Source organism: Jaculus jaculus, chromosome 19 (genome assembly GCF_020740685.1).
Source record: "Jaculus jaculus isolate mJacJac1 chromosome 19, mJacJac1.mat.Y.cur, whole genome shotgun sequence".
Taxonomy (NCBI): Eukaryota; Metazoa; Chordata; class Mammalia; order Rodentia; family Dipodidae; genus Jaculus; species Jaculus jaculus.
In genome coordinates, this window is record NC_059120.1 from 13,519,828 (window position 1) to 13,644,666 (window position 124,839).

Below are 124,839 nucleotides of genomic sequence, written 5' to 3' on the forward strand. Positions count from 1 at the left end.
TCTCTCTCTCCCTCTATCTGTCTTTCTCTCTGTGTCTGTCGCTCTCAAATAAATAAATAATATTTTAAAAAAATCCATTATTTGTAAACAATTTTTTATTAAACAAAAAGTCAGTTGGAGGTTTTATATCATTTAACCAATAGTCCATTCCATTCTAACTCACATTTAGCCCTGGGATTGGGGTGGGTGGGGGGGAAACAAACCAAACCCTATTTAGAAAAAAGACTAGAAGAGCCTGTTTCATTGTCCTTGTCTACACAGCTCGCATCTTTGCAAACGCCTTTTCTGTTAAGACAACACTCCATGTGGGAAACAGAACCCAGCAAGACGATAACTTAGTCCACGGGCACCAATGGTGAGGCTCAGGCGACAGCCTACGTTGTTCTTGTTGGGAGCGGGCACGTGGCGCTGGAGCAGTGCCCTCAGCCCATGCTTCACCAGTGGCACCGGCGTGGGACTCACGGTGTATCACTCTTCATGACAAGGTAGTGCCCGCCGTCGGTGTGAGCACACACACAGCAGACACTCCACACACGTTTGTCGAATCAAAGAGAAACACAAACACGGGGAAAAGTAGATTTACTAGAGTTCACAATCCATACTCTAAGCCAATCTAGCAGACACAGTTAACATCAGCATATCACTTGGGAGAGTATTTACAGCAGGGCTCCCACAGAAGCGGCCCCCGCTCAGAGCTCTAGGTCCATGTTCTCCTAAAGCCTCTCTGGAGAGCCATGGTTTTCAAGTGGTCCCATGGGAAGAGCAAAGTGATTTCAGATCACACTCGTTCTCATGTGCACCGTAAAATGTGTTTTCCCATCGAGACAGCGTCGTCACGAGCTAGCACAGAATGCTCAGAATTCTTTCCAAATAGCAACGGCATTTCAGGAGCCCTCAGAGGCAATCCATTTGCTGTGGACTGTCTGCCAAGCTTAATCATGTAATAAACTTCTGGAAGAAAATACCCATTCATTAAATTTTAGTCATGTTTTCCTGGCGTCGGTAAATCTATTAAAGTTTTCCTCATTACAAATTACAATTACTGAAGAGGAGAAAATTATCTCAGAATACCATTGCCGTGTTACTGCTCTGGGAATTCGAAAGTAACCAGTGAGGTGTAACAGTTCAAGTTTCTGAGCAAGGAAGCATGGGAGATCAGGAGGGCTTCACAACTCACGGACAGACACTGTGACCCGTGCCTTAGTCAAGGCCAAGTGCTAGAATCTTGGGAGTTGTGTGTGTGGACTTGAGTTTCTCAACTCAAGTCATCCAACTTTGAGATGTTTAGGTGGCTGGGGACCATTCTGGAATGAGAACCAGCAGAAAAGCGAGAGAGCTAGGTAAAACATGTAACGAGCAGAAGTTCTATGCAAATAAGCCAGGTGCAACATACAAGTCCCGGCAGATCTATGCAAGGGCCCAAAGCACAAGGAATCTTTTTTTGTTTGTTTGTTTGTTTGTTTGTTTTTTATTGCTTTTGCCACTCCTTAAGGGTCTCAAGCAATTTTCCTGCCCAGCAATGACAATTCAACCCACTCTGAAATAAAAACACACAAACATGCTGCTTTTCCAGAAATCATCTTCATCGAATCTGGTGTGCCTGACATGAAAACGGTTAACATTTACTTCTGGCAAAGTTCATCACAGCAAAGCTCAGGAGGAAAACCCTTGATCAATAATGTTAAATTTCTCCAACTCCCTTTCTCAAGGACACTACCGTTAAAACAGCACAATCAACGCCCTACCTCTCAGCTCGGCCTCTTCCTCTGGAATATATGGCAGAGGGAAGGTGTCACCATGCCCCGGCTGAAGGCCGTGACTGACAGCCCTGAGCTAGCTCCTGGGGTTGCAGAACAGTGATATCAGGAGCCTTCAGGTTGTCCTAGCACTCCTGAAAGGACTGTTGCTCCCCAATTCCACAGTCACATGCTACGTATGGACAACAAAAATAGTTGGGTTTTTTTGTGGCACGTTGAATTTAAAATGAACACCCACAAGCAGAGGTCTTTGTAATTAACTGGTTGACCTGCCAGGAGAGAGACGCTGATGGGACCCAAGTGCACACTGAGCCAGGGCTTGTGTAGGCGGCTGTGCGCGGAGACGAGCAGGGTTAGGCACTTAAAAGCTTTTGGATGACATCCAGAAGAGCCTGGGCCTAGATTCCTTCCTATCACCACCAACAGGGACACACCTCTCAAGAAGAAACAGACAAGCAGGAAGACTAAAGACAAAAAGGCTTAGGATTGTTCTGAAAATGAAACACCACGATTGCCCAGAGTACCATATCTGGGTTATAAAAATCAGTTTTCTTACACTGTCATATCTCTTTATTAGCATATCTAAATTGAATTTTTATTAAAAAATAATTGGCAATGATATAAACCTTTAGCTGGTATCCATCTGGTAAAGAAAATAATACCATTCAGACATCTTATTCATCTCTTTTCACTCAAGTATCTTACACCAAAGTTCTTACATTTGTTATTCAAAAAACTCTTGTAGTCTTGCCCCTGTTACTCCATACTCAATAGTCGACTTAAAAACTATAATATTCACACACATAAAATAAAAAATATAATGCTGTAAAAATCTCAAAACTGTTATGAACTGCTGACTACTCAGCTCATCTTCGTGGAGTAGCATTCACTTTCTACTGCCCAGATGGACTAACAGAGAATGACTTTAAATGTAACGCGGCAGTGGCCCCAACACATCTGTAAACAGAATACCACTAAAAAAATCTTATTGGCATGAAATACTATACTTATGATTGTGTGAAATGTTTAAGTCTTAAAGCCTCTTAACATAATCATGTATATCTATGTACAAAACATACATAAATTTCACTTTATTTGAAACATATGAAAGAGGTAATTCCAAAATCACACTAAACATAATAAATATAGAACTTGCTTTGTTAAAAATCTACAGTATACATTCAAGTGAAGGCTAAACTTCCAATGCCAACTCTATTTGGGACAAAAATTTAACATTTACAATAATCAGATTCCTAAAAGTGCTATTTTCAATGCCGGTAAGAGGAAACCCACCCTAGTGCCTTTGTTTCCATCCAGACATCTTACATTCCTTTCCTCGGAGCCAGGTGCTCCGGCACTTTAAGCCCACATCCAAAGCCTTTGTACCCTTTTAATAGCTTAGCATTTCAGCTCTTTGGGAAGACAGGGAAATCCAACAAACAACTCAGACCATCTTAAATTATCAGATGATTGACTTTATGACACTCCCTGTATTAATGTCGATGGGAAATTTGATGCACATATTAATAAAAAAATCGAGTCCACACATCTAAGGTAAGTCGTCTCTTTCCACAGGAGAGTTCGTGTAGGTCGAGGAGCACCCGCTGCAGCCGTCTTCCTGGGGGCCAGGTCTAGCCACGACGCGGCACTCCTGGCTTGGTCTGGCTTCTTCGGGAGTCACGTTCAGTACACAGATTGAACTGCTGGGGAAACACAGGTAGGTATTCATAACTAGCCCTCCTTCATTATGCTGTGATGTCTGTACCCATGTCTTGCACTAAGCACATTTTAGGACACTAATGAAGAAAGAGAAAGGGCTTCACATGCCCTACTGAGGGCTTTCATCTATCAACCTATCTGTGCATCCCTTTCTCAGCCCTGCTGCCTACTATGAAGCATGCTGCCCAGGGGAAGCTTAAGGTCTGCTGAGTGGGTGAGGCCGGCCCGGCCCGTCTCCTTCTAAACTTCCTCTCGCTCCTCACAGCTCCGTTCTTGACACGTTCATGCATGTTTCCCCCTCGCCACCGATCCCCTCGGACTTTAATGAACACGTAGAAAAGCATCTGAGACAAGACTCTGAAGCCAGATGACAGGTTCAACCAGCCTCACAACAAAGAAATTTGGCTAAATGATTACCTTAATGATCTGAAGGTAAGCTAATGAGTAACAGGTTTTTATCAACTGAGTATCTCATGTTAATTTTTATCAACAAAAACTTCACTGACGGTTGCTTATTAATCTGGCCTCAATGTGGCAATACTAAAAATTTATTAACTTACTTTCAAGAACAGAGAGGAAAAAGTGGAGACAGTGAGAGAAAAGAGAGCCAACGACCATGATGTCCAATTTACCCACCTCTTTTCAGTGCACATGAGTATGGTTAGCATGCATGCATTCATGTGTGGGGACACACGTGTGTGTGTGTGTGTGTGTGTGTGTGTGTCAGAAGTGATGTCACATGACTCCTTTATTTTCTGAGACAGTGTCACCCACTAGTTCAGTTAAACTAGCTAGTTATTGAATCCCAGGCACTCACTTTTCTGCTTCCTGGGTGCTGGGCTCACTGACACTCACCAACCACCAAGCTTGGTTTCCTTTCCCCCACTCCCAGAGTTCTGCCTCAATTCTCCCAATCCCACTAAGCATGCTTTGTTTCCTCTGCTTGGTTCAAAATGACTCCTGAAAACAGACTCAGAGGTGGACTTAAGGGAGAAGGAAATGCCAAATGCAGCAACTGGTATCAATGTCTATATGGTTTTCCCATAGGTTGGGGACCTTCCTCATGCTGCCATAACTTTTTTTAAAAATATATTTTATTTATTTGATACAGAGAAAGAGGCATAAAGAGGGAGAGAATGGGCCCACCAGGGTCTTCAGCCACTGCAAATGAACTCCAGATGCATGCGCCCCCTTGTGCATCTGGCTAAAGTAGGTCCTGGAGAGTCAAACCGGGATCCTGTGGCTTTGCAGGCAAACACCTTTACCACTAAGCCATCTCTCCAGCCCCAATACTGCCATATCTTCACTGACAACTGATATCACTCTATATGGTTTTTCCGCAGGCCAGAACCTTCTTCATATTGCCATATCTTCATTGAGAAACATGAAGATGCTATTCTCAGTTCTCTGCTCTTCAAGACCAGTGAAACTGGGCATGCCAAGAAGTTTTAAAATCTGTCATCTACAAAAGCTGGCCAAATAATACTCTTACAATTAAAGTAGCACTTAAGTTTCTAAGTAACCCTAAAAACAAAGACTACATTTTAACTGTGAAATTCAGGCACACGATTTAGTTCCAAGAGCACAGGTTAGATTTCTCTTGTTCCGCACAGGACTTCAAGCACCTAGCGTTAACACCTAGACACCATGTTTGGAGAATGCATGAAACCAGTTCTCCAAGGCCTCTGCTATTGCTACAGGCATGCAACTTCTCCTGAGCAGGCTTAACCATTCTTTTTTTAAAAAAATTTTTGTTTATTTTTATTTATTTGAGAGCAACAGAGAGAAAGAGGGAGATAGACAGAATGGGTGCGCCAGGGCCTCCAGCCACTGCAAACAAACTCCAGACGCGTGTGCCCTCTTGTGCATCTGGTTAACATGGGTCCTGGGGAATTGAGCCTCAAACTGGGGTCCTTAGGCTTCACAGGCAAGTGCTTAACCGCTAAGCCATCTCTCCAGCCCAGTATTAGCCATTCTTAGAAGTCTGAGAAAAGTCAGCCACAAACAAATACCTGTGCTCGGACATGCAAGGACGAGCCTGGCAGAAGTCTGAAGCAGGTGGTGAAGCAGGAAGAGACTGTGTCATTTTAAATGTGCAAACCGCAGACCCGTTAGGCACGCCATGAGGCTTCTTATGCCGTGGCCGTGAATGCGCAAGAAGATTGTCTGGATCAGAACCTGTGGAAGGCAAATAGCACGGAGTAGACAGCCAACAGGTTAACAGACTCAGCTCTGAGTGAGGCATGAGCAAGCAAGCTAACTGCCACATCTGCTGACATTCTGCGAACAGAAGGACTTAGCTTTAAAGATGCTATCTCTAGCCAGGCAAGGTGGCACACACCTTTAATCCTAGCACTCGGGAAGCAGAGGCAGGAGGACCACTGTGAGTGTGAGGCCACCCTGAGACTACATAGTGAATTCCAGGTCAGCCTAGGCTAGACTGAGCTCCTACCTCGAAAAACCAAAAGAAAAAGATGCCATCTCACAGGTGTGTCCAACCTGTGGCCCATGGGTGGCATGTGTCATAGATAGCTGTGAGAGAGACCCAACATGTCTGTGGATGACATCATGGTTATGTTGCTGTGTCAAAAGGTTGGACGCCTCTGCCAGATCATTACTTTTTAAAATTATAACATTATAACCTTCTAGCATGCAGGGTTCTCTTGTCATCTCCTCTGACTTCAGTACAGATAATGCTATATTAATTATTAGGAGTGGGGACGGAGCTCATCGGTAGCTCATTGGCCTACTATAGGTCAGGTCTTGGGTTTGATCTCTAAGTAAAAGGAGAAGGAAGAGGGGGAGGGAAAGAGAAGGAGTACTTTAGTCAACATGAGAGTCTTACTGTGACATAAGGCTTGATGTTACTGGTCTCTGTATTTTATATAGACACATGCTTGAATTAAACAGTTTGTAAGTACTTACTTCCTGAGAAGGCACTGAAAAGTTTCACATTTTCTGAGTTCTGGTGGTCAAAGGTAGTCATATTTAAAAACTGTTGTTTTAACCAACTGGCTCGCTCTTCTTCGAATGCCTTTCTCTATGGTAACAAACCAAAGAAATAATCAGTCTCTTGAAGTCCACCTCAATTGTTACTTGGCATGACATCAGCTGGATTTACTCTGGCTACCTTATGCGTCTTTCTTAGAAACAGCCTTAAAAAACATTCACTTAAGAAAATAATATAAAAAATAAAAGTTCATCCATGCCGCTCAGTAGACATGATCATTACCTTAATATGAATTTTGAATTCAAACAAACAATACATAAAAACTGAACAATTTTTTTGGAGGGGGGTATTTTCCAAGGTAGCCTAGGCTGACCTGGTATTGGTATTCACTATGTATTCTCAGGGTGGCCTTGAACTCATGGCGATCCTCCTACCTCTGCTTTCCAAGTGCTGAGACTAAAGGCATGTGCCATCATGCCCAGCGAGAAATGTGTTTTTTAAAAAATTTTTTGCTTATTTTTATTTATTCGAGAGCAACAGATACAGAAGGAGGCAGAGAGAGAGAGAGAGAATATGGGTATGCCAGGGCCTCCAGCCACTGCAAATGAACTCCAGACGTGTGTGCCCCTTGTGCATCTGGCTGACTGAGTCCTGGGGAATTGAGCCTTGAACCAGGGTCCCTAGGCTTCACAGGCAAGCGCTTAACCGCTAAGCCATCTCTCCAGCCCAAGAAAGGTGTTTTAATATCTACTTGTGAGATACTTATCTCTCAAATTTTCAGGTGTGGGTTTTATGATTGCTAAAAGCAAAAGGAGAATATTTCTGCAATTGCTTAGATATTTCAAAAGAAGGAAAGCTATTTTCCTATTTCAATGTTGTGGTGGTTTAAATCAATTGTCAACTTGACAGGACCTAGAATCACCTGTAAAGGATAATCTTGATTAGATTAATGGGACAGGAATTTCCCCCTTATCTGTACACAGCAGTGCAGGGCCTGAGCTACATATAAAGAGGAGGGCTGGCCAAGTATCCGTGTTCACCCCTTTTCAGCTTCTCCACTGTGGAATCAACATGACCAGCTCTCAAGCTCTTGCCACCATGCCTTCCCCACCACGATGGGCTGTAATATGAGCTATACATGGAAATAAACCCTTCTTCCCTTGAAATAAAACAAAACAAAAAAATGACCATAAGCCAGGCATAGTGGCGCACACCTTTAATCCCAGCACGTGGGAGGCAGCTGAAGGAGGACTGCCATGAATTCGAGGCCACCCTGAAACGACATAGTGATTTCCAGATCAGCCTGACCTACAGTGAGACCCTACCTCGAAAAACCAAAGAAACTGAACAGGGGCTGAAGAGATGGCTCCGCCACTAAGAACTTGAGTTCAGTTCCCCAGTATCTACAACAGGTGTGCAAGGCGGCACATAGGTCTGTAGTTCCTTTGTAGTGGCTGGAGGCCCTGCTGCCCATTCTCTACCTGCCTCTTTCTCTCTGAAATATATATGTATCTCTCTATATATACATATATATACAGATTATATATAATAATATATATATTATTATATATAAAATTACATATATAAAATTATATATAATATATATTATATATACACATACATACATACACAGAGATACCAGAATAATAGCACAATTTATGAATGAACAAAACGCACACATAAACATAAAAATGCCAACAACAGAAAAGTTCTTTACCTCTTGGTTTCTATTTTTATACCTCTTGGTTTTTAGTTTTTTTGTTTGTTTTTATTTATTTGAGAGTGACAGAGAGAGAAAGAGGCAGAGAGAGAGAGAGAGAATGGGCACGCCAGGGCCTCTAGCCACTGCAAACGAACTCCAGATGCGTGCGCCCCCTTGTGCATCTGGCTAACGTGGGTCCTGGGGAATCGAGCCTCGAACCGGGGTCCTTAGACTTCATAGGTAAGGGCTTAACCCCTAAGCCATATCTCCAGCCCCCTCTTGGTTTTTTAAAAAAATGTTTTATTTTTTATTTGAAAGAGAAAGAGGCAGAGAGAGAGAGAGAGAGACGGGGGGGGGGGGGGAAGAGAGTGAAAATGGATGTGCCAGGGCCTTTAGCTACTGCAGAAGACAAACTCCAGATGCATGTACCATCTTGTGCATCTGGCTTACGGGGGGCCTGGAGAATTGAACCTGTATCCTTTAGCTTTGCAGGCAAGTGTCACTAAGCCGTTTCTCCAACCCCCAGTAAACCTCTTGGAAAAAGCCTTGGCTATCAAACACTTCCCTGTCTGTCAGCCACCACCTGGCCAGAGGCCACCACCAAGCCAGCAGAGGTCATATGGAGATCACGCCAAACCTCCCCTTCTGAGAAGCTGACCATGCCGCCTCAGGTTACTCATCCCCTTCTTCTATCGGCTCCCCTTCCCCAGGTCACAAGGGACAAGCAAACTAGTAAGAGTATGACTCCCTGGAGTGGTGTCCAGCACTGGCTCAGAGACAGGTGACCCTGCTGGACGGATGAACAAGCCAGCACTAACTCTTGTTGCCTGAGGCAAGCACTACTGATGAAACAGAGGTAACCATGGAGACATTTGACGATTCAAGAGATAGAACATGCTTTGAAAATCAGAGCACATATTAGTCAGATTCCGAAGTGCTAGTAAAGTAACAATACTATAGAAAGGAAGGTAAAAAAATCAAGTGCAAGGCTGGAAAGATGGCATTGCAGTTAGGGTGCTTGCTTGCAAAACCGAAGGACCCGGGTTTGATTCCTCAGAACCCACATAAGCCAGATGCACAAGGTGGCACATGCATCTGGAGTTCATTTGTGGTTGCTAGAGGCCCTGGCATGCCCATTCATTCATTCTGTCTCTCTCTTTTTCTGTAAATTAAAAAAAAAAAATCAAATGCATTAGGAAATTGAAAAGTGGAAATTCTGAGATAAAATCTTGTGGCTGAAATGAATAAAAACCTGTCTGGAGAGCAATTTGTTGACACACAAAATGGAAGTGCGGGAATCTTGACTCTGCAGGGCGGTTTGGTGACCAGAGAACAGAGGTGAGGGAGGAGACAAGAGCCCAGAGCAGCACCACCCACGGGCTCACACGGCTCCAGACACCGCTACAGACGCTTCAGAACACAGAAGTCAAACAAGGGACGATCAGATGGAAAAACATTTCCATCTGAACTAAAGAGACACAGACTCTTCCAAATGAAAAGTTATCTAGAGTGCTACAGAGATGGCTTAGTGGTCAAGGCACTTGCCTGCAAAGCCTAAGGACCCAGGTTCAATTACTCAGGACCCACGTAAGCACATGCTTCTGGAGTTCAAATGTGGTGGTTGGAGGCCCTGGCACTCCCATCCTCTATCAGCCTCTTTCTCTCATTCATAAATACATAAATAGAACTATCTAGAATATATCCTTGGTCAGATTAAGAAAATCCCAAAAACTTCTAGGGAAGGGAGAAAAAAAAAATCTCATGAAATTATCTATAAAGCAACACCCAGGTTATATCACCATCTAGCTGCTTAGCAATACCAAAAGTTAGAAGGAATGAAATAATTCTCTTAAATTGAAGCAGCAAATACAGATGCAACATCTAGCCAAAACCCTCAAGTATAAATACACTTTTTGATACTCCACACTTGGGGTGCGGTGCTTGGCACTCACGGACTGTACACTAAAGGTCACCCACATGCTTGGGCTGCTGAGAAATCAAGGTGGAAAAGGGAAAGTGGGGGGAAATTATGTTTTTGTGTATAATTATGGAAGCTGTCAATAAAAATGTTGGATAAAAAGAAATCCCAACACAGTAGAGTCAAAGGAAAGCAAGAGGATGACGTAAGTTACAAGAAACCTGGCAGCTCGGTCTAACTCAGGAAATTACAATGTTAGCTAAAGAATCAATTTGCATCTCTTTTGGCTGGCAAAACCTTAGTAATATGCAATATTTTCTTTTATATGTGTCAGAACATTAGTTTATAGAATGAGCATAATATTTATATAATTAAAGTATTACCAGTGTTACTTTATTGCTTTCAATTTTTAAGCCTCCACTTAAGACAAAGTACTTGATACTCGGAGCCTACAGGACAGTTCTCACCTGACAACGACAGCTCACACCACACAACGCCAAAAGGCAAAGGAGAAGGAGAGACGGGAAGTGACAAGACTACCCTCACCTTCCAGAGAAATCAGTACTGACTGACGCGAAACACACACCAAAGGCAACTGGTAGCGACATTATTTATTTACAATACACTGTCATTAAGTTCTCAATATTCTAAGAAAAAAGGGGTGGATCAAGAGTGCTGTAGGTGGGAGGCACTCCGTAAAAACACTGCGTTCCTCAAGCTTTACAGCAGACAAATCAGCGGACTGACACAGAAAAAAGAATTTCCTGTACATTAATGTTAAAATAGCACTCCCAGAAATATGATAAGTGGAAATGTTTAACAGTGACAATCGCTGAAGAGTGAGACTAGTTATATAGGAGAAGAATACTGACTTTTGTCTGCATTGAAGATTTAAAATGAAAATCTAATTATTTCAGAAAGAGCAAAAGAGGCAGAGTGACAGAATGGGCATGCCAAGGCCTCCAGCCACTGCACACAAACTCCAGATGCATGTGCCACCTTGTGTATCTGACTTATGTGGGTCTTGGGGAATGGAACCTGGGTCCTTAGGATTTGCAGGCAAACTGCTAAGTCACCACTCCAGGGCTGAGGTTTTTAAACATGTTCAGACATTACATTTGGTTTTTATTTTTCTGTGAGCATGTGTGTGGGACACGTACATGCATGAGGTGAGAGAATGTCATTGCTTTCCACCATAGTTGAGACAGGATCTCTCACTGAATTCATAGCTTACAAAAATGGCCAGACAGCTAGCCAGCAGTCCCTAGGATCCTCCTGTCTCTGCCCTCTCGGCGCTCGGATGACAAGTGTTTGTCACCACAGCCAGCCTTTTTGTGGATACTGGGATGCAGACTCAGTCCCACAAGCTTATGTGCCATGTACTTTACTGAGCCGTCTAACACCACGTCTTTAATGGTGCACACTGCTATGAAAAACTGCAAGACGTGTATGTCAATATAATAATCCCAACTGTTAACAACGCATTCCTTCCTGGAGGAAGAACTGGATACAGAGCTAGAACCTTATTTTTCAGTGTGCTTTCTTTCTTATAAGACAACACACTTGCTCTTGGCTGTAAGCATATTCTGAAACTATTCACTGGCAGGCGTCCACAGGGCACAGAACAACTAACAGTAGAAAACTAACCTGAGGGCTGGAGAGATGGCTTAGCAGTTAAGCGCTTGCCTGTGAAGCCTAAGGACCCCGGTTCGAGGCTCGGTTCCCCAGGTCCCACGTTAGCCAGATGCACAAGGGGGCGCACGCATCTGGAGTTCGTTTGCAGTGGCTGGAGGCCCTGGCGCGCCCATTCTCTCTCTCTCCCTCTATCTGTCTTTCTCTCTGTGTCTGTCGCTCTCAAATAAATAAATAAAAATTAAAAAAAAAAAAAAAAAAAAAGAAAACTAACCTGAAAGGGACAGAGTTAGTTCTTAAAAAGTTCAACTCCCAAGGCTGGTGTGGGGAGAGAGATACTATACTATGATGGTTCACATGCTCATCAGGTTGTTTCTGAGACAACCAGTGAAATACTTAAGACACTGGACAGAAAAGACACAAAACCAGACCCAGGAAACATCAACTGAGCCTTGCTCCCCAGGCCAACACCCCCAAGTACCTGCAGTCCCAGGCGGATGGCAGCTTCGGTAAAGCTTCGTCTTTCTCTCTCGAAGTTCTTCTTTTGTTCTTTAAAAAGGGACCACTCTTCCTTCAGGCGTTCCTTTTCCTCCAACAAATAACAGTCTCGTAACAGGGACGTGGTGTCGTCGTCACACGCAGTGGCGAGCTGCTGCTATTGAGTTTGAAAACCTCATAAGTCCCAGAGGCCTCAGCAGCACCCCGGGCGTCAGAAGACAGGGAGGAGGGCAGGCCACAGTTTGGGCAGGGACAGACCTGAGGAGTCAAGTGAAATGAGGGCTCCTCCCTTCATGCCACTTCCCCTGGCCACATGGGGACTTTTAGGCTGAATGCAGCCTAGCTGCTGGTGGACCACTTAGTGGAGATGGAAAAAGGTCAAAGTACTGGAAAACTCCAGCAAGCTCCGCACAACGTGGCTTTCGCCAGGGAGAAGGGCTGTGAAGGCGAACTTTTACCTGCAGAAGCTGCTGCTGGGTTCTAATCATCTCTTTACACTGCTGAATCTCCAACTCCAGCTTCTCCGTTTCTTGTTCATGGGCCTGTCGTGAGATGACATCTTCCTCGGGAAAACCTTCTAAGTGCACCTTGGAAACTAATGACACCCCAGTAATGACACAGGTTAAAAGCTGCAAGCAGCCACCTTTGGTTATGGTGCTTTGGAACATACATGCAAAGATCAAGACTTTCAGGACTGTACTCTTTCTGGTATCTCATAGGTTTTGTAAAAGGTAATTATTTTCTTTTTGGCCCATTACATTTTCTTAAGCTACAATAAAAATTTGTATTATTTTCAAACAGAAAAAAATTAAAAGCAAATAACTATAAATTAATACAATTTCAGGACTAAACGATAGTCATCATCAATAAAATTCTATTGCCAATATCTAGTCTGTAAACTGTATTTCTTCAAGACTATGTCCTGGCGAAATACAGCAACATATGACTTGCTGGGACTCTTGCAATCCATCCACAGGAGCGCTGGCTGTGCTCTCAGAGGAAAGTGCACCAGAGTCATCAATCCTAACCCCTGCCGTCCGGTGACGCTTCCGGGATCCGAGCAACCCTGCGAGCCCACGGGAACCCTGCCACGTGCAGGCAGGTGTGCTACTGACTCACACACAAGGACGAGTGACAGAAAAATTTCACGGAAACCAGGACTCCCACAATGTTATTGTTTGCAATGCTGTTGAGTTTCTTTTTAGTACTTTATACTCTTTCAGTATATGATTTCATTATCTTAATAGAGATGTTCATTTTCCTCATTTAAAAGTATGCTGACTTTTGGGCTAGAGAGATGGCATAGTGGTTAAATGCTTGCCTGTGAAGCCAAAGGACCACGGTTCAAGGCTCAATTCCTCAGGACCCACATTAGCCAGATGCACAAGGGGGCGCACGCATCTGGAGTTCGTTTGCAGTGGCTGGAAGCCCGGGCGTGCCCATTCTCTCTCTCTCTCTATCTGCCTCTTTCTCACTCTGTCTGTTGCTCTCAAGTAAATAAAAGTAACAAAAAAAAATTTAAAAAAAAGGTATGCCAACTTTTATCTTTATAATACATTGAGTATTTCAGTTCTCTTTTTGAACTGTATAAGAAACAGAGCAGATGGATAAGGTTCTGTTCTCTAAGATTTACTCCTAGAGTGAAGTGTGTTTCCCTCAGTGATGTGCACAACTAATACCAAAAGCAGGGAAAACTTGACTTTCAAACACTGAACTGAGCTCCTAACACGGCTTCCTAAGTGAGCAGAGCCAGCAGCGAGCGGTGCCCATCCACACACACGTACAGCAGAACAGCTACCTTGGTTGTCGAGCTTCTCGACGTGGCTTTTCAGAATCCTCCACTGCTTCCGGATGCTGTTGGTAAGCTGCTCCCTCGCGGTCTCACAGGAAAGGTCCCACACGCTCTCCCTGCTCGGCTCCCCGGCGTCTTCCTCAAGGTCGGAGATGACCTACAGGCGGGGGGGGGGGGGGGGGGGGGGGGTGACCGCATCTTAACCTGGCCTGCGCTCAGGCAGTGGTCAACAGGGTGGCTGCAGACAGCCCGGCCAAAATCACGTCTGTGCTGTTCTGCACACACCATATCAGCCAACACGTAACGTGCTGGGGACAGAAGCTCCCGTTCAGAGCTCTTCAAGCGTGAACCTGAATGTGAACATCAGTGACACGTGATGGGGGCCGTGTGAGGAAGGGACAGTCACTGTGGCCTGTGCTGGCTGCTGCCCCACACTATCAGATCCACAACTGACAGGACAATGAAGGAGACCACAGGGCTCCAGAGCAGGCAGGGTCACTTAAGATTTGAGGACAAGACAACCTGTGTCTAGCCCAGGCTGCTTCAATAAGCAAACCTTGACAATGACCTCTTAAGTAATGGAAGCACTGATCCCAGCCACCCTTGTATAGAATACCCTTGAAGTGCTGTTCTTCCTGGTGTAGCTAGACATGCAGTCATAGGAAAAATGCTCCACCTGCTGATAGACTACCACGCAGAATCTAAGTAGGGTAAAGAACATGGAAGGGGCTGGAGAGATGGCTTAATGGTTAAGGCACTTGCCTGCAAAGCCAGTATGCACCTGTGATCCCAGCCTTTGGAGACTGGGGCCAGAGGATCGTGAGGTTGAGGCCAACCTAAGTCAAATAACCCCGTCTTATCTAAAAAAAAGATTCTTGGGCTGGAGAGATTTGCAGTTAAGACACCTACTAGCAAGGCTAAAAGGACCTAGGTTCAATTCTTCAGGACACATACAAGCCAGATGCACAAGGTGGCACATGCATCTGGAGTTTGTTTGTAGCGTCTAGAGACTCCAGCATGCCCATTCTCTCTCTCTCTCTCTCCCCACCCCTCTCTCTCTCAAATAAACAACTAATATTAAAAAAGAACACAGGGAGCGGGACAATTCTGAAAGCACATCATAGCTATATACACATACAATAGTGCTGATTTGTTATTAATCTCTAGGAAGGTAGAGAAACTTGACTAACTTGGAAAAAAAAATAGCATTTAGGAGAAAAAGAAAAACACAAGATGAAAAGAAGTGAGGCTAGCCAGAACGCTCCACAGGCACATGCACTGGGAGGCCAGGGGACCTCAGGCAGGAGTTGAGGCCAAAGTCTCTAAGGCAGGGAGGGAGGGAAGGCTGGGATGTGGCTTCCTGGTGCTGGGTCTTGCCAATCAATCTTCTGGAGCAACTTTCAAATATTTTTAAGCCTGTTAAATACAGGCTAGTTTCCTTATTTGAAAAGCTTGGAGCAGACATATATGCAATTAGATATTTTTGATTTTGCAGTATTTAAATATGGATATGTAAGATATCTTTTAGAGACAAGCATTTAAGTCTAAACATAAATTGTGCTTTAAATACACCTCATATGAACTGTTGGGAAATAATTTTACATAATATTTTCATTAAAACTTATTTATTGGTGTGCGCGCGCATGCCAGAGCTGCTTACCACTGCCTTGGAACACTGGGTCCTTGTGCCAGTTTTTGTGTCTGGCTTTTTGTGGGTGACTTGGGAACTGAACCTCAGGGTGGCAGGCTTTGCAAGCAAGTGCCTTTAGCTGCTGAGCCACCTCCCTGCCCCCTTGTATTGCCGTGGTGTGCCTTGGTTTTCACTGTGATCAGTCTGCGGTCACGTGGAACTTCCTGTGAGGGTTATCTTGTTCATGCTAATTAAGGTGGCAGGACCCACTTCACTTGTGGGCAGCACATTCCGTGGGCTGGGGTGGGATGGGAACGAACGAGAGAACTGGCTGAGCACCGGCACCCATGGCTCTCTGCTTCCTCACAGCGGACTTAATGGGACTAGCTGCCCCAAGCTCCGGCCACCATGCCTTCCCACCATGATGGCTGTTAACCTGGAACTGTGAGCTGGAATAAACCTTTTCTCCCTCAAGCTGGTTTTTGTCAGGTATTTTGTTCCAGCGGTAACAAGTAGATTATATACAACTATGAAATGGGATGATGCATATAAAACTCCTGGAAGGGATCTCCAGGGCCCCAGGGCCTGTCTGGAAACAGTCAGGGTGTTTTCTGGTTGTCACAGGGACACTGAGAATGCCTGCCCTGGGGTCTGACTTGTTCCAGTTCAAAATCCAAGGTGGTAGGAGAGAGAAGTACCACTTAGTCTACGGCCATACCGCCCTCACCTTGCCTGACCTCGGGAGCTAAGCAGGGTCGGGCGTGGTCAGTACTTGGATGGGAGAAGCACCACTTACAGTTCCTGTACCATCGTCCTTTTCTCGAGGCTTCTTCTTTTGGGGAGAAAGAAGGGAAATCATTTCCTTTTTCATTTGCTGAAGAACTTTCTTCAGTTCAGCATTTTCCATAAGAATTTGTTTCTGGCGATATTCATAATCATTCAAGAGAATTTTGTACATTTCATCTTCATTCCTGAGAAAAAAGCTTCACTGAGAAAATGCACAGAGAGCGTGGAGCCGGCTTACGCTCATCAGCTAGTGCGTCCTCACCTGGCTTCCGTTTTGCCGGTCCTCCAGGAGCCCCTTTTTCCATCCGCTCTCCCCACGTAATTTAAAACATCCATGGCTACAAATAAGAGCACAAAACACCCAATTTTTGCCACATGTTTACAGCTCTAATGTACTTGATACACACGGGAGTTAACTCGACCTGGTATGTGGGTCAGGGCCAACAACCATTCGTAAGCACTGGGATCTTGTTTAATTGCTGGGCCTGTTTTACACTGATTCAGAGGGAAGGACCAGTATATGCCCTGAAGTTAAAAGTGCTTCTCTCAGGAGGGCGAGCTCGGTACCTGGCACACAGTAGTTCTCACTAATGTTGCTTTACCATCACTCGTTTCACCAGCAGGTTGACAAACTATGAGCTGTGGCCAGCTGCCCAATTCTGAGAGCAAAGTGTCACTGGGACACAGCCTTGTTCCAGGGTTCATATGCTTGCTATGGACACTTCCTGTCTGCAATGGCAGAGGCAGCGAGCCACAAAGATTTACTACTTGAACCTTGACAGGAAGTTTGCCAGGCCCTGTCCACAGTTATCATCTTCAAGAGGAGCCAGAGCCCTTGGCAGAAGCAATGTCTCTTCTGTCCCAACCAGCAATGGACTCACTCAGCGTAACCAGGAAAGAAGCTACTGCAACTGTAAACCTGAAAAATCTTTATGGAAAGATCATTCCTAGTTGGCTGCTGATGAACAATGAACTCTGAAATTAGGCTTCTGCGGACATGGATACCTAGCGTCACGTTCTCAAGGGAAAAGCCAGTGTTCTGTGGTTTCGTTTCTCTCTGGACCAGCCCCACACCGGGCGTGTTTAACAGCTACATGCAACTAGTGAAGCACAATGACTCATTTTTCACCAAAAGGTGTCTAAACTTCCACTGTGCACAAGAGGCAGGTATCTGAAGTCCACGGTACAGGGGGAGCGCGGGGCCCCGAGAGCGCCGTGCGCAGCCTTCACCCCTCCCACAGCACGCGGGCCTCCGGCCCCACCGACTGCTCACCTATGTTTTTATCCTTCTTGTTCATAACAAGTTGGTGCAGACGCTCCTTAAGCTTGTTATATTCACGCTCTTTTCTCTTCAGGTCATGATTATACTGCGTTGCTCGACTTGCAATGATATTCTGTAATTTTTGTACCTGAAAACAGCATTTTTAAAAATTAAAACAGTATTGAAAAATCCAGCTACAATTCGCAGGTCAAGAAACAACACAAGTGCAAGTCTTCCTCTTCCCACATGACTGTGTTAAAATCCTAGGTGGAATCTTCCTTTTTTTTAATAACCACTGGAAACCACTTTTAAAACTATCATTAAATAAGGAAAATGCTGTTTAATTCCAACATTTCAAAAAATAGCAACTTTTCAAATTATCTTCTATACTGTTACTTTTTCAAGCAGACAAAGGGACTCTAGCAAGCAGAAACTCTTATGGAAGTATTACAATGATAAAAGCTTCAACTGAAATAAGCGGGATGCATCTGCCCCTTTCTAGCATCCATTGCCTTTATTTGTGTGTTACGCAGCAGCACAGGGCAGGGGTAACCCAGCTCTCTCCTCACTAACCCCTGCCCAACAGCCATCTGTGTACGGCATGCTGTTTAGAAGCCATACCTGCTAGTTTGTTATGCAGCAAGCCCTCTCTCTCTTTCTCTCTCTGGTGAAGAGACAGAATCAAGAGCCATGCACAAGCCAAGTAAATGCTGCTGCTAATAGTTAGTAGGCTTCTCCTCACTTTGCAGATTTGAGACAGGGCCTCAGTAAGTTGCTCAGACTGACTTGGAACTCAACCTGCAGTCCAGGCTGCCCTTAAGCTCTTGATCCTCCTGCCTCAGATGCCTAAGTAATTAGGATAACTGGATGGTGTCACTGTCTTGCTTGGGCAGCTCTTGATAGGGCATACACCTCGCTCAGTACAGCCATTCTCCATCCTTGTGAGGGAGTAATATGATTAACTTAGTCCCTACAACAGATGAACTACAGTCAAACCATTTAAATGTAACCAACCGACGAGATCTAAATTTTCTGTTAAGTAACCCCAGAAATGTATATAAATAACCTTATAGTTTGGTTAAAATATTACTTGCCACCAAATACTAAATAACTAAATATAGAAAAATAACTCTAAGCTGGGTGTGGTGGCACACACCTTTAATCCCAGTGCTCAGGAGGCAGAGGTAGGAGGATTGCCATGAGTTCAAGGCCACCCTGAGACTACAGAGTGAATTCTAGGTCAGCCTGAGCTAGACTGAGAAACTACCTCAAAAAACAAAACGAAAGAAAACTATCATTCCAAAGGTCTTTACAAAAATACACTCTCCTCAAAAGCTTTCAGTTAAAACATAGAAATCAAACATATTTTTGTAGCTTTTAAATGGACAGAGGTCACAATGCAGAACAGTAAAAACCTAACAGTTTCTTCTTAGTTATAGTACAAAATAGGATTTTCAAATGTATTAACTGTACTGATCCAAGTAACCACTATAGATAAGTAGGTTAAATCCGAAATCAGAGTTCTACTAAGTAACCAGTTAACACAAAAATCAGGATTACGGTATCTTGTCACAGAAAGAAGGTTTATAAACAAGAGCTGGTGGGGTCTTGTGCACACTGGGCAGGAGCTCTACCACTGTACTTCATCAAGAATTGTTTGCCTGGATAAGCACATTGACATTAAGATAGGGCAAGAGGAGCTGTATGTGTGAGGCCCTGCGTTAGATCCATCAGCACTGAAAAAAAGAGTTCAAAGCCCGGACTGTCTAGGGATTTCCTGTTACTTAAGTACAGCAGCCAGGCCAAGATAGGCCTTTCAATGTGAGATATTACTGTACACAGAGGTCCAATATGACACAGGTCAAATAAAAGGTTTCTCTTTTAAAACCAAGTGGCTCTTAAAGAGTTATACCTTAAAAAAAAAAAAAAGGAAGAAAGAAATAAATTCACTGAGCTTCACATACAGTAACTGATGACTCACCTCGTCTTTCTCGTTCTTCAGAAGCTGATGCAAATTCCTGTTCTTGCATTGCAACTGCCTGTCTCTCTCCTGAAGCCCAGTCATCTCCCTTCGCGAGGTTTCCAGTTGTTCCTACAACACCCAAAGTGCCATTTCCATTACAGCTGACAAGGTACATGACAAGGTGCAGAAGAACTGAACTCTCTGGTCAGTAACAAGTTACATACACTCATTTGTTGCCAAAACGGAAGCTTATGGCACATGAAGTGTTTGTTTAAAGCAACTGTTATGAAACTTAAAATGGCAAACTTTACTTTGATTTACATATCAAATTGTATGCATATATAAAATGGCTCCCTTGAGAGACTCTTGTTCTATGATGCTGTCACTCAACCTTTTTAGAATGTCCCTTAAGACTTTGGTACGACCATGGCACATCTGTGAAGATCACCTCAGCCACATCAAGCTCGTCATTCCTTCATGTTTGTCTGGCTTTAGGACAAAAACAACTGTGACTTAGAATCAGGTTTAAAGAAGGCTGGCAACACTATCCCTTGTACCTTCCCAAGAGCTCTGTGAAGAGTTAGAAGGGGGAGAAAAAAAACAACTTAAAATTCACAGGGAAACACAAAGACTCCAAATAGCCAGAGCAGAGAGCGCAAAGCTAGGGCTGGAGAGAGGGCTCGGTGGTTAAAGGCGTTGTTTGCAAGGCCTCATGGCCTAGGCTAAATGCCTAGTCCCCAGGTAAAAAGCCAGAGGCACAAAGCGGTGCATACATTCTGGAGTTCGATTGCTATGGCAAGAGGCCCTGTCATGGCCATATTCATTCTCTCTCTGCTTGCAAATAAAATATTTGGGAGGGAGGGAGGGAGGGAGGGAGGGAGGGAGCGAGCGGGCAAAGCTAGTGGGGTGCCATCATATCTGACTTCAAATTATACTACAAAGTCATAGTAGCAAAAACAGCAAAGTACTGGCACAAAAGCAGACATGAAGACCAGTGGAATAGAACAGAGGACCCCAGTACAAACCCACAGAGCTAAAGCCATCTAATTATTGGCAAAGGTTGTCAATGGAGAAAAGATAGCCTCTTCAACAAACAGTGCTGGGAAAATTGGATTTCCAGATGTAAAAGAATGAAATTAGACTCTTATATTACACCCTGTACAAAAACCAATTCAAAATGGGTCAAAACTTTAAAATCTGATTCTCTGGAACTACTACAGGAAAAAAAAAATAGAGAAAATGGTTGAAAATGCATACATAAGCAAGGACTTTCTGAAAAGGACTCCAGTGGCTCAGGAAACAACCATAAAGCTGACATATGGGATCAAATACGTGGTGGTTTGAGTCAGGTGCCCCCCCCCCCATAAAGTTAGGTAATCTGAATGCTAGTCTCCCCAGCTGATGGCAATTTGAAATTAAAGCCTCCTGTTGGGGTAGAGCTTATGGGAGCTATAGCCTGTTTCCCTTGCCAGTGTTTGGCACACTCTCCTGTTCCTGTTGTCCACCGGATGTTGGCTAGGGGTTATGTCCACCCTCTGCTCACGCTGTCGTTTTCCCCTGCCATTGTGGAGCTTCCCCTCGAGCCTATAAGCCAAAATAAACCTCTTTTTTTCCCCCACAAGCTGCTCTTGGTTGGGTGATTTCTACCAGCATTGCAAACCTGACTGTAACTGCATAAAATCAGTTTCTGCACACAAAGGAAACAATCCATGTGGTGAATCGACCTCCCAAAGGGGAGATAACCTCTGCCAACTACACATCTGACAGGGGCTGACATCTGAACTTTAAAAATTAACCACAAAAATCACTCAACAAATCAGTAACAGATTTCACAGTTCTCAAAAGAAAAAAATGCAAATGCCAATAAATATATGGAAAAGGGTTTAACATTTTTAGCCATAAGAGAAAAGCAAACTAGAACCTCACTTCACTCCAGTCCAAATGGCTATCATCAAGAAAAGAGAAGATAACAGATGCCGGCCAAGATGTAAGGCAACCTTCTAATACTGTTGATGGGTAAAGTGGTACAGTCACTATGGTAATCAGTATAGACATTCCTCAAGAAACTAAAATTAGAACTACCATATGATCCAGCTATATGGGTATATGCCTGAAGGATGCTAAGTTTACACACCAGAGACACTTGCACATCCAATGCTGACTGCAGCACTGTTCATAACAGCCAAGCTATGGGAACAGCCTCGATGACCATCAGCACACGATGATAAGGGGACGTGGCACAGCAGAGGTAATTAATAGCTACGTCTCATGCTGCTGCCTTCACAGGAGCAGGGAAGTGGAGCCTGTCCAGGAGACCATCAACAAGTGAATGGATAAAGGAAATACCCCAACAACGGGATTTTGTTTATCATAAAGAAAGTGGAATTATACAATCTGCAGGAAAATGGATGAACCTGAAACTGTGACAGCAAGTGAGGTAATCTAGAGTCAGATAAGACAGATGCTGCATGTTCTCTTAGCCACATATGTATGTACGTATGTATGTATGTATGTGTGTGAATTTCATGAGTGTGTGGCTATAGGTCATGAAAACAGAAAGGGAAACATGAGCAAGAAGGAGGTAACAAAACCCATGTGGCATGAAAACAGAAAGGAAACCGCTGGAGGAAGGGTCTGGGGGAAGAATGAGAGAAAAGGGGAAAGAATCCAAGTTATGTGTGAAAACAACAATGAAATCCAATTACTTGGTATGCTAATTTTAACAAATTAAGAAACATTAAAGAGAATGAGGTATGTATACATGATAGTTTTATTCAGCCATAAAGAAAAAAATGAAACTATGTTATATGAAGGAAAGTAAATGGAACTGGAAATCACCTTGTCAAACAAAGTAAGCTAGACCCAGGACGGCCATTATCATGTTTCCTCATATTTAAATATATGTATCCATCCATCCATCCATCCATCCATCCATCCATCCATCCATCCATCCATCCACACGTAGACACACACACACATATCCCACACGTGGAAACAGGAGGAGGACAATGCGGGAGGGAAGAAGGGGTGTCAAGAAGGGGAACACGAGAGATTAATGGGGGACTAAGACAAATCACCACACATTTTCTCTCAAGCGCAGATCCCAACTTAACTATACACATGACGTGAGAGCAGGAGGGGGAGGAGCCGGGCGTGGGGGCGCACGCCTTTCACCCCAGCACTCGGGAGGCAGAGGTAGGAGGATCGCTGTGAGTTCGAGGACAGCCTGGGACTCCATAGTGAATTCCAGGTCAGCCTGAGCCAGACTGAGACCCTACCTGTGGGGTGGGGGGGGGGGATATGGGTGCTAACAGGTGGGAGGAAGGAAGGATTGGGGAGGGAAGAAGGCAATGAACATGAGCAAAGTAAAATTATACATACACGTTAAAAATCAAGATGAAATCCCTTATTTTGGTGTTTTTTTTTTTTTTCTTGTTGTTGTTTTTGATTTTAGGGTCTCTAGCTCAGGCTAACCTGAAATTTGCTATGGAGTCTCAGGGTGGCCTTGAACTTCTGGTGATCCTCCTACCTTTGCCTCCTGAGTGCTGGATTAAAGACATGAGCCACCACACCTGGCCATTATTTTTGTATACTAACAAAAAATTTAATTAAAAAAAAAAGAGTTCTACACATGCTGCTAAAAGTTGTCTCTGTCATCAGATTTGCTTGGCCCTCTACACTTCCTTCTCAAATACCAATCTGTCTTCCCTAATTGATCTCTACACAGAAGATTTCCACGATGCCGTATTCCTGAGACTTGGGCCACCCCATCTCCAGAGCACGTTTCCCACCACGCGGAGCCCACGGCCGGGCTCACATCACCGCTGCTCGCACGCTCCCGCCCTTGCCCAGCTGCCTGTGGCACCGCTCATGCCCCACAACTTTGTCCAGGTTGTGCCCCGGGTTGGAAGGTCTTTCCCAGACACTAGCAAGCTTCTGCCCGTTCTCCAGATCTGGTATCAGGAGTCACCGCTCTGGCTGCTCTCACAGCGAGCCTGACAATCTGTGTCACAGAGATGCAACAGGGAGGATACTCAAGCTCCCAGAGAGTGGCGACAGGTTCACACTAACGCCGACTTCAACACACTTGCCAAGGCTCAGGGAACACGGAGGAAGAGGGGGCGGAAAGCCTCAAAGAGCTGCGGGGTGGGAAGCAGAATCTGAGGCATTGCCCCTCCCCACAGCGACTGGCTGCTGGTCTCTTAACTGATAATCCATAACCTCATGGTAAATAGCAGTAACTCCACTGAGGAGGGCACTCAGTGGCACGGGACCAACACATGACTTGTCCATATAACAAAGCTTCTAATTAATAAAAACAACAAAAAAATTTACCATTCTACTCAGGGACCATTGCAAAAGAGGTGGCGGCAAGAATGCCAAGAGCCAAAGGAAGGGGAAGAGGGCTTACAGTGCTGCCGTTCAGACCAAACTGGCCTTAATATGACATCACAGTGGCTGACACTAGTTACACAGGACCTATACAATAGGACGGGGAAAAATGATGGCATCCAAATAGAAGAGAGGGACTAGCTCAAGAGGTCAAAGGCACTTGCTTACAAAGCCTGAAGACCCAGGTTCAATTCCCCAGTACCCATGCATCTGGAGTTCATGTGCAGTGGCAGGAAACCCTGGTGTGCCCATACTCACTCTGCCCCTGCCTTGTTCTCTCTCTCTCTCTCTAATAAATGAATAAATAAGTAATAGGAGAGTGAATAGTTGGAAAGAAGGGTTCCAGTAGGAGGGACTTGTGAAAAGGAATGGGGAGTATTGGGAGGGAACTATGGTCATGGTATACTGTCTATATTTATGGAAGTTGTCAATAAAAAGTTTAAAGAAAAAGAGCTACCACTCTATAAAGTCTTTGCCTTCCTTCACCTCCTATGCCAAGAACAGTTAGGCAGATAATTATGGCTCCGTGACAGTGCAAACTCCCAAGCAAGGACAGGGGTTTACTCTTTGAAACCCAGTACCTACAACATCAACACTCAGAAAGCTGAATGAATCACACACGGGCTGCAAAAACTACTCACTGCTGTCCCCAGCTGATCCCAAACAACAGCTTTGGGCCTGGTCAAACCCCGGCTAGAACATGCTGTGGAAAACCACCCATGCCCAGGGGGCCTAAAGGAAACCACAGTTCACCTAACAGCAGCCAGGATATACAACACTGTCTTCTAGGTGCAGAACCTGGGACCAGCCTTATTCAGAAGACCTTCCCGAGCCGTTCTCCCATCTGGATTAACATAGTATCCACAAGTCGCGGCCCTTTTCTAAGTCAAGAAGGAACCAACTGCCCTCTCTAGCCCTCCACAGCTCTGGGCCAGCCATGACACACACATGGATAACCTCTATCCCTTAAAGAAACAGGATGTACAAAAGATAAAAACATTACTAAAGAGATGCATACTGTTGCCATTGTATCTAAGGTACTGGTAATGACGGGCTGGACAGGGCAGGTGTCACTGAGGAGCTGAAGCGCTTCTCTAAGCCATCCGCAATGCACCGGCGCTCACACGTGCCCCATACCCACGTGACAGCACTCTCTACTCATTTTCAAATACAACACACACATTCTCTGGTTCTGGGTTTGTTTCTTGGTGGGGAGCAGAGGATATACAGGAAGAGGATCACGGAGTGCCATGAAAAACTAAAAGCTAATTTTCCAAGGATACATACATACAAAGAGCTTTAATTCTCATAAATAAGGAAGCCCAACATAGAATGGTATATATGGGAAAAGTTGTTTTAGATTGATTACATCCTTAATCACATAACTATAATGTAAACTCATGTCGTATGATGATTTCATATACCTTGTTCCTCAAAATATTTGAGGAAAACATAAAAGGAGAAAATCAGGAAACGCACTTTCTACAGTGTAAGGCAGTAAGTGAGGGGCACGGTGAGGCTCACATCACACCCCCTGTGCTTGCTTTCTCAGGCCCAGGGCTCCAAGGTGAGGGGACATCTGGCCGTTTCCAGTGCTGAGCGGCAGCTGTCTGCCATACGCACTGTACCTCAGGAGTGCTTGTCTGCAGGGAGCCTTATAGCAAGACTTCTGTGGACCACTGCTTTGTTAAGCAAGTCTGGATGGAGTAAGAGAATCCTTATTTCCTCCCAAATACAAAGTCATTAAATCGAACTTTCCATGTATGTAGCAAGTCACTGAACAGTTCATAAAACCAAGACCTTCAAATCAGAGAGCAGGAATAGAACAACTGACGTGCATCAATCACTTCTGTTTATACTGACCCACGTAAGAGCAAACTGCAGCCCCTAAGGGGGCCCCGCGATGTGCGGGCTGCAGCCAAGGAGCCCCTCGCGCTGAGCTCCACCGCAGCAGCCAGTGCAGGCGGACAAGCGAAGCGCACCTTAAGCTTTGCATAGCAGCTCTGCAGATGGTCCACGTCGCTGCCCAGTTTCAGATTCTGTGTCTCCACGTTTTCCTGAGCTAGAAGATTCTTCCGCTGAAGCACAAGGAGCTCGTTCATACAATTTAAAACAGTGACTATATTTAATCCTTTCTTTGTCTCCTCACTTTTGGATTCTTCATATAACGAAGGAAAACCCAAAGTAGTCAGTTCCTGGCAAGAGAAAAGGTTTTCTGAAAGTTGGTTATCTTTAAGAGACGTTGCTCAAAGGATACAAGGTTTCAGTCAGACAGGAGAGCAAGATCAACTGCACACTGTCACTAACAACAATGTATTGTACCGTGAAAACTGTTCAGTAAACTTGAAGTTGTCCTCCAGACCCCAAGTATGAGGGATGTACACATATGGGCCATTATACAATGTACACATTTTAAAAACACTGTGTACATAGTAGTTGTAACTTATTTGTTAATTCAAACAACACATAATTTTTTTCTTAAGTGGGTTGACCAGACAAGAGTAAAAATTTTTTTAAAAAGAAATCATTTCCAAAATAGAAAACTATTGCTAGATTCTTGAAGTTAATATAATTAGGGGTGATGGTTCAGCAGTTAAAAGGTGCTTGCTTACCAAGCCTGTTGGCCCAAGTTCAATTCCCCAGTACCCCCATAAAGCCAGATGCACAATGTGGTACAAGCATCTGAAATTCCTTTACAGCAGCAAGAGGCCCTGCTGCATCCATACTGTCTGTCTCTTTCCAATAAATAAACATATTTTTAGGGGGCTGGAGAGATGGCTTAGTGAAGGCACTGGCCTGTAAGTGTAAGGTCCCAAGTTTGATTCCTCAGTACCCCAGTAAGCCAGAAGTACACGGTGGCACATGCCTCTGGAGTTAGTATGCAGTGGCTAGAGGCACCATCATGCCTATTCTTTCTTTCTTTCTCTCAAAAATAAAATAAATAGGGCTGGAGAGATTGCCTAGTGGTTAAGGCACATGCTTGCAAAGCCTAAGGACCCAAGTTTGATTCTCCAGGTCCCATGTAAGCCAGATGCACATAGTGAAGCATGCATCTGGAGTTCGTTTGCAGTAGCTAGAGGCCCTGGTGTACCCATTCTCTCTCTCTAATAAATAAATAAATAAATAGATCTTTAAAAATAAACAAAATACAGTAAATAAGGAGCTAGAGAGATGGCTTAGTGATTAAGGGACTTGTTTGTGAGGTCTAAGGACCTAGGTTCAATTCCCTAATACCTACATAAGCCAGGGACACAAGTTAGAGGCATGCATCTGGAGTTCATTTGCAGTGGCTAGAGGCCCTGTGGCACCCATATTCTCATTCTTTCTCCTTCTGTCTCTCAAGTAAATAAATAAAATATCTAAAATATAATTTTTTTGTTTTTTTGAGGTAAGGTCTCGCTTTAGCCCAGGCTGACCTAGAATTCATTATGTAGTCTCAGGGTGGCCTCGAACTCATGGTGATCCTCCTATCTCTGCCTCCTGAGTGCTGGGATCAAAGGCATGCTCACCACGGCCAGCTTAATTTTTTTTTTAATTAGTAAAATCAAAATAAGTAAAAATTTAAAGAACTTAACATTCTTTAAAGAACTTTCTGGACACTGCTATAGTCATCCATGACCTGGCACAAGACAGGTAGAATGGCATCAAAAAGGGTGAGATTCCCAGTGGAGGAGCCTAAGGTGGTGGAAAGGCCAAAATGTTCCAAACCAAACAGCTAACCTGTGGTAGACTAATGTTCACCAATGTTCTCTGAGAATCTAAATCTCAGGCCACAGCTTAGCAATGGACTTATGCTCGACAATGCTTTTCCTGTAGCTCTGACATTTCCTGCTCTAGAGCATGACTTCAACTCTTGCTTCTGACAGAAACATTACCTGATCAAGGTATGAAATACTTTGTTCAATGTTCTCTTCTGTGCAGAAGGCACTGAAAAAACTGTGCACATTTTTTGATAAAGGGATTGAAGAACATAGCACTTGCTGTGAGTATAAACTTGATGGAGACATCTTTGTTTCTGAGGTATATTGAGAGAGATTTTTGCTTTCTGAAAGAAAGAAAAGTATTCATATAACTAAGATGTATATAACGCTAACATAATATCCACTACCAAAGATTTTGAATTACATGTAAAGTATTTTAAAATGAGGACAGGGTCATTTTTATTAAAAAAAAAAAACATGCTTTTTTTTTTTCACCATTAGTGTTCTCTTTGGTAGGCATGTTCTGAGTGCATACCTTAACTTCCACTTTAGATTTACAAAAACACACCTTACATGCCAAAGTATAAGTGATTGAAGAAGTTAGAGAAATAGGAGCAATTTCTCTCAAAAGTAATAATCTAAAAAGGGAAGGGAGTTAGCAGCTCTTGGGTGACAGGCACGTCAAAGGGAGAAGACAAGTGGGTGGGAGAGCAGGTCGGGGACAGGGACCCAGCACAATGCAGAGGAAGGTCGGCCAGAATGAAGGTCGGCTCTCAATAGAGAATAAAAAAAATAATGAAGCATAGTGGTCTAAAAAATAAATACATTACCCATCCAAAGCACCGAATATCAATAAATACAGCTTTCGTGTAGCTTTTCATTGAAGGTAAGACTAGGCTTTATTTTAGGCCAGTCTGACCTGGAATTCGCTCTGCAGTCAAGGCTAACCTTGATTTCATGGCGATCCTCCCACCTTGGCCTCCTGAGTGCTGAGATTAAAGGTACATGCCACCAAGCCCAGCTTGAAATTGTGTATTTTATACAACTGGTGGCTTTCTCAATATTCAGTATTTGTGGTAACTTGTATTTCCATTGAAAAAGTCACCTTTGCGGTTTTCCCATCATTTTGACTCTGTTACCTGCAGCCCGACTTGGATCTGTAAGAGTCATCCAGTCTCCCATAGCAATGCCCGAGCCAGGGTACCAGCGGGCCGGACGGCTCAGCAGTAAGCGGCACGGAGCAGCTATGCCTCTCTTTCAGGTCATCGTCTCCTGAGAATAAATACAAAAACCACCAATATGGAATGCAACAGAAAACCAGCATATGATGTTTTAAAATGTGTTCTGAAAAACTGAAGGATTTTGCAATGCTTATTCCCATGAAGAAAAAGTAGTCAAGTTTAAAGACCATGTAAAAAATATATATATTTGAGCTGGAGAAATGGCTCAATGGTTAAAGGCACTTGCTTATAAAGCTTGGTGGCCAGGGTTCGATTCCCTAGAACCCACATAAAGCCAGATGCAGAAGGTGGTGCATGCGTCTGAGGCTCATTTGCAATGGCAAGAGGCCCCATTCCTCTTCTCTCTCATTCAGTTTCTCTCTCCTTGTAAATAGATAAATGATACCTGATGTAACTCACAACATAAATTCAAAGTACAGTACCAAGTAATATTTGTGTATATCCTTTAAAATGAAGCACAAATCCTATTTACTGAGACGAAAAGATGGTAAACTTCTTGACTAGTATTCCATATTTTCCTCCTAAGTATATTCGCAAAACATAAAAATTATCAAGCCCACTGTGGCATAGATGTAAGGAAATGAAAGTTCACAAACAAAACTATTCACGCAAATTCCACTAATACCACCAACAACAACTTGGCAACATGTGTCCGAAGTTTTAAAATGAACTACAGGGGCTGGAGACATGGGTTAGCAGGTAAGGCACTTGCCTGCAAAGCCTAAGGACCCAGGTTTGATTCCACAGTACCCATGTAAGCCAGCTGCACTAGAGGGCACATGTATCTGGAGTTGGCGTGCAGTGACTAGAGGTCTTGGTGCACCTATTCTCTCTCTCTGCCTCTTTCTCTCTCAAATAATTTTTTTAATTAAATGAATTACATCTGGACCTAACATTCCACTTACATGAGTACAAAGGTTCATCATGGGTTGTTCCTTACAACAGAACAAAGACAAACCAAAAACCTTCTACAGTGGAGTGTCAGGCAAATCAACAACATCCTTACATAACAGAACACTGTGCAGAATTTGAGAACCCAACAGGCCAGAAATACAAATGGGTAAGGTGCAATGAAAAATAAAATATGTATATATATAATTTTCGATTTTAAAAAACTATTTTACTTATTTGCCAACAGAGAGAGAGAGAGAGAGAGAGAATGAGTACACCAGGGCCTCTAGCCACTGCAAACAAACTCCAAATGCATGCACCACTTTGTGTATCTGGCTTTGTGCGGATACTGGGGAATTGAATTTGGGTCCTTAGGCTTTATAAGCAAGGTCCTTAACCACTGAACTCTCTCCAGCCCCTAACCTTTCTACCATTATTCTCCCACTTTTTTGTACAGGTAGTGAGAGAACCAAATATATCTCCACCACAAGAAAAACAACTCAAATGAAATTAGAAATGGCAGCTGGGGGCTGGAGAGATGGCTTAGTGGTTAAGGTGCTTGCCTGCAAAGCCAAAGACCCAGGTTTGATTCCCCAGGACCCACGTAAGCCAGATGCACAAAGTGGCACATGCATTTGGAGTCTGTTTGCAGTGGCTGAAGGTCCTGGCATGCCCATTCTGTCTCTATCTGCCTCTCTCTCTCAAATAAATAAAATAAAAATAAAAAGTGGGCCAGGCATGGTGGCGCAACCCTTTAATCCCAGCACTCAGGAGGCAGAGGTAGGAGGATCACCATGAGTTCAAGGCCACCCCGAGACTACACAGTGAATTCTAGGTCAGCATGAGCTTGAGTGAGACCCTACCTTGAAAAATAAAATTCCTTCAAAAATCGTCAGGTCTGCTTAACTATTCACAGTACACCAAAGCTGTACTTGGAAGTCCCATGAGAAAGAACTTCCAACAGAATAGGACGTCAGTATACGACGTCATACAACCTCAACCTTTCCACAAGTGAGCATGCTGTCCAGTGATGCAGGGCATCACACCTCATGAGACTTGTGACAACAGTTACTCAACTAGTTTTGTTTTTTTTCTTCCAAAAGCAGGTATTTAAGATGTTTAATGAATACACTCCTGAAAACCAAGAGGCTAATTCAAACAACCTGGTGTTTGCTAGCTCAAGTATTCCTAAAATGTAACTGCTGATTTTCATGAGTTATTTTTATGAAGACATAAAAGTCCAGGGTACTTTCAAAGTTAGGAGCAGCATTTCTGTGTGGTACCGCCCTACAGCACTGCAAACCCACAGTGACAGAAAACACTGGAGACCAGGACTCCATCGTGAGGCTGGAACCAGACCACAGGTTCGCACTACAGATGTGTCAGTTTGGGGCGAACCGTAGCCAAACAAGTTTGGTTATACTGGCACAGTTACTATAGTTTCACTAGGGGGGAAAATTAGCACTAAATCATGTTTGGGTCAAGTAATCTAGATCCTAGGACACTTTAAATTCTCTATATAGTCATCACTGGTTAAGGGAGCTACCCAGGCTCAAAGTCAGGTCAAACCCACAAGGAAAGTGTATGACCAAACCATCAAGAATAAAAGAATTTAAGGACTGGAGAGATGCCTCAGTCTTTAAGGTGATCAACTGCAAATCTAATGACCCTGGTTCGATTCCCCAGTGCCAACGTAAAGCCAGATGCACAATGGCACATGCATCTGGAGTTCGTTTGCAGTGTCTGGAGGCCCTGGCATGTCCATATTCATATTCTGCTCCCCCCCCCATTTGCTTGCAAATAAATAAATAAATAAAATTAAATAAAAAGAATTTGAATACCTTGCAAAAGCTATTTCATCCACCTGATGTTTGTGGGTAAACAGAAACTATAACGTAACCCATAAATAAACAAGGATTCCCAGGTTAAGGATGTAGGCTCAGTGAAAGAACACTTGCCTAGCAGGAGTGAGTCCTGGGTTCTAACCCAGCACTGCTTAAATAATTTTTTATTCCTTTTCAAACCAGAACACATTTTATTCACAACCACTAGGTAAATTATACACACACACACACACACACACACACACACACACACACACACACGGTGGTTTGACTTAGGTGTCCCCCATACACTTAGGTGTTCTGAATGCTATATCTCCAGTTGGTGGCAATTTAGGACTTGAAGCCTCCTGGAGGCAGTGTATTGTTGGGGGCAGGCTTATGGGTGTTGTAGCCATCTTCCCCTTGCCAGTGTTTGGCACACTCTCCTGCTGCTGTTATCCACCTGATGTTGGTCAAGAGGTGACGTCCACCCTCCGCTCATAGTGTCATTTTCCCTCACCAACATCATGTCCCCGCCAGTCTGTAAGCCAAAATAAACCCTGTCCTCTCATGAGCTGCTTTTGGTCAGGTGCTATGTGCCAGCAACGCGATGCTAACCTATACACACACACACACACACACACACACACACACACACACACACACACATCTAACTTCGCTATTTGAAGAATTTTCTACATATATTCCAATCATTTATCTCCATGAAAGAAAATTTAATAATTGCAGTAAAATTGCAATAATTTCAGCACTAGTTACCTTAGCACTTTCATAGTCGGCTCCAAATTACCCTTGTTATACTCTTGTGGTGGTTTGATTCAGGGGTCCCCCATAAACTTAGGTGCTCTGAATGCCAGGTTCCCAGCTGATGGAGATTTGGGAATTAACACCTCCTGGAGGCAGCGTATTGTTGGGGGCGGGCTTATGGGTGTTATAGCCAGTTTCCCCTTGCCAGTGTTTGGCAGACTCTCCTGTTACTGTGGTCCACCTTATGTTGGCCAGGGGATGATGTCCACCCTCTTTGTTCATTTTCTCTGCCATCATGGAACTTCCCCCTCGAGCCTGTAAGACAAAATAAACCTCTTTTTCCCGCAAGCTGCTCTTGGTCAGGTGATGTCCACCAGCAGTGTGGACCTGACTGCGACACCTGTTTGCACGTAAAAGCAGCAAGGACACTCGCTCTGGGAACAAACGTTTCTGCCCTGTGTAAGAATGATCTAATGGCATGTTCTAGGTTAGAATCAAGGCAGAACACTGAGAAAAGTGAGGCATTTGAACTTAACATCGAAAGAAATGGAAGATCTTATGTTTATACACCTGTCATTCTTCATGTCAAAGTGCATTAATCCCACCTGAATTTTCTCTCCAAGGCAGGAAACTAGGGCTCCGGAGGATCAACTAGGTTGTCTGTGGTCACATCTGTCATTGCTTCTATTCCTTGTTTCCTACCATACCCTCAACACTGCATGCACATCTAGAACTGAAAACAGAATAAAATCAAAATGATGCCCATCGGGTTCCTTTAAAAACCTGAGTTCTGGGGCTGGAGAGATAGCTTACCAGTTAAGGCGTTTGCCTGCAAAGCCAAAGGACCCAGATTCAATTCTCCAGAAACCACGTAAGCCAGATGCACAAGGGGGTGCATGTATCTGAAGTTTGTTTGCAACAGCTGGAGGCCTTGGCATGCCAATTCTCTCTCCCTCTCTCTCTCTGCCTCTTTCTCTCTCTCAAATAAATAAATAATTTTTTAAACCCAAGTTCTTTTAATCTGTTTGAAATGAGTTTGATTGGAGGATGAGGTTCTTAGAGACTTGTCTGCTTAGACTGAGGCCCGTCTACAAAACACGTCCTGCCCTACCACAAGCAGCAGCTCGGTCCCTGCCGATGAACCTTCTCTCTTAAAGTCTCTCTCCACAAGGAAGTCAGGACTGTCAGCACAAACACCTTCAGCTCCAATGGCCCCTGTTTCTTTCCATCAGAAAGGCTCCTTACCTGACTCATGCTCTTCCTAAGCTGCAGACTCGGGTTAACACACATCAGTCTATGGTCTTGGGTAGGCAGCCTCCAAGCTCCACATATCCTACCCTGTCCTGCTGCACACGGCCTTGGAGCATTCTGTTTCCTAAGCGCCGGCTCAATGTCAGGAGCGGCTTCTCAGGGGCAGAACACGGGTGGGGCTCCCGTTTACGGTTGCCTCTCACTGTCTCTGCAATTCCTCTGTCCAGACACAGCTAGCCATCCTGTGGTGAGTGACCTTGGAGAGGGCAATGGGACAAAGAACTGACGTGTGGCCAACAGGAGGCCTGCCAAGAGCCCGCGTGAGTTGGAAGTACATCTTACCTCAGCCCTGGTCAGTGTGTCCGTGACCACCTACACAGAGACCACCAGCCCGAGGCACTAGGCTAGGCTGTGCCCAGCGGCCTTACCCATGGAAATTGTGAGACGAATGCTTGCCATGTTAAGCTGCTAAATGCTGGAATAATTTGTTGTTGGTATGTAGTAATGGATAACACAAGTGTAAAAATATATCATTACACACCTCCTGCTGAAAAGTAACTTAGGAATGCCACACCCTGCAACACACGTGACCAGATTTGTGACAAAGGCACCACGATCACAGTCGCGCATCCGAGTTGCGCTGGCGGCCTCCCCCTGCTTGAGCTGGTGAAGAGGCAGGAAGTACACTCAGTGTGGAGCCGAGTTCTGGAAACAGAGCAGGGCTCCGCCAGCAGCTGCAGTGACCCGAGCTGCCCACCCCAGCCCGGCCTCCGCCCCGCTGCCGCGCCAGGGGCATCTGGCTCAGGCCCGGCCCTCAGCGCCCCCCACAGCTCTGCTGCTCCAACCACAACTGTTTAGTCCGTCCCAGTCTTACTGGTCATCTTGTCCAGCTGCACTTTTAAAGGACAGACATTTGACATTTCTGAACTCCTATCAATGAATTCTCCAGTGAGTAAGGCATCACAGATCAGTAGGCTTATACTGACCAGAAACATGTGCAAAAGAAAACAGCGATGGAAACAATGCAAATGTTGGGTCAGTTAGAAGTTCCTCTGTCTTCTCATCTCTCCTATACCTACTAGCTAAGTGGGAGCTCGGCAGAAACAGCATCCCTCTGGAGAGAGGCTCTTACACAGCACACCATTTAGGGTGTTCTTTTCAAGTTCACTGGCAACTCAAGCTCGAGAAGGTCCAATGCTTACTGAATTAGAATTCTAAAATTTCAATTAAGTGTCAGAGAATAATAGCTCTCCGTTATTCAGGAACATAGTAACATGACACCATCTGGGCTTCTAAATATCGCACAGGATTTTTCACAAATAGCTAACTAACATTTCTGCTAAAATACCACAAAGCTGAGTTACCAGATTGTTGGCATAAGAAAACTAAATTGACAAAGCTAAATCTTTAAACATTAGTGTTTTTCTAAATTCAGTCACAGAACTTAAGAATTCAGTCATCAGAAAACTATGTGGTTACTCCCAAAAAGTAAATATGATTACTTAAAACCTTAATACCACTTTTTATTGTAATTATATTTCAGAAGAATATAACTTTCAATTCCATTACAAAATTCTTCTGTTATCAAGCCGGGCATGGTGGCGCACGCCTTTAATCCCAGCACTCGGGAGGCAGAGGTAGAGTATCACAGTTAGTTCAAGGCCACCCTGAGACTACATAGTGAATTCCAGGTCAGCCTGGGCTAGAGTGAGACCCTACCTCGGATCACAAAAAAAAGAAAGAAAGAAAGAAAGAAAGGAAGGAAGGAAGGAAGGAAGGAAGGAAGGAAGGAAGGAAGGAAGGAAGGAAGGAAGGAAGGAAGGAAGGAAGGGTAAACTACAGCTGAGGAAATGGCTCAAAGGTTAAAGGTACTTGCATGCAAAACCTGCCAGCCTGGGTTCAATTCCCTGGCACTACATAATGCCAGACACAAAAAGTGGCACATGCACTTGGCATTCGCTTTCAGCAGCAAGAGGTGTTGGAGGCTACCCACGGCACCACACATGCAAATAAAGCTCACTAAATTATTTTACCTGTGTGCCATAGTATTTTCCACAGAAATACTCTTCACACAAATATACACCAGAATAACCAAAACTCAAAAACTGGTATTGCCTTAATAATCGGTAGTCTTCTTGTGTTTATGGCTCCCAGGAGAATTTACAGTTGGGCAATGGGAACCGGGCTTGCCTGGGTCACCTATCTGGGATCATGCCCAGACTCAGTCACTTACCACGGGATCACTCTCCCAGCTGCCTTGCTCACCTGTAAAATGGGGCTGATAATAACTACTTGCTAGGGCTGTTGCAGATAATCAGACGACAGATGGAAAACTAAATACAGTTAGAGCAAGGACACAAGCTACTGGTCTAACACATGCACACACTCACGCGCCCCAGACGCTGTTCTAAAGATGTTCTGCCTTCTCTGAAGTCAGTCCCCATGAGGACCCTGCGCTATAGCATTAACCCCTTCCACAGAAGAGGAAAGTAAGGCTAGGGGCCAGGTAATGCCACACCACAGGGCTGGCGAGAAGCAGGAGGCAGAGCCAGGATGCCAGCTCCAACCAGCCTGTGGAACCATCCTCATGGCCATCTGGCCCTGCAGTGTGACAAGCTCAAGAAGCAGACTGTCCCTCTAGCGCCCATCCAAAGATAGGTCTCTAATCATATCATCCAACTGCGCAGGGATTGCATAAAATAGTGTGAAGAAATACATCCTGGCATGAGTCCTCGCGTATCCCATTGGGCTACAGATACACTTTCGATGAAGCTACTGTCTTCTCGGCCTGGAGAGCCGGGTGTGCACGCGGCGCCTGGAATAGTAGGAGAGCAGCTAAGAGATCTGAACATGATGCTGCCCTAGGCCTGCAAGAGGAGAGCAAACTCTTAACCTCCAAGGGGAATGACATGGCTAACAGTAAATCAGTTCTCAAACTTATTTAACAGAATTTAAAATTAAGGGCTTTGCCAGGCGTGGTGGCACATGCCTTTAATCCCAGCACATGGGAGGCAGAGGAAGGAGGATCGCCGTGAGTTCAAGGCCACCCTGAGACTACAGAGTGAATTCCAGGTCAGCTTGGGGTAGGGCTAGGGCTAGAGTGAGATGCTACCTCAAAACGCCAAAAAAAAAGGGGGGGAAAGAAAGAAACAGAAAAGGGCTTAAAAAGTCTTGAGTACACAGCCAATCTCAACAAATGTTAGCTGTTATCAGCTATCTTACTTCTTGGAAAGCTTTCCACCTTTTGTTTAAGCTATTAACAAGGCTGCACAGCAGTATCTGACATGATGTCATTTGGTCTTTTAGAAAACCTGAAACCTGGCCTTGCTGGAGGGATAGCTCAGTGGTTAAGCGTTTGCCTGCAAAGCCAAAGGATATCAGTTCAACTCTCCAGAACCCACATAAGCCAGATGCACAAGGGGGTACATGCATCTGGAATTCGATTGCAGTGGTTGGAAACCCTGGCATGCCCATTCTCTCTCTCTCTCCCTTCCTCCCCCCTCAAATAAATGAATAAAAAATATATATTTTTTAAAGTAGCTGGGCATGGTGGCGGCGCACGCCTTTAATCCCAGCCCTCAGGAGGCAGAGGTAGGAGGGTTGCCATGAGTTCGAGGCTACCCTGAGAGTACATAGTGAGTTCCAGGTCAGCCTGGGATAGAGTGAGACCCTACCTCAAAAAAGAAAGAAAACCTGAAACCCTATGTAAGGTACATATCTTCTCTCAAAGACAGAAGTTGTGTGAAAACAAAAATGACCAGAGAGAAACTCTAACTTAGGAATAGACATGGGAGAGGGAGGGGCAGGATTTCATCCTTTCTTTACATTTACCCCCAACCCTCAACCCCCTACACCCAAGAGGAAAAAAAAACTCCCTTAGTGATTTCTACTGCTTTTGCTCCTTCTCTCTGGGCTGGACAGGGGGCTCAGCAGGTGAAGGCGCTTGCTTACAATTTGATGGGTGGAGCTGGATAACTGCCTAGTGTGTTATTTTGTAAAACTTAACAAGACGGGGTTCAAGCAGAGTTGAATGAGAGCCTGTGGGCGAGTGCCCTCAGCCCACACCAGGACAGTACTGCTCCTGCCCCTTACGGTGCCCCCTACCAAGGCAAACAGCCAGCTCCACCCACTAAACTGAGAGCCAAGTGCCTCCATCTGCAGAGCCTGCGCTCCAGCCCCAACAATCAATTTTTAAATGACGTACTGGTATTTCATTCCTAAAGTAATTAGGAAAATAACATTTACCAAAGGTACAGGAAACAAGAAATCAAATCTAATTCATGAATTTTCTAGTCATTTCTTCAACTATTTAGTCCAAATTCAGGCTCTAGGTATAGTTCTCAATGTGTGGGTCCTGGGACCAGCAGCTTTGGGGTCACCTGAAAACTTGTTAATAATCGCAGTTCTCAGGCTCTATTCCAGACCTACATTCAGAAACTCCGGGGGTGGACCCAAAGGCAGTGTTTGAACAGAACCTTCACATAATTCTGAGAGCTAAGAATTTAGAATCACTGCTGTGTTCCATAGATGGTGCAGATTTTTACTGGACAGCAAGTTAGGTTACAGACTATCTACCAAGAGTTCCTACTTCCTATGGTGCTTACAAGACAGATTCAGGAATAAGTATTCCAAAGTCCTAAGGAACCGCTGACTACGCACACTCGTTAAGCCCTGGTGGATGAGGAAGGTACCACGTCATCCATGGCCAGCAGGCCCACGCCTATGGGAACCCCTGGGGAAACTCTGCTTAGGTATACCAGGATGTGAGGGATGCTGCATTCCTCACCATCAGCAGAGCTCAGGAACCCAAGCACCCAGCAAGACAGGCTAAGAGGCGAGCCACCCACAAGATGAGCACAGCAACCACAAAGCTTCATTGATATGCAACACACACAAATTTCAGCATTATAAAGAAGAAAAAAAAGGTATATAACAACTGCTTTTATTACGTATAAATTTATTTTATTTTATTTGCTTATTTAAGAAAGAGAATGGGCATGTCAGGGTCTGTAGCCATTGCAAACAAACTCCAGATGTATTGCCACCTTGTGCATCTGGCTTTATGTGGGTATTGAGGAATTGAGCCTGGGTCCTTTGGCTTTTACAGGCAAGTGCCTTAACCATTAAATTTTTTAGATGCAATGTATTTTAAAGGACACCACGGGAACAATGTAGGACTCCGTAAACAACCACCATTGGACAAGGGATGGAAGATGCAGTTAGGCAGAGCTTACTGTTAAGGTCCTAATTTTATGTTAGGGGGTGCTTATTATAGTATTAAAATTAAATAAACAGGACTAGAGAGATGGCTTAGCGGTTAAGGCACTTGCCTGCCAAGCCCTTGGGACTCAGGTGCAATTCCCAAGTACCTGTGTAAGCCAGATGCACAAGGTGGTACATGCATCTGGTTTGTTTGCAGTGCCTATGCTCTCTTTCTCTCTCAAAAAGTAAAGTATAATTTTAAAAAATTAAATAAAATTGCCAGGCACGGTGGCACACACTTTTTATCCCAGCACTCGGGAAGCAGAGGCAAGAGGATCACCATGAGTTCAAGGCCACCCTGAGACTACATAGTGAATTCCAGGTCAGCCTGAGCTAGAGTGAGTGAGACCCTACCTCAGAAAACAAAACGACAACAAACAAAAAAAATCAAGAAAATGCATCATTAGACAAGGAATATAAAGTAGCCTAATTCCTTGCACTAGAAGTCCTTTAAACTTTAAAACATCCACAGTGCTCATCGAGTTTCTCAAATCCTTTTAAATTTTTTCCAGAAATGAAGGCACAATAAGTCACCCACGCCTGGCTAATTACAAGCATTTTTATACTTGCTCTTAGCCAAAGACTGAGAAGCCTTAACAAGCATCTTTATATCAAGCACAACTATTATTAGTCAATAAATGTAGACTATTTTCTCAGGCATTAGCATGCATTACCATTGATCTGATCACCACCCTAAAGTAGACAGTATTCTAACCCAGCTCCACTTACAAATGAGACAACTAAGGAACACATTTACACAGCTGGGAGTCTGGTGCTCAAACACAAAACGGAAGAGAAACCAAGAGCAAGAGAAGGGCAGATGGGGTGCAGCAAGAGTTAGCGCAAACCGCAGGGCTGCGCTAAGATAGGCCTGATGTTCCGTGGCAGACTAGTGTCTATCACGAGCTGATTTTTGCTCATGGTTTGTTCATCTGGAATCTGGCACTGCCCAGCCTGACGTTTCATTCTTCCTTGTGGTTCTCAAGACTAGACTGGACAGATGGCTCAGTGGTTAAGGAGCTTGCCTACGAAGCCTATGGACCTAGGTTCAGTTCCTCAGTACTCACATAAGCTAGATACATAAAGTGGTATGCGTCTGGTATTCATTTTAGAGGCTGGAGGCCCTGGCGAGCTTGTGTCTCTCTCTCACTCAAATTAAATTAAAAAGAGTGGGGCTGGAGAGATGGCTTAGCGGTTAAGCGCTTGCCTGTGAAGCCTAAGGACCCTGGTTCGAGGCTCAGTTCCCCAGATCCCACGTTAGCCAGATGCACAAGGGGGCGCACGCGTCTGGAGCTCGTTTGCAGAGGCTGGAAGCCCTGGGGCGCCCATTCTCTCTCTCTCCTTCTATCTGTCTTTCTCTCTGTGTCTGTCACTCTCAAATAAATAAATAAATAAATAAAAGAGTGCACTGCATTTGGTTATTTCCACTGGTGGTGCTGTCTCTCCTCTCTGTGGAGTCCAATCACAACAGAAGACATTCAACAAAGATTTGCCATATGGATTTTTTGTTTATCTCAAGTTTCTAAGGACTTCAATGAAATATTTTCAAGCCTCATCACTGTATAAGGCAGCTGCTCTCGGGTATTATTTGAACTGTGTTTTTAAAATATTGTTGGATTACGCAACCAAAATTGCTAGGTAGATATACTCCACATTATAAAAGCAAATATAATTTATTCAAATAAAACTTTTTAAGGTTGCTGATCACCTGCTGGTCAAGGTTCACGGCCCTGTTCTTGAATCTTATCTGCAATGCAATTCCCCCAGGTCAACTACCAAACCACCTGCAGCTTCTCAGAATGCACCAGCTGCCTGCTGAACTCAGCTCCAGCAGGACACAGCTGAAATTCTTTCCTCTCTGAAGCCCTCCCACGTTTGCACTTTTGTCCTTTCACCTTTAATACACACAAAAAAAATTCCTAAATATCAAGTTCTTAAGGGAACACTCATTTTTTTTTTAATGCTTAACAGGCAAGTACCAGTTGAGCGTTTTCTAAATGACTGGAAGGAATCCATCACTAGGGGATACTCAGTACATCTGCTCGGACGACAGGAAATACTGGCCCACCATCAAAAGGCATGTTCTAGGTTATTTTCCATGACCAATATGGATGGTGTACTTGTCTCATCTCATCAAGCTTTGCATTCAAGAAATGTTCATTACCAGCCAATGATGTCCTTATCCATCACCCAGCACAGACCCACACACCACCAAAACCTCTTTTGTGTTACGAGGAAAAGGTTAAGCCATTAAGGGAAGATCTACAGCTATTGTTAAGATAGAGAAAAATCTCACTTAAAAAAAAAAATTGCCGGCAGGAGGCACAAAAAAAAGAAGATCATTGTGAGTTCGAGGCCATCCTGGGACCATCTAGTGAATTCCAGGTCAGCCTGGGCTAGAGTGAGACCCTACCTCGAAAACCCAATAAATAAATAAATAAATGAGCCTTGAAGTCAGGCCTGTGGAACAGACCTATAATCCCAGCTATCTGGAGGCTAATGCAGGAGGACTACAAGTTCAAGGCCTGTCTAGGCAACATAGTATTGCGCAACTCTTGTCTCAAAAAATTAAGCAAGCCAGAATATAAATCAGTGGTAGAGCACTTACCTTCCATAGCAGGGCCCTTGGTACAACAGGAAGCGGACATGCTTTGGAATTGCTTTTTCTTTGTTTTTAAATGCAGTATGGTGCCCTGGCCAGTCTGGAACTCCTAAGCTCAAGCTATCCTTCTGCCTCAGCCTCCTAGGTTCACTGGAATGAAAGTCACTTGCTCTCACACCAGGCTTACTGCTCTGATTAACGCTTGAGAAGTCAAGCCACACGGTTGTGGAACAGAGTATCTTCAGCTTTTGAAGTCTAAGTGCACGCCACAGAGGGCATTCGAATATCTCCTTTTACAAAACTGGCCAGTTCCAGCCAGTTTCAGCCAAAGAGCAGATACATGTGTCAGGTTTAACCTAACTGGGCCGGCCTTGAGGCCTCTGAGAAATTAAGTCAACAGCTAACCTTTCCCTCCATGTACATCTGCCTCGGCATGTCTAGGACATGAAGGCTTAACAAGTCTTGTCACAGGACCCAGGGAGTCGGGGAGCGCTTCCTGCGCACCCTGGAATAACCCAGCCTCCGCAGCTATCTTCAAGCTGTTTCACCTACGTCACTTTGCCCCCCCCCCGGGGGGGGGGCTTCTTTATCTTCACTGTACAGATGGGGAATGAGAAGGTATAGGATGACTTGGCTGGAGAGGCTCCGCTGGTTACCCCAAAAGCCTTGGCTTTTTACCTCCACCAGTTCCTCATCCTCTTCTCAAAGAACCATTTTTGTTTGAAGAACTTTCACCGCCACCAAGCAAGACAGAGTGTCAAATTCCGTTCTAGCCTTTCTCACTTGTTCATTGTGAATGGATCACCTGAGCTTCCCATAGACTGATTGTGATGGAGAAAGATTTGATAAATACAGGTTTGATGGGGCTGGACCCATGCTCTAAATTCTAAATTTCAACACAGCATTTTTTTTTTTTTTTTTTTAGTAGGGTCTCATGCTAGCTCAGGCTGACCTGGAATTCACTATGCAGTCTCAGGGTGGCCTCGAACTCTCCGCGATACTCCTACCTCAGCCTCCGAGTGCTGGGATTAAAGGCATGTGCCACCACGCCCGGCTTCAACACAGCATTTCCTAAAGTCATTTCTCTCCAGATCTCTTTTTAAATGTTATTCGGCCCCTTGAATGTGTCAAGTCCTACAGAACTTCCTAGCTCAGGATCCAGCATTTTCTTCCACCTCTGAACCTTCCAGAACCGTAACACTCTAAGACACCCACTACTATGAGCTGCCACTCCAAAGTACAAGATCTGAACCCTTGCGTCTGGGCCCCCTCCCCCTCCCCCTTAGGAGTCCCTCTTCTAATCCTCAACCTTTGAATGACTGACTTTATCCCTCCCAGAAAATGGAAAAATCTCAGTTGTAATTCAACTGCTGTATCAGCATCGTTGGCAATGACTTTGAGATTCACAGCTGAGGACCCTCCAGTAAGGAGTATTCACCTAAAACATTCCTATTTTACGCTGAGGCCCAATAATTTAGCGGGTTCTGTTTCCTGGGCCCAAGTGACTTGCATAACTGGGCGATTAGCACAAGCTCCGAGATGCTGGGAATTCACAATTCGGCCTTAACTGTACTTTATAACTAGAAAATTCCAGGCCAAAAGAATAAACATAAAAATAAAGCATGCCTGCACCTCTCAGACGACGACAATTCTTCCCCTAGACTTTTAGCCTCATCACTGCACCGGGTGCCCTTCCCTTGCAGCAGCCACGGGCCACTCAGAAAGTCACTTTAACGACTGCCTCTTGCGGCGGCTACCGACGAATCGCCGAGCCCGGAGCCCCTACGGCCCCACGCGGGCCTTGCCCTCCGACTCGGGTCCCCAGGCCCGGGCACCGCGGAACCTCGCGGCATCCCGGCAAGGTCTGGGGGATGTGGGGCCAGAGCCCTCCGGTGGGCAGCAGCGGCGAAGCCCCCAGCCGGGATGCTGGTGCCGAGATGCCCCGAGTTGGTACCCACCGTCCACCTCCCGGCCGGCCCAGGCGCGGCGGGGAATCCAACGCTCTCCAACCGCCCCAACGAGCTCCCGAGACGCGGGGCGCCGAGCCAGGTGCAGCCGACGCTCACCTCTGCCCGGATCCCCGCCGCTCAGCCCCGGGCCCCGCGCGTCACAATCCATCCCCCGGCTGCGGGCCCGCGCTGCTCACCGGCACGGCTCCCCGGGAGTGGCGGAGGGGCCCGGTCCGCTCCGCACCGCACCGCTCGGGCGTGCTCTCTGCGCGGCTCCCGCAGCCCCGCGGGCCCGCACCGGGGACGCAGCGGCTCGCGCCGGCCGCCGCTCCTCCTCCTCCTCCTCCTCCTCCTCCTCCTCCTCCCGCTCCGCAGCCGCGGGCTCCCGCTCGCCCCGCCCCCCGGCCCGGCCCCGCCCCCTCCAGGGTTCCAGGGAATCCACCCCGCATCCAGTGCGCAGGCGCCCAGGGCTCGGCCGTCGCCCATTGGCTCCGCCAGTTGCTAGGCGACGAACAACCGCGGGCCTCATTGGTCTGAAGGAAAAAAAAAAAAAAAACCCAGGCGCGCGGCGGGCGCAGCTGCGGCCGTGGCACCTGTTACGCCCTGGGGTTCACCCGGCCCGGAGCCGCTCCCAGCCCCCACCCCCTGTTTTCTCCTCGCGTACACACGCACCCCGAGATCGGGGCCCCGGGCTCTGCCGGGGGATGCTTTAGACCCCCGGCTTCTGAACCCCAACCATAAAGCCGAATCGGAGCTCCGGGGACAGCCACGTGCGTTGGTCGAAGTGGAGAGACACAGCCACACACCAAGCGACACCCAGAACTAGGTCAGGCCCCGGGGAGGGGAGGTGGCAGCCTGGGGAGTCGTGCGTGCAAAACAAGCCGACTGGCAGAAAGTTGCACGTAAAATTAGGGCGAGGGTGGCATGCACAAAACCCTGTATGATCTCCTGTACCGTTTAAACTGGACGTGGTGTCACCTCACCTGTCGGGGCAGGAGGATCAGAACGTGCAAAATCATCCTGGCCTATGTAGTACGGAGTTTGAGGCCAGCCTGGTTACATGGGATCTCCTTCCCATGTGGAAAGCATATACATGTATTAAAACTAGTGCAAAAAAAAAAAAAAACAATCTGACCCATGGGAGGAAGACAGCCGCAAGAGGAAGGGTGAGAAGTAGCACTTTCTTTTTTGAGGTAGGGTCTTGTTCTAGCCCAGGCTGACCTGGAAGTCACTATGTAATCTCAGGGTGGCCTCGAACTCGTGGCGACTCTCCTACCTCTGCCTCCCAAGTGCTGGGATTAAAGGTGTGTGCCAAGTAGCGCTCTTGAGCTAGAAGTTGCGCAAAAATGCCCCACGCCCGCCTACTGAGCAAAATATGTGCAAGGAAAATGTAAAGCCGCAGCTCGTGGCCCCGGGTCAGGCCAGCCCCTCCTCCACCACTCAGCCTAAAATCCCCTGGATAAGGATCAGATAAGAACCAGAAGCCTACAAAGATGTGCGTGTGTAGCCAAGGGATTGACTCAAGAGGAGAGAAACGGGTCTGGCATTCTAAAGAGGCTCCTGAGAGCACTTAGAAATCAAAGTAGTATGAAAGAAGAACGCAAAATACACAGAAAATCTAAAGGGGCATGCTCTGATCTCCAACGTGGAAGAATGATCTAGGCGCACACATAAGTAGGCCATGTGGTCAGCCCTGGCCTGAGGAAATCCTGGTTGCCAGGGGTCTCAGTGGAGGTGCATTACACGCTGTTGAACACAGGTAGATAACAGCCAGAAGAACTTGGGTCCTTAGGCTTTGTAGGTGAGTACCTTAGCGGCTAAACCATCTCTTCAGGGCTGGAGAGATTGCTTAGTGGTCAAGGCATTTTACTGTGAAGCCTAAGGACCCAAGTCCAATACCCCAGGACCCATATAAACCAGATGCACAAGGGGGCCCATGCATCTGGAGTTCGTTTGCAGTGGCTGGAGGTCCTGGTGCACCCATTCTCTCTCTCTCTCTCTCTCTCTTTCTCCCTCTCCCTCAAATACATAAAATAAATTTTTGCAAGGCATGGTGGCACATGCCTTTAATCCCAGCACTTGGGAGGCAGAGGTAGTAACGCTGTGAGTTCAAGGCCAGCCTGAGACTACATAGTGAGTTCGAGGTCAGCCTGGGTTAGAGTGAGACCCTACTTCAAAAAACCAATAAATAAATAAAAATAAAATAATTTTTTAAACGTTCCTCAGTCTCTCACTGTGTGAGCACATGTGTCACTGTGCACGTGTGTAGATCAGAAGACAACCTTCTGGTTGTTCCTCAGTTTCTACCTTCTTTATCCAGCTCTCTGGATGTTGTTGACTTGCAGCCTTCCATGAAGTTCTCCAGTCTTCACCGCCCTTCTCACAGCAGGCGCACTGGGACTGCCGAAGCCCACCACAGCCTCCAGCACGGGGACTGAGCTTCAGCACTCAGGTGCTCAGAGTTGCGCAGCCAGCTCTTTATCCACTGAGCCATCTCCCCAGCCATATTTATAGGTATATGTACTGGGACTTTAAAAGATCTGAATTCTGCTAAAATGAATAGCTTCTGAGCCACCCCAACTCAGTTCATAAGTCTTTAGAAACAAGTGTTTCAAATACCTCAGCAAGCACTCAAGTCACCCAGCTTCTCCGGGCATGCATATTTGGATCTGGACAATAATGGGCTAACTCATGAGGCTTGCTGTTGTAATACATACCAGCTGGGTTATTTCAGTGATTTCTGAATCCATTGACGTACATTTCTTGTCAGGCCTGCATGCTGGAAGGGAGAAGAATATGGGCTGAGTCAATTCTGCTTAATGGTTCTGTTTTCATTACTTTTGGGTTCTGGCCAGGAGTACCTTTTCAGGGAGAGCAGAGTGGATAAACCAAGTCTTGATAGATACTGAGCTAGATACCTCTGTGTTCATGGCTTCATTTTGTGTGCAAGAACAATTTTAAAAAGTCTGAAACACAGCTCAAGGGCCAAGGGACTTCAGATCTTCCCCATAGGTGTTAGCAATCCATTACTCTGTAGGGGAAAAAAAGAGAAACAAACAAACAAAAACATTTAAAAAAGACTAAAGTAGAGCTTTGGGAAAATAGTTAGCCTGCAAACTGAGTAATAATTCTAAGAGTTAAAAAAGCCAGACCAAGATTCTCTGACAAGCCACGTGTGGTGGTTTGAATGTGATAGTGTAAATGTATGGCCCCATAGACTCAGGTGCTTTATTAAAATCAATCTTGTAACTTGGGTCTCCATCTATCCCACCGGAGGAAGTGTCGCTGAGGACAGATTCCAGGAACCAGCCCCAAGGGATATTTTGGGGGCAGATCTAAATTCCAGCCTGAAGGTGTGGAGAGAGCAGTTTGAGTTCTGGCTGTTCATGCTTGTGATGTTGGTCATTGGCGGTTTCTCTCTGCTTGGGTTTGTGAAAGGGTCTAACTTCTTCCGCCATTGTTGGACCTTCCCCTGGATCTGTAAGCTTGCACTAAATCCCTTCCTCCCATCAACTGTCTCGTTGGATGTTTGTCCCAGCAACATGGAGCTGACTACAACACCACACCATGCTACATTGGCTAAAATGACTTCTGGCTGGCTGGTCTCTTTGGGTTTGGGTCAGTAGTAGCAGCAGTCAAAATGACAATGTAAGCTGCTTATAAAGTGCTGGCTGAGTTTACAAGAAAAGCAGGCAGGTCACTCCTATTCAGTCTATCCAAACTGACCCTCTTGGGACCTCCCCTTCACCCCATCCTGCCTCATACAAGTACCCCTTAGACACATGCCTGGATGTTCTCCTCTTAGTGCTTTAGACTTCAGTTTGGGTTGCTGAGTGAGTGGTTTGCTCTATGATTTCTTTTGAAAGGGCTTTAGAAAAACATTTACTGGCAGGGACAGAAACATCTATTTGTTTGAGAGAGAGAGAGAGAGAGAGGGAGGGAGAGGGAGGGAGAGAAGGAGAGAAAGAGTACACCAGGGCCTCTTGCCACTGCAAGTAAACTCTAGACCACATACCACTTTGTGATTCTGGTTCAGTGTGTATGCTAGAAAATTGATATCTGGGCCATCAGGCTTTGCAAGCATGTGCCTTTAACTGCTGAGCCATCTCCCCAGCCATGAAAGGACTTTCTTTCTTTTTAAATTTAATTTCATTTTATTTATTTGCAAGCAGAGAAAAATAGAGAGAAGAGAAACAGACGGAGAGATTGGGCATGCAAGGTTCTCCAGCCACTGCAGGCAAACTCCAGATGCATGTGCCACTTTGTGCATGTGGCTTTACATGGGTACTGGCAATCAAACTCACGTCATTAGCCTTTGCAGGCAAGTGCCTTAGCCTCTAAGACATCTCTGTAGCCTTAAAGACTCTTTCAATAAGAACATCTGATGAATTTTATCAAGCACTAAAACACTGGTTCCTAACTCCTTATTTTTCCCAAAGTTGATTTGTTAATTTTAACGTATACCATCAGTCAAGCAACCAACAAAGAATTATAGGAAGGTAGTCAGGCACCAACCAGAATGTTCTTAGACTGTGTTTCTAAGAGAGAAGCATACTATCTTCAGAAAAAGTGGTGTGTTCATATACACATATACAACATATACACACATGTGAATGACAGGTAATCATTCTCAGCATTAAAGAAGCTGTGTTCTAAAATCTGATATTGCATTTCGATGATCTTAACTCAAGTGCCTTTTAAAAAAATTTATTTTGCTTTTCTTATTTACTTACAAGCAGAGAAATACCGGATGAAGAGAAACAGACAGACAGAGAATGGGTGTGCCAGGACCTGCAGCTGCTGCAAACAAACTCCAGGTACATGCGCCACTTTGTGCATCTGGCTTCATATAGGTACTGGGGAATCAAACTCAGGTTGCTAGGCTTTGTAGGCAAGTGCCTTAACTACTGAGCCCTCTCTCCAGCCCTAAATGGTTTTTTAATATTTTATGTCTGTCTGTTCTTTCTTTCTCTCTCTCTTTCTCTCTTTCTTTCAGAGAGACAGAAAGAGAATGGATATGTATGTGCCAGGGCCTCTAGCCACTGCAAATGAACTCCAGACACATGTGCCACCTTGCCTAGCTGGCTTACATGAGAACTGGGGAATTGAACCTGGATCCTTAGGCTTTACAGACAAGTGCCTTAACCACTAAGCTATCTCTCCAGCCTTTAACTCACATTCTTGACCAAAACTCATCTTTTATTTTATTTTTTTAAATTATTTATTTATTTATTTGAGAGAGACAGACACAGAGAGAAAGACATATAGAGGGAGAGGGAGAGAATAGGCATGCCAGGGCTTCCAGCCTCTGCAAACGAACTCCAGACGTGTGCGCCCCCTTGTGCATCTGGCTAACGTGGGACCTGGGGAACCGAGCCTCGAACCGGGGTCCTTAGGCTTCACAGGCAAGCACTTAACCGCTAAGCCATCTCTAAAACTCATCTTTTAAAAAAATGTTTTATTTATTTATTTATTTGAGAGAGACAGAGGACGAGGCTGAGAGAGAGAATGGGCACGCCAGGGCCTCCAGCCACTGCAAACGAACTCCAGATGCGTGCGCCCCCTTGTGCATTTGGCTTTTGTGGGTCCTAGGGAATCAAACCGGGGTCCTTAGGCTTTGCAGGTAAATGCTTTAACTGCTAAGCCATTTCCACAGCCCCCAATACTCATCTTTATCATCCAATCATACAGAGTATCATACAACTATTTTTTAATGGAGTCTATGTGCTCAAATTGGTCTTGAACTTCCAAACTCAACTGATTCTCCTGATCTAGCCTCCCAAGTAGCTGCAACTATAGATGTGTGAAACCATGCCAAGCTTTTATAATTTATATGAAACAGTTTGGTTCTCAAGCCTAAAATAGTTCACTTTTTACAAAACACTACCACACATGTCTTCTCTCAGGTCCTCCTCCAGCCACTTGGCTTTTGCTCAATCCCTCTTACATTCCAATAAACATTCTCTCTCTCTCTCTCTCTCTCTCTCTCTTTCTCTCTCTCTCTGTCTCTCTCTGTGTCACACATGCACACACATGCGCACACAGAGGTATGTACACGGACTAACCTTATTCACAACAGAAGCCTCTAGCCCACTCTCATTGAGAGCAATTCAGCTTATTATACTCTCTCGAACTTGAAAATTGAGATTTAGATCCTTGCTCAGGTGGCAAAAGGGCCTTCTGGAGAATGAAGGGATTATACCCAACCCCAAAATGTCTTTCAGTTATACTGAAGTCTGATTAAAGACTACAGAGTTTTGCCCTATGGGTTCTTTAGAAAGGATTATTTTTATTATTATTATTTTGTTTTGTTTTGTTTTTTTGAGGTAGGGTCTCACTCTAGCCCAGGCTGACCTGGAATTCACTATGGAGTCTCAGGATGGCCTGGAACTCACAGCGATCCTCCTACCTCTGCCTCCTGAATGCTGGGATTAAAGGCATGTGCCACCACGCCCGGCTAGAAAGGATTATTTTTGATTAAGAACACCAGCATTAATTTGGATAATTCAAACCAATTTGATTCTGCAGCCAAGCATCCTTTAATTTCACATTATCCTAATCGCCCATGTCCTATTTGAAAGTCGCTTCTACACTAGATGAATGTTCATTGAATAAGTGCTGTGTGTCAAGGTATCTGTCTATACCAGGAACTCAGAAGTCTCCTAGGAAGAGAGAATATTGTAAGGAAACACAGCCTTCCACTGGCTTTATTTTATTGAGATAAACTACTTGCACTGAAATCTTGACTTGGCCTCCTGTGTCAATGTGGACATCACTGAACTTCCAAGCCAGTCTGGAACCACCTTAACAGTTTGTTTAGTAAACAATAAATGTGTTGTTCTAAGCCACTACTAGTTAGGTTGCTATTATTCACAACCAAAAGCACTCTATCTGATAGTCACCAAAAAAAATATATATATATATATATATTTATACACACACACACACACACACACACACACACTCAAGTGATCTGAAGCTGTGATAAATATATATGGTATAAACATGATCAAATGTCACAAGTGGAAACCATCATATGAGTAAAACAAGCCACAAAAAAAAAAAGAGTCTGGGATTTATAAAGCACTGGTTAAATAGAATAATGAAATAAGAAGGAGCAATGTAGGACTTGTACTATTCAGCATTTCAGCACCTTGACCAAATCCCTGAGATAGTGAATTATTTTTCTTTTTTTCTTTTATTTTTTTAAAAATTTTATTAGCATTTTCCATGATTATAAAAAAATATCCCATGGTAATTCCCCCCGCCACTTTCCTCTTTGAAATTCCATTCTCCATCATATTACCTGCCCATCACAAGAGACAGTGAATTTTTTAGAGGGCTTCAGTTCATGAGGGGCTGGCTCCATTGCTTGTGGGCCCGTGGTGGGGCAGAACTTGGTGCTGCGGAGCTTGTGTTGAAGCAGAGCCGCTCACGCCCTGCTGTGTGTGGGAGGGAAGCGAAGAAATTAGGAGCGATTAGGGTCTCAATATTCCCTTCAAGGTCAAGCCCCTGACCTAATTTACTCCAACTAGGCTCCGTCTTTTAAATGATCTGTTGCCTCCCTGTAGCATATCTGCTAGGAACTGAGGCTTTAAGTCAGGAGAGATTACTCAGCAGTTAAAGGGGCTTGTTTGCCAAGACTGACGGCCTGGGTTTGCGTCCCCAGTGCCCGTGTAAAGCCCCGTACATAAAAAGTGGCATATGTGCCTGAAGTTTGTTTATTGTGGCAGGAAGCCTTGGTATATGCATTCTCTCTCTCTCTCTCAAATAAATAATTTTTTTTTCAAAATTTTTTTATTAACAACTTCTATGATTATATAAAAAAATTTTTTTAAAGACATGAACCTAGCCAGGCATGGTGGCACATGCCTATAATCCCAGCACTCGGAAGGCAGAGGTAGGAGGATCGCAGTGAATTTGAGGCCACCCTGAGACTACATAGTGAATTCCAGGTCAGCCTGGCCCAGAGTAAGACCCTACCTCAAACAATAACAACAAAATTATATACATATATATGTGTGTGTGTGTGTATGTGTGTGTGTGTATCATGAGCCTATATGGGATATTTTAAGACCCAAACCATAGCAAGAGTGTTTATGACTTGTATTAAAGTAATATGCCTAAACCGGTCATGGTGGCACACGCCTTTAATCCCAGCACTGGGAGGCAGAGGTAGGAGGATTGCTGTGAGTTTGAGGCTACCCTGAGATTCCATAGTGAATTCCAGGTCAGCTTCGGTGACAGTGAGACCCTACCTCGAAAAACCAAAAATAAATAAATAAATAATATGCCGAAGACTATGATTAGTATTAAAATGCTATACCTGAGCTAAGAAAGCTTTACTTGACCCCACTTTCTTTATTTGCTGTTTTAATGAGGCCAGAAATATGAAAGCGTTGTGATAAATACCACTTTTTACAACATGATTTATCGCTATTCTGAAATTTTCAGACCACAGAACTATCTTTTTTGCTTATATTTGCTTTATGAAATAAATGTTTTTCAGAAAAAAATATGTAATACATTTAAAAATTAAATCGCATTTAAATATATTAACGAAGTCAAGTCATAGGAAACCATGACATATCCTTTTGTACAATAAGTGGGACCTTTGTATAGCAAATTCATTCATTCAGCCACTCTGTAAGTCATCTCTTAGTTTGTTGAATTCCCATAAAGAAATTGTATCTGTCATCAATTAAAACCCAGTTGTTGGTTTTTTTTTTAATCAGATGGCTTTAGTGGAAAGTTTTGTGTGCTATCAATGACACTACACAAACCTAAGATGCCACAATTAACCAAACATATATCTTTGTATTCTTGACTGGTGAGTCAATCTTATCTTTTTGTATATCTTCATTTATATATCAATAGGCAGTTCTTTTTCTGCATGGTCAGTGAATTTAATCAAATAATTGCTCAAGTTGAAGTCTTGTGGAAAGGACCTCTCTGCTGAGTAAAATGCGCACATAAAATTTCAGATTTGAGATCTCTTGTTTTGATCAATTAGAATAGTGCCTGTCTCTTTAAGAAGAAAAGCGATTGTGTTCTGGTTGCTGGGATCTCTTGGATTTATTTTTTCACAGCAGCTGCTCCTAAAGCCAGCATTATTCAGATGAGGATTTTCAAGCTCTCTGCAGTCTTCTGAAGCAGAATATGCTAGTGGACATAAAACCTAAATTTAGAATGAGATGTGGAGGTGAGGGCAATTAGAAAGAGTGAAGAAATGCAATGATATCAGAAACCACTCTCCCAAGTTTCATGTCACAAAGATAAAACTGTTGAACATGATCTGCCTGAAGCCCCGGTTAACTCTGACCCTCTAGAAGCTGAAAGTTGGGTGATATATTTAGTCCTAAGTGTGGGGGTTAGGGTGGGGAGGAAACATCCTAAATGGGAAGAATGGAAATGCCCGTGGCTATAAAAGGTGATGACAAAACCCTGAACACTTCTCACCACTCTAGAAATAAACATATTTTCAATTTTTTCCAACATGCTGCCTTTTGATCTAGGATGAATAATCTTATACCTCACCCATCTCCTATTTTGTTTACTTATTTATTATTTGTTTATTTGTCTGTCAAGGGACAGCCCAGCACAGTCCTTGAAAGTGGGACTTGGAGACCGGGGAGAGAGCTCAGTTGGTAAAGTGACTGCAACCGTGAGAGCCTGAGGTTGAGCCTCAGAAACCTCTAAAGAGCCTGGTGAGGGGAAGAGCTCACTCCTAAGTCCACTGCTGGGAAGGCGGTGTTTGGCAAATCCCAAGGTCTCCTTACTCAGCCAAACTCATTTATTTGTCTCAAAAAGAGGCAGATGGTACATGAAAAAATGTCTTTTAAAAAGGTGGGTGGTGCTGTCAGGCATGGTGGCCCATACCTTTTTAACATTTTTTACTTACTTATTTAAACTTTATTTTTATTTATTTATTTGAGAGAGAGAGAGAGAGAGAGAGAATAGGTGTGCCAGCCTCCAGCTACTGCAAATGAACTCCAGACGCATGTGCCCCCTTGTGCATCTGGCTTACATGGGTCCTGGGGAATTGAACCAAGGTCCTTTGGCTTTGCAGACAAATGCCTTAACCCCTAAGCCATCTCTCTGCCCTTTTTTTTTAATTTTAGAGAGAGTGTGTGTGAGAGAGAATTGGTGCCCCTGGGCCTCAGGCACTGACATCAAACTCCAGATGTTTGTGCCTCCTACTGGGCATGTGCGACCTTGCGCTTGCCTTACCTGTGCATCTGGCTAACATGGGATCTGGAGAGTAGAATTTGGGTCCTTAGGCTTCACAGACAAGTGCCTAAATTGCTAATCCATCTCTCCAACCTTCCATGCCTTTAATCCCAGCACTCAGGATGCTGAGGTAGGAGGATTGCTGTGAGTTTGAAGCCAGCCTGAGAGGCAGGGTTTCTCATTGTTCTAACTGGCTCTTGAGCTTCCGGCAGATTCTTCTGTCTCTGCCTCCTTTTATCACTGTACGTGAGCTTGGGTTACAGACACTAGTGTTAGCTGTCTTGCTTTATGTGAGTTCTGGAGGTCTGAGTTCCCGTATTCATGCCGAGTGCTTTATCCACTGAACCATCTTCCTAGCTCATGATTTGAATCTTCACTCTGCTTAACTTAGGCTGTTTTTAACAAATTGTGTAAACTGCCTTTGTCAAGCCTGTTTGGGCAACTCACTTGGTCAACTTAAGGAACCAATGTGAGGCTAGAGAGATGACTCAGGTGGATTACAGTTCTTGCTGCATAAGCACAAGAGCTCAAGAGGGCCTGATTCACGTGGAACTTGATCCCCAGCACCCACATAAACATCTGGCCATGACCATGCATGCCTGGAAACCCAGTCCTGTGGTGGGTGGAAACAGGAGAATCAATGGGGCTTACTGGTCAGCCAGTATAGTCATATTGGCTGGGTCCAGGTTCAGCAAGAACTTCTCTCAAGGCAGAAGAGGACTAGAGAATACCCTATATCCTTATACACATACATATATACTAGACATACACCCCATGCACATGCAAGAAATAAAAAAGTAAATGCTATTGTGTGTGTGTGGTGTATGTGTTTATAAGGTGTACAGAGCTGGAGAGATGGCTTAGTGGTTAAGGCCCTTGCCTGCAAAGCCAAAACTCAGGCTTGATTCCCCTGGACTCACATAAGCCAGATGCACAAGGTGGCTCATGCGTCTAGAGTTCATTTGCAGTGGCTGGAGACCCTGGTACACCCATTCTCTCTCTCTACCTGCCTCTTTCACTCTCACAAATAAATAAATAATAAAATATGTACATATATTCATAGTAAAATGACTACCATAGCAAAACAAATAAATATATCCACATCTCACAATTATTCATTGTTTTTCTCCCTGTGACAAGGGCAGCAACAGTCTCCTCACTTAGCAAAAACCCTGAGCAGGAAGTATTATCATTAGCTACAGCCCTCCATGGTACATCCTTTTACTATTTATTTATTTAAGAGAGAGGGAGGGCCGACAGAGTACCAAACTCAAGACACATGAATCACTTTGTGCATCTAGCTTTATGTGGGTACTGAGGTCATCAGGCTTTGCAAGCAAGTGCCTTTAACTGCTGAGCCATCTCTCGAGCCACCTGTCCCCCAGCCCCATGGTGCATCTTACCTAGAAGCATCAAGAAATCCATCATCAGGCTGGAGAGATGGCTTAGTGGTTAGGTGCTTGCCTGTGAATCCTTAGGACCCCAGTTCAAGGCTCAATTCCCCAGGACCCACGATAGCCAGATGCACAAGGGGGCGCACACGTCTGAAGTTCGTTTGCAGTGGCTGGAAGCCCTGGTGTACCCATTCTCTCTCTCTCTCTCTCTCTCTCTGCCTCCTTCTCTCTGTCTGCTGCTCTCAAATAAATAAATAAAAATAAACAACAAAAAATTAAAAAAAAAAAGAAATCCATCATCAAGAAATCTGTCCTGGCATAAGGAGGCCCCCTGATTGCTCAATGATTTACAAAGGCCATTGTGGCAGAAACATGGAGAATGGATCGGAGAGAGATGAGATTGGTGGGAAAATCCAGGAAGCGATTTTAATAACCGAGGAAGAACCCAGGATCTTTAAAAATATATATATTATTTATTTATTTGAGACAAAGAGACAGAGAGAGAAAGAGAGAGAGAGAGAGAATGGACATGCCAGGGCCTCCAGCCACTGCAAATGAATGCCAGATGCATGTGCCCCCTTGTGCACCTGGCTAACGTGGGTCCTGGGGAATCAAACAGGATCATTTGGCTTTGCAGGCAAACGCCTTAACCACTAAGCCGTGACCCAGGACCTTAATCAAGATGAGCAGCTGTTAGGAAAGAAGCATTCTCCATTCATCTGGAGAGCAGTGAACGTAGTCACTCTTCTCTCCTTGCCTCGGAATGTCCCGACTCAAGTTCCAAGAATAGTCAGAATTAATGTTTCCACCAGATCACCCTGCCTTGTCTTAAGTTATCACCTCAGTGATCTCAAAGCGCCCAAGCTTCCGGGTCAGAGTTTTCCACTGGCCTTCTCATCTCCCTCTGTCACCAGGAGATTCTCTTCCACCCACACTCTTCTCCCGGCAGTTCCTCACCTTCCTTTTTTTTTTTTTTTTATTTTTACTTGAGAGAAAGAGGCAGAGAGAGAGAGAGAGAATGGATGCACTAGGGTCTGCAGCCACTGAAAATGAACTCCAGACGCATGTGCCACCAAGTGCATCTGGCTTATGTGGGTCCTGGAGAACTGAACCCAGGTCGATGGGCTTTGCAGGCAAGCGCCTTAACGACTAAGACATCTCTCCAGCCCAGTTCCTTGCTTTCTAGCCCGGTGGGAAACTGATGTTCTGAATCCCTTATGGTTCTAATGTTCATTAGCCAGTTTTCTCCTTCTTCTCATCTTCAACCTGGGCTGCCAGGTGATGGTGATGTCATTCTTGCTCCTGGTTGTCACTCCCAAACCGTTGTCCGTACCCCACTTCCTATCTTCAATTACTTTGAAGCTCATGACATCAGACAGTCTCTTTTCTGTTTGTTTTTCAAGGTAGGATCTCTCCCTCTAGCCCAGGCTGACCTAGAATTAGAACCAGGGTGGCCTCAAACTCCTGGCAATCCTCCTGCCTCAGCCTCCCAAGTGCTGGGAGAAACAGTGTGCACCACTGTGTCTTGATAGTAGTCAGCTTTCTGTTAAATAGCAAGTGCCTGAGACAATCAGCGGATAAAGGGGGCAAAAATTGCCTTGGCTCCTAGTTTGGGAGCTTTCCGTCCACAGTCAGGTAGCCCTGCAGCCTTTGGACCTGTGGACAGCGGGCACAGCATTGTCAGGAGCAACTGGTGAGGGAGGCCACTCATCTCAGGGCTGGGAAGCAAAAAAGAAAGAGGAAGGGGCTGGTGTTCCTCTGTCTTTTTGCAGACACACTTCCAATGACTCAAAGACCTTGTGCTCTGCTCCACCTCACAAAGGCTCCACAGCTTCCCAAGAGCACCACGCGGGGGAAGCTGACCTTCTCTGCAAGGCCCTTAGCTCAAAAACTCCAGCCTCCTTGCTGTGGTCCTGTCTTCCAGTCCTTACCGCTTTCACACATTTGTTGGAGATTTCAACAGCAGATTTACCATCTTTTTCTCCTCCCTTCTTATTATCGTTATTCTTGACATTATCCCTTTTTTTTTTTTTTTTTAAGGTAGGGTCTCACTCTAACCAAGGCTGACCTGGAATTCACTATGTAGTCTCTGGATTGCCTTGAACTCACCACCATCCTCCTACATCTTGCCTCCTGAGTGCTGGGACTTTATGAAAGGTATGTGCCACCATACCTGGCTTATTACTGATCATTTCAATACTTCCACAGATGGTCCATCCAACCCATACCTCTCCATTCATCAGGCTCTCTATTTCCAGTAAGTATTCAAAGTTTATAACCTGTAAAAATTTTGTGTATCATTTATTTAGTATAAGGTTCATTGATGATAAGAAAATATATTCTCTTTTTTCCAACTATGGTGAGGAACAAAGAGAAGCAAACAATAAGCCAATGAACCAAACAGAAAACCCACAAGCTGCTGGAGACCTTGAGAGGCCAACATTTTTAGAACTGCTGTGTTCACTTCTAAAACATGAAGAACTGTTCAGAATCCAAACACTTTAAGAAGCCAGCCCATTTGAATGTTGCTAGCTGGCTTTATAAGCAAAGAGATTGGAGCTGGGCACTGTGAACAGCACAGGAAGACAGGACAGTCAGATCCAACCAGATGGCTCATTGAGGCCCGTGAAGTAGGTTGGGGGCAACGCAGTGTTATCTAAGGATTCCCACCTGCTGTGCCTCAGAAAAAAAAAAAAAAAGAAATCCTCAAAAATATCTCTCTTGCTTGAAAGTCTTGGTGACTGAGGCTCCATCTTGAGCAGCTGGAGAGGGCAGGAGCGCATGTTTCTTCTGACTGCCTACAGTCTGTTCCTCCTACGGCGACAACACCCTACTTCTCCTGAACAAAGCGCTGCATTCCAGCTGTCCCTAAAGCAACTTTAGGACTGTCGAGACTATCCTAGGTTCCAGGGGGTAGGCATGACACTCACTCTTTGCAACCAGAGTTCTGTATTCCCTGGTCTAAGTAGTTAACAGATGAGTAAACAGGTGTGGGACGATGGCTCAGTGGTTAGAGGTGCTTGCTTGCATTGCCTGAGAGCAGAGGTTTGATTCCCAGTTCCCATGTAAAGCCAGATGCACAAAGTAGCCCACGTGTCTGGAGTTCATTTGCAGCAGCAGGAGGCCCTGGCATGTTCATACACTTGCTCACTCTCTCTTTCTTCCCTCTTTCTCTCAGATAAAAATACTTTTGATGTTATTTATTTATTTGCAAGCAGAAAGAGAGAAGGAAGGGAGGGAGGGAGAGAGGAAGGGAGGAAGGTAAGGAGAGAGAGAGAGAAAGAGAGAATGGGTGCACCAGAGTCTATCCACTGCAAAAGAACTCTAGATACATGTGACACTTTATGCATCTGGCTTTACAAGGGTACTAGGGAATCAAACCCAGGTTGTTAGGTTTTGCAGCCAAGTGCCTTAACCACAGAGCCATCTCTCCAGCCCAGTAAAAAATATTTTAAAAAACAGACGCATGGGCTGGAGAGATGGCTTAGCGGTTAAGCGCTTGCCTGTGAAGCCTAAGGACCCCGGTTCAAGGCTCGGTTCTCCAGGTCCCACGTTAGCCAGATGCACAAGGGGGCGCACGCGTCTGGAGTTCGTTTGCAGAGGCTGGAAGCCCTGGTGCGCCCATTCTCTCTCTCTCCCTCTATCTGCCTTTCTCTCTGTGTCTGTCTATCTCAAATAAATAAATAAAAATTAAAAAAAAACAGACGCATAAACATATAGGCCAGAGGGATCCAGCTGGAGGGTTATGGATGGCGGAACTGGGAATAAGATAGCCTTTCTTCCCCTGGAAGGCTAGTAGCAGTGTGCTGTTTTCCCTTCTCCCAGCCCTCCTTAAGGCCAGCCACAGTGACGCTGGGGCTGAGGAACGACACTGTGGACTCCTGCCTGGGCCCTCAGAGTCAACGGACACTTTGTTTCCCCTTGACATTTTCCAGTGCCTTCAGTACTCCACAGTGATCCGCTGACGTCTTTGAAGCCCAGCGTCCATGTTTTCCTGACAAGTCCCCAAAGACGTGTCTCAGGAGAGCTACACTCCCTAGTATGTGTGCTATTAATGCCGCTGTCACTATCGCGGGAGGAAAGCACTGCCCATTTGTAACCACTTGTGCATCCCTTGAAGTTTCTTTTTAATTTTTAATTTTTAATTTTTTTTTGGTTTATTTTTATTTTCTTATTTGAGAGTGGCAGACAGAGAAAGAGGCAGAGAGAGAGAGAGAGAGAATGGGCTCTCCAGGGCCTCCAGCCACTGCAGACGAATTCCACATGCGTGCGCCCCCTTGTGCATCTGGCTAACGTGGGTCCTGGGGAATGGAGCCTCGAACCGGGGTCCTTAGGCTTCACAGGCAAGTGCTTAACCGCTAAGCCATCTCTCCAGCCCTGAAGTTTCTTTTTATTTAGCCTCTTGGAAAGGAGCTAAATGGACAACTGAGTTTTCCCATTACAAAATTAAACTATGTTGAATTTACTGTATATACGGAAAATCATTTCTATATGCTTTAAAGGTAATTAAAGTGTCATAGTCAGCAAAGGCCTTTTAAATGGATCCACTTTGCTTCTAACCCTGGAAGCTGGCAGTGGCGACTGACAAAAAGTCACCAGTAAGGAGAGACTTGGTAAAATGAGTCCCTGGACCGCCCATTCTCTATCTGCCTCTTTCTCTCTCTGTCTATTGCTCTCAAATAAATAAATAACAATTTAAAAAAAAACTGGGTTGAACTCAAGGCGCGAGCAGGCCCCCTCCCCCCCCCCCGCAGACTCCAGGCAGACATCCAACTGCTTGACATTGCAACAGGACCTTGTCATTTACAAAGTTCACCTTTGAGAACTACACGATCAAGTTGGCCAAAAACTTAACCAAAGGAAGAAAAAAAATTCAACATGTTTTACATTAGTTTAGAGCTTTGTTTTGGGCTGCATTCACAGTCATCCTTGGCCACATGCTGATTATAGTCCGGAGAGGGCCTGTTAGGTTGCCTTTTCTAGCTTCTAGAGGTTACCTGTACTCCTTAGCCTTCTTCCGTCTTCAAGGTGAGCAGAACAATATCTTCAGATTTCTCTGGCCCGCCCATCTTCTCCTTTTCCTCATGTGGTCCTTGTGGCTATATTTACCACCCCCACACATAATACAGGGTATTTCCCCACCTGCATTTTATATATATATATATATTTATATTTATTTATTTATTTGACAGAGAAAGAGAGCGAGAGAGCGAGAGAATGGGCACACCAGGTCCTCCAGCCACTGCAGATGAACTCCAGACACATGCATCCCTTGTGCATCTGGCTAACATGGGTCCTGAGGAATTGAATCTGGGTCCTTTGGCTTTGCAGGCAAATGCTTTAACCACTAAGCCATCCTTCTAGCTCCCCATCTACATTCTTTAACTTAACCAGATCCTGTCAAGCATTTTTTGTCTCTTTTGCTATATACACATGCTTCAGATGTCACAGCATGGGCAATTTGTAATAGTGAGAATAATAGTAACCTGCCCAGAGTGTGAAGAAAAATGTAAGAATCTGAGCTTTCATCAGCTAGGTGGGATGGGACTTGACCTGAGATTTATAGGTAACAAAGTTACTCAAATGCTATCTGGATAATGGAGGTAGTGATGCCATAGTGGGAGCAGGGCAGTCCTTTAGGAGGCTATTGGTGTGATCTAGAGGAGACAGGATGGAGGGACCTGGACTTTGGACAAGCTTTGTAGCAGTTACCTTCTCTCTGCTGGGACAAAACACCTGACCAGAAGCAGCGTATGGAAGGAAAGGAGGGTTTGTTTCCAGCTTATAGTTTCAAGAGGAAGTTCCATGATGGTGGGGGAAGCTTGGCAGGAGCAGGGAGCTGGCACACATCATCACATGTGAGCTGGCAGGAAGCAGCAAGTGTGAGCTGGCTGGCACTGGTAAGTGGGGCTGAGTTATAAAATCCCAAGGTCCATCCCCCAGCGATACACCTCTTCCGTTAACACTCTTCCTCCTAAACCCCCACCAGCTGGAGAATCAGATGAGGCTTGATCATAGGGATGTGAGGCTAGGGGGTAACATTATATTCAAACCACCACAAGCCACATAGTGTCTCTGTGATTCCAAAGTGTTGCCATAAAATATAGTGAACACTGCAGGGATGTATTGAGTTAGCTCACGAAATGTCAGCCATCATTTCCAACTGTGCTTTATTAAAGTTTGTTTTCTGAAAGAATTAGAGCATTTAAGGAGTAGAAGAGCCGGGCGTGGTGGTGCACACCTTTAATCCCAGCACTCGGGAAGCAGATGTAGGAGGATAGCTGTGAGTTTGAGGCCATCCTCAGACTGCATAGTGAATTCCAGGTCAACCTGGGCTGGAGTGAAACCCTACTTCAAAAAAACAAAAAACAAAAAAACAAAACAAAAGTAGAAGAAACCTTAAAGATTGAGAAAATAAATCCCAAGGAGGGGAAGAAAGCTGCCCATGACAGACACTATACAGTAATTAGTTAGCTATCAGTTAGTGCAACCAGGAGACCACAGAGAAAAAGGCAGCTCAGAGTACAGTGAAACCTAGACTACTGGTGAGGAGGAGGGAGAAGAGAAGGCATCCAGATGGTATCCAAGGGCCCACTTTCAAATCCTGTTACAGGGCTTATTGGCTATGAGATATGGAACAAGTCTCTTAATCTCTTTCCCTTGCTTATTTCTCTTCAAAAAAATGGTCATAATATCACATTCCACAAGGCTGTCACAAGGTTAAAATGAGAAAATGCATTTTATAAACTGCCAAGGCCATAAAAATGAGTATTATTTATGCCTGTCCGCCCAAGTTGCCTATTTTCATTCTCCTCCAATCTTTAAGGCACGCAAAGACAGTTATTTTCTGCGGCGTAGCAAATCTCATCTTTTCACAAGGGTTTCTACCTGAATGACAGCTTTCTTATGTCCCTGTCTAAAATAATGCACCCATCCATGTTCATCAGCTACTATTTCTGAGTACATCAGTATATTACTTCACAAGCTGACATTCAAACACGATGTGTACTTTCTCCAGTAATATGATTTAAGGTTTTTATTTGTCCAAGCCCTTTTCCTGCTTGCAAATTAAGTTGTTATAAACTAGAATGCAAATGCAATAAAAATAACTGTACTCTTCCAAAAGATAGACATGAAGCCATATGCAACTGAGGAATATTTATAGCAAAGTCAGTCTGGGGATATATTCAGCTAGCTTCCATATGCATACACTCACACACAGACACTGTATGACAGGACCTGGGGACTTTCTAAAGAGGAAATGACAATGTTTTGAGGTGCAAGTGAATGTAACCCAATGCTACTGTCACCCAAAGGCCAAAGGTGGAAACAACGACTGTACTCTTACACGTCCATACACACACAAGCCACAGCAATGGCTCAGGAATGGTGTATCTTATTATCAAACGACAACCCGATCCAAATAAAACATGACACTCTCTCTCCCCAGCGCTTTGTTTTCCAAAAGAGTTCTCAGCTGTGAGTTTATCCAGCTCGGTCAGGTATAGGCCCGCCTCCTCCCAGGGGCGTTCCCACTAGGAAGGCTTCTCTAGGGAGGCCTGCATGGAAATGAATCAGCCACTCACTATGAGTAATCAGAGGAAAGTCACTCTCGGAGGAATAACCTCAGATCAGCATTATCACCAATCCCAGAGCACCAGACATTGTCTGATAAATAAAAGAAATTAGAAACATGAGGAGAGAACACAAAAGCCCAGACGAATGGACTCCTTCTGTATGTTAATGTTTGCCATTGTTCTGATAAAGAGTTTGGAGAGGTGGCGAGTCATCTGTAAATAAGTGTTGCTATCTAGGGGGTTGGGCTTTGATTTCTCTGCTAACTGAAGATTTTGAAAGCAGGAGCAGTTAAAAGAGTAACATTTATTTATTTATTTGAGAGAGAGAGAGAGAGAGAGAGAGAGGCAGATATTCGATAGAGAATGGGCACACCAGTACTTCTAACCACTGCAAATGTACCCCAGACACATGCACCACCTTGTGCATCTGGCTTTAAGGGGGTCTGTCCTGGGGAATTGAACCTGGGTCCTTAGGTTTCCCAGGCATGTGCCTTAACCACTAAGCCATCACTCCAGCTCCCTCAAGTTTATTTTAAAGTAAAACTAGGTCAAGAGGACATAGATGCCTCCCTCATATGGAGGAGGGGGTTCCAGAACTGGGGATCTACCACCCTAAGTGGGAGTTTATTGACTCAGGAAAGGCCTCCTGCGCAGAGTCTATGGTAGGTCCAGTTAAACAAAGATGGGGACACGGATTGGTCCCTGATGTAGCTTATACTGCACAGGTCTCAGAAAACCATCCCTCAGGAAAATTCACTCACACAGCAAAGAAGTGAGGAATTAGGAAGTGAGCCATCTCCCCATCATTTTAGGTGGCTATCTTGGGGTACTCCACAATACAGCTGCCTACCAAGGGCCCCGCTTCCTGTCTGCCTAGCTGAGGAAACTCTAGAGTCTCAAGATTCTAGGAAGTGTGATTAAGATTAAGAAAGTGTGAGATTCGCATTTCACTGGTGAAAGCCTTAGAGCCACTGAGAATAAAGATAACTTCCTCCTATCACCAAGCCTTTCTCATATATTGCTTTTGCTTTATACAGGGATATATGATATTATAGATATATGGATAGCTGAAAGGATGGAGAGAAAATTTAAAGTAAGACTTAATATTAGCAAGGGTTACAGAAACCAATAGTGGCTGGAGAAGCAGGTTAAATCCATGGGGCAGATGGTCTGGATCTTCTACCAGGTTAAGCATTAAGTAAACAAATAAAGAGAAAAAAGAAATTGACAGACAATCACATGCAATGTGTGGACTTTGTTTAATGCTGACTTGAATAAAGTGTTAAAAAAAAAAAAAACACCCATGAGACTTTTAGAACCAAAATGACTCCATTTTTGGATTGAATGCCATTTCATTGTAACCCTTTGTTTCCCAAGAGCGACCCAACCACCCCTCCCAATTATCACATTCCTAGAATGGCCACCTGTCAGATTATTGCTTCCCTGAAGTGGCCCAGGCCCTGAGGCAAGGTGGACCGACCAGCAAGCCAAGGAATTCCAATGTCCCCACTGCCCCCACATAAGTATCCCCTAGTCTGTAAGGGAAGTGGCTGTTTGACCTGCCTGGCCAGAGCCCTTCTCAAGCATCTCTGAATAAAGCTAACTGTGCTGTGAAGCCAGCTCTTTTCCCTCATTTCTTCCCCAGCTTTTCCTAACAGACAATAAAATGAATTAAAGACTTAAATGTAAGATCTAAAACCAAGGAACTCCTACAGGGCAATCAAGGAAGCTGAAGTCAGAACGATGGGAGTTCAGCAAGAACACTGCTGAGACTGACTATTGTTATTATTTTCTTAAGTGTAGTATGATTTTATTTCCCTCATTTCTTTTTGTAGTAGTGGGGTCTCACCTAGGGCCTTGCACCTATGAGGCAAGCACTCTCTCACTGAGTTCTGTCCCCCGCCCTTTAATGTTATGAGTTTACATCTCAGCCTACGAAGTGTGTAAGTAACAGCGCTTTCTTTTTCTACATCTCAATGCAATCACCTGTTGAGTCCCACGATGTTCTGGAAGGTAGGACAAAACCTCTCAGTGAGTTCTAGGAGCATCCTAAGCATTTATTTCCCACAATGCCTGCCTTTTCTTGCAACCAAGGAATCTCTTTTCCTGCCTCAGCTATTTTGCCTCTCACTGTTTTCTGTGTCCTTTGGAAACTCAGGTGTCCGGGAAAGGGGCCATATCTCTGCTTTCTCTGATCAGGTTACTTTTCTGAGATAACGATTACAGAAAGTATAGCTAATTCAACAGAGAAGAGAAATGGTAAACTGGGCATGGTGGCGCAAACCTTTAATCCCAGTATTTGGGAGGCAGAGGTAAGAGGATCACCGTGAGTTCGAGACCACCCAGAGACTTCATAGTGAATTCCAGGTCAGCCTGGGCTAGAGTGAAACTCTACCTTGAAAAACCAAAGAAAGAGAGAGATGGCAAGGAAATATAAAACAATATTGTTTTTGAAATATGTTTATTTATTTGCAAGGAGAGAGAGAGAGAATGAGAGCGAGCGAGCACAAGTGGGCACATCAAGGCCTCCAGCCACTGAACATGAACTCCAGGTACATGTGCTACCTTGTACATCTGGCTTTCCATGAGTACTGGGTCATTAGGCGGGTCTAGGTCATTAGGCCTTGCAAACAAGTGCCTTAACTGCTAAGCCATCTTTCCAGCCCAAAACATCATTTACTTTTTCATCACAGCATGCCAAAGTGGAAAAAAGTAGACCCAGAGGAACTCAACCTTAAAGCTCTTTAAATTCCCATAATTCGATAAGACAGCTGCATATGCTGCACAGCAGCCAGACCGAGGACCACATGAGCGCGAGTGCCTGCCGCGGCCCCCAGCAGGCACGGACAGACCCACCAATGCTAATGTCCAGGCAAGCTGTGAGCACACCAGACCAGAAACCTACACACGTCTGGGCCTGTCCACAGTGTCACATTTTTTTAAAAATTTTAAAATATATTTATTTGAAGCCGGGCATGGTGGCGCACGCCTTTAATCCCAGCACTCGGGAGGTAGAGGTAGGAGGACTGCTGTGAGTTCGAGGCCACCCTGAGACTCCATAGTGAATTCCAGGTCAGCCTGAGCTAGAGTGAAACCCTACCTTGAAAAACCAAAAAAACAAACAAGCAAACAAAAGCCCCCACAAATATATATATATATTTGAGAGAGAGAGAAAGAAAGAGGCAGACAGAGAGAGTGAGTGAGTATGGGCATGTCAGGGCCTCCTGTCACTGCAAATGAACTCCAGACACATGTGCCACTTTGTGTATCTGGCTTTATGTGGGTACTGGGGAATTGAGCCCAGGCCATCAGGCTTTGCAAGCAAGTGCCTTTAACCACTGAGCCCTCTCTCCAGCCCCATAATTTTTTGAGTTACAATAACTTTACCACCTATGTCCATTTTCTTGACTTCCATGTGCCAAAATAGATGACTATTGGTAAATGCAAATTCTTTTATCGTGACCTTAATTACTAACATTAACTCTCAGGTCACACGTGTATATGTAGGCTACAGACTGTCTTTGAAAGGGTTCAAGAGACCACAAAGTTCTAAGAGGCCTTAGGGAGGTGCATGCAGAGAGTCAGGTGGTTCGATAAGATCAGGAAAGTCTGGATGCCTGGAGAACTGAGCTCCAGGGCCATAGGTTTGAGCTCAGGTGCTGCTTGAGGGGTACTGACTGGTGAAGGGCCTCTTGATGGACAGACTCACAGACAGTGTTGGAAATTTGAAGGGGTCACATTGATCAGTAGGGACCATATTGATCTGAAGCTCTTGACATAGATCTCTGTCTATGGGTTCTTTGATGAGCACGCTGGTGGTCTGTGTGCACAGCTGACCAGAGTCCACGGTCAAGCCACAACTGCCATCCAACCGAACGGGCCTGGTAGGCGCACCATTCACGTACGTGACAAGAAATGGCATGACGTGCTCATTTTGAAGAAACAACAAAAGTAAACCACCAACTCTTCTTTCATTGGCCATAAGATTTCTAAGAGGTTATCATTTCATTTAGTCTAGGACTAAGAAGTTATGGTCACAGCTATGCATACAGTAGTTTAGTTTTTCTAAATATGCATTGGGCTTCATTTCTTAATCCAACTTGAGCTGTCTAATGGATCTGAATTTGTACAACCATAAGTAGTAAATACCATAGCTAGAATCACTAGTTAAACATGGAGTTGGGAGATTTATGGCTAAGAGCAAAACACTAATAGTGCCTTTCGGTTGAACAGGCAGAGAACAGAGTGAAAAGGCTTTTCTTAATGTGTAACTGTGCGAACAGAGCACTGTAATGAGACAGCATTGTTCCCAGCCATCAGGTTAAATGCCACCGAGTTATTACTGGTCTAATGAATTTTAAAAGTATCATTCAAAAGCAAATCTGGTAAACATACCAAGACAAAGAAATTCTGCTGGTGCAGCTGAGAGCTGAAAGCTTTGCCACCACCAGGGCACTTCCTGCCCCGCACACACTCAGGCTGGCCTGCCCTTTGGACCCACTAGAAACTCAAAACAAACATCGCTTTGAACTTGGAGTTCTTTGTCCAGTGGAAAGACTAAAAGACAAAAAAGCACTAATTGTAATCTAACAATTCAGGAACCAGAAGGTCATGTGCTCATGGCAGTTCATAGTCTCACACATTTCCAGAATTTCTAGTTCAGTGAATGCATAGGAACTCACTGTGCCATGTTCCCCCTTACAAAGCATGTATTTTTTTTTCCCCACCAAAACGTAAAGTTGAAATTTTGTTTGCTAGATTTCTTTGAATTAATGGTAGTTATGAGGCTTAAAACCAGTTGAAGGGTTTGAGAGATGGTTCTGTGGTTAGAAGCACTTGCTTACAAAGCCTGATGGCCCAGATTCAATTCCCCAGCCACCCAGTAAATGCAAAAAGTGGCGCGAGCATTGGGTGTCCTATTTGCAGTGGCAAGAGGCCCTGGTGCACCCATACACACACAACAAAATAGGTAAAAATAAAAAGCAAGCGGTTGATTCATGCCATTTGATCAGATGATTGCTTTATACAGAAGGTACTCTTTCATTGTTTTTCTCCCTATGGCATAATTTTATCATTTGCGTACAGTTAGGGGTCACAGCTGCGTGTTGGGGCCACACGTGAGCCGCGGTGCACATGTGAAGGTCAGAGGGCAGACTCGGGGTGTTGATCACTGCCTTTCTCCTTGCTTGGGTTGGCGTCTCCCTGGTTTGCTGCCGTGAATGCGTGACTAGCTGGTCCCCACGCTTCAGGAGTCTCCTGACACCACCTGGCATTTCCATGGGCATGTTGAGATTACATACACACTACTCGAATTTGGCTTTATGTGGGTTCTGGGAATCTTTTGTTTGTTTGGTTTGGTTTTGGGGTTTTTTTTGGGGGGGTAGGGTTTCACTTTAGCCCAGGCTGACCTGGAATTCACTATATAGTCTCAGGGTGGCCTCGAACTCATGGCGATCCTCCTACCTCTGCCTCCCGAGTGCTGGGATTAAAGGCGTGCACCACCACGCCCGGCTCGGCTTCTGGGAATTTGAACTTCGGTCATCAGGCTTGCATAGCCCCAGCCCCAGAACTATGTCCATATAAAATCTAAACAAAGCGGTACTCAGATGATCTCCTTCCGAAGAATGGGAACCTCAGAAACAAGAAATATCATTTCTCAACACTCCAATTGCAGTCACAGGATAAGAATCGCCTCTATTCTACAAACTAGACTTTTTAGACATTTTACTTTTTGGGTGGGGAGGGAGCTTGGAAAAAGCTATGTGTATGCAAACCTACATAGGGAAGTATACAAACAAAAGAACAGCTTCTTCAACGAGGAGTCATAGAATACTCTAGTATGGGAGTCATGACTCAGCTGCACTCCAGAAAACAGACCTCCTGCTGGAAGATTCTTGAATCTAAGAATCACATTGTGATGATTATTTTGTGTCCGCTCTTCCAGCTCACCCCATGCCCAGGCTGATGGCCAGCTCCTATTTTTGGCAGCTTGAAAGGATAGCTAGTCTGTCCAGGCATCCTCTTCTTTCCTCTTTTTTGACTAGTAAATGTGAGCTTTTAAAAAAAAACACCATAAAAATAAAATAATAAAAATAAATAAATAAAATGATCTTACTGAATTTGAATTATCAGTTGGAAATTCCCTTTTCATGTTTCCAGGATTCATCAGAAAGGGTTCAATATCACGCCTTTCCTCTTTCTGTTCAATGAAAGGGGCCAGAAAAGGACCAGCACCCTCATTTTCCTACATGCACATGACACACACCACTGGAATCCTCATGAGCTTGGGGCACAGGGGTCCATGTTCCTAGCACGCTGAGGATGAATATGGCCAGACCTGGTTTCAGTCTTCATCCCCTGAAGCTTCTAGATCTCCTCCTGCAGCTGGCTCGTACCACTCTAATACTGCTTTAAGCTTGGTGATATACGGGGAGTTAAGTTCTGTGGCTGGGATTTCAAGATGATGGCCATCCTCTCTCATCATCTATCTGGCAGTAAGGGCTTCCCTGCCCTCTCCTGAATGGACATGCTGCCATGGCTATCTGTGCGCGCATGTTCTCTCTCTCAACATGTATGTGTGCGTGTATGTATGCATGTTGTGGTGGTTTGATTCAGGAGTCCCCCATACACGTAGGTGTTCTGAATGCTAGGTTACCAGCTGATGGAGATTTGGGAATTAATGCCTCCTGGAGGCAGTGTATTGTTGGGGGACAGGCTTATGGGTGTTATAGCCAGTTTCCCCATGCCAGTGTTTGGCACACTCTCCTGTTCCTGTTGTCCACTTGATGTTGGCGAGGAGGTAATGTCCACTCTCTGCTCATGTCATCATTTTCCCTACTATCATAGAACTTCTCCCTCAAGCCTGTAAGCCAAAATAAACCTCTTTTTTGTTTCCCACAAGCTGCTCTTGGTTGGGTGATTTCTACCAGCCATGTGAATCTGACTGCAACACATGTGTTGCAGTTTCCTTGTCATTGCTGGGACAATCACCTGACCAGAAGCAGCTTATGGGAAGGATGAGTTTATTCCAAGCTCACAGTTTCCAGGGGACATTTCATCATGGCGGGGACAGCTGGCACATTTTGTCACACATCCACAACAGAGAGACAACAGCCAGCACGAGCAAGCTGTTCAGAGCAAGAGGGGCTCTGAACACATAGGGCTGGACTCAAACACAAGCTCTGCCCCTGGGGATGCTCTTCCTCCCATGGGGCTCCCCCTCTACTAGGTGGGGACTGAGTGGGAAATGTAATCACAAACACTGGAAGCTATGGAGACATTATATTCAAAACCACCACAGCATGTATATACGAAAATGTATGCTCATATGCATGCAGGTACCAGAGGGCATCCTTTTAGGAATGCTGCATATATCCTTGAGAAAGGATCTCTCATTGGCCTGGAGAGGGCTAACTAGGCTAGCTTAAATGGCCAGAGAGCCCCAGGGGTCCTTATTTTGCTGTCTCCTCAGGGCTTGGATTACAGGCATGCACCACCACACCTTGCATTTTATGTGGATCTTGGTGATCAAACTCAGGTCCTAATGCTTGTGTGGTAAGCACTTTGCCCACTGAGTCCTCTCCCCAGGCCCTACATTTTTAAAAAATTTAATTTATTCTTTTTTTATTGACAACTTCCATCATTGTAGACAATAACCCATTGTAATTCCCTTCCTCCCCCCACTTTCCCCTTTGAAACTCCACTCTCCATCATATCCCCTCCCCCTCTCAATCAGTCTCTATTTTGATGTCATCACCTTTTCCTCCTATTATGATGGTCCTGTGTAGGTAGTGTCAGGCACGGTGAGGTCATGGATATCCAGGCCATTTTGTGCCTGGGGGAGCATGTTGTAAGGGGTCCTACCCTTCCTTTGGCTCTTACATTCTTTCCACCACCTCTTCCACAATGGACCCTGAGCCTTGGAAGTTGTGATAGAGATATTTCAGTGCTGAGTACTCCTCTGTCACTTCTTCTCAGCACCATGGTGTCATTCTGAGTCACTGCCATCTGATAAGAGAAGCTTCTCTACCAAAAGTGAGAGTAACATTAATAGATGGGTATAAATATATATATATATTTATATTTATATGTGTGTGTGTGTGTGTGTGTGTGTGTGTGTGTGTATGAACATTAAGAGAAGTGCTTACTGGGCAGTTTGGTGAGCATAGTATATACAATTAGACATCAGCAGACATTACACCCCTAGGTGTCATGACTACCCCTATTGTAGGCTTTCAGTATCTAGGACCTCCCATGGAGTGGGCCTCTAATCCAATTAGAGAGTGGCTGAGGTTTCCCCTATAACAGACATGCCACTATTGCACCCATTGGCTCATTTGGCCTGGCTGGCCAAATTTGGGGCTTGCAGTATCCACTGTTAAGTATCTCCACTGGTGATTCCTCTCTCTCTCCCATGGAACTGCACCCAGCATAGCTTTTTCCAGCTTTCTGTCAGCTGGTCTACATGGAGAAGGTTTTCAGATCAGCTCCAGCAGGATTTCTCAGTGGCCTTGCAGCACAGGTATGTGGAGTCTTCAGCAATAGGGTCTTAGCATCTGTTCCTAGTGGGCAACCAAGGGCCTCAGCAATGGCCTGTAATGTTTTGGGGGTATCAGGGGCCTCCCTGGCCAACAACTCACTGGAAGGTATCCCATCTCTGGCACTGAAATTTTTCTAGTAACAGTCTATGGCTTCTGAGTGTTCCAATTAGACCCTACATTTTGTCTCTGCTTTATTAATTAGTTTGAAGTACATGGGTTAAGAGATACTAATTCAGCCAACTGGATCCATTATGAGGGGTTATACTGGTCCTGTCTTCCTCAAAACCATCATTGGTTTAGGTCCAGTCAAAGTTGTTTTTAAAAATATTTGTATTTGGGCTGGAGAGATGGCTTAGCGGTTAAGCGCTTGCCTGTGAAGCCTAAGGACCCTGGTTCGAGGCTCGGTTCCCCAGGTCCCACATTAGCCAGATGCACAAGGGGGCGCACGCGTCTGGAGTTTGTTTGCAGAGGCTGGAAGCCCTGGCGTGCCCATTCTCTCTCTCTCTATCTGTCTTTCTGTCTGTGTCTGTCGCTCTCAAATAAAAAAAAAAAATTAAAAAAAATAAATAAAATATTTGTATTTATTTGCAAGCAAGAAGACAGAGAGGAGCACACAAGCACACCAGGACTTTATGTGTGTACTGGGAAGTTGAATCTGAGTCATTCGGCTTTGTAGGCAAGAGCTTTAACCACTGAGCAATCTCTCTAGCCCCTAGTCAGAGTTAAGAATTAAGATATGAAAGCCAGGCGTGGTGGTGTACTCCTTTAATCCCAGCACTCGGGAAGCAGAGGCAGGAGGATCGTCTGAGTTCGAGGCCACTGTGAGACCTGAGATCACATAGTGAATTCCAGGTCAGGCTGAGCTGGAGCAAGACCCAACCTTGGACAAACAAAACACAAAAACAAACAACAACAACAACAAAGGAAATAAGGTATGAGACACAGAGCTTGGAATATCACTCAGTGGTAGAGAATTTGTCTAACAGCCCAACGCCCTGGGTTTGGTCCCCAGCAACACACACACACCACAGATATGTGATACAAAAATGGCTTTAGATTTTGAGATTTAAGATGTAGAAGTACAGCAAGGACAAGACTATAACTGCAAATCCAGAACTGACTGCAGTGGAGAAGGAGAAACTCTGGGTGCAGCCTCAGCAGCCTGGCTCTTGGAACGAAGCGCGGGACTGGGCATGCTCGGTACTAGCATCGGAGCCCCATTAGAGGAATGCGTGGGAAGGTAGCTGAGTGCCTTCTTTTCTTCTGGAAGAGGCAAGGGAAATTCCTTTCCCTTTATGGGCACATGAGCAGCTATTTAGTGTTTACCCATAGCGTGATTATCATGCTGAAGGAGCTCGAGAGAGGGCACAGGCATGTTTGTCTGAGTGGCCCAAGCTATCCTTGCTAACAAAAGCTTAGCTGGGCCCTGTAAAGAAGGCGAGGGGCCCAGAGGACTCTCCTTCACCTTCCTCTTGGTCCGTGGTACCTGGCAAGTACTGGGCTTGTGTGACTTGTGACTGCCTCAGCCAGTCTGACTTCTCAGTGAATAATCTCTGTTTTAGGGGAACCTCAGGGCCTGCCTCCCATATCTCCATCCACCAGCATGTCCGGAGGGTCCCCACATCCCTGACCCCAAACTGATGGATACATTGCTGTTGCCTTCTCGAGGCGGTTATATTTTAAGTTGTTACTTTCGTCACATTAGGAGAAAAATGGAGTTCTAAAGAAAGTCACTGACATGCTGTGAGATTTAATAGTTAGCCTTGACTGAGACACAGACCCCTTAATTTGAGCAATGTAGTCCTGCCCTCCCTTTCTTACCCTGAGTCACATCTTCATTTTATTTTTAGAAGCCAGCTATTTAAGGACAAACAGTTATTTCTCTTTCTAATTTATATTTTGGTTTTTGCTTTTTTTTTTTTTTTAAAGATTTTTATTGATTTATTTGAGAGTGACAGAGAGAGAAAGAGGTAGTTAGAGAGCTAGAGAGAGAATGGGCGTGCCAGGGCTTCCAGCCGCTGCAAACGAACTCCAGACGCGTGCGCCCCCTTGTGCATCTGGCTAACGTGGGATCTGGGGAATCGAGCCTCGAACCGGGGTCCTTAGGCTTCACAGGCAAGCACTTAACCACTACGCCATCTCTCCAGCCCAAGGTTTTTGCTTTTTTGAGGTAGTGTCTCACTCTGGCCCAGGCTGACCTGGAATTCACTGTGGAGTCTCAGAGTGGCCTCAAACTCCTGACAATCCTCCTACCCCTGCCTCCCGTGTGCTGGGATTAAAGGCGTGCACCACCATGCCTGGCTATTTCTCTTTCTAGAAGGAAGAAAAATTGAAAACTTTTTGGAAAAGCAAAATCATGCATGTAACCTCAAAGACTTTTATCACCCATTTTAAAAAAAGCATATGAACATTTGTATCTACATAAATGATCTGCATATATTTTACTCTGAATAAGACAGCATTCTTGGTAAAGCAGAATACAATCTGATGGCTTTAAGAACTATGGTTTGAGGAAGGATGTTAAGCACCTCAGAGGATCAGTGTTGGAGGATATCGGCTTGGGAACCAGTCATCCACCACAGCAAAAGGGCTGCCGCAGTGAAGACGCATAGCTCACACAAACAGGGCTGGACGGGGCAAGATGCCAGGAGTTCTCCCATGGGTGCCCTTTCAGCGTGGGAGGCTTCCTATGCCACCTTCACCAATAGAGCCACTCTTCATGCACCCCAACTTCATCCTCCTCCCTTCCACATAAGTATTTTTTTAATATGTGATTAGCATGGAAACCAGCAGACTTTGAGTGAAGCACATTAGCCTCTATGATATAGGCAAGCCTCCTCCAGTCCCATGAAGGCTTGAGGGCAGGTTCTCCTGAGGGAGGACGTCTGCTTCCAAACAGTGCTGAGACTAAGAGCGCACCGTGAGCTCTTTGTGGACTCCCCAGCCTGCCCATCCAACTTCGCTTTCAAAGTTTCACTACACAATTTCATGTACGTCTCTCTTCAGGCACATTATTTATTGGAACAAGGGCCATGTTGTGATTCAATATTACAACAGTGGTTCAAATCTCTATCAAAGTTTTTTTTTTTTTTTTTTTTTTAATCTAGAATGTGGATTTTCTCTGGGCTCAGTGACTTGGTAGAAAACTATTCTCTCAGGAAACACAAATCTAACAAGCTTTCCTTTTCTCCTTATGTTAGGGGGGGTGACTCCCTAGAGTGTGAGAGTGGACCACATCTATCGCATTCATTCATTTTTTTGTTCCTTCATGTCTTTACTTGTAAGCCTCATAGACCCAGAGGTTAATGTAACTCAGTAACAGCCTCACACTCAGCCTGAGGGAATTTCTTACATTTCCTCTCACAGAGCTTTAAATGGGATCCCAGGATGGATGAACACCTCTCTTAGCCATTTTCCACACACTTGCTATAGTGCAGGTGACTCACTCCTTAGGAAGCCTCCAGTGTCTAACATGGAATTATTTTGATTATTTCAACAATTTTACCCATTATTCCAATGCTTCACATTCATTACTATGAAAATATATGCTTGGAGGTGGAGCAATCCCCTGAAAGATCTGGGTGTGGTTGTGGGAATGTGCATTCCTGGGCATTGGGAGGATTCTGGTAAGGGAGGAGGGGATGGGCCAGAGGGAACTGCTCTTAATTTCCTCCCCTGTCTTGACAGCCACTCTCCCCATTCTATTCCTCTGGCCCTGTTTTCTGTGACAAAATCCAAAGAATAAGTTCAGTTTCTCAACAACAGAAAGTCCCTTACAGTGTGGAAAGAAGGGAGAAAGAAACTTGTAGGCAAAACCTAAAATTACTAAGAGGGAGAAGAAGGGTCAACCTTGCATAAACCCAGAAGATGGGGCTGGAGAGATGGCTTAGTGGTTAAGGTGCTTGCCTGAGAAGCCTAAGGATCTATGTTCGACTCTCCAGATCCCACATAAGCCAGACGCACAAAGGTGAGGCAAGCGCAAGGTCACATATGCCCAATAGGTGGCGCAAGCATCTGGCATTTGATTGCAGTGGCTGAGGCCAATTCTCTCTCTCTCTCTCTCTCTAAAATAATAATTAAAAAAAAAAGAAACTCAGAGGATGGTGTGGTAGATGGTGCAAAAACTCACATGGAAACCAGTTTTGTTCCGTCACAATACGTTCATCTCGTCTTTCTGTTTTCATTGTTCAAAATATTAAGGCCCTGACATGTGACAAGGAAGTGTGTAGATACTGGGAACTCATTCGTAAGGAAGGCAGGACAGTCCACCACCTAAGCCATTCTGTGGGTTCTTGCACATCTAGGTCTTCTGTGGGGCTGGTTAGCTGAGTTCTGTAGAACTATCACCCTGGATGCTCACACCAACAACAGTGACATGGGAGTGGAAGATACAGGATTTTCTGTGCAAGAGACCTGTGGCTTTCAGCGTCCCTGATTTAGCTATTCCTCTGGGCAGCCCGTGGGCAGTTCTGTTAAGATCCTTAGTGATTCAGCATTTTGTGAAGTCTTTCATCTTTAGCCAGAGCCCCTCAGCATGACCTCCAAGGATGCTGTGGTTAAGGTGCTGTCCACGGGCCACAGCCAGGCTGGGGAGATGGCTTGGTCAGCTATCGCATGAGGATCTGAGTTTGAATCCTAAATACCCACGTAAAATGCCAGGCGTGGTGGCATGCATCTATAATCCCAGAGTTGGGGAAGTAGAGACAAGAGGATCACTAGAGCTTTCCAAATGTGTGAGCTCCAGGTTTGGTGAGAGACCCTATCTCAAAACATGAAGTGAGCAAGACCCAGCATTGACCTCTGGCCTCCACATGCGTGTGCATCCACATGCATGTTAACCTTCTCACGCATGTGTCCCAACACACAAACACATTCATACCACACACAAAAATACACACAACTAATTATCTTTTTTTTTTTTTCTTGAGGTAGGGTCTTTCTCTAGCCCAGGCTGACCTGGAATTCACTACGTAGTCTCAGGGTGGCCTTGAACTCACAGAAATCCTCCTACCTCTACCTCTTGATTGCTGGGATTAGGATTAAAGATGTATACCACCACACCTGACTATGACTCTAATTACTTTTCCTTCCTTCCTTTCTTTTTTTAAAAAAATTATTCACTTTTTATTTATTCATTTGAGAGAGACAGAGAGAGAGAGGGAGAGAGAATGGGTGTGCCAGGGCCTCCAGCCACTGCAAACGAACTCCAGATGCCTGCGCCCCCTTGTGCATCTGGCTAACGTGGGTCCTGGGGAATCAAGCCTCAAACCGGGTTCCTTAAGCTTCACAGGCAAGCGCTTAACTGCTAAGCCATCTCTCCAGCCCTCTTTCTTTTTTTTGAAAGGGCAGCATCCTTGCAGAGTAGGTCCTTTTTCCAAGGCCCTGGTGCGAAGATACTAGGGCAGGTGGCTCAAGTTCCATACTGCGCAGAAATTTTTAAAGGAAACGTCTCTGACAGTCCCCAGGAGGGTGTCTGCAAACCCCCAGCCAAGACAAACTTTCTTACATCATTTATGACTCTTGAAATATCCTTATTATGGGATAAGGGAAGTTTTGGCTACCCAGTACATGAAGTCATTTCTTTTTAGATTGTCTTGAAAATGAAGCATTAACAGCATGGGAAGCTTAGACATTAGGCAGAATATATCCAGGCCCCAGCTTGTTTATTATATATCAGGCTGAGGAGCTGAAATAACCCTCCCCAGCCAGCACTGGCCCCTGGCCATCTCCTTCTGGACTCTCCCATGGCTCAGGTGATCTTTCTCCGGACCAGCATGTCCCAAAGGTCAAACAAAGAAATTAGGAAAAACTGTAATACTTTTCCCTCGCCAACTCCCTTCCCATCCTCAGAGGACCCAGGGACCTTAGACCAACCAAGTCTCAGAGACTATGCCATAGCTTTGCAGCTTAATTATGTCTGACAGACAGACACTCCTAGCTGCCCACCCAGGACTTATGTTTCATTACTAAGAAATTCTCAGTTTCGTTCAAGGAGATAACGCACCAGCTACATTCCATGGAGGGATTGTGCTAGCCTTTGTTTGTGGTTAGAAGCAGCTTTGCTGGGCAGAGTTTCTGGAAAGATCTTTAAAGGGTTTGGGCAGATTTTTCCCTTCACCCAACTCTGTCTGGTACAAGGATGCCATATGTGGTGGTTTGAATAGATGGCCCCCAATATATTCAGTTTTTTGTTTGTCATTTGCATCTGTAGCCACCTGGCTGGAGGCAGTGTCACTTGGTGGATCTTAAGGTGTGGTGGTGGGTTTCAGATTTTAATCTAAAGATATGCAAAGTGTGCCTAGCTGGAGTTCCTGAAGTGTGCTGTGCTGTGTGGTTTTTGGCTTTTGGCTTGTGCTTTTCTCTTTCTCTCTGCTTGGTCCTGTGAAAGCAGGCCAGCTTCTTCTGCCATTATGGAATTTCCCCTGGATCTGTAAGCTTCAATAAATCCTTTCCTCCATAACTGTGCTTGGTCTGGAAGTTCATCTCAGCAAACCTGAAGCTGTCTGCTACATCATAGTAAAAGTGAGAAAGTGTCATCGACCAGGGAGAGGTCATGGCCCTGAAAGCCACATTCAGAGTGTGGTCTGGCACTGGTGGCTTGGGGACTTTGTATTCTGGCCTCAGATTCTCTACCTCCAGATGTTATTTTTGGGAGTAGAAAACATACAATTTGCATAAAACACTGTTTTTTAGAAGTTTCAGCTGCCCGCAGTAATGTATACTCTCAGCTGATAAGTTAAATACACCTTGCGTGTTCCCCACGGCAGAGTTGCAAGCACTGTTTCTTTGAGACGATTCCAAAGCATGTTAAACTTTCTCTCCTTTGAATTGTCAAGTGTTGTGGACACATTTGTTATTGTTATTTTTCTTTTCTTTTCTTCTTCTTTCTTTTCCCCAAGGTAGGCTCTCGCTCTAGCCCAGGCTGACCTGGAACTCACTTTGTAGGCCCAGGCTGGCCCTGAAAAGGATGGCATGAGCAGAGGACGGATATCACCTCTGTGACAGCAGGTGGAAAATGGCAGCCGAGGAGGAAGCTGAGCTCTGGCAATGGGGAGCTGGCTGGAACACCCCTCAGCCCACCCCCAACAACACACCTCCTCCAGCAAGGCTCCACCTCCCAAACTGCCATCAGCTGGGCACCAAGCATTCATAACACATGAGTTTGTGGGAGATATCTGATTCAAACCACCACATGGCTAGAGAAAGAAAAAGCAAACATAATGTGATTATGTAAAGATTTACCATAAGGAATTGTTCTGTGTAATTTTAGAGGCTGGTAAATCTAAACTCTGCACTGTGGGCTAAAGGGAAAAGGCCCAGGAAAGTCAATTGTGCCATTCTTGTCCTGGGGACCGTAGTTTAGAGTATTCCCTGTTGCTAAAGGTCTTTTTGTTCCATTGAGGCCTAGTCTGATTAGATGAGGTTAACTCATGTTATGGAGAACAATCTACTTGCTGATAATTCACTTATTGAATGCCAGTCTCATTCAAAAGTACTTTCCTGCACTGGGCATGGTGGCACACACCTTCAATCCCAGGACTTGGGAGGCAAGAGGTAGGAAGATTGCTGTGAGCTTGAGGCTAAAGTATAGTCCAGGGCACCAACCCCAATGCCACTTTAAAGGAGGGGCAGGGATTGTCCAGGGCTGGAGTGATGGCTTAGCAGTTAAGGTTTTTTGCCTGCAAAGCCTAAGGACCCAGGTTCGATTCCCCAGAACCCACATCGCCATGGTGGCACATGCATCTGAGGTTTATTTGCAGTGGCTGGAGGCCCTGGTGTGCCTGACCTTTTTTTTTCCCTCTCTCATAAATAAATAAAAATAATTTTTTATAAAAATAAGGTGGGGGTGTGGAGATTAAACTCAGGCATCCACCGAGCCATCTCCAAGCCCAGTAGGGTTCTCTAAAAGAAAAGAACCATAAATTAAGACAGGAAACATATCACAAAGAGCGGCTCACATTATGGAGGCTGGTTGGAGTCTGGAGACCCAAGAAAACCAGAGGTGCAAATCCATTTAAGTCCAAAGTCGTGAGAACGAGGGGAATGCTGAGAAAAGTTCTAGTCTGAGGCAGGGAAAGGTGCGTGGATGTCCCAGCTCGAGCAGCAAGTCAGGAAGAGCGCGCACTTCCCCTTCTTCCATCCTGGCCCCCCACAGCTGTCCAAAGACACTTGCTCACACCCGGGAGGGGAGGGGAGGGGAGGGGAATCCACCTGGTGAGTCCAAGAACTCGTATCTGAGCTCATGTAGAAGAGACTTAGAGAAATAATGTTTAGCTGGAAATCTGGGCCCTCCCTAACCCAGTTAAAATGACCCAAATTTGTTATCACAGCATACAATGGAATGATATGCTGACATGCTCAATGTGAATGAACCTCTAAAGCGAACTAAATGAAATAAAAGGCTGCACATGTGATTACATTTGTATGAACAGATTCTTGGAAAAGAAAACAGATGAGTATTGCCAAGAGCTGGAATGAAGGGAGAATGGGGAATGATTGCTAGTGGATATGGGATTTCTTTTTGGAGTGGTAAAAACAAAAACAAAAACAAAAACAAAAAAACAGAATTAAAGAATAATTATGGTGGCTGGAGAAATGGTCTGGTGGCTAAAGGCGCTTGCTTGTAAAGCTTGCCAGACTAGGTTCAATCCCTCAGAAGCCCACATAATCTGGCACACACACATGCAAATAAGTTTTGTTTGGTTTTGTTTTTCAAGGTAGGTCTCACTCTAGCCCAGGCTGACCTGGAATTCACTCTGCAGTCTCAGGGTGGCCTCGAACTCATGTTGATCCTCCTACCTCTGCCTCCCGTGTGCTGGGATTAAAGGTGTGCACCACCACACCCTGATTTAAATAAGTAATTTTTTAAAATTTAATTTTTATTTATTTGACAGAGAAAGAAGGAGGGGAGAGAGAGAGAGAGAATGGGTGTGCCAGGGCTTCCAGCCACTGCAAATGAACTCTAGACGCATGCACCCCCTTGCGCACCTGGCTTATATGGATCTTGGGGAATAGAGCCTGTATCCTTTGGCTGTGCAGGCAAATGCCTTAACCGCTAAGCCATCTCTCCAGCCCTAAATAAGTAATTTTTTAAGTAGTCATGGTCATACAAGATTGTGACTATATTAAACACCATTGTATTGTATACTTGTAAAAATAAATCCTATTATATGTGAATTATATCTAAATAAAATTTTAAATGGACATTCCACTTCATTTGCTAAAATGGGTGTATTTGGTGAAACCCAAGTCATATTTTTCTGCATCTTAGCTGCAAGCAAATCTAGACTGTGTTCTTTTGTGGCTAATATACTAGGTAGAAAACTATCAAAGTGTGAAGAGAATCTTTAAAACATCCGGGAACATCTTCAAGTGGTTAGGTATTCACAACAGGTTCTGAAATCAACTGCCTGGATTCAATGTCACATCTGCCATATCCCATCTACGTGACTTGACAAGGTTGGTTAATCACCTTTTAAGACATGTGTATGTGAAGGTTGTCAGCGTTAGTAGCACAGTTGTTTCCAGGCTAATGTTCTTATCTCCTTCTGTCTACTATTTCCATTAACATCAACCTGGATCCTTGTCCCTGAAGAACTGGCTGGGAGTAGGACATGTGCAAATTAAGAATAACCCCTCACTCCCGATGGCAAGGAAGCTGCAAACCCACCGAGGGTCCTGTCGGACAGTCAACTCTGAGGTCCCCAGCGGTCCACATGGAGCAGTTGGAGCTTTAGAATAATTACGGTAGGACGGGAGGGGCTGTAACTGCCATCCAGCCAAAACTCCTCTTGCGGGGAGGGGCTCACAGAGTGGCTGGCAAGGTCCTTTTCTTTTCTTGGGCAGAGATTACAACATTGTTTGGCTGATAATACTTGACTAAGCCACCCATTTGCCTTGTGTGATCTTCGGTGTTTTTGTTTTATTTCATAATAAAATTTTTTTTTCCAATTACTGTTGATTGAACGACATTATTTAAACCTCTGGGCCCTTAGCTTCTTTGCCTGAGACATGAAGAAATAACTCTTCACGCACACTCCAGAATTCTACTTTACAACCCAATAATGTCGATCTTATGGTGGTTATTTGTCAGGGTTATGGGAAATGACTGCATACTTTCTTACTTCTCCAGACCAGTACTTAAATTGTGCTTAGGAAGTAGAAGTGGAGAAATGGATTAGCTTAATGTTGATGGCAACTGCTGTGCTTCCATGCTGTGAGAGAATTCTCTCCTATGCACCCACCAGGGAAGAGGAGGAAGGTGTCAGGATGAGGTTGTCATTTTATCTCTTCCTCCGGGATTGCAGTCCCTCTCTTACTGTTCCCCAAGACTGGAAGTGTGGCCCAGCCAACCTCCGCTGAGAGCTGTCGTGGATTCATGGTTGGTCCCATGATTTCTTGCAGTCCCAAGGAGAGGAAGCCCGAGGGAAAGGCATGCATGGTGCTGCAGGCACGGCCCCTCCCACTGATGTCTGAGCTGTTGCTCGGTGTGGGAGTTCAGTCAGTAGTGGGCTCACCCACGATAAGACGCTGCAGACCCTTAGAAGTGGGGTTTGTCCTTGAATGGCAACAACCTGGCCACATTAAAAAAATATTTATTTATTTGTGAGTGACAGACAGAGAAAGAGGCAGATAGATAGATGGAGAATGGGCATGCCAGGGCTGCCAGCCACTGCAAATGAACTCCAGATGCATGTGCCACCTTGTGCATCTGGCTTGCATGGGTCCTGGGGAATCAAGCCTCGAACCAGGGTCCATAGGCTTCTCAGGCAAGCGCTTAACCATTAAGCCATCTCTCCAGCCCAATCTGGCCACATTAAAAAAATTTTTATTTATTTATTTGACAGAGAAAGAGGGAGACACAGAGAGAGATAATGGGTGCACCAGCAACTCCAGCCACTGCAAATGAACTCCAGACAGGTGTGTCCCCTTGTGCATCTGGCTAATGTGGGTCCTGGGGAAATCAAACTTGGGTCCTTTGGCTTTGCAGGTAAATATCTTAACTGTTAAGCCATCCCTCCAGCTTCCAGCCACATCTCTTGGTAGCCAGGTTTGACAGGCGTGTGCCTAGACATCTTGGGGTTATGGTGTCAACAAAAGATACCACAAAGGTAATTGTAGGGGAGCTTGAAAACACTCATCTAGACTTATAGTCTTTGTACTTTTTGTCTTTCTTCTGCAGAAATAGTTATTCTTCTTCTAGATATTTTCATATCATGCTATTATATTTTATAGTTTGTCTTTAAGACATTTACATATAATGGGAACAACAGAATTTAATGTACTTTTTACTAATTTATTTTAATAGGTTTTATACAAATATCAATCTGTGACTTGCAGGAGATTTAAGAATAATAACTACAAAGTGCAAGTGTTTAGTGCAAATGATTCAAGTTCACTGAAATCCATTAAAATCAAGAAACTCTGTCCATTAAAAACCACCATAGAAATAACAATCCACAGAATAGGAGCAAATACGTCAAACACATAAAACTGACAAGTGTCTAAATACATTAAGCACCATTTAAATTAGTTAGAAAAACGAGCAAAACCCATGAATGGCCACCTCAGGGGACAGGAAACCCCAGAGGTCAATGAGCATATGAAAAAGGTTCAGTCCATCCAGAAGTGAAAATTAGGGGACCAGAGAGATGGCTCAGTGGTTAAGGTGCTTGCCTGCAAAACCTAATGACCTGAGGTCAAATCCTCAGCACCCACGTGAAGCCAGATGCACATAGGGGCATTTGCATCTAGAGGTCATAGACCCTGGTGTGTCCATTCTCTCTGTCTCTCTCTGCTTACAAATAAATATATTAAATCTTTTTTTTTTTTTTAAGAAGTGAAAATTAGGGGTGGGGAGATGCATGTGAAGCCTGATTGCCTGGGTTCGATTCTCCAGTACCCATGTAAAGCCAGATGCACCAAGTGGTGCATGTGCGGTGGCGGCCCTGGCCCACCCACACTCTCACTGTGTCTTTCTCAAATAAATAACATATTTTCTAAAAAAGAAATGAGGTTAAACCACATGAAAGACCACATACTCATTAGACTGGAAAAACTTGAGCATGCCAAGTCTGAATGTTGGGTGAGGCCATGGAAACTAATTATTCATGGGAGTATAAAATTGGTGAAATTATGTTAGAAGATCCTTTGATAATAAATACCTACATTTGTGCTCTGAACCAGCAACTCTACTCCCAGACTTGCCCCAAGTATTTATTTAAATTTATTTTATTTTATTTTATTTTTTTGAGATAGGCAGAGAGAAATAGAGAGAAGGGAGAGAAAGACAGAGAGAGACAGAGAGACAGAGAGACAGAGAGAGAGAGGGAGAGAGAGAAGAGAGAATGGGCACACCAGGGCCTCCAGCCACTGAAACCTGGCTTATGTGGGTCTCGGAGAATCAAATCCAGGTCCTTTTGCTTTGCTGACAAGCTCCTTAACTGCTAAGTCATTTCTCCAGCCCACTCCAAGTTTTTGACATGATAAATTAAATGTCTGGAAAGACTCGGAGTATTATTAATTGCAGTTGTTTCAGATTTCAAATAGCCTACATGAGCCATCATCTGAAGAAACGATGAACTGGTCTATTCATATTGTGGGCCGCTAAGCAGGAGCAAAAGCAAACAGTCCACAGCTTTCCATGACAACAGGGATGAATCTCTCAGACATGCACAATTGTCACAGGAATTTGGAACTCTTTCGAGGTGGCAGGAGGATGTTTATGTGGACAGACTGGACTACAAGCTCAGATATAGTCTGGTGATGGAACATGATAGAGAACGGAGCTGTGGTAGATGTTGAATTAATTCACTGATAGCATATGATGCCAGAGTCTAGGAATAGACCCAAGGCCACCAAATCCCCCTTCTGCAGTCCTTTCCTTTAAAATTTTTTAAATCTATTTTTATTTGAGATTGCGAGAGAGAGAGAGAAAGAGAGCGAGAGAGAGGGAGGGAGAGAGAATGGGTACACCAGGGCCTTTAGCCATTACAAACAATTCCAGATGTATGCACCACCATATGCATCTGGCTTACATGGGACCTGGAAAATCGAACCTGGGTCCTTAAGCTTCGCAGGCAAGTGCCTTACCTGCTAAGCCATCTCTCTAGCCCCAGTCCTTGCTTTGAACACACTCAGGACTAGAGGTAGAAGTCCTCCCGTTGTTGGGGTTCCCAAGGGGCAGGCAGAGGGGAACTGAAGGACACCGAGACCCCAGGACGACAGGAAACACAGGGCAGATCATGGGTCCAACATCACCTTCCAAAGGCCCCACCTCCTGGTGCCACACGCGGGTAGCAGGTGAGGCAGTGTGACTGTAGTCTATACCAGCAGGAATCGACTTACTTTTAAGAAGCTGAGAGATTTCCCCTTGCTTTGCCCCTTGTGTCACCAAAAACAGTGAGTCAGCTGCGTTCTCAGAGAACCAGAGGCTCTTGTCATCCTTAGACAGGAAGTAAGAGCCCTCCTGGCCGCAGTGAGCAGACCCCACACCACACCTCTTCCGGCAAGGAACACCCTCACCTGTCGACGGGAAGCATCTCCCGGTGATCTGAGAGGAAAGCTTCAAACCACGGTTACAAACTGCATGTGTGCGCTGAGGAGATGTAAAGCCCTTACCGTGCTTTAGTGGTGAAGGTGCTTGCCTGCAAACACAAAGGACCCAGGCTCAGTTCTCCAGGACCCTCATAAAGCTAGATGTACCAGGAGGCGCATGCAACTGGAGTTTGTTTGCAGTGGCTAGAAGTGGGGGCACGCCCATATTCATTCATTCATTCATTCACTCATTCATTCATTCTCTCTCTCTGTCTCCTAAGTGAATAAAATATTTAAAGATTTTTGTTTTAAAGAAAGGCATGAGGATCAGAGCTGGATCCTCAGAGCGTGTGTAAATGGCAGTGGGCACGGTGGTGTGAGCGTCCCTGTAATCCCAGAAGTTGGGAGGTGGAGACAGGTGGATCCCCCGCTAGATAGATGAGCCAATTGGTGAGCTCTGAGTTCAGGTGAGAGACACTGTCTAAATAAATAAGGCAGAGCGTGACTGAAAAATTCACCTGATGTCGAACACTGGCCCCCATGCATACGTACTCACATATGCATGTGTTTCCACACGTATACACACAAAGAAATGCAGCATAAAATAAACAGAAAACCTCTGTGTGAGGAAGGAGTTCTCACACTGCCAGCCCTATGCGAAAAATGCCCAATGTTATTCTTACTTAGGAGCATGAGGGAAGGGTGCCTCCTTGAGGGCTGACAACTGTCGCTCTCTCCAGTTCTTGTCCGAGTGACTCTCTGTGGAGACGAAGCACCTTTGACTCAGGAGCTGAGCAGAGGTTAATCGCGTGCTGCAAATTCCGTTGCCTCGCAGTTTGAAAGCCTGTTTTGTTGAGCAGATGTTAATACCCATTTCTGGGCTAAGACACTTCACACTGACTTACACTGGACACTGATTGTCCACTCCAATACCCCCTGCAGAAGGTTTTTCTCCATTATATTAGTCAGTGTCCTTAACATAAATTCTCACCAAACTGCAAAAACACAGGCCATCCTCCAATACACCAGAGCATAACAAGCAGGTAGGGGTAGAGAAAGGGAACATTGGGAAGGGGAATGAATATATATTTTATTTTATTTATTTTCAACCAGAGAGAGAGAGAGAGAGAGAGAAGAAAGAGACAGACAGACAGAAAGAATGGGCATGCCAGAGCCTCTAGCCACTGCAGGTGGATTCCAGATGCATGCACCACTAGTGCATCTGGCTCTACATGAGCACTGGGGAACTGAACCTAGGCCATCAGGCTTTGCAACAAGCACCTTTAACAAATGAGCCATCTCCCCAGCCCTGTGTTTGCTTTTTTAAATTTAAATTTAATTTTTTTTTTTAATTTGTGAGGTAAGCCTAATAGACTGGCCTTTTTTTTTTTTTAATGCAAAAGACCAAGAGCGAGAGAGAGGGAGAGACAGAGAGAGAGATTTGGCATGCCAGGGCCTGCAGCCACTGCAATTGAACTCCAGATGTGTGCACCTCCAGATGTGTGCACCGTCTGTGCACACGTGTGACCTTGCGCACTTGCCTCACCATGGGTGTATGGCTTACATGGGGTCTGGAGAGTAGAGCATGGGTCCTTAGGCTTCACAGGTAAGGGTCTTAACCACTAAGTCATCTGTGCAGCCCCGGAGCGCTGGTTTACTTGATGGCTATAGGTATGTGGCTCTTCACAGACTCTCACTCAGTACACTTGCTGTGGCACTGCGCGTGGGCCTTGAGGCGGATTCGCCCAGCTCCCAGCCCCGTACTTCTGCCTCCTGGTGAGCCAAGATCCTGGCTGTGCCGTGCTTCCCCTCTCTGGTGGTGAAACTTCCCATCTCAACTGCAAGTCTGACATCAGCCCTCCTGTGAGCTGCTTCTGGTCAGGGCTTTTGTTCCAGCCACGAGAAGGTACCACCCACCTGTCAGTAAAATCTGCTACTTATGCACAGGAACGTAGGGGACACTGGAGTTGGGGGGGTAGTGGGGATAATGGCCCGAAAGTCATCCTTGAATCTGACCCTGTTAGATGACCCTGGATTACCTGTGCGGGGCCCAATATAATCACAAAATCCTTATGGTCAAAGGCATTAGTCAGGGAGGCATCCACATGGAAGAGAGGCTCAGACCACATTGCCGGCTTGGCTTTCAGGATAGAAAGAGAGTGACAGAGCTGGAAAAGGTCAGGAAACAAATCCATCCACAGAGCCCCCAAGGGAGAATGGAGGCTTATTGACACCTATGTTTTAGACCCCCCCCCCCAGGCTGTTAAGTTTATGGCTGCAGCAGCAGACAAGCAAGCACTCCAGGCTGTAACTCAGGAGACGCTGAGAACAAGCAGGAGAGTTTAAGCCTGATTTAGGGACCATCTTCACGCTACAGCGTTGCTATGGGAACACGGAATGCTAAGCCAGGGTCAGCCTGGGGCCGGTGGGAAGCTCGCTTGAATGCATGAGGACCTGAGTTTGATCAACAGGACCTAGATGAAAATGCCAACCGAGGTGGTGAATCACTGTAATTCCCAGTGCTGGTGAGGAGGAGCTCTGCTGCGATTACATGATTGAGCCACCATGCCCAGATTAACCATGCTGGATAATTATGTATTTACTCCTTTATTTATCCATTTATTGGCACTTTGAGATAGATTTCCATGCAGCCCAATGTCAGGGAAACTGAAATTTCACATCTCCCCAGGAACTGGATACTCAGTGGTCCCCTGGGTGGTGAGAAAGTGGGGTGTTTTCTCACACCATCTCAATTACATGTAAGGAAGTCCTGGGTAGCTGAGAAAGTCTTACTCAGCCCCAAGACACACAACAAGATGCTTCCAGAAGGAATCCTATGGCTGTGTCTTGCAATGTTTAGTTCAGGCCCATTTGACAATGAAGGGTCAAGGGGCCTGCGCCTGACCTGTCTCGGGGAATGTAGAGGAACTGGGGCAGGGATGAGAGGTATCCCATGAGCCTATTTGCTAAGGGACCCAGTTTTTGTTGGTTTTTACAAGATGCTTGGTTCTCCGTACTAGCTACAAATTAGAATCCCCTACATAACTATTAATTTTTTTTCTCTCTCTCTTTCCGAGGTAGGGTTTCACTCTAGCTCAAGAACTATTAAATTCTGATGTTACCCAAAGATGTCTATTTATTGGCCTGTGATGTATGTGTGCTGCTGGGGGTGGAACCCCGTGTCTCTCACAGTTCCTCAAATGATTCTAAGGTTCAGTCAGGTTGTGAATCCCACCAGAAAATTGTTCTTACATTTCTGTCAGGAGGACTGGCACCTGGGCTCAGCCAGTGAACTCTTGGTCCATAATGTGAGGGCCAAAGCTGCCAGCAAGGGACCTAGCATTCAGAACACATGAGTTTATGGAGGGTACCTGATTCCAGCCACCACAGGGCACACATGCACCTGCCCACACAATATGAACACACACACACACACACACACACTCACACACATGTTTAAAAAAAAACTCCACAACTTTTTACCAGAAGAGTGTGCGGTGGCCGGTATCTTGTGAATGTTCACCTGCCCCACCCGTCAACCCTCACTCCAGATTCTCAGTGGGAGGTTCTGGATTCGAACCTGGATATCTGCTAGTTGGGCACGAAGCTTTAATGGTCTGATGGAGGTAGGTGATGAGTCCTTTTCCTGTCTCCACCATAGAACCTCTGCCCCTCCTGCAGCTTGTCCATCAGTAGGCACCAGGCTAAACCTAGTGCTGAGAGACCAGAACATTGTTCTAAGAAGCAAAAATACCTGGAAGGGAACCTGTGGCTAGGCACCCCCAAACCAGGGCTGCAGCTACTCTTTGGAGGATAGTGATGGTATGAAGGGGAGAAGGAAGGATGAGGGTATTGTCCTGGCACACACACAGAAATACTCATCTTTCCCCACCCGTGGGAAGTGAAGCAGTAAATCCCTCATAGGACCGGTGCTTAAAATCCCAGTCTACCCAACTTGCCGGCATGCCTGTGCCCATGATAGCATTAAATATCCGAAATTCCAGTGGGAGACTTGAAAGGCTGCAGTTCTCTTTTTTAGTAAACTAAGCTGCTTATTATTTATTTGCAAGGAGAAAGAGAGAGGGAGGGAGGGAATAAGGGAAGGTACACCAGGGTCTTTGCTCCTGCCAAGGAACTCAAGATGCATGCACCTCTTTGTGCATCTGGCTTTTTGTGGGTACTGCGGAATTGGACCCAGGCCATTAGGTTTTTAAGCAAATGCCTTTAACCTCTGAACCATCTCTCCAGCCCTGAATTTCTTATTTTTTAAAATGTTTTGTTTAAAATAAATAAATAAATAATATTTATTTATTCATGAGAGATGGGGGTGGGGAGAGGGAGAGAGAGAGAGAGAGAGAGAGAGAGACAGAAGCAGGCAGAAAGACAGAATGGACATGCCAGGGCCTCTTGCCACTGCAAATAAACTCCAGATATATGTGCCACCTTGTGCATCTGGCCTACATAGGTACTACAGAATCAAACCTAGGTCCTTAGGCTTCACAGGCAAGTGCATTAACTACTAAACCATCTCTCCAGCCCCTGAATTTTTTTCTCTCTCTTCTTTTTTAAATTTACTTATTCATTTGAGAGTCAGAAAAAGAGGCAAACAGAGCACGTATAGGTGTGTCAGGGCCTCCAGCCACTGCAAACACACCCCAGATCCATGTGCCACTTAGTGCATCTGCCTCTGCGTGGGTACTGGGAACTGAACCCTGGCCATCAGGCTTTGCAAGCAAGTGTCTTTAGCCTCTGGCCATCTCTCCAGCCCAGGCTGAATTTCAAAAGAGTCAGAATGGGGCTGGAGAGATGGCTTGGTGGTTAAACGCTTGCCTGTGAAACCTAAGGATCCCGGTTCCAGGTTTGGTTCCCTAGGGCCCACGTTAGCCAAATGCACAAGGGGGTGCACGCGTCTGGAGTTCGTTTGCATTGGCTGGAAGCTCTGGCGCTCCCATTCTCTGTATATATCTGCCTTTCTCTCAGTGTCTGTTGCTCTCAAATAAATAAATAATGAACAAAAAAATAAAAAAAAAAATCAGAATGAAAACTTGCACATGGACTCCCACCATACAAGGACAACGAAGTTGTTTAAGACTCGCTCAGCTGTGCCCACGCTGTCTTTATTCATCTAGCTTAAATTTCATAACAATCCTGTTTTTACTTTGCCAACAGGAGAGTAATTTGGAGTTAGAGCCATGGCCAAGACTGCGTCAGCCATGCCAAGTCATCTTGGTTTCTTCTCAGGCACTGTTACAGAGGCGGTCCAACTCATTCAAGAAGCAGCAACCTTTTCGGCATGGGAGACTTCCTCGCTCCTCACATTCCCTGTCCAGGGTCTGTCCACTTATGGGGTCCAAGATGGCATAGGATGAGTGAGTCAGGGGGCCTCATCTGCTGAAACCAGGTGGCTCTGACATACCTGCGGGTCTACATCCCAGATGGACACCTGAGGAGACAGGGCAAGAGTGGGTCATTTTGAGGTCAGTTCTCAGGGAGACGTCTAGGGATGATGGTGAGTATGTAGCAGGACCTATGACCAAGTCAGTCGGTGATGTAAGTTCTGCGTACTTGAACTCAATTTAAAAAATGTTTATTATTTATTTACAAAAAAGAGAGACACTGAGCATGCCAGGACGTCCTGCCACAGCAAATGAACCCCAGAGGCATGTGCCACCCTGTGCATCGAGCTTTATGTGGGTCCTGGGGAATTGATCTCCGGGCTCGCAGGCTTTGTGAACAAGCACCTTCACTGCTGAGCCAGCCCTCCAGCCCAGTTCAGCTTTTCCTTGGCCTTCCAAGAGAAAGACCCAGGAGCCGTGGAAAGGGACCTTGGCTGGTGGATGGTCCATCTTCAAGATCAGTTGAGAGTATCTGTGTCTTCCCAGGCCAGCTTTGCCCACACTAAGAGCGCGGCATCCTGTGGGCCACACAGAAAGTTCTTGATGGCACGTCTAGATTCAGTCAAATTTTAGGAAACCTGAAAGGGAGAAGGCATGACTAATGGCTCATCTGGCTGACGTCGCCCGGTGTAGTGACATAGAGAGGACGGACTGGCCCTTTGGCACCCCACCAAGGCTGCAGTTGCCTGTGGTTTGCGGGAACAAGGTTTGAACTCCCTATAGGAAGGAGCCATGTGAAGTATGGAGATGTTCTTGCCTGAGCTTCACCTGCATTCTTTTGTTTATTTTTTTGTTTATTTTTATTTATTTATTTGAGAGCGACAGAGAGAGAGAGAGAGAGAGAGAGAGAGAGAATGAGTGTGCCAGTGCCACCAGTCAGCCACTGCAAAAGAACTCCAGATGTGTGGGCCACTGTTGCAGTCTGGTTCGCATTGCTGGTAGAAATCACCCAACCAAGAGCAGCTTCTGGGAAAAAGAGATTTGTTTTGGCTTACAGGCTCGAGGGGAGCTCCACGATGGCAGGGGAAAATGATGGCATGAGCAGAGGGTGGACATCACCCCCTGGCCAACATAAGGTGGACCACAGCAACAGGAGGGTGTGCCAAACACTGGCATTGGGGAAACTGGCTATAAAGCCCATAAGCCCGCCCCTAACAATACACTCCCTCCAGGAGGCATTAATTCCCAAATATCCATCAGCTGGGAACCTAGCATTCAGAACACCTAAGCTTATGGGGGACACCTGAATCAAACCACCACAGCCACCTTGTGCATCTGGCTAGCATGAGTCCTGGGGAATCGAGCCTTGAACCAGGGTCCTTAGACTTCACAGGCAAGCACTTAACCACTAAGCCATCTCTCCAGCCCTCACCTGCATTCTTGCATCATCCTTTTATTTTCTTCCAGTGCTGGGGATCAAACTCAGAGCCTTGTGCATGTTAGGTCAGCACCTTAACACTGAGCTGCATACCCAGCCCTTTTTACCTACATTCTAACTTCCCCTAATGTGCTTCAGACAACATCCAACGTACTCTTTTAAAAAATGTTAGGGCTTGAGAGATGGCTTAGTGGTTAAGGTGCTTGCCTGCGAAGCCTAAGGACCCAGGTTTGATTCTCTAGTACCCACATATTCCAGATGCACAAGGTGGCACATGCAACTGGAGTTGGTTTACAGTGGCTTGAGGCTCTGGAGCACCCATCTCTCTCTCTCTCTCTCTTTCTCTTAAATAAATAAATAAATGCAAAAGATTAGAAATTCCTTAAAAATTTTTATTGGAGTGTTGCAGTCAGGTTCGTATTGCTGGCAGAAATCACCCCACCAAGAGCAGCTTGTGGGAAAAAGAGGTTTATTTTGGCTCACAGGCTCGATGGGGGAAGCTCCATGATGGCAGGGAAAGCAATGGCATGACCAGAGGGTGGACATCACCCCCTGGCGAACATCAGGTGGACCATAGCAACAGGAGGGTGTGCCAAACACTGGCTTGGGAGAAAATGGCTACAACACCCATAAGCTGGTCTCCAACAATACACTGCCTCTAGGAGGCATTAATTTCCAAATCTCCATCAGCTTGGATCCTAGCATTCAGAACCCCTAAATTTATGGGGGAACCCCTGAATCAAACCACCACATGGGGGGTGGCTGGGGAGATTAGTCAGTGGTTAAAGGTGCTTGCTTGCAAAGCTTGATGACTAAAGTTCAATTCCCGAGTACCACATTAGGCCAGATGTACAAAATGCCACATACATCTGGACTTCATCTGCAGTGGCAGGAGGCCCATATGCTCTCCTTTCTCTCAGCATCTATCTCTCTGTCTGTGCCTTTCTCAAATAAACAAAATGTTTAAAAACAATTTCATTGGGAATTTTAATATTAACATATTGCAGATTGGTTGCATTCCTATCAAGTTACATTCCTCTATCCTCTCTCCTTCACCCTCATCTCCTCAAGGCCCTCTTTATCATTTTTAATAGATTTACTTATTTTTCTTAATTTATTTGAGAAAGAAAGGCAGACCAAGAGGCAAAGTGTGTGTGTGTGTGTGTGTGTGTGTGTGTGTGTGTGTCAGAGAGGGAGAGAAAGAGAGAGCGAGCGAATGATCGTGCCTCCAGCCACTGCAAATGAACTCCAGATGCGTGCGTCCCCTTGTGCATCTGGCTAACGCGGGTCCTGGGGAACTGAGTCAGGGTTCTTAGGTTTTGCAGGCAAGCACCTTAACCACTAAACTATCTCTCCAGCCAAGTTTTGAGTCTTCTCAGCATTAACTTCCTTCTCCCTGGAGGAGGTTCTCATGCTATCCGTGAGAGCAATGCTATTTAATCCATCACTTCCTCTGTAATGCTTCTGGTCCAATGTGGGTGTGGATTGAGAGGATTTGTGTCATGCTAGGCACTTGGATTTCTTTTCGTTCTGATGGGTCTTGGGTCTCCCGGTGTTTATACCCATCAGGCCAATAGTAGCATCATAAGTCATGAAGGTAATCAACTTCTGGTTGGATGTGAGGCACACTCAGAGGGAAGGAATTCATGCTTGGCACTAAGAGCCAAGTTAGAGTCCTATGACTTGGAGGGTCATAGACCACAGAGGGAAGCTTACTCGGTTCTCTGGCTAAGTGGAGAGGGTATGGCTATCCAGGAGTCTTCCAGTCGTGTGTGTTCATCCCCTTTGATCAATTTAGTTTTAGTTGGAGAAGATGCTTTTTGCAGATGGGGACAAACTCCGGGGAGACACGACGTACTCTGGCCCATACGTTCTGGAGACTGGTGGTCGGTCTGACGTAAAAGATGGGTAATTGCTTATCACCTGCACTGTTGGCATCTCACAGCCACTGAAATGTCCTCATCTGCTTAGGAAGTGCCAGAGGTCACGCTTTCTCCAGATGGGGGGCGCTGCGTCACCCATCCTCGAAAGGAGAACTGGTGACGTGCAGAGCACTCCATCTTCTTAAGATGGCCGAGGGGGTGAAATAAGCAAGGGTGCTGTTTTCCTGTGAACCGGGTACCAGCACAAAGGGGAAGGAGATCAACGCAGAGAAAAATCAACTCCTACCAAATCAGAGAGCCAGAGCCCCAGAGGCCCCCAACACCTCAGCACTGAAGCAGACCAAAAATGAACCCAACATGGCTCAGGGAAATTTTGCAGAAGAGGGGGCGGAAAGAATGTCAGAGCCACATGTTGGGTCATGATATGCAGAGGCATTTATCCTACCCATAACTGTCCACAGTGCATGACCCATATACCTCAACAAGGAGGGGCCAAGGGGAGGGGGTAGGTCACAGATGAGCCTAGTAATGCTACCAAACTGACTGTATTTTCTGAATACAAAACTAATTGATAGGGCTGGAGAGATGGCTTAGCGGTTAAGCGCTTGCCTGTGAAGCTTAAGGACCCCGGTTCGAGGCTCGGTTCCCCAGGTCCCACGTTAGCCAGATGCACAAGGGGGCGCACGCGTCTGGAGTTCGTTTGCAGAGGCTGGAAGCCCTGGCATGCCCATTCTCTCTCTCTCCCTCTATCTGTCTTTCTCTCTGTGTCTGTCGCTCTCAAATAAATAAATAAATAAATAATTAAAAAAAAAAAAAGAAAACTAATTGATAAAAAAAATTAAAAAAAGAAGATGGCCGAGGGTGGCTCGTCTCCCATGGGCCTCCAGCACCTACCAGCTGCGCACATATTGCGTCTTTAGAAGTGTGAACTGATTAACGAATCAATCAGTGAGTGACAAATGTAAGTCACTTGGCTCTAGCCATGTTTAACTGTGCCTCCAAGGCTGCACCAGCCAGCCTGGGACATAAACATTTGAGGCACATTGCAGCAGAACAGTCCTCCAAATCCTGGCCGGAGCAACCATCTTGTAGCAAGATGCCATCTAGCTGCATTGTGTGACAGAATGCAGCAAAACAGGAAAGCCTGCTCATAGTTGGGTAGTGTTTGTCCAGCCCAGCAGGTCCCTGGTTAGAGCAAGGACAGAGCGTATATAAACAGCTGCTTTGCAGAGTTAGGTTTTGTTTGCGCCTGTAGCTACTTTCAGTGGTTTGATACCAAATATGGAGCCAGGAGCCCATGTCTGTGTTAATTCTGCCATCGACTCTGAGGGGCTTGGTAGACAGTGGGTTAGGACTTTTTAATTCTACACCAGTCTGTGAGTCTTCCATACTCCTCTGAGTGACCCTAGTAAACTCATTCATTTCATCAAGCCAGACAGGTGCCAAGGCTTTCTTTAGCCTATCTGCACCCTCCTTATTTGGGGTGAACCTGAGTAAAACGTGTTTATGATAGGAGCCACAGTTCTAACGGAAGGTCCTGAAGGTACTTCAATAGGGTCCCCAACTCCACGAGGCCCTGGGTGACTTTTCCGTCCCATGAGATGCATTGCTCAGTGCTTTCTGGAAGGTTTTTTTGGACAGCCCCGGGCGGATGTGTTTAGTATGGAGAATCTGAAATATTCTTGTGCCACTTCAAGAAAGACATCTGTGCAAAAAATTGTCTATGTTTAGAATAACGACACACTTCATCAAGTGATGGTGTAAAGTATATATTCTTGGGTTTAAAAGGAGATATAAATTTAAATTAGAGTCTCTCCTCAATTCTATGAGTTTAGAATTGCCATGAAATGTACTGATACACTGACAAGAAAGTTTGTCCCCTGGATCTTCTCAGAGATCTGCCGCTGCTGACGCTTTGTTGTGAGAATGAAAATCTGTCCTTCAGTATGTAATACACCTTAATCGTTTCTATTCTCCTCTACTCTCTCTTAAAATGCCTGTCACATCCATAGTATTGATTGCCTGACCCGCTAATGGACTGTGATCTGTACTTGGAAAAACACTGCAGCAGGAAAAATGAAGAGTGGCCCCAAACTACAGACTAACGGGAAGCTGTGAAGACTCAAGGTTTGAGAATGTTGTGTGGTTGGATCTATTCCCAGAACCTGCTTGTCACCGGGGGCCTGTGGTTCTGTGTCCGGGAAGCCTGGCTCTCTGATGCACAGGAGGAATGCCAGGTGGTCACAGAACGGGGAGCAGAGCTAGGAGGGGCAGGCTCTCCTTCTGTCTCTTTGGAAGCAAAGCCACTCCCAGCTCTGGGTGGTGGAAACTCATGAGCCTCTGCCACCCGCAGAGGAAACCTCCCACCCTGGAGATGAAACTCCAGTGTGACCTTTGTCAACATCCTTCAGTTGAAAGTCCTCTTGTGGGGATGCAGACATGGCTCAGAGGTTAAAGATGCTTGCTTGCAAAGCCTGCTGGCCTAGGTTCAATTCCCCAGCCACCCACATAAAGCCAGATGCACAAAGTGGTGTGTGCATCTGGAGGTTGTTTGCAGTGGTGGGAAGCCCTGGCATGTCCATACTCACTCTCTTTCTGTCTGTCCCTCAATCTCACTCTCAAATAGACAAAAATATTTTTTAATAACAGAAAGCTCTGCCAGGTACGATGGTACATGTCTTTAAACCCAGCACTCGGGTGGGGGGGGGTGGCGCTAAGGTAGAAGGACTGCTGTGAGTTCTAGGCCAGCCTGGGCTACAACGATACCCTGACACCCTATCTCAAAACACAAAACAAACAAAAGAGGGGGGGGGGAGTACTATTTCAAGCCCTCTAGCATGTGCTCTTCTCCTCATGCTAGGCTGGGGAGACGTGGTGGTGGTCAGGAACACCCACCACGCGTGCGCGGGGGTCTGAGAGAGTCTGGAGTGCCAGCGTTTGACCACTGGCGGTGGCCGCTCACCTCTGTACCCCCAGTCTCGTGGTGGACAGCAACCAGAGATTCACTGGGACTTGTTGACCGAACAGGGCAGCTCCGGGTGAAGGGTAGAATGAGAGACAACACCCCAAGGAAACATATGGATGAGCAATAGAGGAGGGTGCTGTGTGCTCCCACTGCAAATGAACTCCAGAGGCATGTGCAACTTTGTGCATATCACAGCCTTAATGCTATCACTAGTCAGTGAGGGGCTGGAGAGATGGCTGAGCAGTTAAGGCACTTGCTTGCAAAGCCTGAGGACCCACCTGGGTTCAGTTCCCCAGTACCCAAGTAAAGCCATATGCCCAAAGTTGTACATGCCTCTGGAGTTCACTTGCAGTGGGAGCACAAGTGTGCACACAGGGAAGCGTGCCTCTGCACACACACATCATATATGTGTGTGAATGTTTTTCAGTGTTGACATATATGAAAAGCAACATATAATAAAGCCACGCACACAACAAAGTGGGAACTGCTATACGTTGTGAAGACTGACGCTGACTAACCTTCCACTGCTCAATTTCCTCACATGACTTTTAGAATAACGCCTGCCCTGAGGTCTGATCCCCGCATGTCCACCCCTGGCCACACCCTCTTCTCTCACTGAGTCCCTGCCAGGCGCCCTGGACAGTCTCCCTAATTGGTACCCAATTCCCCTCATCCGTGAGGGGTAGGTCTGGGGGCCTCTCTCCTTATGCTTCAGGCCTTAGCCTAATGACTCATAATCAAGGTCTTCCCCACACCTTGTATATAGGCAGTCACCGGTCTCCAAATAGGAGCCTGATCTTTTCATCCCTAGACCTGCATTTGAGGCATCATTATTTCATTTGTTTACGTATATTTTTCGCTCCACGGGCTGTATGATCGCCAGTTTAAGCCAAGAGGCACACACGATCTCGGACACAGAGTACACAGGGCGAATACTTTTTGAATAAATGAATGCTGGCTAGGGCTGCTCAGGAGAAAGTGACAGCTCCTCGGAGCGCTTTCACCAGCCAGCAAGACCGAGGCCGAAGGAGCGGCGGAGCAACAGCGCCTCCAAGTGGTCGGTCAGTCGTCATTTCACCAAGCTCGTGCTCCTTTGCAGAAATCTCAGGCAGTGGAAGGCTCCTTTCTCTGGCGTCCTAGCTCACGGAACTTGCTTCTTTTCTTCTTTTCCTTAAATAAAATAGAATAAAATAATAAAAGTAAAAAATAAATAAGGTAAAATAACAATAAAATAACAAAAAAATTTAATAAAATAAACAAGTAAAGATCTGCCTTCCCACAATCTGCTCACAGATCCGATCTTGGAAGCAAGTGGTGGCTTGCAAGACAGACTGGAGTTGCTATGGTAACTCCCGTTTTTGGCTAACCATTTGGAAATCTTACATTTTCAAAATTGTAGGCTTTGAAAAGGCTTATTTGCTTCTGCACGCTTTGCCTGGCTTTACAGCATTTAATTTGCTTCACCTTCTAATTTGTTAAGTGACAAGTTCATTACCACTCCTCAGTAACCAGCAGGAGCTGAGCTGTGGCAGAATGGTGATTCCTACCCAACACCCCTGACAGGTTTAGGTTTAGGGGCCCGCTAGTAGGGTGGATTAAGGTTTTGGCCTGGAAGCTTCAGCAGGCAGCTCCCATCTTTTGGGCAACACAGGAAAAGCCACCTAGAAAGAAATGTCTTTCCATTTCTGATGGTCTCTGCTTCTGGCTGTGCTGAGTGCGAGCAGTGACCCCCAACTGACCATCACACATGCTCAGTTTCCTCTCATCAGTCACTCCTGCAAGACAAAAATAAATAAATAAATAAATAAATAAATGTGAGGCTAGGGGCTGGGGAGATTGCTCAGTGTTAAAAGGCACTGGTGGCCTGGAGGGATGGCTTAGTGGTTAAGGCGTTTGCCTGCAAAGCCAAAAGGACCAGGGTTTGATACCCCAGGACCCACATAAACCAGATGCACAAGGGGGCGCATGCATCTGGAGTTCATTTGCTTTGATGTGCCCATTCTCTCTCTTTCTCTTTCTCTCTCCCTTTTTCTCTGTCAAATAAATAAATAATTTTTTTTTTTAAAGGCACTTGACTGCAAAGGGTTTGTTTCTCCAGTAAAGCCAGAGACACAATGTGGCACATGGGTATGGAGTGCTGGACTTCATTTGCATACCCATCCTCTCTTTCTCTCTCTCTCTCTCTCTCTCTCTCTCTCTCACACACACACACACACACACACACACGCGGCGCATCAAGTTCAGTGAAGCTAGAACATTTGAGCATTCATCAATCATTCAATTAGAATGACCCTAGCATGCAACACCAGCATGAAACAGACTGGCCAGGGCCCTGAGAGTAAATCCTTCCTTCCTGAAATTGGTTCCCTCAGGCACTTCCTGCTGGAAACAAGAAAAGCAATGACTATACCTTCCTGTACTCCCAGTAAATGAGAGTCCGGAAGTTTGCACTATGACCCACTTCCTGTGGTCGGAGCGCACGGTTTCAAACTCTCATCTCTAATACAACTCTTTGGACCCTGAACCCACTGGAGTTCTTTTCCAACAAGCTGATTGTTACCTTGTTCGATGCTGCTCACCCGGGCAGCTCTTTCAACTAGAATTTTCTGGATAAATGCAAGGCACAGCACTATGCACACACACGTTATGTGGTTGGTGTTTGGTGTTTGTCACGTGATGACAGCCATTTTGCTGAAGAATAAAAGGAGAAGGCTGGGATGATGGGTTAGCAGTTAAGGCATTTGCCTGGGAATCCTAAGGACTCAGGTTCTATTCCCCAGTACTCACTTAAGCCAGATGCACAAAGGGGCATATGTGACTGGAGTTTGTTTTCAGTTGCTGGTGGCCCTGGCACACTTGTTCTCTCTCTCTCAAATAAATAAACAAATAAAATATTAAAAAATTTTAAGAATAAAAGGAGGAGAAACATGTCATTGCAGGGCTTATAGCTTCACAATGAAGCCATACTGCTTCTGAATGGAATTGTAATTCCCAGTGGCTTCTAGATTCTTCTTTTTCCTCTCCTCACATATCCTCTCATGTCCTTCATTTTCGCCTACAAGTCCTTTCATACTGAGGAAGGCATTTATTTAGGGCATGACTCTGTGATAGGCACTGTGAGGGATATGAAAAAGCCACAGGGCCAACTCCTTTAAAAAGGTGTTAATTGGATTTTTCCCATATAAAAACCCCCATAGCATTTTATTTTCTGGTTCTGCTCCTCACAGTCAACTTCATTTGCCCATTTAATGCAATTTGCTTCTCATGATAAGATTCTATTAAGTGATTACTAAGACATTCCGAGTTACTTCAGCCAAGTCCGCCCATAATCGTTACCTCCCTCCTGGGGGCGATGCGAGGTGTAATTAGTCACCGCTCAGCTCACTATCACCTCCCCGCATTGGGAGCCACAAACAGAGCCCACTTCCACCAGCAGTCCTCTGGCACAAATGTAGTCAACCAGCAGGCCCCAGGCGGGTCTCTTCACTTTGCCTAAGTCCCATAGATGTGCTTTGGATGAGCTTCAAGGCTGAGCGGAATGTTGGGGAGACAGCATACTGGAAATTGCCTACCTTTATTTATATCAAAGTGTATCCCTAAGGGTTGATTTCTTTTAGTTTCTAAACCATATTATTTAATAGCCCTAATCTTAGTGTTAATTAAAGGAACACACATACAAAAAAAAAAAAAAAAAACTTCCACTGATAATTGAAATATGCTGAAACAATCAACCTAGCATTACCCTCAAGGCTTTCATTCCCCAAGTCTTTTATTTATCTGAGTCCTAGTGTATTATGGAGCACTGGGCTAGAATCTAAGGCTGCGTATCATAAGACTCAAGGAATTGAATCTAGCCAATATCCCAAAGGGTAAGAATGACTTATGGAAACTAAGTTTCACTTCAAAAATCTAAGAGATAAGAGAGATAGGGTAGAGATAGAGAGGGAGGAAGAGAAAGGAGAGAGAAGAGAGGGGCCTTCATCGTGGTCTCAGCACTTGGTTGAAGACCATACTCAAGTCAAATACCACAGGCTCTAGCCCGCTGGGGTCTCCTCTCTCCTGATGAGCTGGTTTCTAGTCCAGCAAGGTTGAGAAGCATTTAATTAGAGGAAGGAGGTACACTGTGTGAGCAGGCACAAGATTGTGGCTGACATCCTTATAGTAAGGGACAGGGGCACAAACATACCAGGATTCAGGGAGCATCGTAGTGAGGGACCATTTGGGAGGAAGGCAAATGGCTCCACAAACACCATAGCTCCTGGGGGCTTCTTTCCACTGGAACACAGTGCAACCATTTATTTTCATAATGACTCTATCACACCAAGAGAAGTTTACAACAATGTGACTTCTAGGTGGGGGAATAGGTCACAGAGAATGGTTTCCATAAAGAAATATCTCAATGGACTGGAGAGATGGCTTAGCAGTTAAGGCGCTTGCCTGCCAAGCCTAAGGACCCATGTTCCATTCTCCAGATCCCAGTTAGTCAGATGCACAAAGGTGTGGCAAAGCGCAAAGTGGCACATGCCCACTAGGTGGCGCAAACCTCTGGTATTCAATTACAGTGGCTAAGGCCCTGGCCCACCAATTTTCTCTCTCTCTCCCTCTCTCTGTAAAAAATTTTTAAAAAATATTAAAAAAGAGAAATATTTCAAGAAATTAAATCAGCTCTTGAAGTCATCCTTTGGTAGTAAGATGAAGCTGGCAAATTTCAGGCAATACAAAAAAGGTCTTTCTAGTAGTTTAGGCTAGACTTGGTGGACTTGGTGACATTGAAAGGTGGTAAGTTTCCATGTGGCTTCAAGGAATCTAAGCCAGTCACAAATGACCACCCACATGACTTCAAATATCTGCCTGGGGAGAGCTCCACCTAGCCTCACATTTCAGACAGCCCCAGAGTTCAAAACCATGTTGCCTTTCTTTGTCTACTTCTAAAATTTTATTTATTGACTTGCAAGCAGAGGGAGATAGAAGAGAAACTGACAGACAATGGGCACATTGGGGTCTTCAGCTGCTGCAAACGAACTCCAGATGCATGTGCCATTTTGTGCCTCACGTGGGTACTGGGGAATTGAACCTGGATCTTTTGGCTTTGCAGGCAAGTGCCTTAACCACTGAGCCATCTCTCCAGTCCCCATGTTGCTTTTCTGAAAGCAAATCGTCTAATGAAAAAAAATAGCCTTTCAGTAACAATATTTGCTGTTTTGTCTCTTGACAGAAAAGGTTTGCTGAGCCTCACTCTGAGTTGTCTCCTCCAATTCTGAGGGTCTAGGACCTGAAGCACCCCTCATTTTTCCAAGAGGCCACCGTCAAAATGGGTCTGTGTGGAAATTGCCTCACAGTGGCCACAGAGTGGACAGTTGCTGAGGGGCTGGAGCCTCTAGAAATGGACCCAGTGTAGCATCAGGTGGTCCCTATGGGGGCATACCAGTATTTGACTTTCTCCTTTTCTTCCCTTCTTACAAATTAAACTTTCTAGGTTCAGAGTTCATTCATTGTCTAAGATAAAGACAGCCCCATGTCTTCATTAAGCAAACCCTGATAGCAGAAGCAAGGGCCAGGGGCCATCATGTGATGTTTTGACCCTAAGACAGAAAACCCAGTAGGAAAAAAAAAAAAAAAAAAAAAAAGCATTTGAATTTCTCTAACTTATGTTATCTACTGTTTTCTAAGTCTAAGGAAAAGCTTTTTTTTTTTTTTTTTTTTTTTTTTTGAGGTAGGGTCTCTAGCTCAGGCTGACCTGGAATTCCCAGGGTGGCCTTGAACTCACAGTGATCCTCCTCCCTCTGCCTCCCGAATGCTGCGATTAAATGTGTGTGCCACCTTCCCTGGCTTAGGGGAAAGCTTTTTAGTGAGATGTCATGGCCACCTGCTCTGCCTTTCCTGAGAGATCAGCAAGGTTGAGGTCTCTGGGCATCCCTGGCACTAGAAGAAAAGGGCTGGATTGGAGGCTGTCAGAGGTGTGAGGTGGCCTGTCACCATCAGATTAAGGTAGCAATGGCCACTCCTTGGGGGTCCAGGCAAGAGCACAACAGTCTTCTCAGGATTTATTGCATAATTTTGGAGGACAAGTACATATTTCAAATTTCTTTTGGTATCTTCTACATGCTTTTAATTTATGAATATTGAGTATATGAGGGAAATTTATCATCAGTAATTATATCTACAACACAGATATTTGAGAAAAAGAGAGAAAAAGCAGATTCATTAAACTCTGAATAAATAGAAAACATCATAAAGCCAACAAAAGTTGTAAAATACAACTTAAAATAATTACAGCTGAGGCTATATTCAGCATATAAAAATAATGTGGCCTCTTAGTACAAATTCCAAATAATTCAAATGTTAAAATTTAAGTGACATATTCTTTAACTAGAGGTCCAAGATATTCAGTAAGTAACTTCATATAAGAATTAAAAAGTTGGGCTGGAGAGATGGCTTAGTGGTTAAGCGCTTGCCTGTGAAGCCTAAGGACCTCGGTTCGAGGCTCGGTTCCTCAGGTCCCACGTTAGCCAGATGCACAAGAGGGCGCACGCATCTGGAGTTCGTTTGTAGAGGCTGGAAGCCCTGGCGCGCCCATTCTCTCTCTCTCTCTCTCTCTCTCTCTCTCTCTGTCTTTCTCTCTGTGTCTGTCGCTCTCAAATAAATAAATAAAAATTAAAAAAAAAAGAATTAAAAAGTTGCAGGGCATGGTTGCTCACGCCTTTAATCCCAGCACTCGTGAGGTAGAGGTAGGAGAATCGCCGTGAGTTCGAGGCCACCCTGACACTACATAGTGAGTTTCAGGTCAGCCTGGGCTAGAGCGAGACCCTACCTCAAAAAAAAAAAAAAAAAAAAGAATTTAAAAGTTAGGCATGGTGGCACATGCCTTTAATCCCAGCACCTGGGAGTCAAAAGTAGAAGGATTGTTGTGAGTTCAAGGCAACCCTGAGATTACATAGTGAATTCCAGGTCAGCAGGAGACACTACTTTGAAAAACTAAAACAAACAAACAAAAAGAATTAAAGGCTGGAGAGATGGCTCAGTGGTTAAAGTGATTGCCTGCAAAGCCTAATGACCTGAGTTCAACTCACCAGTACCCACGTAAAGCCAGGTGCATAAAGTGGTGCATGTAGCTGGAGTTCATTTACAGGGGCTGAAGGCCCTGATGTGCTGTTCTTTCCTTCCCTGCCAAGTGTGGTGACTCAAGCTTTAATCCCAGTGCTAGGGAGGAAGAGGTAAGAGAATAACTGTGGGTTCGAGGCCAGTGTGCCCTCCACCAGCCTCCCTTGCTTTATTGTGTCACAGACGGCAAGAGCACAGGGCCAACCTGGACACACCATGGCAAAGGCGCACTGGGGGACTGGGGAGGTGGCCTGGTGGTCACGATGCTTGCCTATTGAAGCCAAAGGACTTTGGCTCGATTCCCCAGCACCCACATAAGCCAGATGCACAAGGTGGCACATGCATCTGGAGTTCGTTTGCAGTGGTAGAAGCCCTGGTGCGCCCATTCTCTCTCTCTGCCTCTTTCCCTCTCTCAAATAAATACAGAAAAATAAAATATAAAAAAGAAAAGAAAAGGCACACTGATACCTTGAGCCTCCTGCAGTGTCTCCACATCTTTCATTTCAGAATTCCCAAACAAAAGAGAATTATTGTCCTGTAACATTTTACTAAACATTATTTTTTAAATTTAATTAATTTTTTTTTATTAAGAGAGAGAGAGGGAGAGAGAGAGAGAGAGAGAATTGGCATGCCAGGGCCTCTAACCACTGCAAACCAACTCCAGATGCATGTGCCACCATGTGCATCTAGCTTACGTGGGTCCTGAGGCATTGAACCTAGGTCCTTTGGCTTTGTAGGCAAGCACCTTAACTGCTAAACCATCTCTCTAGCCCTAAACATTCCTTTTTTAAAAAATATTTTATTTATTTGAGAGGGATGGAGTCAGAGAGGGAGAGAGAAGGAGGGAGAGAAAGAGAGAGAGAGAGAGAGAGAGAGAGAGAGAACAGGACCACCAGGGCATCCAGCCAGTGCAAATGAACTCCAGATGCATGCGCTATCTTGTGCATCTGGCTTACATGGGTCTTGGGGAATTGAACCTAGGTCCTTTGGCTTTGCAGACAAGTGCCCTAAACTCTAAGCCATTGCTCCAGCCCTAAACATTCTTGATATAACCCAAACCACCCCTGAAGACACAGTCATCACCCACCATGGGTGCCCCACTGCCAGGGTTTTCATAAGCATCTATGTGAGAGGCTGCCAATGTTAATCCTATCATGACAGAGAAACTGTCCAGGACCCCAATATGACTTCACTTATCCACAGCTCCCCGTGCCCTGCCTCGTCCTCTGCCCCCCCTTGCTTTCTCTCACACAGTCCCGCGCTTCTCCCAGAGACCAGATGTGAACCACGTGTAAAAGAAGAGACAGGACGGGCACATCTCTTCCGTCACAAAATTGTGTCTTGTGTGCCAGCCGCTCCCCCTCCCTCTTCACAGCCTGTTCCACACTGAGAACTGAGCTCAGGGTGAACAAAACTGGCCCTCGGCAGATGGCCACAGGCGGCCCCTCTTGCGACCCGGGTGCCCACTTCTCAGCGCAGGGAATCCCAGCCATACGTCAGAGCCCTGGCACTGCCGCTGACGGCGTTTTGTTCCTTTGATGGGCTCGCTTTGAAAAGGCAACATAAATAATACCCACCCACTACTCCCTCCCCTGCAAGCTGAGCTGGGCTCGCTGGCAGTCTTTGAGGTGGCTGGGAGTGCCCCAACTATTCCACCAGTGAACTGGGCACCAGGACTGGTCTTGGCCACCAGATGAAGTAAGTCTACTTATTGCCAATACCAAATAATACTCCCATTGCTTTTCTTTGTTTAATCAGTGAAGATCATTTTGCTGAAACAATTACATTTCCCTGTAACAATTAAGATCTGTTTGCGCACAGCCTAGAAGGCTTTTTTCTTGCCAAGATAGTAGTGATGGATGGCCCTGCCCCTTGGTTTGTGTGTTGGCATGGAAGAGAAGGTGAGGTGGGGAATGGACAGAGTGGGTAGGACCCGGGTCAGAATGCTCTCTCAGCCCTGGAGGAAAAGAATGTCAAGGGAAGGAGTTTACAGGCCATTCCACCAGCAACCAACAAAGCTTGTTCCTCACCGTAATTGACTGTCCTGGCCGGGAGGGGGGGGGTGGGGGGGGGGGACATCTGCAGTTCTCTGTAATTTCGACTGGAGAAGTGAGAATGTGGCTAAACCAATGACTGCTTCTCGGGTTAGATAAATTCTTGACAGATTAACAGGCATTTTGGGGATACATGTATTTGCATGTGTATGTGTGTAAAAGATTTAAAGTAATCATCAATAGAATTTACACTGTTTAGAGCAAACCCTAGAAGCTGGGCAAGTGGTTCACAGCAAAACTCAGGAGGCTGAGGCAGGAAAATTGCTGTGAGTTCAAGGCCAGCCTGGACTATAGAGAACAAGCCAAAACAAAAAGAATGCACCATAAAGTGACCCATGGAATCGAGTTGGGTGATAATGACGTCTTAAAATAGCTTAATTGGTTGTCACACACATGCCACCCTGGAGAGCATGCTGAAATGGGTCAGTGGTGAGGCCATGTGCGCCGGCAGGAGGCCTGTGGGAAATTTCCATAAGCATTGCTCAGTTTTGCTGGGAACCTGAACATCTATTGAAAAACAAAGTCCATTATTTTATTTATTATTTTTTTTTTTGAGAGCGACACAGAGAGAAAGACAGATAGAGGGAGAGAGAGAGAATGGGCGCGCCAGGGCTTCCAGCCTCTGCAAACGAACTCCAGACACGTGCGCCCCCCTGTGCAGCTGGCTAACGTGGGACCTGGGGAACCGAGCCTCGAACCGGGGTCCTTAGGCTTCACAGGCAAGCGCTTAACTGCTAAGCCATCTCTCCAGCCCCAAAGTCCATTATTTTAATAAGGTTAAAATAAACTAATCTACCAAGATACAAACAATGTTTAGCATTATTTAATGATAGTGTCTATTTTCTGGTTTTATGCTCTACTTTAAAGAAGTTTTTATTTATTTATTTATTTGTAAGCAGAGAGAGAGAGAACAGAGAGAGAGAGAGAGAGAGAGAGAGAGAGAGGAAGGGAGAGAATGGGCATGCCAGGGCCTCTAGGTACTGCAAATGACTTCCAGGTGCGTGTGCCCCCTTGTGCATCTGGCTTACATGGGTCCTGGAGAGTTGAACCAGGATCCTTTGGCTTTACAGGCAAATGCCTTAACTGCTATGCTATCTCTCCAGCACTCTCCCCCTTTTTTGCAGTAGGGTCTTGCTCTAGCCCAGGCTGACCTGGAATTCTCTATGTAGTCTCAGGCTGGCCTTGAACTCACAGCAATTCTCCTACCTCTGCCTCCCCACTGCTGGATTAGAAAAGAAACAGCTTCATTTTGAAAAGAAAAAAAAAACAAAAACAAAAAACCTGGTGTTTGTCTTAGGAGTTGTAGCTGTTACCCTCTCATTGCTGGGACAGAACACCCAACCAAAAGTGTCTTAGGGAAGGAAGGGTTTATTTCTGCTCACAGTTTTGAGGGGTTTCATCATGGTGGGGACGGCGTGACAGAGTGGGCGGCCAGGGTGTCACATCTCATAGCAGCAGGAAGTAAAACGCCTGAATGAGCTAGCTCTGAACACCCAGTGAGCTAGCTCTGAACACCTAGTGAACTAGCTCTGAACATCTGGTGAGCTAGCTCTGAACACCTGGTGAGCTAGCTCTGAACATCCGGTGAGCTAGCTCTGAACACCCGGTGAGCTGGGCCCTGAATAACACACCTCCTCCAGCAAGGCTCACCACCCGCCCCCACCCAAAGAAAAGTATCCAACATTTTCCTCAGGTATTTTGCCCTAGCTGATGAACCGAAATATATAAGAATTTTTCCAGAGTGGTGCGTAAGTGATCATTAGGTTTGGAGGTGGAAGAGGTCTACCTCGCATAACACCGGCTCTACTGGGTGTGCTAGGAGTAAGGGAGATGTGGTTGTTTCTTTCGGGCCCAGTCCTTGGCTCCCAGCTGGGGCTTGGCGAATGGTGGCTGTCCACCCTCATGGCTTTCTCTGGGCTGGCCATTCAAGGGGGTGAATGGTAACATCTCATGCCTCTAGAAATAGACCAGTAACAACAAAATGACCAGTGTTGAGGCCCAAGTGTGGGCTAGTGCTGTGGCCGGACTTTTAGCTGTTACCCATTCCACTGATTCTGTCTACTGACTTTGCTGGCCACCTGGCATCTTGTCTTGCTCCAGCGTTTCAAGGCACCACCATGCCTACAATCCAGGTTCATTGCCACTGTGCTGTAAAATGGATTTTTATTGGAAATATGTTGCTTCTTTCAAACTCAGTAATCTCGACAGAGTTGTCATCATGGACTCAGCTATTTGCTGGAAGCTTACCGACCATGCCCTCGGGGAATGGGAGAGGCAGCCAGGCGTCTTAGGAGAGAGTGGATTTCAATTCAGGTGATCAGAGGCTGGGGAGATAGCTCAGTGGGTAAAGTGTTTGCCTGGTTCAGCCCACAGCACACATATAAAAACGCCGGGCACGGCAGCATGTGTCTATGATCCCGGCACTGGGGAGTTGGAGACAGGACGCTCCAATTTGAAGAGCACAGGGTTTTATCACGCAGGACAAACTGTCTCCGTTAATGGCAGCTAGGTGACATAGGAGGCCGAACAATATGGTGATTTGTTAATGATGCCTGTTGAGGTTACAGGAAGTGTGTAACACACACCTCACATGTCATTTTTGCCCCCCCCCTTTTTATTACATACTTGCCAAGGGCACATTCTTTTGCATTGTTGCCAATACAGTCTGATTGTTTTTACTGTTTTGTGAGTCTAACATGTTCTTGGGCATTGTAAGTCAGTTTTTCAGCTTGCAAACATGAAGATGTGAGTTTGATTTCCCAGAATCCACATAAACACACACACACACACACACATGCACACAAGTGTGGAGTGGAGCACCCTTCTAATCCTAGTGCTGGGGTGGCCGAGACAGAAGGACCCCTGGGGCTCACTGGTCATCCAGTTTAGCCTACTTGGTGAGCTCCAGGCAAGTGAGAGATCTTGCCTCAACAAAACAAAACAAAACAAAACAAAACAAAACAAAACAAAACAAAACAAAACAAAACAAAGGTGGATGATGCTAGAGTCTAAGAGCTGTCGTACACCTCCCTCCCCTACCATCCTGGCCATGTTGGCTCTGGGACTGTGGGACCTGAGTATACCTCTGGGCTAAGAGAAGGAAAGGTCACCTCCCGCCATCCCCACCTTTGCACGCCACCTGAGTCGCCTCCTTCACAGCACAGTTTCTCAACATTTCCCTTAAAACCCACTCCCTGGCCCACCTGCATTCTCTCTCTGGATCCCCTGTTTCTCAGATGTGGGCATCTCCCTCCCCCTCCTTTATTCCCCCTTTCTGGTACATGCACCCTCCTCCTTCCTTCCTTCCTTCCTTCTTTCCTTCCTTCCTCCCTCCTTCCCTCCCTCCGTCCTTCCCTCCCTCCCTCCCTCCCTCCCTCCCTCCCTCCCTCCCTCCCTCCCTCCCTCCCTCCTTTCCTTCCTTCCTTCCTTCCTTAAGGTTCAGGAGTGACCAAGACCATGCAGACCACTCTGAGGCAAAGATGGAAGCTTTTATTGGGGGTGGGGAGGAAACAAGAGCTGCCAGGACTGACTCTCAAGAGCGGCACAGTTAATTGGGATTACAGACAGTGGGGTTATCAGTTGGGGGAAGATGAGGAAGGGGAAGTAAAAATAAAAGGTTTCTTTTTATTTATTTATTTGAGAGCGACAGACACAGAGAGAAAGACAGATAGAGGGAGAGAGAGAGAATGGGCGCGCCAGGGCTTCCAGCCTCTGCAAACGAACTCCAGACGCGTGCGCCCCCTAGTGCATCTGGCTTACGTGGGACCTGGGGAACCGAGCCTCGAACTGGGGTCCTTAGGCTTCACCGGCAAGTGCTAAACCGCTAAGCCATCTCTCCAGCCCTAAAAGGTTTCTTTAGGGGAGATCTAAGATAGCCAGGACGTGACACCAGACCAGTGACCAGGTGACCTGGAGATAAGGGGGAGGAGACCTAGACCTGAGGCATTGTTAGGCAAGGAAGGGATCATGGCTGGGTGCTTCCTTGAAGAATGTGGATGACCCACTCCCTGGTATCTGTCAATATCCTGCTGTCTTTGGTGACTCCATTTTGGGGAGCCCATCTTGACCTAACCCACCCACCCTTCCTTCCTTCCTTCCTTCCTTCCTTCCTTCCTTCCTTCCTTCCTTCCTTCCTTCCTTCCTTCCTTTCCTTCTCTCTTTCTTTCTTTCTTTCTTTCTTTCTTTCTTTCTTTCTTTCTTTCTTTCTTTCTCCCTTTTCTTTCTCTCCTCCCTTCTCCCTCACCCTTCTTAAAATAAAATTTTGGAACCAAGCTGTCCATTTTGGTCTTCCCTTGTGAACCCCCAAATCTAACAGATAACACCCAAGAAGAAGGACTCCAACCTTGTCCCCTCGCCCTCACATGCACTGATATTTGGAATCGCTGAAGTATGCCTCTTTGGAATCCTAGTTTTCAATGTTGGGAGCCTCAGCCACTGCAGATTCTCGGTTTAGCTAATCCTGCCTAATGCTTCTTTTACATGCAATTAAAAATGCGTTCGAGATGCTTAACAGTGGAGCAGTCTGATTTTTCATCCAGCTATTTGGAGAGCAAAGTGCTCTTGCAAAAGATAATAGTAAAATAAATAAACAAATCTACCTCCTCCTATGCTACTTGACTGAATGCCCACAGCAGGGAAAAACGCACTTGAGGCTCAGGCCAGGTCCCCAGCCTCTGCACACAAGAACCCTAATAAGTGTCTAACGTGAGTCAGGTGGTCTCTACAGTGCTCTGTGGTCCAAATCAACTCACGTAAGACAAGGAAGCCCCCTGAGTAGAGGCTGAGCGTGGCGGGGAATACATTCTGAGCATTCTGAAAGTGATTAACCACAGTTTGAGAACATGTTCCTTGTGCAAAGGTTTCCCTAACCAGAAACAAATCCTCACTGTGAGAGAGGCTGTCTCTGCCGCTAGGGAGGCGAGGGACCCCACGCAGCGAGGGGACACCTACGCTCTGCTGCGGGGGGGAGGTGGAGACTGCCATTTGAAGGAATGCTTCTGGAAATCTCCTGCTGGGGAGAAATGGGGGAAGCGCTAATGGATGTAATGAGCCAAGCCTCCCAGGGAAGTCCGGAGAACTGCTCCATCAGAAGGGTCATTTAAAACTAGAGCGAGGAAAACGCTTAGGCATCAAGCCACTGGGGCCTGGGGGCGCCCCCAGCGGAAGCTCTGGAATCCGGGGTCTAGTGGTCAGCGCCTTAGGCCTGCGTGATCCTGGGGTGGGGGGCGGTGAGGACCAGAGGTGGGGGATTACTCCAAACAGGAGGTTCCCAGGGTGCCTGGGGAAGGCAGATGAGAAGAGATTGGCTGTCATCTCTGGAAGTTCAGATCAGGTGCTGGGAGCAGCTGCGCTGTGTTCTCACACTGACCCCCTGCCTGGACCTTCACCTCAGCCTGTGGGCCCCCAAATCCCCCTTAGCCCCTGAATTTCTGAACTGAGTGGCTCAAAACAGAGCACATTTATTCTCCATGCATATGCACGTCAGAAGGCCAGCGTGGGTCTTAGTTGAGATGGGTTTCCACACTCCTGGGGGCTCTAAGGGAGACAGGTCTCCACGCTTCTGGGGGCTCTAAGGGAGAGTCTGTCCCCTACATTTTCCAGCTCCTAGAAGCCATCTTCTCCATTTCTTGGCTCATGGCCCCCTCCCCATCTTCAAGGTCAGTAGCGTCGAGTCTCATAATCTCCCTCTCCCTTTCCTACCCACCCTTTGCCCTTGTAAGGCTCCATGTGATTACACTGGCTTTGCTCAGATCTCAAAATCCCATCTTAAAATCCCCAACTTAAATTATGTCTACAACACCCTTTTTGTCATATTCAGTAGTTAGGCCCAGGGCAGGGACATCTCTGGGAAGCCATTATATTGCCTGACGCTTGTCCCTAGAGTCTAATTTCTGCTGCCAGAGTAGCAGAAGAACCCAGGGGTCCCAGAGTCTGGGGCTCAGGGACAGTGGGGGTTGGCGGAGATGATCAGGGCGACTTAGCTTGGCTCTGTCCACCTCATCCCCTAGTCTCGTTCTTCCTCTGCCTTCTGTAAGGACAACTCACGTGAGCTTGATTAATCTCTGAAGGACTGCGGTTTGCGTAGGACATCTCCCACCAACTCATGTGTTCTGAACACTTGGTTTTCAGCTGATAGTAACTTGGCAGGTGGAGCCTTGCTGGAGGAGGTGCATCTCTGGAGGTGAACAGTGAGGTTCCCTATCTTGCCCGTGTTAGTTTGGCTCACTCTCCTGCTGCTGTTCCCCATCCCACAGAGGTGATGCCCAGCCTCTGCTCATGCCATACTTTCCCCTGCCATCACGAAGCTTCCCCTGCAGACTGTAAGCTTGTGGTGGTTTGAATGAATGTATCTCTCCCATAGACTTAGGTGTTTTATTTTTATTTTTAAATTTTTATTTTTATTTATTTATTTGAGAGAGAGAAAGAGGAAGAGAGGGAGAGAGAGAATGGGTGTGCCAGGGCCTCCAGCCACTGCAAACGAACTCCAGATACGTGCGCCCCCTTGCGCATCTGGCTAATGTGGGTCCTGGGGAATCAAACCGGGGCCCTTTGGCTTTGCAGGCAAATGCCTTAGCTGCTAAGCCGTCTCTCCAGCCGAAATGTTTTGTTTTTTAATATTTTATTTATTTATTTGAGAGAGAGAGAGAGAGAGAGAGAGAGAGAGGCAGATAAAGAAGTGAGAATGGGCACTCCAGGGCCTCTAGTCACTACAAACGAACTCCAGACACACGCACTTCCTTGTGCATCTGGCTTAAATGGGCCTGAAGAATCAAGCTTTGGTACTTAGGCTTCACAGGCAAAAGCCTTAACTACTAAGCCATGTCCCTAGCCCTAGACTTAGTGTTTTATTTAGCTTCTAACTTGGGTTTCCTCCCAGGAGGCATCACTGGGGACAGAGCCTGGGGACCAGCCTAAGTGTGTGTTTGGGGGCAGATCTGATTGCAGCCCAAAGGTTCAGAGAGAACTGTGTGAGCTCTGGCAGGTACTTGTTGGCTGTTGTTTTTTTTTGGGGGGTGGTGAGGGAGGCCAGAGGGGCTGATGGTGTTTGTTTTCTGTGCTTGGATCTGTGACAGGGATCCAACTTCTGCCAGGGATGGAACTTTCCCTGGATCTGTAAGCTTGAAGTAAATACCTTTCTCCTGTACACTGTGTGTGGTTGGGTGAGTCATCTCAGAACTGTACCACTGACTATGACAAAGCCAAAATAAACACCTTTCCCCCATCAGTTGCTTTCATCAGATGCTTTGCCCCAGCAACGCAAAGGTGGGTACAACAGGGATCCAACTTACTTCGGCTCATCCTTGATTTTGGGCCTCAGAAACCCATCTCTTTTGCTTCCCCGAGGCTCCCCACTAGGGTTCGATGGAGTTAACTGGCTGTTTCCCCACACTCTCCCACTTGCTAGAAGCAGCCCTTGAATTACCAAGGCAAAGAAGGATATCAGAGTCCTGGCGTGTAACTTCAAACACATTTTCCAGTGAAAGCAATCCTAGCAACGGGATACCAACTACTCACATGGTGCTATGCCCAATGTACGTTGTGTGCTGAGCAAGTCTGCTGCGCGCAGTTGAGACCTTCGCTTCATCTTCTCCTTTATGGAAAACATCTGCTGAGCAGCAGCCGTCCACCAGCAGGTCCCTGCCCAACGTCTAAGCGCTGGGTCCTCTGCTCATGCTTCCTTCCCCTGTCCTGCTCTGCTCAAGAGCTCCCCATCTAGGAGTTAGTTACTATTTCCACAGTGCCTTGGCTCTTTGATTCTCTTGCTATCCATGTGCCTCTGCCTTATGGGAAGGACCTGCATGGAGGGTGAAGGAAAGGCAGTAAAGCATTGCTGGTGGGCCAAGGTAAGTGTGCTGAGGTCTTGTGCAGAGGGCGAGAAAATACCCGGTGGTGATGGACTCCAGGCTCAGGATCCGACTTCACCACATCCCCATCCTCACTCTGCCATGTTGAGCTATGTGACTTGGGTCAGTGTGATAGCTGATGCCTGGCTGTCCATTTGACAGGGCTTAGAATCACCATGGAAACAAGTTTCTGGCTGTGTCTGTGAGGGATTTTTTTTCTAGATTAGATCAGATGAGCAGAGAGGGGAGGACTCACCCTAACTGTACCATCCTATGGGCTGAGTTCCTGGACTGTATAAAAAGGAGAAAATTAGGGCTGTGGAGATGGCTCAGTAGTTAAAGGCACTTACTTGCAAAGCTTGCCAGCCCAGGTTTCCCCAGTACCCATGTAGAGCCAGATGCACAGAGTGGCATATGTATCTGGAGTTCTCAGGTGTTTTGCTGCAGCAACAAGAAGCTAACTGACACAGTAGGTGTCACTTCCCACGCCTTAAACTTTCTTTTTTTGTAAAGGGAGATAACGATGATTTATTAGTTATTTTTCTTGTTGCTGTGACCAAACTTACTTGACAGATGCAGCTTAAGGAAAGAAGGGTTCATTTTGGCTCACAGTTTGAGAAGACGCAGACTGTCACAGTGGGCCAGGTGTGGACGGAAGCGGTGGGAAGTGGCGTATGAAGCCTCAAGCCCTCTCTGTAGAGGCTTGCTTCCTCCAGTGAGGCTCTGCTCTAAAGGTTTGATGACTTTCCTAAGCAGTGCCATGGGCCGGGGACCAAGAGCTAAAGCACGCGAGCCCATGGAGGGGGCACATCACGTGCAAACCCAACAGGTGCCATGCGGTAGAAACCAGGTGGTCTGTCAAATGCCCAGTTCCATCTCTCTTGTCCTGAATATGGTAGACCCGTGCTCTCCTATCTCCACTGAAGCGAGGGATGGCCATGTAGCCCAGCTTAGCCAATGAACTTGAAGTAGAAGCTTGCTACAAAGCTGTGGGAGGAAAGGCATAGGAAGAGAGCCCTCTTCCCTTCTCATATCACCAGGAAGAGAAGGCCAAGAATGCCACAATGATGTCATAGTCCATTTTCTGCTGCTTTTGCAGAATACCACAAACTGAGTCATACACAGAGGGAAGAGATTTATTTGGCTTATTGTTCTAGAGGCTGGGGAGTCCAAGGTCAAGGGGCCACACCTGACTAGAAGTTTCTTGCCACGTCATACATGATTAGAGACACTGCATGGCCGACAATACCCATGGCAGAGAGAAAGCCGGAGGGGTCGATCTGTCCACTCTTGCCAGGATGATGCTAATCCATCCTCCCTCCCTCCTTCCTTCCTTCCTTCCTTCCTTCCTTCCTTCCTTCCTTCCTTCTTTCTTTATGTCTCTTCCTTCCTTCCTTCCTTCCTTCTTCCTTCCTTCCTTCCTTCCTTCCTTCCTTCCTTCCTTCCTTCCTTCCTTCCTTCCTTCCTTCCTTCCTTTCTTTCTTTCTTTCTTTCTTTCTTTCTTTCTTTCTTTCTTTCTTTCTTTCTTAAGGCCAGGGCCCTCATGGCCTAGTCACCTCCTAAAGGTGCCACCTCTTAACTCTGTGGCAGTGGTGAGTAAGTTTCATCGTGAGTGTTGAAGGAACACTCAAGCCATAGCAGAAGCTGACTTAGTGCCCTGGCTACTCAGGTGCCCTGACTCGCTCGCCTCTTTCTGGAATGAGAGGATTAAATGGCTGAGCATTCAGATTCTTGTACTTTAAAGCAGCTTCTTTAAGACTGACCATGTGAGGTGGGTTGCCATTGTAAAAATTCACTGACATAGTGCAAGTCAAGTGAAGGTGTCATTCCAGATTTGATGACTTAGAATCATGTCTGTTATTAATATCTGCTGTGATGGATTGAATCAGATGTCCCCCATAGACTCATGTACTTTTTTTTGTTTATTTTTATTTATTTATTTGAAAGTGACAGACAGAGAAAGAGAGAGAGAGAAAGAGAGAGAGAGAGAGAGAGAGAGAGAGAGAGAGAATGGGCATGCCAAAGCCTCCAGGCACTGCAAACGAACTCCAGATACGTGCACCCCCTTGTGCATCTGGCTAACATGGGTTCTGGGGAATCAAGCCTTGAACCAGGGTCCTTGGGCTTCAAGGCAAGCGCTTAACCACTAAGCCATCTCTCCAGCCGAACTCATGCATTTTTTGAAACATTTTGAGATGCTTGGTCCCCAACTGACTGCAATTTGGGAAGTGGAGCCTTTCTAGAGGAGGTGTGTTGTTGAGGCGGGCTCTGGCCCGTTACAGTCAGCTTCCTCCTTGCCAGAGCTCAGCTCACTCTTGCTTTCTGCCAGCTGCTGTGGCATGAAGTGATACCCAGCCTCTGCTCTGCCATCTTATCCCTGCCATGGTGAAACTTCCTCTGGAGATTATAAGCTGAAATAAACCCTTTCCTCCCACCAGGTGCTTTGGGTCAGGTGTTTTGTCCCAGCAATATGAAGGCAGTACAACGCCTGGGGAAAATTAAGATGTACTGTTACTTGCTTTTTCCTGCCTATTGTTCAATATCACTAGCTTATCTTTTTTTTTTTTTTGGCTTGGCCTGGGAAATAAGGCACCTTCTCATACGCTTTGCATTTGATGAGTAGATACTATCCTTATTTGAGCTCACACAAGAGCTCCTTGCGGTCACAGTATTTGTCTTATTCATCTGTGAATTCTGTGGTTCACACATAGAATCCTCAATAAGTTGTTCACCATGGATGGATGGATGGGTGGATAGATGGAACATATTGACAAGTAAACTAACCCCGCAGCCTTTGCAGAATAGCTTCTTACCCAGCACCAGGTCTGGTAGCCACTTGTTCTATATAACACATTAAAAAATGAAAACCAGAACCAGGACTTCATAGGAGTTTGGTACTTCTAACTTTAACATCATAACCAATGATGATTTATAGTCTAGTCAGAAAGATTCCTATCTGGGCTAAGAATACACTTCAGTGTTCCTCCAGCCCAGCATGATCCGACCTGTCTACTGCTTTGACAAAATGTCTAAATATGCTGGAAGGCTTTTGTATAATGTATTTTTTTTTTCCCAAGGAGACAACTTGCACAGAGGAGCTTTAAGAAAATTGCTTACTGCAAAGAAAAAGGGATGATGCTTTTATTATACTATCAGGGAAAAATGCTTCCAACAATACACTTCTGTGGAGGCTTCTGCACATCAGATAATCTGATTGCTGAGTGATTACAGCTGTTTCCTCATTTGAAACAGTTGCTAAATGCGAATAGATGTTGAATCGAGGGCTGAGGTTCAGGGCAACACATTCCCATTTGACCTTAAGGCATTTATCACATTAGCTAAGGTCATGTCATTCCTCTTTCTGGGTGGCTCATCTACATGTCTTCAACGTGGTGTGTGTGTTTGCAGTTCATTCTTACCTCCAAGGTTTCCTTCTTATGCACAAAATTGTATAGGTCAAAACAAAGAGATCTATTTTTCTCACCATTTATGCTGTAATAATCTTCATCTCATGTGTTTCCAGACTCCTGTGTCAGTTCAGATTCCCATGGGCTGCTGATCAGAGGCTGGGATAAAGCGCAGGGTACGCGTGGTTTGGAGGTGGAGGGAGTGGGTGTGACTTGCCGTTCTGCAGCCTTGGTGTTCTGGCTGTGGCTAGCTCGCTCCTGCTCACTCCCTCGTGGATTTTCCATTCTTGAGGCTGTTTCTTATTTCAAATATACCCACAAAAACTAAACCTGCCTCTCAGATAGGAAGCAATAGAAAAGAAAATGAGTAAGAGAAAAAGACTTTTATTTTTGTTGTTGTTGTTTGTTTTCTGTCCCTAGTAAGCCTTTTTGGAAATTCTACCCAACTACATCTATTGATATTTCTTTGACCAGGAGTTAGTCATGTGGGAACCATCAGCAAAGGAGACTGGGAAATGTAGTCTTTATTTTTGTTTGTTTCTGAATATGTTGCCTCCATGCATGCAAGTAGCTTATTACTAAGCAAGTAGAGGAAATCAGATATTGCACAGAAGTAAGTCAGTGTGTGCCTGGCTCCATCTTTACTAGCTGTGGTAGTTTGAATGTATGGCCCCATCAACTCAAGCATTTTTGTTTTAATTAAGATTAAGCTTGCAATTTGAGTCTCCAGCAGGCTGCTGGTTGGTGTGTCCCTGGGGGCGGATCTTAAGTCCAGCCCTAAGGTGTGTTCAGAGCAGTTTGATCTCAGGATGTGGGTGTTACCGTCTCGCTCTCTGCTGGGATAGATGCTGGAGTGAGCCCACTTCTACCATCATGGCGGGAATCGCCCTGAGCTCCGTGAGCCTGTAATCAACCCTTTCCCCCCATAGGCTGCTTCTGGGTGGTTGTCCAGCAACGAGAAAGTAACTGCAGCACTCGCCCCGGTCACTTCCAAGACTCCGTTTCAGTTGTGACTTTGGATCTATGTGAATTTGGGTTTTTCCTTAAGTCAGTGCCACACTTCTAATGTTTATTCACTATGCTGTGTGGATACTGGCCGTGGTACTGTCAGTGATGTGCTTTGACCAAACAGAGGACAACTCCATCCAGTGAGGAGCTTTCTCACTTCAATAGAACCCAGTTCCTCTGCAGACAGTGATATACAAAGAGGCAGAGGGTCTAACCAGCCTTCATGGTGCCTCCCCAGACCCTTCCTACCCTGCCAGGCACCTCATTGCTGGTGACCTTGACTCTGACCGTTGTTTCATGTGGTGTCTGCAGGGCAGACCCACTGTAAAGTCATTATGCTCCTTTCATTATTATTATTTTTTATTTATTCTGGGAGAGAGAGAGAGAGAAATTGAGAGAGAGAGAGAGAGAGAGAATGCCAGGGTCTTTGGCCATAGCACAAAACTCCAGATGCGTGCACCCTTGTGCACATATGTGACATTGCATGTTTGTGTCACTGTGCATCTGGCTACGTGGGACCTGGAGATAGGAAACTGAGTGCTCAGGCTTTGCAGGCAAGTGCCTTCACCACTAAGCCACCCTTCCAGCCCCATTGTGCCCCTTTGAATACTTGTCTTAGAGGAGACAGTTTTTAGACTATCCAAATATCTTGCTTCCCTTTAAACTTCTGTCCACTAATTTTAGTTTCCACGTTTGAATCTTGCCTGGGCACTCCAAGGATTATTTTGTATCTTCCTCATTCTCCACTTACTAATTATAATTCTGTAAGGAATATTTGTCCCTTTTCTCTTTAAATTTTTTTAAATTAAATCTTGTTTTAATTTTAATTTTTATTGCATTTTTAGAGAGTGCAAGGGAGACACAGAGAGAGAGAGAGAGAATTCATGTGCTAGGGCCTCAGCCACTGAAATCAAACTCCAGATGCTTGTGCCACCTAGTTGGCATATGAGACCTTGTGCTTGCCTCACTTTTGTGTGTCTGGATTATATAGGATCTGGAGAGTTGAGCATAGGTCCTTAGGTTTTGTAGGCAAGTGCCTTAACCATTAAGCAATCTCTCCAGCCTCCTTTTCTCTTATCTAGCCATTTATGTCATAATTCTATGAATTATGATCTGTCACTGGTCACTTTGCTGCTCAAGTTGGCCACAGGAAGCTCTTTCCAGTTAGTTCTCCATCATTCTTTTTTTTTTTTTTTTCAAGGTAGGGTCTCACTCCAACCCAGGCTGACCTGAAATTTCTTATGTAGTCTCAGGTGGCCTCGAATCAAGGCGATCCTCCTACCTCTGCCTCCTGGGTGCTGGGATTAAAGCTGTGCACCACCACGCCCCGCTCAGTTCTCCATCATTTTTATGGGGTTCACGTTACCTTCTGGCACCACAAGTTTCCAGGTTCACTTTGAACTTTCGCTTTCCTGAGCCAATAATCAAATATTTTTCCCCAAGGGTTCCTGGTTTCTTTTCCTGGAGAACAGTGTGTAGCAGACAAGGTCTGAGAGGCTCCGGGGGGGGGGGGGCGGCGGGTAAGAGCACTTGCTGCACAAGCGCCAGGACCTGAGGTCACCCCTCAGAACCCCTGCAACCGAGCGGGACACCCGCGCCTGTGACCACGCGTGCTGAGAGGGGGCAGAGACAGGAGGGACCCTGAGGCTCATTGGTCAGCCAGTTTAACCAAAAAGTGGTGAGCCCAGCTTCACCCAGAGACTCCGTCTTTCGGAAATAAGGCAGAAGAGTGCCAGAGGAGGACACCGGCCATGTTCCTCCGGCCTCTGCACCCAGACACCCACATTCGCACACATATGCTCATACATCGCACACATACTAGAATACATCAAAGAAAGAAAAAAAAAAGAAAGAAAATCCAGGACATAAAGACTTAGGGTAGAACTTTAATAGTAAACAATGAAGACTTTCCCCTCGGGCAGTGGTTAATGCACCCAGGGAGAGAGAGAGAGAGAGAGAGAGAGAGAGAGAGAGAGAGAGAGAGAGAGAGAGAGGCACAGCTGGCAACAGTGTTGGCAGAAAGTCACTACTGTGTGCTCAGCCTCAAACAGGGCATGTAAATCGCACGCCCTCCTCCCCCAGCCCCATGGCTCAGGGAACCTGGGGAAGAAAGACTGTAAGAGCAGAAAGGTCAGGAGGAGGTCTGGGAGATGCTGTCTTCTGGATATGACACGATGTTACACTCATGAGCTCACAGCAGCTGTGGTTTCCACCCAAGACTGGGCCTGTCAATAACTCATCATTCTGCAGAATGGTTCATGACTGCTCCCCCACCAACTTCCCAGAATAGCAATGGTCGCTGGGAGATGGGGAGTCACTTTCATCAGTGGTGTAGCCACGGGGAATTTGCCCATTCCACAGTAAATAATCTTCCACCCATGATCATGCAAGCAAACCTAATTTAATGGCCAAAAAAGGATGGGGATTTGTGGGACACAGGGGTGTTAATGGGTGAGAGAGGAAGAGAAGGAAGAGTAATTGGAGGAAATAAAAACAAAATCTATTATATAAATGCATGAAAATGTCAAAAATGGAAATAAAATAAAAAGATTGCTTCAGAAGAGACCTGGCTTCTAGCCCTGGCCAGAATGTGAGAGGTTGTTTATACCAGATGCTTTCCTCTCTCAGAACTTGGCTTTTCTTGCCACGAGACAATAAGGTTGAACGAGGTGTTGTCTCAGATCCTGTTTTGCTCTGAAATTTGTGGAAGAAGCCTCAACCATCATCCCTAAGAGGGCCCTGGGCAGGCGGCAGCTCACTGGAAGAGCTCTTTCGCCATCTCGTGGCCGGCTCTGAGGTTCTTCTCTGTAAAATGCTTTCTGTTCCTGTCACCCCTTGACTGCAGACAAAGAAGAAAACACCTCGGCCCTTACCCAGCAGGAATGCGGCCCGCTGCCAGGCGGCGGGGACCCAGGCTTGATTCATGTCCTGGAATGCAGTGCTGGCTGAGCACAGCGGCCCCTCCTGTGGCAAAGGCCTCGGTGTGGTGGGCATGTAGTACAAAGTGGGCCCTGATGTCAAGAGCACATTGAGAGGCGTCCGCACAAATGCACCCCAGAGATGGGTTTGGGCTGCTCCCCAGGTAACACTCATTAAGCGCTCATGCAGTGCTGGCATCCTGGGCTTTCTTCCTGCCAGAGCCCTTCCTCAGACCTCAAGGGTCTCCCTTCACCCTACAGGATGACGCCTGACATTTCCATCTGCATACACACCATCCTTGGAGCTCATGTGACTCATCTGAGTGAGCCCAGTAGTGTGCCTTGTACTCCACACACACGTCCTGGGACTGTTGACTACGGCCACTGCTCTGGGAATGACCAGGTAGGGCAGCCCAAAGCAACAAATCCAGTAGGGATGGCACACACCATGGTACAAGCAGGCGACCCAGGGTTTAAAAATACTGTCTTGTAGACACAAAATGTCCTTGATATTCATGACCTCACAGTGCATGACACAAGACCTTCATAACTCAAGGGGGAAAAAAAAATGATGATATCAAAGTTGAAGAGACACTAATCTGATAGAAAGGATCCAATGGAGGATGGATTTGGGAAGGGGAAAAATAGGGGTGGTGGGAGGGAATTATCAAGGTTTATTGTCTATTCTTGTGGAAACTGTCAGTAAAAAGTTCAAAAATAAAATAAAATTTGAACATAAAAAAATGTATGGTAGCACAAGCCTTTACTCCTAGTACTTAGGAGGCTGAGGTAGAAGGATTGCCATGAGTTTGAGGCCAGCCTGGAGCCACCAGTGAGTTCTAGGTTAACTTGGGCTAGAACAAGACCCTGCCTCGAAACAAACAAAAGAAAAATGAGTTCACTGACAGCTCAGGTATTCTAACAGGGAATGGAGGAGTTATGATAAAACAAAGATATCCTGATCTGATAAATTCATTGTTGAATCATTCCATGTTTGGGGGATTTGTTTTTTATGGGGATGGCAAGAGGATATTGGTTCATTAATTTTCACCACAAATATTATTGGAAACCTTTATTTTCCTTTGCTTTAAATAGCATTATGAGCTTTTCTTTTTCATCCTTGCCAAGTCAGAGCAGGTAGTCAGTGAGTGGAGGGAGCCCTGAGCTGTTGTTTAACATAACCACCACCCAACTGGGGGCTCAGTGAGGTCACCACTGTGCGGGCCTTTTTCCCCCTGTGACTTTCAGGACAAGGCACAGCTCCACTCTCGCCTGGAGCCGTGGGAACGGGGAGGGCGCGCCTCTGACTTGAAGCTTGCTTCAATCTCTGTGACCTCGGATCCATCAGATAAAGTAATCGAGCGAGGACCCCTTTGCTTAGTATCATTCCCCAGCCAGAGCATCTTGTCCAGGTGGGGTTATTATTTTACTATTTTAATTTTTTTGAGACAAGGACTAACTTCTACAGCCCAGGCTAGCCTTAAACTTACAGCAGTCCTCCTGCCTCTCAAGTGCTGGGATTACAGGTATATGCCATTATGCTAATTCTATCTTTCTGTCATCTATCTATTATCAACCAATCAATCGATTTATCTGTCATCTATTTATCTATCATCTACTATCATTTTGTAAATTTTTTAAGGCAGGAATGGTGGCTCATGCCTTTATTTATTTATTTAAGAGAAAGGGGGGCCAGGAAGAGGCAGACAGAAAGAGAGAGTGGGCATGGTAGGGCCTCCAGCCACACTGCAAATGAACTCCAGATGCATGCACTCCCTTGTGCATCTGGCTGATGTGGGTCCTGGGGAACTGAACTGGGGTCCTTAGGCTTTGCAGACAATTGCCTTAACCACTAAGCCATTTTCCCAGCCCTCATTTTCTAATTTTTGAGAGACCTGGCCTGTTCTTGGTGCTGAATTCCATCCCCTGAAGATACATTCCTTCAGGGTAGTGACAGCAAATAAGATGAACCTGAGAACCCTTCGAATCAATGAGCAGTACCTGTCAGAAGCTCTGTGTTAAGGTCACAGAGCGCAAGTCTAAGGCTCCATGGGACAGGAATCGATTATCTATGCCTGTCGTGGGCAGGGGCTGGGAAACAGTGCTGTAGAATGCGAATGAGCAAGGGAAGAATGTGCCCGTGGCGGAGGTCCAGAGTTGCTAAGAAACAGAACAGGAGCCAAAATCTATTTTGTGGCTCCCACTCGGGTCTACCTGTTATTCAGCACCAGGTACTTCCATGATACTTTCTGAGGGTCACGACAGGACCCAGTGCCCAGCACCACGGACAGGTGGGGGCAGGAGGAGGAGCAGAGGAGGACAGTGGGAAACCAGACCAGACCTTCTTGGCTTCACAGGGGGTATCTGATGAACAATGATGGCTCGTGTGGCCTTTGAAATGGCCAAGAAGGCACGTTGGTAGAGAGGACAGCTGGTGGGTCACCCCTCCCAGATGCGCGCGTGTGCGCTGTACTGTGAAGGGGCACGCTGTACTCCTTGGCTGGCAGCGAGTGCCCAGCCCATCAGCTTCTCCTGACTGCACACAAAGGGCTTTGGCAGCTTTCTCACGGGGCACCTAAGAACTTCTGCCCTGAGCAGATGCCCAGGCTTTATGTTCTCACAGAGCAGCCTTGCCCACAGCAGGCCATCCATCTTTCTCTGCATCTGGGAGGTAGCCATGGTTTGGAATTCATGTAGGGAGCTCTCTCACCAGGCCATGGAGGATTGCCATGTGGGTTGCGAGGGCCTGCAGCCTGAATGTCCCTTTTATTTGCAAGGAAAGAAAGTCCACGTTTAAAAATGCATCTAGCCGGGCGTGGTGGTGCACACCTTTAATCCCAGCCCTCGGGAGGCAGGGATGGGAGGAGCACTGTGAGTTCGAGGCCACCCCGAGACTCCATAGTGAATTCCAGGTCAGCCTGGGCTAGAGTGAGACCCTACCTCGAAAAACCAAAAAAAAAAAAAAAAAAAAAAAAAAAGCATCTATCCTGACCAATAAGTAAATAAAAAAAAATCCCAGTGGGAGTGCAGTTGCTTATTGCTAGGTAGGAATCCCTCAAGTTCACGGGGCTGTGGCCCCTCTGCAGGCCCCGGCTGGAGCTACGTGTGAACGGATTCTTTCCCAGTGCAGCTCTGCACTTGAAGGAGCTGTGTGGATCCAAGTGTTTCAGGATTTATTTATTTATATATTCCCTGAAGTAACTCACCTTCCAATAGTCAGTCCCTTCTGCACAGACTTTTATTTATTATTTATTTAATTTTTATGTTTTTTTTTGAGGCAGGGTCTCGCTCTAGCCCAGGCTGACCTGGAATCCACTATGTAGTCTCAGGGTGGCCTCAAACTCACGGTGATCCTCGTGCCTCTGCCTCCCGAGTGCTGGGATTAAAGGTGTGCGCCACCACGCCCAGATTGCAAAGGCTGTTTAAATAATTAATTATGAACTTTACTGTCTGAATATATTGCATGCTGGTCATATTCCCATTGGGTTACAGTCTTGTGTCCCTTCTCCCCTCCGCCACGCCACCGAGGGTCCTCCTCAGTCAGTTACTGGTGTCCATTGTGGGAGATGAATGCACCAGTCAGTCTGGGTGGGGGGGGGCTAACTCCTTCCCCTCTTTCTGCCCTCTCTTACGCGACATCCCCGAGTCTTGGTGGTGATGTCTTAAATCTCCTTTAGTAACTCTCTGCATCCTTTGGACTTCCGCTTTGATGGGTTCCGAGTATCCTCAGTGTTCACTGCCGTGTCACGGGAGCAGGTGGTCAGGACAGCCCGCTCACGTTTACAGCGCCGCTTCCTCTGTGGTGCCCCCTGGGCCATGGCACACGTGCTGCATGAGGCGGCTCATCTCATGCTGAGTAGTCGGCTGTATTTTCTTGTGTCGATGGCTCTTGGTTCTCCCCTGTTTTCACTGCCTTCTGTAAAAAAAAAAAAAAAAAGGCAGATTTCCCCAACCAAGTGTGAGAAGAGCATGGATTAGAGCGGATATGTATAGTTAGGTGAGACACCTTTTGTAAAAAATTTTTTTTGTTCATTTTTATTTATTTATTTGAGAGTAACAGAGACAGAAAGAGGCATATAGATAGATAGATAGAGAGACAGAGAATGGGCGCGCCAGGGCTTCC

General features: G+C 45.6%; 1 protein-coding gene across 7 annotated transcripts; it reads right to left on the reverse strand.

Annotated features, from left to right (window-relative positions):
* Positions 1-562: 562 nt before the first annotated feature.
* Positions 563-43,777, reverse strand: LOC101614373 (SSX family member 2 interacting protein). 7 transcript variants are annotated; one of them, XM_045138453.1, is made up of 15 exons: positions 43,683-43,760; positions 33,027-33,154; positions 28,841-28,973; positions 27,876-28,045; positions 25,983-26,195; positions 19,627-19,737; positions 17,658-17,793; positions 16,647-16,722; positions 16,395-16,569; positions 13,975-14,125; positions 12,635-12,771; positions 12,160-12,333; positions 6,402-6,516; positions 5,489-5,654; positions 563-3,460 (listed from the first exon to the last, which is right to left on the reverse strand). In XM_045138453.1, exons 3-15 carry the CDS (start codon positions 28,881-28,883, stop codon positions 3,307-3,309), a joined length of 1,821 nt encoding a protein of 606 aa, XP_044994388.1. In that variant the 5' UTR covers positions 28,884-28,973; positions 33,027-33,154; positions 43,683-43,760; the 3' UTR covers positions 563-3,306. The 7 variants fall into 7 exon arrangements, with proteins under 7 accessions (XP_044994388.1, XP_044994391.1, XP_044994390.1 ...); XM_045138456.1 differs by lacking the exon at positions 43,683-43,760 and adding an exon at positions 41,543-41,561 and having other exon boundaries at positions 563-3,457; positions 12,160-12,330; XM_045138455.1 differs by lacking the exon at positions 43,683-43,760 and adding an exon at positions 41,543-41,561 and having other exon boundaries at positions 12,160-12,330.
* Positions 43,778-124,839: the final 81,062 nt, after the last annotated feature.

Bases quoted from the DNA above. Each gene is read 5' to 3' on its own strand.
- LOC101614373 (XM_045138452.1), bottom strand. From the start codon at position 28,883: ATGGGAGACTGGATGACTCTTACAGATCCAAGTCGGGCTGCAG. The intron at 26,196-27,875 runs GTAATGTTTCTG...TTCTCTTGCCAG, and splicing joins GTATTTCATACCTTGATCAG to GAACTGACTACTTTGGGTTT. The intron at 6,517-12,159 runs GTACTTGGGGGT...TTGTTACCATAG, and splicing joins CCATCCGCCTGGGACTGCAG to AGAAAGGCATTCGAAGAAGA.